This window comes from Dasypus novemcinctus, chromosome 5 (assembly GCF_030445035.2).
Source record: "Dasypus novemcinctus isolate mDasNov1 chromosome 5, mDasNov1.1.hap2, whole genome shotgun sequence".
Lineage (NCBI taxonomy): Eukaryota > Metazoa > Chordata > Mammalia > Cingulata > Dasypodidae > Dasypus > Dasypus novemcinctus.
The window spans coordinates 153,869,618-154,013,796 of NC_080677.1; the positions used below are offsets into that span (position 1 = coordinate 153,869,618).

Genomic DNA, 144,179 nt, shown 5'->3' on the forward strand with positions numbered 1-144,179 from the left:
CTAGGCAATTGGGATATATACATAAATAAATCAGACCCAAATCTCTGCCTTTGTGGAGCTTACATTCTAGTTCTACATTTTGGAACTCTATGTTACTTCTTAAGATGCCAGTTAAATGTCAACATCCTGAAAATGATCTGTTGAGATCCTGAGTACAAGCGCCAGACATATGCTACAAGTATTATTTAAAAACTAACTAGAGGCAATGTTGCATATGATTTCATTGCTCTCCATCAGGTCCTTTCAAAAACAACCCACTTGCCAAAGAGCTCTTTTATCTGATTCAATCTGCTGTTGGTAGTGATCAGCATACTGTGGGTATTGTGGCATCATCTGAGATTATGTTGTGAAAAGGGAACTGTTTGGTTTTGTCTCCAGCTGAAACCAAGGGTGCCCAACTCAGCTTTGGGGCACCAGGGAGATAAGGTTATCAGCACATTCCCATCAGGGCACAGTTTCCTTTTTGCAGTCTGTCCTTGTTTTGGTTCTAAAAAGAGATCACAAGGGGAGTCTATGGAAAATAGCTTCAGAAGCATAAAACGGCAATATTCTGTATGCTGAACAATGGCCTGGAAAAGGGACCATATTAGAAACTGAGGGAGACAGAAAAGATGATGCCAAGGAAAAGAAGGTAGCAAGGGCAATGACGTCGTGTCGTCTCATACTTATTAATATTATGCTTATAAGGAGGTGGTAAAGTACAGCTGTTAAATTCTTGCCACTATCTCAGTGAGTTCTTTGAGTCTTTTAAAGAAAAAAGGGGAGCTCAGCTTGCTATAATACAGAAACCAGACACTGTGGCATCTTGAAATACGAGGTGACGCACAGAAGAGGAGCCAATTTCAGAGAGTGACTTTTGAATCATACCCTGGTTTCTTTTCCTCCTTCTTCTAGCCTGTACTATTAAAATTTCATGATCTTTCCGTGCGTGTCCCATAACAGCCACAATCAACCAACAATTGGTTAATGAATGAAGGAGTGGTATCTGAAGTCCTAACACTTGTTATTCTTCTCAAAGTCACTGAATTCTAGGGCTAGAATTCAGCCAATGCTCTTATTCGATAGCTGAGGTCAAGCTGGTGAAGTGGCAATTTACAGCAGGAGCCAGGTTTCTTTTCCGAGTCTCACTCCAGCAGGGCTCTTTTCGCCACAGGACTGTCATCAAAACCCTTTAACGCCCATGACTTCCGGGTTCGGGCTGCCACACTGCAAAGTGGGATGACTTTTGACAATGGCACTGTGGCCCCAAGGGGTCTGCGCTCCGCAGGCTCCGAGTGAGGCCGAATGCGGGCCGGGCGGTCGTCCCCGCGTCCCCAGGGCCTCCTCAGCCCTCAGTCTGCACAGCGGGGTCGGCCCAGCCCAGGCGGCCTCGGCGAAGGGCAGCTCCGCGTGGACCTGGAGATGGACTCCGGGCCCCCGGCGTCCCACTTCGGCCCCCTGAGGCAGCGGGTGGCACTTTTCCAAGTGTCCGGGTGGGATTTTTTTCGGGCTCGCGAAAGTCTGACGGAGATCGAGCAGCGCCCCACGGCGGGCCAGGAGACCCAGGAAGGGCGCGGGCTGGGCCCCCCGCCCCACTTATCCTCCCCTGGGCGCGTTCCTCACACCCCAAGGCTCGGCGCGCTCTCCGCTCGCCTTTCCCCGCTGCACCCGCGAGCATTTCCTCAGCGCTTCCCACTTGGTGTTTACCAAGCACCCGCCACCCACCGGGCGGCTTTCTGCCCCGCCCGGCTCCCTCCGCTCCCTCACCTCCCTCAGCTCCCGCGGCCCCGCGCGCCGCCCGCCCCGCCCCCGGCGGGCAGCCCGTCACGTGAGCGGGCGCGCTGCCCCCGCCGCCCCGCCCCGCCCCCGCGTCGCCGCGCTCCGACGTGCCCTGGCACTTACCCTCCCCGGAGCCCGGGCTGCGGGGGACGCGGCGGCCGCGTTGGTGCGCGCTCGCCTGGCCGCCGCGCTGTCGGAACGCTCTGCTGGTGGCGGGGGGCGGCCTCCCGCGCGGCGCCCTCCGGCTCCCGGCCTCGCGCCGCCGGACCCTCGGTGAGGCGGAGGGCGCGGGTCGTCGCGGACGGAGGGGAGCGCGCCGGGGGAGGGCGGCGAGCGCCTCGCACAAAGGCGGGAGCCCCTCGGGCCGGGCGCCGGGGCGGGCGGGAGGTGCGCCGCGCGAGGTGAGCGCGGGGCGGGGGGCGGGGAGCGGGTGCCGGCACCTTGGCGGGCGTGGGCGAGAGGGCTTTCGGGGTTGCAAGTTGTGGCTCTCCAGCCCCCTGGGTTTCCTGACTTCCTGTGTGCGGGCAGTGCCCGCCCGCCCCGCCCCCAGGAAGGAGGGTGTCGGGGTGTGTGTCTGTAAGTGCAAGAAGCCGAGGCCCGGTGCGGTCCGCCCTCCCTGCTCCGGGTGCCAGCGCCCAAACTGCGGTGGGGTCGCGGGTGGGGGGCCGCGGAGCCCACCTGCCGCCCCCCACGCGGCCTGTTGACTCACCCCGGGCACTTACCTCCCTGCCGTCTGGAGAGGGGCCGCGCCCCTGCTGCCCTCCAAGCTCTTCGAGGATTCTCCTCCAAGTCCTTGAATTAGAACATCCCCTTCCCTGGCCCGCTGCCTGCGCCCCATCTCAAGGTAGTTGATTGTCTCCTAAGAATGGCTGTCCTCGTATTGTACCCAAAATTCCTGCAGAACCTCCGAGAAGAAATGCCCACCCGGTCATCCTTGGAGAAAAAGGCTGGGCCTTGGGTGTTAGAGGCGTTGTGATGCCTTCCTTTTGCCTCCAGTAGCCGTTTTCAATGCACTTGGCAAAAGCTAAAGAATCGTGTTTAAAGTATACTTCTATTGAGAGTTCTTAATGTTATTCCAAATGAAATGTTGTTCATGAGGTTTGGTAAAGGTTGTTAACCCTAGGATACCACGATTGGTTGTGGCTGGCTTTATGGTTGATCAGGACATTTGGAAGTAGATTCCATTGACCTTTTATGCACACTTTTCGAAGGGGCGGGTGGCGGGGAGGAAGGAGCACTGAATGAGGGGTCACTCGGGTTCTGGTCCCGGTTCAACTACCGGTTTTTAGAGGTGAGACCTTAGAGGAGTCGGAATATTTCAGTAAAAGGTTGTTAAAAAGTCTCTAGCCCCCAGCCACACCTCTTTCAAACTTGGGAAACGGTGGCCTGGAGATACACGTTATTTGTCCCTATCTAGTTTTCCTTACCTGCTCTATGGGAGGGTGCATTATATGGAATGCACCATTTTTCTGTACCTCTTATGGATTGAGTAGACAGTCCGGCTGCTGGTGCCAGTATTTCTCTTTGTTTGAAAAATGCCTTAGAAAGGTTTCAGAGCAAGGGTTTGGGAACCTAGAGCAGTGCAAGAGCAGGCAGTGAGGGCTTGACAACTGAGCCTTGCCACCCGCACCGCCAGACAAACGCAGTACGTGTGACCCGTGGTCGCAGATAGCACTGTTGCTCTGGAGGGATTTCTCTGTGGGGAAAAAAGTGTAATGTAATCAGTTGGTGAGTACATGTGTGTGCACACAAACCAAAATCTGTCAGATTTCTGTTCATACGTTATCAACCATAGACCCTGGGGAAGATTGCTCATTCTTATTATGGCAGCTATTGATAACTTACCCTTATATGATCGTTAGTATTTTACCTATCTTTAGGTTTTTCACTCACTTCTCTGTTGTAGTGAGACAGATGTAAATATGCAAATGCTGTAGAAAAAGTGTATTATTTCTAGTTATTCATTTGGCTTTTCTTTCATTAATTAGAAAGTATTCGATGTGCTTTAAAAATGGGCTGATAGAATGTGGGCTTTACAAATTTAAGTATTTTTAAGTTATGCAGATGACATTTCTGAGAATAATAAGGGTAACGAAATTACTAAATAATTTTGAAATAAAAAAACAGTGAAATATGGTGGCTTCTTAAATGGTTGTACCCATATTTTACGTATCTCAGAAAAAGGGTCCTTGTTAAAAACAGCTTGTGGTGAATCTGCCTGAAATGGTCACTACAACTTTATAATAAATAGTGGGAGAGAGAAGTGAATTAAACATCTTTTTTATCCTATATTCAATACTTTTTAGTGATAGTACCACCCTTGTACTTCAAATCATGCTTTCAAATCCTCTTTTGAGGAATTTGTTGTGTTACCACCCTTGTCATTTTTCTTTTCTTCCAGTTGTTAACTGATCTAACTGCTAGATCCTCATTTGCAGATGGTTTTACCATGATTCAGCCATTTCCCTATTACTTTTCTGCAGTTTCGTTTTGCAGGTGATTGGCTTTTTATTTGAACTGAACTTCAAATGCTAGCTAACATCTCCAAGGCCTGAATCACCTGCGCTTCTAACAAGCCCCCAGGTGATGGGGACGCTGCCATTCTGCCCTGACCACACTATTCTAATTCAGCATTGTCTAGCAGAAATGTAATGCAAGTCACCTGTGCCATTTTTAAAGGTTTCAGTAGTCATATTTTAGAGTAAAAAATGAAGGAAAGAAGCAAGTGAAAAATTTATAAAATATATAACTCAGTATATCCAAAATATTATCGTTTTAACATGTAATGTAAAATTATTGAGATAATTTGTTTTTTTCCTGTCTTTGAAATACCATTTGTATTTTATACTTAACAGCTCGTCTCATTTCTGACTAACCACATTTCCAATGCTTTATAGCCGCATGCGACTATAATGGCTTCTGTATTGTACAACACAATAGCACAGTTCTTAGAGTACAGAATCTGTTCTAGACCAATGGAATTATGTCTTTTATTTTTTTGACATACTGGGGTCAGGGATCTAAACCAAGTCCTTGTATATGGGAAGCAGGTGCTCAGCCACTTGAGCTATTTGTACTTTCCAAGACCAATGCTATTAGAAGTGTATTTTCAGATTGGCCTCATCAGCAACCCTTGGGAACTGGGAACTGTAAATTTATGGGCCCCTTGCCATATCTGCTGGCATTAGAATATCTGGAGGGTGGGGCCCAGTAATCTGTGTTTTGGCCTGCCAGAACATGACTACAAAATGTAATGTGGTATCCTGGAACAGAAAAGGGACATTAAGGAAAATTAGAGGGAATCTGAATAAGGTATGAACTTTAGCTGATAATGTATCAGTATTGGCTACTTGTGACAAATGTACTATATTAATACAAGATGTTAAATAATAGGGGAAACTGGGTGTGGGGTGTATGGGAAACACTATGTTTGCAGTAATTCAGTACATCTGAACTATTCTAAAATAAAAGTCTATTCAAGCAAAAGAAGTTCCCCAGGTGATTCCATTGCTTATTAAAGTTTGAGAATCCCAGATCTAGATGATTAATATCACCTACACTGCTGCATTTTGGGTGGGCAGGATGGGGACTAGGATTAGGTCTGGTAGGATAATTATTTTTTATAATAAGAGCTAAAAATTATATAGCAGTTACTGTGTGCCAGGCACTGTAACAAGTGCTTAACACATATTAACTCATTTAATTTTTCCAATAGGTAGTATGTACTATTAAGCTATTTTGAAGTTGGAAAAAGCCAAGGCCCAGAGAGGTTGAGCTATGTGCCTTCGCGGACACAGCTAGTGAGAGTTAGAAACAAGAACATTTGAGGAGGAACTCATTTTATGTGATCACTTCATTTTTGAGTATTTTTCTACTCTCACAACTTTTACTTCCGGGAGCGAGCAATGATTAATGTGGCCATTCTGATTCATGCTTTATACAGTAGGTTATCATGTTTTTCTCTTTGCATTCTCACAAGGATCTTTGAGATTTGTATTGTTTCTTTTGTTATACTGATAAGATGCTCAGGGCTGGAGAGCTGATAAAAGGCAAGGTCTAGATTTAAATTTCAGGTTTCTGTCCCTAAATCCTGTGCTCTTTCTTTTGTAGCACAGCAGAATTTAGAATACATTTTGAGGTTAGAGTGGTGTCTTTAAAAGTTTGCTGAAAAATTGCTTGTATTTTGTTATAATTGGATTAAGAAATCTGGTTTATTGAGGTGTAATGTACATATGGTAAACTAAAATTCAGCAATAAAAAGGAATATAGATAGATATATACAACAACATAAATGAATGTCAAAAGCATTGTGCTAAGTAAATCAAGCATGGATTTCTTTAAAAGCTGCATACTGTATGATTTGTGAGTATTCTCCCACATTTTTTGCTGCTTTAAGTAGTGATTAATTTGGATACTCTGTTTCATGCTTTATAGTTCACTAAATACTTTTACAGATTTTCTCTTTGCACTCTCACAAAGATCTTTCGAGGTTTGTGTCTTTTTCATTGTTTTACAGATGTGCCACAGTTTGTTTAGGCATACACCAGTTTATAGACCTTTGGGGTCTTCCTATTTCTGGTTATTATGAATAAAGCTATGAACATTCATGAAAGGTGTTTGCATGGACACATGTTTTCATTTTTCTTGGGTAAATACCTAGAAGACATATTTCTAGGTCATATGGTAAGTGTATGCTTAAAATTGATAAGAACCTGCCAGATTGTTTTCTGAAGTGGTTGTACCATATTGCATTCCTACCGGCAGTGTAGGAGAATTCTAGTTGCTGATATCTTGCCATACAAAATAGTCTTTGTACTTTTTTTTTTTTTTTAATTTTTTTATTTTTTATTGACTTTGTAATAATATTACATTAAAAATATATAGGTGAGGTCCCATTCAACCCCATCCCCCCACCCCCCCTCTTCCCCCCCCAACAACACTCGTTCCCATCATCATGACACATCCATTGGATTTTGTAAGTACATCTTTGGGCACCTCTGCACCTCATATACATTGGTTCACATCATAGCCCATACTCTCCTCCATTCCATCCAGTGGGCCCTGTGAGGATTTACAATGTCCAGTGATTGCCTCTGAAGTACCATCCAGGGCAGCTCCATGTCCCAAAGACGCCTCCACCTCTCATCTCTTCCTGCCTTTCCCCATACCCTTCGTCCACTATGTCCACTTTTCCCATTCCAATGCCACCTCTTCTATGTGGACATTGGATTGGTTGTGTCCATTGCACCTCTATGTCAAGAGGAGGGTCAGATTCCACCTGGATGCTGGATGCAATCCTCCCATTTTCAGTTGTAATCACTCTAGGCTCCATGGTGTGGTGGTTGTCCTTCTTCAACTCCATCTTAGCTGAGTGTGGTAAGTCCAATAAATCAGATTGTAGGTGCTGGAGTCTGTTGAGGCTCAGGATCTGGCTATCACATTGTCAGTCCAGAGATTCAAATCCCCTAAATATATCTTAAACCCCAACATTAACTGCACCTCCAGCACATTGGCATGAAAGTCTTATGAAGGGAGATCCCATCTGAGTCCAGATTCATCACACATAAACACCATTTCCAAAGAGGGGCCATCTGCCCTGGTAGTTAACCCCATCGGCCATGACCATAACTCCCGTGGGTCTCTTTAGCCCTCAAAGGAACCAATATCTGGGGGTTGTATAGTCTTTGTACTTTTAAAGGTTTTGTTTGTTTGTTTGTTTAATTTTAGCCACTCTATTAGGTGGTTAGTGATAGTGATATCTGTGGTTTTATTGGAATATTGTCCATCAGCTTTATTGAGGTATCATTGATTTCTTCTGTCATTTTCTGTTTCTATTTTATTTTATGTTCTGGTCTTCATTATAACTTCTCTTCTACTTTTGGTTTAATTTTTGTTTTATCTAGTTTATTACAGCCCTGCTTTAGCTATATCCCACAAATTTTGAGTGTTATGTTTTCATTTTCATTCAGTTCAGTATGCTTTCTAATTTGCTATTTGATTTCTTCTTTGACTCTGTGTTAACTTAGAAGAGTTTTATTTAGATCCACACATTTTGGAGTTTTTAAGATATCTTCTTTTAAATTTATAATTTAATTCCATTGTGGTCAAAGAAATTACATGTATGATTTGAATCCTTTTAAACTTACTGAGGTTTGTTTCATGGCCTAGAATATGCTCTTCAGGAAATGTGTGTTGATAAGAAACTACTGAACTGTTCCAAAGTGGACCTGCCATTTAGCATTCCCACTAGCATTGTGTCCTCGCCAGCACTTTGTTATTTTAATTTTCAGTTAATTTTAAATTGATATGTAGTGATATTTTGCTTTGGTTTTAATTTGCGTCATCTGAATTTTAATGTTTGTGTGTGTGTGTGTGTGTTGTTAAATTTGAATAATAATGGCGAATCATGGAGTTCCGCTCCCCCCCCACACACACACTAGAGGACAGAAAGCTGTGAGGGAATTGGTAATAGTACATCATTTGTTTATGTGCTGCTTAAGTCCTACTTTTCAATTTTCCAAAAATTTGAATATTAATTTGCATTTTGATGGATGTGTATATGTGTTTATGATATATATAATAGAAAATTTGCCATTTTAACCATTTTTACAAGTGTACAGTTCAGTACATGTTTTACTACCATCAGCACCATCCATTATCAAAACTTTTTGCTTGCCCTAAGCAGAAGCTTAGTACCCGTAATCATTAACACCCCATTCCTCCTCTCCCTACCTCTTGGTTACCTCTAATCTTTGTGTTGTAAAGATTTGTGGATTTTGACAAACAAATGATGTTGTATCTCCACCGTCATGGTATCATACAGAATAGTTTCACCTATCTAAAAATATCCCCTGTGTTTTACTTATGCAACCCTCCTACCTCTTCCCCAACCCCTGGAGATGACTGATCTTTTTACTGTCTGATGGTTTTGCCTTTTCCAGGAGGTCATATAATTAAAATTATACAGTATGTGGCTCTTTCATAGGCTTCTTTCTTTTAACATGATGTATTTAAGAAATATTAGTGTTTTTTGTGGCTTGATAGCTCATTTCTTTTTATCTCTGAATAAAATTCCATTGTATAGATGTACCACTCTTTATCCATTCACCTATAGAAGCACATCTTGGTTGCTTCCAATTTTTAACACGAGTAAAACTGCTGTAAGCATTCATGGTCACCTTTGTGGGACAAAAGTTTTCAACTCATTTGGGCAAATATCTAGGAATGTAATTGTTGGATAGTATGATAAGACTATGTTTAGTTTTGTAAGAAACTGCCCAACTGTCAGAGTGGTTTACCATTTTGTATTCCCACCAGCAATGAATGAAAGTCTCTATTGCTCTGCATCCACACAAGCATTTGATGTTGTCAATTAAAAAAAAAATTAGCCATTCTAATTTTTTAAGTTGTAATTCCCTAATAATAAGTGATGTTCATATACTTATTTGCCTTCTGTATATCTTCTTTGTTGTGGTGTCTGTTCAGATCTTTAGTCATTTTTTAGTTGGCTTGCTTGTTTTTTTGAGTGTTGCATTTTAAGAGTATATTTAGGATACACGTCCTTTATTAGATATATGTTTTCATACGTTGTAGGTTGTCTTTTCATTCTCTTACCAGTATCTTTTTCAGGGAGAAGTTTTTTAGCTTCTTAAAAAAGATTTATTTATTTATTTACCCCCCTCCCCCCACCCTCGTTGTTTGTGCTCGCTGTTTCTGTTCATTGAGTGCTCCCTGTGTCTGCTCGTCTTCTTAAGAGGCACTGAACCCAGGACCTCCTATGTGAGAGGGAGGTACCCAATTTTTTGAGCCACCTCCACGTTCTGCTTGATGTGTTTCTCATTGTGTCTTCTCATTGTGTCATCTCATTTCATCAGCTTGTTGCCTTGCTTGTCTTCTTTAGGAAGCACTGGGAACCGAACCGGGGACCTTATGTGGTAGGTGGGTGCCCAACTGCTTGAGCCACATCTGTTTCCCAGCTTTTAGTTTTAATGAAGTTCAGTTTATCTAAAATTTTTTTATGGATCATGCTTTTGATGTATCTAAAAACTCATTGCCAAAATCAAGGTCATATTTCTTCCTTTCCAAATTGGAATATTTTCTTAGTCATTTTTAAAAGAGATTTATTTTATTTATTTCTCCCCACCCCTTCGTTGTTTGCACTTGCTGTGTCTATTCATCTTCCTTGTTTTTCTAGGAGGTACCAGAAATGGAACCTGGAATCTTTGATGTGGGGGGCTGGTGCCTAATTGCTTGAGCCACCTCTGCTCCCTGCTTTGTTGTGTCTATTATGTTTTCCTCCTTGTGTCTCTTGTTGTGGCATCTTGTTGTGTCAGCTCACCTCAGCTGCCCATTGCATCTTTTCGCTGTCTTGCTCGTCTTCTTCAGGAGGCACTAGAAACCGAACCTGGGACCTCCCGTGTGGTAGGTGGGAGCTCAATCACTTGAGCCAAATCCACTTCCCCTTCTAAGCCATCTTGCCTGCCCCATAGCTGAGTAGGACTTTATGGCATAAATCTTTCTAAAACCCACCATTCAATTGTTATTTTTGGTAAAACCTTTCTTCCTTCAAATGCTTCTTTTGTTTCCTCATTTTTGTTTCCTATTTAAATCTTGGTTTTGAATTTCCTTTACCAGTTTACACTTGACTGTATTCTCTTCTGCTTTCCAGGTACCTGATACTTTCTGTATCTTTTCTGCTATTCCTATTTTTGCTATTTCTATATGGCCGCATCATTTTATGATATTAGTCACTATATATTCCTTCTTTTTCTTTAGGTAGCCTATTTAAATATAGATGAGTAATTTCTTGTATTTTATATCTATTCTTAGAAGACAGGAGTTAAGGAAAAATTTTAAGCACCTCATAGTGTCCTATGATTTCTTGTTAAGTGTAGAACTTAAAAATTATTTGGAGGATTTATGCTAGAATTGTTCTTTACCATTTTGTTGTACTCATTCAGTCTAATTGAATTCTTTACTAGGGGCCTATTTAGGGCTGAATGATTTTAACCATGTACTTTTATAACTACTTAAATTAATGGCAAGAATCAAGGTTTAAATTGTGGTATTTTAAAGTTGATTATTATCTACTTGTTTGTTTGAGGCTATTAATATTTTATTGTTTACAATATTAGAATTGCTAAGCAGGATATACACGTGTATTTAGAACTGAATTGTATACATTTACTATATTTCTCTAAAGTGTTTGCTTGTTTCTTTTCTTTCTTTTTTTTTAAAAAATATACCTAGTAAGGATATCATGCTAAGTGATATAGTTGATTAAAACAGATGTCCTGGGGGTGGAAGATAACATTTGCTGAGCTGTGTAATATGTGGTAGGCTTCTTAGGAGGTAGCACAGGGAAAAAAATGGAAAAGTTGGCAGACGGAAAGGAGGCAGCTATTAGATGATGAAATAGCATGATAGAAAGTTCTGAATCTGATTTGGGGGAAGAGAAGTAAAAAAAAAACTGTAAGCAGGTGTTTGTGTGAGTGTGAGTCTGTGTTTTTGTTGAAATGGGAGAGAGAAGTAGTTGAAAGAAGGGAGGAAGAAGACTGTAAGAGGCATGAAAGCTTACGTGGGTATTTTTGTAGTTACAGAAGCTTTGTATATATACTAGTGATTGGGTGTACTTTATAAATGTGTGGGATGAATATGGATGGAGGAGTGTGGTCATAGTGTAGAGTCTTTCAGTTAAAGCAGCATGAATGCTCAGGAAGCATTGTGGTTAACAAGTGGAATTCTCACCAGAATGCTTCAGAGAATAAGAAAATGCTCAACCTAGTTTAAAGAGAAGAATCCACAGGTTTGGGAATAGAGGAAGACACAAAATGTGCATGTATGAAACTTTTGATTTAATACAATTTATGTTTTTAACTAAAAATAGGGAGCATAAGAATTAGCATATTTGCCAATACTTTTCACTTAGATCTAAGTTTTAGAGCCACCTCATAATTATTGCAATTCTTTTAAAATCCATAGTGTATAATAAGGCTTTTCTTCTCCTTTTTTTTTTTTTTTTTTTTTGAGTTCTGGGACTCATTTTTTTTTCATTTATTTTTGTTTTGTTTTTTGGAAGTCCCAGATATCGAACCCAGGACCTCATACATGGAAAGCAGGTGCTCAACTTCTTGAGTTACATCTGCTCCCCTCCTTTTCATTTTAATGATCTTTTCCTAGGCTTTGACTGTAATTCATAATTCCCAATATGTGGCTTTCTACAGGTTTATAATTTTTAATAGTCTCTTTTAAGGGCTCCCGAGCTTCCCCCACTTCCTGCAGCATTGACATGAAATCTAAGGCCCTGTTTTCTTATCCCATTGTGCCCGCTCTTGCTCATTCATCTGCCTTGATATCTAAATACCTTTTCTATATAGATGTCTTTTGAGTGCTCCATTTCCCTTGTCTCCTCCCACTTCTTGCCTTTAACTAAAACTCTGGGTTGGATTTCTCAAGTTGAACATAGAGAAAATGACTTCCTTATCTTTTTTCCTAACTCCTCCTTCATACTTCTCTTTTTAGTCACTGGGGATGGTGTAGTCATAAACTCTGGCAGAGAAAGATTAAACATGGACTGCACTTTAACCCATTGTTTTGCGCCCCCTCCCCCCCCATACAACCCCTCTGCCACCAGCCTGAGATCATACAGCTTATTGTTTGTTATTCTTCATACTTTCCTCTTCTCCATTCCTTTGGTTAAATGGCTGATCAATTATAGTATGTCCAAGCTACTAGAACCCTCTGAAAACTAGCTGCATTTTCCCTTTCTCATCTCCATATATTCAAAGATATATCTTAGGCTAGTTTACTACTTATCAGGAAAGAAAAAGAAAAGTCAGCCAAGGATAAGTATTTCAGTGTGGAAATTTGAAAAGTTCTAAGTGAAAACCTTTCATGTAAGAGGATGAACGCACTCAGTGACTAATGGCCTGGTAATGCATGAAAGAAAGGGCTTTGAATATAGCAGAACAGAAAAATAATTTTGGGGGCAAGATTAGGAATGAAGGTTGGACACTATGTGCTTAATTTAAAGATTCAAAGGGTAGTTAAAACAGGCGTATACAATTCTGTGACTTTTCAAAGATAATTTCTTCTACCTCATTGTGATAATGTCAATGAATACTTTAAACCGAACAAAAAGAGCTTAAAATATAGGGTTAGCATCCAATTGCCTATCAGAGAAAGCATTTGAATTGATCATTATCTACTAGTAAAGGATTCTTTTTCTTTGGTATGTAAATTATCGACTGTGCCTAAAGTCTGTCTCTCTGTGTGCTGTTAATAATTTTCCTTAATTGGTCCAGGATGGTCTTTCTAGACTTTCAACATAAAAACTTGACTTACTGTTGCTGTTTTTTTAAAAGTGCATCAGTGGATTTGTTGAAAGACAGCTTTTGATAACATCTAACAATATGTGTAAAAATATGTATATCCAGTAAATTGAATACAAATTTTTGACAGGTGTAATTTGAATTTGTAAATATGCTTAACAAATTTTGGTGATGTGTATGAATGTAAGACCAGGCTCTTAAAAACATGGGCACTGAAATAATTATGAATGGTCTGGGCAGTCCAAGAAAAAAATTAAAATTGAGAAAATACAGGACTAGTTTGAAAACATAAAAAAACCCAGTGTAATATGTGCAAAGTAAAACCTGTAGAGGTATTTATTTGCCTTAAGTGTAGTGTTTCCTAAACATTTGAAGATGGTAATTAACTTCAAGGTAAGATTACCTTTTGAAGTGCCTTTCGGAGTCTTTAACTCTTTTTTGTTTCTTTGTTTTTTTTTTTTTTCCTCTCTGTTTTTTTTTTTTAATGTTACATTAAAAAAATATAAGAGGTCCCCATATATTCCCCACCCCCCTCACCCCACTCCTCCCACATCAACAACCCCTTTCATCATCATGGAACATTTACTGCATTTGGTGAATACATTTTGGAGCATTGCTGCACCACATGGATAATGGTTTACATTGTAGTTTACACTCTCCCCCAGTCCACCCAGTGGGCCATGGCAGGACATACAATGTCCAGCATCTGTCCCTGCAGCACCACCCAGGACAACTCCCAAGTCCTAAAAATGCCTCTACATCATATCTCTTCTTCCCTCTCCTGACCCTTAGCAGCTACCGTGGCCACTTTCTTCACATCAATGCTACAATTTCTTCCATTACTAATCACAGTAGTTCCATAGTAGAACATCAGTGAGTCCACTCTAATCTATACTCTCTATTCCACCATCCTGTGGACCCTGGAATGGTTATGTTCTGTTTCTTTGTTTTTAAAACCTTTTTTTTTTTGGTAGCAGTAAATAAAAACATAAAGAGAAATGCATAAATTAAAAATGCAGTTTAATGAATTATTTTAAAGTGATCTGTTTAACCATCCCCCAGATCAACAAATGAAACATTGCTAGCCCTTAGAAGCCCTCTGTTTGCTACTGCCCTCTCTTCTGGAAAGGGAGGACTTACTCTTAATCTGTATGGTAATTACTTCCTTGCCCCTCTTTCTGGTTCTATCCTTAACCAAGAATCCATAAATATTATAAGTGATGGTTTTTTAAAACTTTATATTACTGAGTCATGCAGTATGTAATCTTTCGTATTGGACTTCTTTTTCACATAGCATGTTTTTGAGATTCATTCATGTTGTTGCATACAGTTGTAGTTCATTTAATTGATGTTTTTGCATCAATACATGAATCACCATGTATTTATCCATTTCACTTTAATGAACATTTGGGTGGTTACACTTTTGACCATTTGAAAGATGCATTTATGAATATTGTTCTGCATGTTATTTGGTATATGTGTGCATGTGATTTTGTTAAATAGAATTGCTGGCTCATTCAACTTTAGTAACTAATGCCAAACTAGTTTCCAAAGTGTAAGCTACTAATTGCTAATTTATATTCCCCCTAGCAGTTTATATGAGAAATCTCATTGCTTTACAGCGCTTGGTATGGTCTATCTTAATTTTAGCCATTCTAGTGGGTGTTTGGTAATATACCATCTTGAGTTTGATTTGCATTTCCGGATGACTTTGAATTTGAGTACCTTTTTATGTTTATTGGTGATATGGATATCCTTGTTTTGAAGTGCCTGTTGGGGTCTTTTCCTATTTTTCTTGGTGTGACTGTCTTTTTCTTATTGATTGTAGTTTTTCTTTAGGAGCCTTTTATGCTTATATCTGCAGGCAGATCCCTTTGCTCATTTGGATGGGCGAGTGTGTCTGCCATCCAGGGAGCATGCTCCTGGACACGACCTCTAACGATTCTGCTTCAGCAAGTCTTCGATGGGGCCCTGGAATCTGTGTGTTCACCAGAGTGAGTCACGTGGATTCACACTTTGAGAAGCCCATCGTTATTTCCAGGCTTCCTAGCATGGCATCTGTGGACAGTTAGAGTCCTGTCAATGTGTGCCTTTGTCCATCTCTGTCTCTCACACTCATTTCCCATGGTTCAGCTATCTTTTTGTTTTGTAATTCCAATGTCTGGCATGCCAAGCAAATAAACTGTTGCAGAAATGAATTCATTTCTGGTATGTGCCTGGCACTTTTGTGCTTTATGGACATTATTTCATTTAATTTTCAAAACCAATCTTTGAGGTAAATAATTTCACCATTCCTATGTTTGGAACAAGAAACAGATTCATAGAGATGTAATAATTCACAAAAGTTCATGTAGCTAGCATTTGTTAGAACTGGAATTTGAACCCTGATCTGTGTGACTTTTTCTGTCTTGTACTTTTTTTTTTTTTTTTTTTGTACTTTACTTTTGATTTCATTCATTAGTGTCACTGAGTATCTCCTTTATGCCAGGCACTGTTCTAGGCCACTGGGGCTACAGCACTGGGGAAAACAAGTAAAAAGATCCTTGCCCTCTTGGAGCTTAGTCTAATAGGAGTGGGAGAAAGATCTTGAAGTAATGTGGACATGAAATAGGAGGGTGCAGTGTAAAGCAAACCTCAGCTGTTCTTAGTGGTTGTGTTTCACATGTTTGGAGAGTGGTGCTGCTGAATGCAATCATGATAATAAAATTGTGCTGTGTTCCTTGTATAAAAAAGGGATACTTTAGAAAAACGTAAGCAACATTTTATTCTTCAGCTTCTTCTTTAAGCAATCCTGGTTGGAGTTCATGAACTTATTTTTCTTTTTTATAGGTTTAAATGTAATGCCTGATCTTTATTTCTCTTTCTTTGAAGGTAAGTATTTTGTTTTTGGCTTTTTGAAATAACAAGACTATATTAAACTTATTACTCATGTAAATAAGTAAATCTTAATTACTAAAATTGTGTCAGTAACTTTTTTTTTTTAACCACCTTGGCTATGGGATTTATCTGTTATAGAGAAAAATATTATCCTCAGGAGAATGATTGTTACTGCACATACATCACATTATAATATTTTATCCCTAGTTCTTGTGTGTTAAGAACAATTAGTAGATTGTCTTATACAATTCTGCTACATCTCAGTGTTCAGAATTGCTTAGGTTTGCCTCAGGGTCCTTGAACTCTTTGGTTCAGGGTTGATTTAAGTTGTACCAATACCAAGATTCTGTAATCATTTTAGAGCCTGAATACTGTGTTTTGTGATGCACTGAAATATTTTGGAATTGGTGTGTAAATAAAAGTGAGCGCTCCATTTTTCAGGCCAGTTTAGGGTGATTGTGTGGGATTTCCTAACATTTACAAATAAAGAGACAACGATAATTTGTTGGCATTTATGAAACTCAACCTGAAAATGATTGTGACCCTTCTGAGTGAACCAGCAGTTTCTTTTCTTTATCTCTGTGTGTAAGAGTAACAAAGTTGCTCTTTTTTTTCATTTTGATTGGAAATTAAACTTGTATAGACCATTAGCTTTTTTTAAAATTTAAGCTTACCAGTGCCTTTTATCTCTTTTGGAAAATAAAGAAAGAATATTAATATAGGACCTTGGAAATTCAACTCCAGCTCCAGAGAGGGTCTTAGATAAGACATACAGTGGACGTAGCTCAGTGCTTGGCACTTGGCAAGTGCCTAATGCAGCTAGGCTATTATCAGTAGTGGGACTCTGAGGAAACTGTGGAGGAGGTTTGAGATAGTCTTGAAAAGAAGGCAAGTTCTTGTTACCACTCATTTCTGATATTCTTTTGTCTGTATGGTAAGTTTATTCACTGTTCTAGTTTTTGATTTTTGGTTTTTGTAATAAATAACTGAAAAATGTAGATTAGAGTTAGAATGAAAAGTGTTCTTAATGTAGATAAATGAACATATTGGAAACCTGTTTACTTTCGGGGGTTTGAAATTTTCTTTAAGTGGCTTATATTATATGATATTTGTGAGTATCACAAATCCAGATTACATTAACTCTTTTCTTTGTTCTTTTCCTCCCTTTAAATGAAAACAGCTGTATAAATCTATAAGGCCATAATGTGGCATACCGTCCTTTTGGAGAGGTGAATATCACTGAGTAAAAATGGCTGACAGAAGTGGGAAGATTGTCCCAGGACAAGTGTATATTGAAGTGGAGTATGATTACGAATACGAAGCAAAGGACCGAAAGATTGTGATAAAACAAGGAGAGCGGTACATCTTGGTGAAGAAAACAAATGATGACTGGTGGCAAGTTAAACCAAATGAAAATTCCAAAGCATTTTACGTGCCAGCCCAGTATGTCAAAGAGGTCACCCGAAAAGCTCTAATGCCGCCTGTTAAACAGGCAGTTGGACTGCCAAATAATTCCGTGAAAATGATACAGAGTCTACATCTTCAGAAATCAACAGAAAATGTGAACAAATTGCCTGAGCTTTCAAGTTTTGGAAAGTCATCGTCTTCTGTTCAAGGAACAGGCCTTATTCGTGATGCCAATCAGAATTTTGGATCCAGTTGTAGCTCAGCTCAGACTCTCAGCCTAAACCTGGACCTAACCCATAACAACGGAAAGTTTAACAGTGACTCACATTCTCCTAAAGTTCCCAGCCAGAATAGGACGCGCTTATTTGGTCACATTCCAGGTCCAGAGTTCTTGGACATAGAGAAAACTAGCTTCTCCCAGGAACAGTCCTGTGATTCCGCAGGAGAAGGCTCAGAAAGAATACATCAAGATTCTGAATCTGGTGATGAACTTAGCAGCAGTTCTACTGAACAGATAAGGGTAAGATTGAAATAGAATGATGAAACACTTCTACCCTAATAAAAATAATAATAGTTTTAAAAAAAAACTAAAATCTCTGTAAGAGCTAAGAATTGTTTGCTTTATGTTTTCAAAATATATGGGTTCTATCCTGATTAAAAGAGCTAGAAAATGTGTGAAATAACTTGTGGAGCTCATCAAGGATCACTGTGGTTTTCATAATTCTTCCTGTACCAGTATAGGACTAGAGCTCCTTGAAGTATGGGAAAGTTTTTTCCCTCTCTCTGTTGATTATGCATAAAGTAGAAAGGATTTATTTAATTTACCTAGTGATGATATTTCTGTCGATAGAAAAAGTCTAATTAGTTTTCTAGCTGGGCTCTTTTTGACTTATTTTCAGTAAGTCTTCAGGTAATAATCTTATGAAGAAAGATGTCACTGGAAAGTTCACTGATAACTTTTGCCTTTTGAAACTGTTATTTATTAACCTTGAAGACTAAAGAAATAGAGCGCTCACAGACATTTACCTCCAATTGGATACTTTTGTCTTAAGTGTCTATGTATTGATACTTAATGGCATTGATTAGTCTGGAAAAATTTTGTCCATGGTTTGATTTTTTTTTCCCCCCAATCTAAACTCTCCTTTGAGATTAAGTCAGTGATGGTTTATTTGCCTAGTGAAGTAGAGTTATTTTAAAAGCACATGCATGAAATTAAAACTTACATTTGGAAAAGTTTAATTTTAGATGAATTTAAAAATTGATAAATATTTGGCCTAAAGCTCTCTGGTAAGAGTTATTTATCAAGTTAAGTCAGTGAATAATTGTGAGGTTGCTCCTAGGTGTGGTCTGATTGTCATGGAACTAGTGCATTCTTTCTATAATTTCTCATTATCCTTGTGACATTTTGGAATGGTAATAGGAAAAAGTTCCAGAAGTTTCTCTAGAAAACCTTTTGATGTTTGAGATCAGGGCAGTTACATGAAATAGCACGGTCAGTTAATCACTGTGCATTTTATTTCGCTTTTCTTCAATCTTTTTGTGGTACGGTGACATAGATTATATAGTGTTTTCTGGAATTTTTCTAAATGTGACTCCTTGTCGATATAATGGGACTTGGGGAAGAGATATATTTTCTCTTCCATCCATTTATCGCCATATTTCACACTTGAAATTATATTTCCCATTTATGTCCACATGCAAACCTGTGTTCTTTGTTGCAGTCATCTCATTCACTGCACTGGGAGTTCATGGCTTCTTACCTCCTCTGGGCCCTAAATTGTAAATCCTATTAGATTACTTTAGCTATCCCTGCTTCTAATACTTTATGGCTAATGTTTTAAACCTCTCCCCTATTCTTCAAATCTCTGATTCACTTGCTTTCTCCTACACTTTCATCAGATAACCTTGCCTCTAAGAAGTAGGGTGGGGGGTGGGGTATATGGGAACTTCTTATATTATTTAATGTAACATTTTTTGCGATCTATGTATCTTTTTAAAAAAAGACGAAAATAAAAAAAATTAAAAGAAAAAGCTATAGGACGGAAGTTTCAGCTTTGAGGAGGATGTATTGTGTAATAGTTAATTGTTCTGGCATTAGATTTGAATGTGGTTCCATACCACTTTCTAACTATGTGATAGGCAGAGTATTTATTTCTGTGTGCCTTGGTTTTTCCATCTTAGAAAATAGGGACCATAAAGTTGTAGAGGACAAAGTGGGTTAATGCATCTAGTATGTTCAAAACTGTACCTGACACATAATAAGGACAATGGGTATCTATTGTTACTTAACAAGTTGCCCCCAGACTTAGTAGCTGATAACAGTAAACGTTTATTAAATCACGGTTTCTGTGAGTCAGTAGTTCAGAAGCAACTTAGTTGGGTGATTCTAAAGGATTGGAGTTTGTTGTGAAGTTGCATTCTAGGAAGGCTAGGCTGGGGCTGGAGGATCTGCTTCTAAACAGTTGGGCCTCTTACAAAGGGCTGCTTCAAGGTTCTTTTTTTTTTTTTTTAAGGAATTAAAAAAAAAAACGATTTTTAAAAAATTTATTTCTTTCTCCTTCCCCCTCCAACACCCCCCCCCAGTGGCCCCCCGTTGTCTGCTCTTTGTGTCCATTCGCTGTATGTTCTTCTGTGACTGTATCTATCCTTATCAGTAGCACCAGGAATCTGTGTTTATTTTTGTTGCGTCATCTTGTGTCAGCTCTCTGTGTGTGCGGCGCCATTCCTGGGCAGGCTGCACTTTCTTTCATGCTGGGTGGCTCTCCTTACAGGATGCACTCCTTGCACGTGGGGCTCCCCTACGTGGGGGACACCCCTGTGTTGCGGCAGGGCACTCCTTGTGCGCATCAGCACTGCACATGGGCCAGCCCCACGCGGGTCAAGGAGGCCCGGGGTTTGAACCACAGACCTCCCATGTGGTAGGCGGACGCCCTATACATTGGGCCAAGTCTGCTTCCCTTGAAGGTTCTAACTGTCTTTCTTCAGAGTGAGCAAGAATAAGGTACAAGCTACACTGTCTTTTTTGCCCTAATCTTGGAAGTCATGTTCTGTCCTATTCTGTGTGGGAAGGGACTGTACACGGGTTTGAACACCAGGAGATGGGGGTCACTAAGGGCCATCTTGGAGGCTGGCTGCCTCAGGGCATACTCCATGACATGTAGCCGCCATTGTTGTTTCTATTAGGATTACTTCCTCCATCAAGTCTAGGTACACCGACTTTTACAGTCATCTTTTCCTGGCTATAATGCAAGTGTTGCCTCTCTTCTCAAAGGGCAGTCTCTTCATCTTTACTTTTCTACCTTTTTCATGAACCTTGTCCTGAAGATTATGGCTTTGTGCCTCATAAGTCTTTGGACTCATCATTTTTCAGGTCTTTTCCATCAGCATTTAAATTTACTCCTGTTTCTCCCAGTTTAGAAAAGCTTTTCAACTCTACCATCTCCTCTGAGTCTCACTGTCACTTTTCCCCTTTATTGTCAACTTCTGGAAAGAGTTATACATGTTTGTTCTTTGCATTTCTCATTTTCCACTCTCTCCTTAACATATTCCAGTATTGCTTCTGGCTCCACCACTCCATGCAAACTGCTTCAGCTAATGGTTTCATTAGTGGTTTCATTGTTGATAAAGCTACAGAAATTTCAGCCAGTGGTTTCATTGCTGATAAATCTACAGAGAATTAAAAATATATACATATACACACATTTTACCGTTATCACAGTCAACAGGATAAATAATCAAAAGGCAACTTTTACTGTTTATTGAGGCATAGCATATAATTAAGTGGGTAAGATGCACTAATCTTAAATGTACAGCTTGTTGGATTTTATGTATTTATACATCTGTGTAACCAAACTCAAGTCCCTCCCCAGTCAATATCCACACCCGTAGGTCCGTAAGAGATTGTTTTTCTGACTTGTATCACCATTGACAAGTCTTTTTAAATTAACTTTTTATTTTGAGATAATTGTAGAGTCACGAGCAGTTGTAAAAAATAATATGGAGAAATTCCCTATATTCTCTACCCAGTTTCCCTCAATCTTGCAAAACTATATAATTTTATATACAATTTTATATAATTTATATATACTTTTAATTTTATTATAATTTCACAGCCAGGATATTGACATTGGATAGCTTGGTTAAGTTTGTTTAACCATTCACCCATTAAACATCTGGATTGTTTTCAGTTTTGGGCTGTTGCAAATGAAGGTGCTATAAAGATTTTGTGTGCAGGCTTTTGTGTTAACATACTTTTCATTTCTCTGTAAATAATCAGGGGTATAATTTGCTTGATTATATTGTAGTTGCATGTTTGTTTTTTAAGAAACTGCCAAACTGTTGTCCAAAGTTGCTATACCATTATATATTCCCATCAACAGTTTTTCAGTGGTCTGTTTTATTTGCATCCTTGCCAGAATTTGGGTATTGTCACTATTTTTTTAAGACGTTCTAAGAGGTGTACAGTGATACCTCATTTAGGTTTTAATTTGCAGCCCCTTAATGGCTAATGATGTAAATCTTTTCATGTGCTTATTTTCTATCCAGATATATTCTCTTCAGTGAAATGTCTCCTCTTATATTTTGCCCATTTTGTAATTGATTTTTTGGTTTTTAGCTGTTGACTTTTGAGAGTATTTGATATATTCTAGATACTAGTACTTTATCAGTCATATGGGTTTGCAAAGATTTTTTCCAGTGTGTAGCTTATCTTTTCATCCTGTTAACATGATCTTTATCAACTTTTCTTTTTATGAATCATGCTTTTGGCATCAAGTCTGAGAACTTGTTGCCTAGACTTAGATCCTAAAGATTTTCTCTTATGTTTTTTCCTAAAAGTTTTATAGTTTAAAATTTTACATTGGAGTTGATCAATTTTGAGTTAATTTTTATATAAGACTTGAGACTTAGGTCATTATTCATGTTTTTGCATATGGGTGACGAGTTGCTCCTGCACCCTTCGTTGAAAAGGCTGCCTTCCCTCCATTAAATTGCTTTTGCACCTTTGTCAAAAATCAGGCCTATTTGTGTGGGCTTAATTTTGGGTCCTCTGCTCCGTTTCATTTATCCATATACCTGTCCCTCCATCAATCCCAACCGCAAAGTTTTGATTACCGTAGCTGTATAATAAGTGTTGAAATTAGGTAGACAGATTGCTTCCACTTTATTCTTTCTCAATTATTTCAGCTATTGTAGTAAGCTGAATAATGGCTCCCTAAAGATATCAGATCCTGAAATTCCTGGAACCTGTAAATGTTACCTTACTTTGAAAAAGGGTCTTTGCAAATGTAATTAAGTTAAAGATCTTGAGATAAAGAGGTTATCCTGCATAGGCCCTAATGCAGTCACATGTGTCCTTATAAAAGGTAGAGAGAGACCACAACAGAGAAGGAAGACTGTGTTAAGACAGAGCAGATTGGAGTGATGCAGCCAGAAGCCAAGAAATGCTAGCAGCCACCAGAAACTCAGAGAGGCAAGGAAGGTTCTTCTTAGATCCTCCAGGAGAACGCAGCCCTGCCAACACTTTGACTTCAGCCCAGTGATACTGATTTTAGATTTCTGGCTTACAGAACAATGAAAAAAGTACATTTTTGTTGTTTTAAGAACGAACTTTGTGATAATTTGCCTCAGCTGCCACAGGAAATTAATATAGCAATTCAAGTTCTTTTGCCTTTCCTCATAGATTTTAGAGTAAGCTTATCTAGATCTATAAAAAATCTTGCTGGGATTTTGATAGGATTTGCTTTAAACCTATATATCAATTTGGAGAAAGTAGACCTCTTTCCTACTATGCTGAGTCTTCCAATCCATGAATTCTGTATGTCTCTCCATTTATTTAGGTTTTGTTTGATTCTTTGCAGTTAGCATTTTGAAGTTTTCAACATAAGTCCGGTACATGTTTTCTTAGATTTACACCTAAATAGTTAATATTTTTTGAGCAATTGTAAATGGTATTGTAATTTTAATTTCAGTATACATGTCCAAAAACTTTGTTTTTTGAAACAGTTTTAGACTAACAAAAATCCCAATGATAATACAGAGAATTCTTATACACCCCATACCCAGTTATTATTTGTATTTTAAATTAGGTCCATTTGAAACAGTCAATTTTTTTTTTTTTTAAGATTTTATTTATTTATTTATTCCTCCCCTCCCTGGTTGTCTGTTCTCTGTGTCTATTTGCTGCGTCTTGTTTCTTTGTCCGCTTCTGTTGTCGTCAGCGGCATGGGAAGTGTGGGCAGTGCCATTCCTGGGCTGGCTGCACTTTCTTTTGCGCTGGGCGGCTCTCCTTACGGGGCACACTCATTGCGCGTGGGTCTCCCCTACGCGGGGGACACCCCTGCGTGGCTCGGCACTCCTTGCGCGCATCAGCACTGCGCATGGGCCAGCTCCACATGGGTCAAGGAGGCCCGGGGTTTGAACCGCGGACTCCTTGCGCGCATCAGCACTGTGCATGGGCCAGCTCCACATGGGTCAAGGAGGCCTGGGGTTTGAACCGTGGACCTCCCATGTGGTAGACGGACGACCTAACCACTGGGCCAAGTCCGTTTCCCGAAACAGTCACTATTGATACATTATTAATAATTACAATCTATACTTTATTGATTTTTGTAGTATTTACTTAATGTACTTTTTTCTACACCAGGATCCCTTCTAGGTTACCACATTACATTTAGTTGTCCTGTCTCCTTATGTGCCTCTTGACTTCGGTAGTTTCTCATTTTGCTTGTTTTTGATGGCTGACAGTTTTGAGTAGTATTGGCCAGATATTTTGTGGAATGTACCTCTATTGGGATTTGCCTGATGATTATGGATTTTGGGAAAAAAGACCACAGAGAGTAAAGTGCCATTATCATGACATCATATCAAAGATACATAATTATCCACATGATTTATCACTATCAATGTTGACCCCGATCAACTGATGAAGTAGTGTTTGTCCTGCTTCTCACTGTAAAGTTACTCTTTTTTCTCCCTTTCCACACTGTACTTTTTGGAAGGAAATCACTATGATTTCCTCATACTTGAGGAGTGGGGAAGTATGCTCTACTGCCTTGAAGCTATAGTATCTATATAAATTATGTGAAATTCTTCTCTGCTGGAGATTTGTCTCTTTTACACCATTTATTTATTCAGTCACTTATTTATATCATAACTTTGGGTTATGAGCCAGTACTTTTTGCTTGTTACTCAAGTTCCAGCTTTGGCCACTGGGAGCTCTTTCAGTTAACTACTGTGTCCCTTTCACATGCCACCATAACTGTCATTTTTTTGTTTTATTTTTTTAGCATTTCCTTATTTTTTGGCACTACAAGATAGTCCAGGTTCATTCTGTATATTTCTTGCCTTAGTCTTAGAACCAGCCATTTCTCCTGTGAGCTCTGGTTTCTTCTTTTGGAAAGTGACATTAGAAACCAGGATCTCAGAGATCTAGTGTTGGGTATGCTCTTTTCTACTGCCACATCTACTCCCCTGTCATTGCTTTTTTTTTTTCTTTCAAGGAAAACTGCCTTTAATTGACACTGTATAGATTCCTCTGCTCCTGTTGGGCTGCCCTGGCAGAGACGTCCCCAGGAGTATTTATTTCTAGGGCTGGAAACAAAACAATCACCCACCAAGAGAGCGCTGCAAGATGAACTGTGGGAGAAAGGATTTTTGACCCTAGTGGAAATCAGTCTTATTGACAGACACCCAGAGAAGGTAAATTACCCTGTGCGCTGGCATTAAGCAGAAGGGAGCTGGGATTCCCACTCCCAGGGGCCGAAAGGCTCCATGCTTTTGTCTCCCAGATTTCGAAATAGCCCTACTTTGCTCCTTTGGCTCTGGGATATCAACGTGAAGGTGATGGAGAGAGCGGTTTATAGAGAAAAAAAAGGTGCTAGAGAAGAAAAGGGCAAGAAAAAACAAAAAAAGTTGAAAGAAATCAAATGAAACCTTCCATGCTGAGCGTGGTAGCATGGGTAAGCTGGAGAAGTGAGGAGAAAAGGAGCTAAGTCCATAGGGGCAGGAGAGAGGGAGGAGGCAGGGAGGTACCCAGACCCACCACTTGGGAGGTCCCTGCCACAGGCTGTAGTTGCTTTTAAACCCTCTCATCTGACAGAGCAAGGAAGTGTATGTTTGTATGCTAATCCATATATATATATATACATATATATACACAATTACATACATATATCTCTGTGTATATATATTACCATCTGTATCCATGGTAAGCTAAATATGAGTTCACACTGAAGTCTTGAACTCTAATGCATTAGCACATTGGTAATTCTAGTCTTCACCTCCTGCTTATCTGGAAACTCATGCTGCATCATTGAGAAACTGGGTTTCTACTGTCTACTATCCATTTACTTAATTTTTCAATTCCAGTATACCTGTATAGTAGTGTCAGAATTATTAACTTGTATGATGTAGAACACAGCTTTTTCAGCTGTAGTACAGTACTTATGTATAGTTCCTTTTACCTTGGTTTTATAGACTCCACTTATTTCCACATTTACCTAGCACAGCACCTTTTTCCTCTCTCCTCTGAACGCTTTTAATGAGGTTGTTTCATACAGTTGTAATAAAGTTAGATTGTTTTTCATCATTCTACATGCCATCCTGGGATTCACTCTTGCCCCCAAATGATTTGTGTACATTGAGATTCACTCTTCTTACTGTACAGTCCAGTGAATTCGGGTAATTGTATGGTTTTGTATATTCACAGTTTGTGTAAAATAGAATAGTTTCACTGCTGGACATATCCCCCATACTTAACCTAGTCGACCCTTCATCCCCTTGAATTCCCGGCAACTGTTCGTCTTTTTAATGCCTATATTGTTTTGCCTTTTTCAGAGTATGTTTTAATCCAACATCATACAATATGTAGCCTTTTCAGATTGACTCTTTCACTTAGCAAGATGTATTTGAGATTCACCTGTGCTTTTTCATAGCTTGACAGTTCTTTCTATTGCCAAGTAGTATTCCATTCCATTCACCGAAGACCATCTTGGTTGCTTCCAGTGTTTGGCCATCATGAATAAAGCTGCTGTAAATATTTTTGTGCAGGTTTTTGTGTGGATATAAGTTTTCAGATCAGTTGGGTTGGTATGGTAAGACTATATTTAGTTTTATAAAAAACTGCCAAGCTGTCTATCATCGTGGTATACCATTTTGCGTTCCCACCAACAGTGAATGAATTTCACCAGCATTTGATATTGTCGGTTAGATTTTTTTTTTTAGCAATTCTAATACATCTATAGTGGTATCTTATTGTGTCAATTTGTAATTTCCTAATGACAGATAATGTTCACCATCTTATCATATGCTTATTTGCCTTCTCTGTATCTTCTTTGGTGTGGTGTCTATTCAGATCCTAGTCCATTTTTTTAATTGGGTTGTTTTCTTATTGTTAGGTTTAAGAGTTCTAGTCCTTTATCAGCTGTGTGTTTTACATGTTTTCCCCAGTCTGTGGGTTATCTTTTTGTTCTCTTACTGGTATCTTTCACAGATCAGAAGTTTAAAAAATTAAAAAAAATTTTTTATATACTTAATTTTTATTTATCCCCTCCCTCCCCTAGATGGTTCTCTCATCTGTCTTCTAATTTTTTGTTCACCTTCTCCAGGAGGCACCAGGAACCAGGATCTCCCACATGAGAGGTGGGTGCCCAGCAGCCTAAGCCACATCCATTCCCCATGGGCTGCAGTGTCTCCTGGCTTATGGGAACTGGTTGTTGTGCTGGGGTAGGGTTTAGATCGTTTGTGGCGGGGTGGTGTCTGCTCGTATTCTTTTTAGGAGGCATAGGGACCCAAACTCGAGACCTCCCACGTGGTAGGCAGCCACAACTGGTTGGGTCACATCTACTTCCTCAGAAGTTTTTTAATTTTGATAAAATTTATATTCAGTGGTTTTTCCCCTCCATGGGTAATGCTTTTGTTGTATTTAAAACTCTGCCAAATCTGAAGTCTGAGTAGATTTTCTCTTTGATTTCTTCCAGAAGTATTTAGTTTTGCATTTTGCATTTAGGTTTGTGATCCAGTTTATATCTGTGTGCATCCCTGCTTTCAGTTCTTTTGAGAATGTACTAAGAAGTGGATTGCTGGATCATATGGTAATTCTATTTTCAATTTTCTGAGGAACTGCCATACTGATTTCCAAAGTGGCTATACCATTCTACAGTATCACCAGCAATGTATAAGGGTTCCTATTTCTCTGCATTCTTGTCAGCACTTATTTCTATTTTAAAAATCATAATCGTCCTAATGGGTGTGAAGTGGTTACCTGTAGCTTTATAATAAATCTTGAAATTGGGTAGTGTGAATCTTCCGACATCCCTTTTCTATATGGTGTTGGCTTTTCTAGGTCTTTTGCTTTTCCATACAAACTTTAGATTCACTTTGTTGACATTCACAAAATAGTTTTCTGGAATTTTGATCGGAATTGCATTGAATCTGTAAACTATGTTGAGAAAAGCTGTCATCTTAACAATATCAAGTTTTCCAATCATTGAACAAGGAATATGTTTCCATTTAGTTTCTTTGATTTCTTTCATCAGATTTGTAGTTTTCCACATATAGATCCTGTATATTATGGTGTTTCTTTTTTTTTTATCTTTGAATTTTAGTTTGTAAAGTTTTGGTTGCTATATCTTCATTTGTTCTCTCTTTAAACTTTTATTTTGAAGTACTTTCAAACTTACAGGATGGTTACAAAACAAACCCCATACAGAAAACTTCAACGTACCTTTGCACCCCCAGTTACCCAGATCCACCAGTTTTAACATTTTGCCACATTTGCTTTATCATACTATCTTTTCATCAGTCTATCTCTCTATCCATCTTTCTGCCAATTCATTTTCACAACACTTGAGTGTAGGTTGTCTACATCATGCTCCTTGAACACTTACTACTGCTGTGTACATTTTCCAAGAAAAAGGTTATTCACTGATGTAACTACCTAACGTGCAGTTATCAAGTTCAGCAAATTTAACATTGATATACAACTTATAGTCCACATTCCAGTTTTTTCATATGCCTAATAATGTCCTTTTGAGACTTTTCTCTTCCCTGATGGAGCTTGTCCAGGATCATGTATTGTATTTAATTGTCATTATTTCTTCAGTAGCTCATTTTTAATTGTGGGAACATATGTACAACAAAAACTTTCCCATCTCAACCATTCCCGAGCATACCATTCAGTGGGATTACTTACATTTACAGTGTTGCAGTACCCTCATCACTGTCCATTACTAAAACTTTACCATCTCACTAGACAGAAACCGTATACCCATTATGCATTAGCTTCCTATTCCCCCTGCCACACACCCTGGGCAACCTGTACTCTTAATTTCTATCTCTATGAGCTTGATATTTTTTCCTTTGTTGTTACCATGGGGTTTACATTTAACATCATAAATCTATAACACTCGTTTTCTTAGATACTAATTTAGCTTCAATGGTATACAGAAATTGTGTTCCTATACCCTCTGTCCTTTATGTAGTAAACATGTATGCACCTTTATACATTATGAATCTAAAACCACAGAATTATCATTACATTTTTATAATGCGTTTGCCTTTTAGATCCTGTAGGAAGTAAAAAATAGAGTTACAAACCGAAAATACAATAGAACTGGCATATTTGCCTATGTTGTTTCCCTTACCGGAGACCCATATTTCTTTATGTAGCTTTGGTCTATTGTCTCGTGTCTTTTCAACCTGCAGAACCCTCTTTAGCATTTCTTGTAGGGCTGGTCTGATGGTGATGAACTCCCTCAGCTTTTGTTCATCTGGGAATGTCTTAATCTCTCCCTAATTTTTGAAAGACAGTTTTGCCAGATACAGAATTCTTGGTTGGCATTTTTTTTTTGCTGTCAGCGCTTAAAGTATGTCATTCCTCTGCCTTCATGCCTCCGTGGTTTCTGATGAGAAATTCACCATTCTTATTGTGGCTCACCATATGTGACATGTTGCTTCTCTCATGGCTTTCAGAATTTTCTTTATCTTTCACGTCTGATAGTTTTATTATAATATGTTGTGTTGGGGATCTGTTTGGGTTTATTCTGTTTGTAGTTAGTTTAACTTCTTGGATGTGTATCTTCATACCTTTTGTTAAATTGGGGAAGTTTTCAGTCATTATTTCTTTGAATATTCTCTCTGCTCCTGTTACTTTTCCTTTGGGAATTCCCACAGTGAATATGTTGGTATGCTTGATGGTGTCCCACAGGTCTCTCAGGGTCTGTTCATATTTCTTCATTCTTTTCTCTTTCTGTTCCTCAGACTGGGTGATTTCAGTAGTCTTATTTTGGACTTAACTGATTCTTCTTTCAGGTCCAATCTGCTGTTGAACAACTCTAGGGAATTTTAAATCTCTGTTTCTGTGGTTTTCAGCTCTGTTTGGTGCCTTTTCATAATTTCCATTTCTGTTGATACTCTTTGTGTTCATCTGTTTCCCTGATTTCCTTTATTTTTTTAATTTATTTTAAAAGATCCATTTATTTATTTATTTTTATTTCTCTTCCATCCCCCCCCCCCCCCCCGAGTTGTCTGCTCTCTGTATCCACCCGCTGTGTGTTATTCTGTGACCACTTTCATCCCCGTCAGCAGCACCGGGAATCTGTGTTTCTTTTTGTTGTGTCATCTTGTGTCAGCTCTTGCATGTGCAGCGCCACTCCTGGGCAGGCTGCACCTTTTTTGCGCTGGGTGGCTCTCCTTACGGGGTGCACCCCCCGTGCAAGGCCCCCCCCCCATGTGGCATGGCACTCCCTGAACACATTAGGACTGCGCATGGACCTGCCCCACACAGGTCAAGGAGGCCCGGGGTTTGAACCATGGACCTTGCATGTGGTAGGCGGATGCTCCATCCATTGGGCCATTGGGCCAGGTCCACTTCCCTCCTTTAGTTCTTTATCCATGTTTTCCTTCAGGTTTTTGAGCACATTTAGGACTGTATTTCCTTTTTTTTTTTTTTTACGATTTGTTATTTATTTCTCTCCTCTTCCTCCCCCCCCCCCCCCCCACATTGTCTGCTCTCTGTGTCCATTCACTGTATGTTCTTCTGTGTTCACTTGCGTTCTTGTCAGCAGCACCAGGAATCTGTGTCTCTTTTTGTTCCATCATCTTGCTGCATCAGCTCTCCATGTGTGCGGCACCAGTCCTGGACAGGCTGTACTTTTTTTTGCATGGGGTGGCTCTCCTTGCAGAATGCACTCCTTGTGTGTGGAGCTCCCCTCTGACCCCTGCGTGGCATGGCACTCCTTGTGTGCATCAGCACTGTGTGTGGGCCAGCTCACCACATGGGTCAGGATGCCCTGGGTTTGAACCCTAGGCCTCCCATGTGGTAGGCGGATGCTCTCAGTTGAGCCAAATCTGCTTCCCAGGACTATGTAGTGTGTTCCAGGTCTGGTCCTCCTCATCAGTGGTTTCTAATGCTATATTCTTCTCCTTTGCCCGGGACATCACTTCCTCTTTCTTTGTATGTTTTGTAATCTTTTGTTGCATCATGGGCATTTTGTCATTCTAATGTGTTGTTGCTGGAATTTAGACTCTGAGGCATCTGTTTCTTAAATTTATATCTGGGTAGCCTTCTGACAGAGCTTTCCTTGTATGCCAGGAGCTAACCAAAAAAATAAAGAGGGAAGGAGAGAGTGAAGAAGGAAGGTAGAGAGGGAAGGAGTGAAGAAGGAAGGAAGGGAGGGAGGGAGAATCTTACCCAGTCCTTACAGATTGATATGTGAGAGTGCTCTCCTCAGAGCAGAGCTCTAGGCAAAAATGTAGGGCCTCCCTGATTTTGTTTCTGTGGGTGCTCTTGTCTTGAGTATGTGCATGTGGCCTTAGAAATTCCTCCCTTTATAGGAAAACAGATGTCCCCTCTCCCTAGGAAACGGTTTGGTTTTTCTTCACAGTCCTGAGTACTGCACTTTATGCCAGGGAAGCTCTTGCCCCAGGCAGCCACTTGACTGTTCTCCACCCTACTCAGTAGAACGCTTTGAGCTACCTTCTACATGGAGGGCAAATTCTGGAACGGTGTGTCTTCCAGGCCACCACCAGACAGTTTGGACCATACATATGTGCTCCCAATATGTGTCCCTCTAGAACTGGGACCAGGTTCTGAAATGGGAGGCTGGCTCCACACGGGTGGGGGAGGAGCCAGCCTGGGCACACAAGGTTCTACTGCTTTTAAGTAAACTCTTCCTCCCTTCTTCTTCTCTCCCCATATATAAACAATAGCGCATGGTAAACATTGTGAACTTACAAAACAGACTTATCATCATATGGGGCTCCCATACATCACACCACCAACACCCAGCATTGTTGTGAAACATTTTTTTTTTACAAACTATGGGAGACATCATCAAAATATTACTACTATCACCCATATCTTACGTTTGTTATTTCTCCCTAAACTACCCAATTATTAACACCCCGTGTTAATTACTATTATTTGTTATAATTGATGAGAGAATGTTTTCATGTTTGTTCTGTTAACCACAGTCCATCTCCCACCACTGAACTCCCTGTGTTATACAGTCCCATGCTTTGTACAGTTCATTCAAAATGTATACTCAGTGGCTTTTATTCTCAACAAAGAGTTGTGCTGTCATCACCTCAGTCAATTTTAACACATTTTCATTACTCCAGAAAGTAGCCTTTTTCTTGTTTAGCGTTCACCCTGTTACTGCAACCCTTTAACTGTGAGAAATATGTTTCTGGCAGTTATTATTGGTTGTTCAGAATTCCTGCCAGGGGACAGAGCCCTGAAGCATCTTACTCTGCCATTTGATTGGGCCATAGATTGACAACTTTTTAATGGATAATACTAAATCATTAATTTTCTTGACCTCTTAAGCATTTTTTTCCTTCTCTGGGATATTGTCTTTATTAGAAGCTTCCATTGTACCCTGTACTTTTCTGTTGTTCTAATCATTTATTATTTTCTCTCTTCTTCACTAGTCTAGAATCTCCAGACCATACCAGCTACCGTATCTTGGTATACTGTAAATCCAGTGCTTAGTACAGTGCCTGGTACTAAGGTGTGCCAAAAATTTCTGGAGTGTCTACCAGTGTTTAGAATGAAGGTCAAAAGCGAAGGAAACAGATTAATGTGACATCAGTGATGTTTGTTGGTGTTTGGAGAATGGTAGTTTAGAAGCCCTTTTTAAAACATTTGTTTTAAAGAAGATTGTTGTTAGATGGATTTGAGGCAAAAAAGTTAGAACACAGAGATTCCAAAATTTTGACCAAAAATCATAATATTCAATGCAGAGAGCTTAATTGGACAAGTTCACAACCCATCCCCCAGTAAATTGGACACATTATATCCATTGTCTTCCTTAGAGACAAAATTTGTTTTTATAGTTCATATGAAGATGAAGTTTTTGAAGATCAGTATGTTCAGAACTCCAAGCCTTAAATGGTCTTAAAACTGTATGCTTTGCTCCTGGTTTTCCTTCTCGACCTCATTAATGCTCCTTTAAAATATGTTCCTTTATCAAATTTCCCAGTTTCCTATAGTTTGAAGGTGTGGTCTAAAATTGCAGAGTAGAAATGGCAGAGTTTTCTCTAGGAGGCTGGCAAAATGTCAAGAGGAGAAATGAAGGTCATCAATCTGACTTTTGAAAAGAAAACCAAAAAGCTTAGAATTATATTATTTTAAAAATGCAGTGTGAGTATTTATGATGCTCATAAACCTAGAAATGCTTAAATTATATTCTACATTGTTTTTATGTTGGCAGTTATAGTTGTAGAAAGATTTTCTGCATCGACAGTGATGAACTAGTGCATTTCTGGCATTTGAAGCATAATCTTAAATTAATTTGGAAAATTTTGTATATAGAACACCTCATCAGCCAACATTTTGAGATGTTATTGTTGTAGTACCTGAATTCACACAACCAGTTCTCTAATTTGTTATAAAGTTTGTTTCAAAATATTTGTTTTTAATCTTGCCAAATTATGAGTTTTCATAGATTTTTATTGCATTTAAACATATAAATGCATATATACATCTAAATGTGTTTACAAATTAGGAATCCTACTGTTTGTACAATTTCACTATAGAAAATATTTTAACAATATCTGTTATACATATAACATTTCAGTTAAGAAGACTGCTTAAAGAATTGTAATTTTTCAGGCTAGTTGGATTTTCTGGTTAATTCAGGATTAGACATAAAGTCCTTTTTGGCCCAGTGTTTGTTAAAGATATTCCTAACTCTGTTTCCAATATGTGATTCTGAATCTAAAAACAGGTATAAATTGATTTTGATTAGACGCAGCTAATAATGTTTCCTTTCTTCGACACTTTCTCCCTGTTAATAGATCTTTTTGTTAAAAACTTCCCCTGCCACTGCTGCTGCAACCAGTGGAACCATTTCTTAGCTTTCCTATAGTGTTTGGAAATGCTACTTTTTTGACCCTCCAAGCCTCAACCATAAACCTCCTATGTAATTCCTTTTTGCTCAGAGAATTTAGAAATCTTAGGAGATTTGCGGGCTCAATCTTCCTTTAGTTTTGATGATTTTTGCTATATAATGGCATTTTTTAAAGTTTTCATGAATTTGAAAACCTAATCCTCGGTATTTATAACATAATTTTCTTTGGTAAAATATGATCCAAATTCCAATTGTCTTACGTCCAAAGCAGCCTATTTGTAGGCTGGGATTACTTGTCTCTTGAACTCTATTGTTTTTAAATTTTTTGATTTAGGGCAATATGGTACCTGAAATTGGGTTAGGACAGACAGATGTAGCTTTTAAGATTTTGCATCTGTTGCTGCTGAATTGTCTGACCTTGGGCGAGCCAGTGAATCTCTGAGTCACAATTTTCTCACCTCTGGAGATGGAACTCATAATTGTTGTTAAGTGAAATCTTGTGTGAGAAATTATCTAGCCTAGATCCTGGGGGAGAAGAAGGCACTCAGCAAAATATTAGTTTTCTTAGTGTGTGGATTACTCTCACTGCTCTTTAATATCCCGTAGGATTTTAAAAAAAAATTCAGTGCTTTAGTGTATACTAATATTTGTATGTGTGTGTGTGTGTATATATATATATATAATCGCTAAAATCTTTCTTGGACCCTTTAATCACAGGAGAAAAACACTTAAAATGGTTACTGGATTTTTAAAATACTTTCCAGAATTACTTTAATATATTTTTAGAAAGTAGAAAGTGACATTTTTACTTTAGTGCAGAAGTTGAGCTTTATAAAAATTTGTAATAATATATAATAATTAATATAATTTATAGTGTGAATATATTTTTTGCACAGAGACTGATGTAAAGTCACTATCTGTTTTTAGAAAGGCCATCAAGTGGCTGACCAGGTAATATTAAGTGGCTTTGATTTAAAAGGCTGACTAGCTAAATTACTGACATATTCTGTGTTTTCTAAATTTTCCTGCCCAGAATGTATAATCCAAGATTAACAATACTTGACTCTTAAAAAAAGTCATTCAAAAGAAATGACCATTTTGATTCAGCTGAGATAGGTGTAACCTGTAGATTTGTTTATCTTTAGAAAATAAAAGTGAAAAACTGGTAAACCAGAATCAAAATTTATTTAAAATAACTAAAAGGAAAAAAAACAAACTTACCAGTAAGAATAGATGGAGGTGAAATGGATGTGAAATTAAGCATTTCTGTAGTAAGCCCTTAATAATTTCTGCTAATGTTGATCAGATAAGATATTAATGTGAAATGTGCAGATGGATTAATAAAATAGCTGTTTGTTTTTTATCTCTTCTCTCATTAACCTTTTTATTGTTCTTTAAACCATTACTCTAATATGTAGTAATAATGGTTAATTGGCATTTTAGTTCCATTCCATCCTCTTGACTATCCTTTGCTTTGAATAAAGAAAGTAGTAAAGGGTAGTAAGAAGGTAAGAAAAAGGATTCTAATAATCCACAAAATGATTATCATCTTCACATAATGATATAATGAAGAATTACTTGTATTAAAATTGATTCATATTTCAGTGCTAGTTTAATTAGTGAATTCCTTAGGATTAACAAAATCAACAGTGCTTATGTGTGTGTTGTATGTGAGAGAAAAATTTTTGCTTTAAAATAAACCTAAATGCGACTGTAAATAAAGAAACCCGTTTAGGCAAAACAGTGAAGTTTTTAAACGGTTTAGTGTCCTTAAATTTCCCTGTTGTTTTATTTTCCTCTTTTCTATAACATTAGGAAACTATCTTCCATTTAATCTTCTTGTCAAATCTTTTCTACTTAATCAAAACAAGAACAAGTAGTAGTTTTTTAATTCACTTTTATTTGACTGAGTACTTACATATTCAGAAAGTCGCAGAACTCAAGAGTTTGATGAGAAGAACTGTGAATCCTTTTTCCAAAAATGCACCTATACATCTGATTTTGCTATAATTTCAAGGTATCTGGAAACCCAGATTATTTTAGAGTGAGAGTTTTGGGCAAGATAATTATGGAGTAAAAATTGATAAAACTACTTTAAGGAAATTTAGGCGTCAAAGAGTAGGTGGAAGGAAATTTAGGAGAGGAACTAGATGAGCTTGAATTTACATTTGGGCCAAAAAGTAAAATTGGTTGAGGCCTTTTAGGATGACTGATCTTACTTCCTGAGACACGCCTTCTTTTCTCCAGGAAAGAATACTTGGTTATAACTGCCAGGGTCTTTCCTCAGAATGTGCTGATATTAGAAAGCAGGTACTTTGTCATCACTGTCTTCTTTCTGGAACAAAGAGCCTGCTTTATTTCAGCATAGATCTGCTCATTAGGCGCAGTCCTTCTTGTTTGGTTGTGACTCTTTTGAGGTTCTAGTGAAAGCCAGAGACCATCTTATCAGGACAAATGACATACATATGTGGTTTGTATGTATATGTGTATATACACGTATCTATGTATTTACTCAGGCATTCCATTTCTTTGAGTTCAAAGACCTCATAAAACTCTTGTGTCCACCTCCTTTTTACCCTTTTCCCAAATCAGGCCAAGAATTTCTGCTTCGGCCCCCTTCTCATCGTTTCCTTTCCAAAGACAAATTGATCTCTCTTTTACCGTTCTTCTAAACTCTACCAGTCATTTTACTTCATGATTCCTAGATTCTTTGGCTTTATTTTATTTCATACTTATTTATCTTTTTCTGTTTTCATCCCTGTGTATAATTCATAACTCTTAGTTTTAATGGTAGAAACCACATTGTGGCTAGCTTAGGCAAATGGGAATTTACTGGCTCAAACTGTGGGAAGGGCTTATTCATCTGTACATTGTGGGATTGGAACCAGGGCCTTTGTTCACTATCAGGATTCCTTTTTATCTCTTCTGTCTCTTCTCAGGTTCTCTGTCCAAACATCCTGTAGACAAGTTGCTGGCAACTGCCAGCATACAGCTTTAGTTTTTCTCTTAAAGTATCTATTTTTCTTCCTTTAGTGCTAATTGGAGAAAGGAGTCTGGTTTGGCTTGGGACACACACTTAACTTATGGCCATGGTCATGAATGGACTCTACCCCAATGATAGAGCTGGTATCTGGGGAGAAACTGTTCCCCAAAAGAAGTAGGTAGGCTGCTCCCAGAAAAAGGAAGAGGTGCTAGGCAGGCAAAATAATAGTTTTTTTGTGTGTGGGGGATCCAGTCTCTAGGTCTTCCCACTTTGTATCTCTCTGTGCCTGACTAGTCATGGACACCAAGTGCCACAAAGATCAAGGAGGGAGCTGGCATGAATTGGAGTTCCCGAGCTGATTTCAGCTTCATCATAGGACGTTTTGAAGACCCAGACTTCAAGTAGAAAGGAGTTATATGTGCTATAAAACAGCAAGAGCAAAATAATATTCTCTTTAAATGAGATGTTCATGTAGGTCTCTCGCTCTTCAGATTATAAAGTCCTTAAGGCCAAAGATAGGGTCCTATCTACTTCTGCCAACAATTTTTTGACAACCAGATAATGTCACAAATAATCTCTTGTCTAACGAAAATAATATAAATTTAAAAAAAAATCTTAATATGATATGGAAATGAATCAATGGATATGTTGTTGATAATTTTTCCTGCTGTAAATGACAAAAGACCAGTTATTAAAAGCAAAAACAACAAAAAAACAACAAAAAAGGTTAGGGCAGTTGATTGACTTACTTAACTGGGAGTTGTCCTCAAGTAGTACAACTGGATCCTGGAACTCAGAGTTCTGATTCCTTCTTACCATTTCTTGGCTTTGCTTCCTTCTTAATATTGGTTCCTTCCTGCCTCTCTCTGCTGCAGATGGGCCTTTTCTTGGGTATTAAAAATGGGTAGAGCCACTTATACCATCACAGTTAGATATCCCCAGAGAAATAGAGACGTGGAATTCCTATGTAAAATTCTTTGCAGGGCCTGCTCCACAGCTTTGGCCAGGCGCTCATCTCTGGGCGGCTTACTCTAGCTGATTGGGTTGGGTGCTATGATTTGTCAGAACTGAATTTTATCCCTGTCTATTAAAATGGGTGTGAGGTATATGGGATAGTGTGATTGGCATTCTCATAAGAATCGTATCATTTAGGAGAAGAGCAGATAAGCAAAGAAAGGTAAATGGGATAGTGCTAGAAACCAAAAAGGGGAATGCCAATCAAAAACAATAGATGTTCATATTCACATTTATTTGCTATGCATTGGGTCATATCTGTCTTTTGGAATGTGGAATGAATATATACCCTTTATGTTTTGGCATTCCTAGATACTGTGTACAGTCAGTTGTACATAAATTTCTTCACACTTCTAGAAGGAATCTGATAGATTTAAATTCATAAATATCCCAGTCTCTTTATTTTTAAAAAAATCTTAGGCATTATGTTTAAAGATTAAAGTAACAGTGTCAGTTGACTCAGGGTATCAAAAATGTCTCCTTCACTATATATCTACTAGATACCAATGGAAAATATGGTTGAAAAACTGGCATCATCTTAATGGAGTCATTAAGAAAATGTGTACATTGAGATGTTCTGTGTTTTCACCCTGTTTTCTTCCTAGACAAGAATTTGCTAATCTAGGTGACATATCAACAAAAACAACAGATGTGGTAACATTTTTTTTTTTGAGAAAAATCTCATCTGTATGCACAAAATGTCTTTAGCAATTGCTTCAGTAAATGCCAGACAGATGGTTTGAAGTCAGAATGACTACTGAAATAATTTTATCTTAAGATCATTTTGAAACCTGGTATTGTAATACTCAAGATCAGGTTTCTGAAAAATCATAAATGTAGCTTGGTGTACAAAAAGGTGTAGGAATAGGTTTCAGTGGCAGGAAAATTGGCGTGACAGAGTGTCTCTACAAAGGATACTTGACTTTCAAAGCCCTCTTTTTTTAACCTCCGTTTGAATTCTCATTTGCCTGTTTTTCTGCCTCATAGCAAAGTGGAATTCTGCAGAGTGGTTGGAAAGTAAGTTAAGCAAGAGTGACAGCTTGTTTTTTAATGATGAGAGAGAAAAATTTAAAAATTAGAAGGGATTGTATTGCTGTTTGTTAAAAAATAATGGATGTTGGTGGAGCTGATGTAGCTCAGTGGTTGAGTGCCTCCTTCCATGTATGAGATCCTGGTTCCATCCCTGGCACCTCCTAAAAAATAAATAAATACAGGATGTTGTGAGAAAGAGGAAGGTAAAGGAACCAGCCATGCGGAGCATCATCAGGGCGTTAAGCCCAAGGAGTATGGTTGTTTCACAACCGCTTTGTAAGGGAGGTAGGGAGAGGTTCTTTTTACATTGAATAAACAGTGCTATATTCCCAGTTTAAGAAGTCAGAAGAGTAGTTATATTTTTAGAAAATACTTAAATATATCAAATTTTGACACTCAAGAGCTATTCAGTCATATGCTTTTTATAAAATTGCAACGGTTGCCATAATTGAACTAGGTAAACCAAAATATGTTGTTTGAACTACTTTCATATTCATATCTTTAAATATTCTTTGGTATTAGTTAAAACAATAAGAGGGTAACTTTAAAAGAAACTTTAATGGGATTTCTAGTCACTATAGACTTATTTCTGTGTTGTAAAATCAAGATAGAGGTGCTTTTTCAAAAGTAACTATAATCTTATATGTGGATATTATAAATCATCTTGATACTCTGAAAATATTTGAATTTTAATTACAACTAAATTGTCAAACAAATTTTGGGTCCAAAATTAGGATTTCAAGTTTATGTTTCCCTGAAAGGACAATTTTATAATGCCCCAAAACAAATTAATTGTACACTGCCACTGCTCTTAGCAGTTTGAGTGTACCTTTCCTAGATTATTTTACTATGAATTCATATTATTTAAAGAGCAAAAAAGAGGATCAGGTTTGTGTGTTGTGTGTGCTCTTTTGTAAGTTCCGTTTCTACTCTATCATTGGACATCTTTCTATATCAGTACACACAGTTCTCCATTTATTTTAAAGTGTCTTAGTATTACATGGGAATTTTCCTCACTGATAGATTTTTTTAAAAAAAAGATTTATTTATTTAATTCCCCCCTCTCCTCCGGTTGTCTGTTCTCTGTGTCTATTTGCTGCGTCTTGTTTCTTTGTCCGCTTCTGTTGTCGTCAGTGGCACGGGAAGTGTGGGCGGCGCCATTCCTGGGCAGGCTGCACTTTCTTTCACGCTGGGTGGCTCTCCTTGCGGGACACACTCCTTGCGCGTGGGGCTCCCCTACACGGGGGACACCCGCGTAGCACTGCGCATGGGCCAGCACTGCGCATGGGCCAGCTCCACCCGGGTCAAGGAGGCCGGGGGTTTGAACCGCGGACCTCCCATGTGGTAGACAGACGCCCTAACCACTGGGCCAAGTCCGTTTCCCTGATAGATTTTTAGGTTGTTAGTTTTTCACTCTTATGATTGCTAGTTTGTTGAAAATTCTTTTTCAGACTTTCTTCCATAATTGAATGAGAATTTCTGTGGGAAGTAGGATGAGCTAAACTTTACAATTCTGAGAGATACTGCCAATTTGTCCTGGAAAAAAAGATCATATGCTTCCACTGAGAGTTTGATTGAACCATTTACCGTACATTGTCTCTCCTTCTCCTTACTAAATCAAAACAGGATAATTGGCTTTTAAAAATATGTGATAGGCAAAATAAAACATTTTGTGTATTTTTGTTTTATATATGAAGTTTTAAAAAACTTTTAATTTTGAAAGAGATTGACTGGAAGTTGCAGAAATAGTGCAGATAGGTCCTATGTATACTTCAAGAGGTTTATGCCAGAGGCAACACCTTACCTAACTATAATAGAACATCAAAACCAGGAAATTATTGCCTCAGATTGTAAGTGAAAAGCTTGAATTTTCACAAGCCAAACAAACCTGTGTAACCAGTACACAGTTATTTCCATTCTTTTTTATTCCTGCATTTCCTTGTTTCAGTCTGGGATCATTTTCATTCTGCTTGACTAAATCTTTTTTTTTTAAAGATTTGTTTATTTTATTTCTCTCCCCCTCCTCCCACCCCTTTGTCTGTTCTCCGTGTCTATTTGCTGCATCGTCTTTGTCCGCTTCTGTTGCTGTCAGCGGCACGGGAATCTGTGTCTCTTTTTTTGTTGTTGCATGAGCTGTCCACGTGTGCAGCACCATTCCTGGGCAGGCTGAACTCTCCTTCACGCTGGGCGGCTCTCCCCACAGGGCACGCTTCCTGCGCATGGGGCTCCCCCACGCGGTGACACCCCTGCGTGGCACGGCACTCCCAGCACGTATCCGCACCACGCGTGGGCCGGCTCCACACGGATCAAGGAGTCCCCGGGCTGAACCAAGGAGTCCCCGGGCTGAACCGTGGACCTCCCATGTGGTAGACGGACGCCCTAACCACCGGGCCAAGTCCGCTTCCCATGCTTGACGAACTCTTGATTGAGTGTTTTCTGTTAAAGAAGTCCTGTTGGAGTCACATTGTTTTGTGTGACTTGTGAGCTGAACCGACATTTATTTTCATAGAATGCCAATTTAGTTGAAAGAATGATTGACAAACCGATTATTCGTATGAGAGCACTTTTTAGACATTTCCTCGAAAGAGAACAGAGTAAGCCCATCACTTTCAAGGAAAAGCAATTGATTTTTGTTGCATATGAAAAAGTTAAAGTTTTCAAATGAAAAGTAGAATTTTGAAAACCTGTATCTGTATTATCTGCCACCATGCATTTACAGCCACTGATGAGATCAGTGATTGTGTTAAGGTTTTGTTTTATTTTGTGTTTTGTTTTTGTAAAGATGAAATGTTTCAAACTTTGAAATTTTGAAAGACCATATAACTCATTGAATTAATATTTTCTGGATAACCAGTGCATCATGGATAAAAGACCTATTTGGAGTGCTAGAGAGTCTAATGGATTTTAATCTGACAAAGTATAAGAAGGTCATTGATAAGATTTTGGATTTCACATTGCAGTTGACCTTTAAGAAATGACTACTTGGTAAGTTTCGGTAGAGTAGTAAAGAAGAATGTCCACACCTATCTGAAAAGGTCATGAGAATACTTCTCCCTTTCCATCTACATATGTGTATAAGGACATCCTTTTCTTTATATCCTTCAACCAAGGCAACATATTACAATAGATTAAATGTAGAAGCAAGTTTGATAATCTAGACATTAAAAAATTTATAAAAATATAAACCAGCGCCATTCATCTCATTAATTTTTTTTGGAGGGGAGACCATAGTCATGTTGCATAAAAATGGGTTAACATGTAAGGAAGCAGATGTGGCTCAAGCATTTGGGCACCTGCCTACCACATGGGAGGTCCCTGGTTCAGTTCCCAGTGCCTCCTAAAGAAGAGGAGCAAGACAGCAAGCAGCCCTGATGCAGTGAGCTGACACAACAAGGAAATACAAAGAGGAAACACAAGGAGAGATACAACAGAGCAGGGACTGGAGATGGCTCAAGCGATTGAGTGCCTCTCTCCCACATGGAAGGTCCCAGGTTGAGTTCTCAGTGCCTCCTAAACAAACAAAAGACGGGCAGACACAGAGAGTGCACAGTGAATGGTCACAGAGAGCAGACAGCAAGCTTAAAAAAAACCCCATGTAATGGATTTATTATTATTTTTAAATGAATTAGTAATTTTAAATTTTCTTAGTTTTAATTTATAATGCTAAGTATCCATAGATTTAACCCACATAAACAAAAACTCTTTGGGATCCTCAGTAATTGTTAGGAGTGTATAAAGGTCTGGAACCAAAAAAATAGGGAATTGCTGTTTTATGGCATTTGATTGGGGCTTTGTAAGATTTGTCTCCCTGGAATCTAATCTCTTCATGTAATAGGTGTATAGAGTGGTTTAAAGTTGAAGCTAAAAATTTTTTTTAAATTTTAATTTATTTCTTTATTAGAGAGGGTTTTCAGAACAGTCTTGTATAATACAGAAAATTCCTATATGCCACCCCACCACCAGCATCTTGCATTGGTGTGGAACATTGGTGACAATGGATAATAACACTTAAAAAAATAATTGTGTATTAATTGAAGTTTACGGTTTTTCTTTGAGTTGTCTGTGTAGTCTAGTTCCATGACTTTTTAAAAAAAACTTATATGATTTAAAATTTAATAAAATATTTTTAAAGTTCATTAGATAACTTTTTTCACTTATAGAGATAAGTGGTAGATAAATTCATTGTTATCAATCTGTATCTGTTAATTTGGAAAGCATATACCCAGTGATTTTTTGATTATAGAATTAAATTTATTGGTATAAACATTAATCTAAGTATTGGAAATTTATTGCCTTAGAAATAGTTCATATTTATATGAAATTATTATACATAAAGTCCCATTCCCAACAAAGCGCAATGTAGAAATACGCAATTTCAAGATCTGAAGACCTTTAATATGCAAAATAGTAATGACAAGAAGTGAAAGACATGTTTTTAGTAAAGATGGGAAAGAGGAAGGAAAGATTTCCTTTAGGTTTTGGTCAGGTTGTTTTACACGTTTTGTGCTGAAGTTAGAAAATGGAAAGCTTTTAAAAAAGTCTCCTACTGTATTAGTTCTTCTGAAGTCTATAGATGCAGTGTGAGAGGTACCTTAATTAATGATAGAACTGTTTACTACTTTGATGTAAAATGAATTGACACCATCTCTCTCTGTTTATCCGTATAACTTGTTGAACTTAAAATTTGAGATAAGTTTGGGCAAAGGGTTAATACAGTAAGTCTTCAGGGAAAAATATTTCTTAATGCAATGAAGCCTTAGTTTTCTTGAGGGGCAAATTGTTTTGCCACATTCAGTTTACCTCAGTAAGATGGGGATACTTAATATTTATTTTTCTTTTACCCCTTATTAAAGGCTTTCTATGTGTTAGATACAATAGTTAGTCTTTTATCTAATTTCAGTCCTCAGGAATTCATAGTTTTAGTGTATTTTATTCCACTCTCCATTGTAGTAAAAGTAGCATATTAAAGGTATTGAATCTTTGAGGTATCAGACTTTTGTAGTCATGTATACATTACTGCTAGTTCTCTTTACAGTAATATGTTTGTTAATTTGTAGTGTGTCTGGGGCATACTTAACAAGATATTTGGAAAAAATAATGGTACTATCAAGGGTCATTTTCCTAATTCTCCTAAAATGTAAATGCTGAAAAATGTCAGGTAATAGTTTCGGTTAAGTTGGCTTGGAGTGCTAAATTTTTTTTTTTAATGTGCATACTCACCTTTCTTTTCATTTAATAAGAATATATATCTCAACAGAAAAACCTGTGCCCATACACTCTACACTTGGAACACTTGTTTCTCCTATTCTGTGACTTCTTAGGGTGTTTATTATTGCTGACCTTCACTTAAAATCCTATAGATGCATACTTAGTCTTACAATGGTGGACTGCATTCTCTGAATTTTACCTCTCATTATGGCCTCTGAGTTAAGGCCCAGAGCTTACAGCTTGCTCCCTTCTTCACAGATGAAGACCATAAGTATGCTAGTAAAATCTCATGTTTACCTAAGCACCTAATCTAGCTGAGTGAGTCACAGCTAGGAGAGGAGTTGTTCTTCCTCCTCTTCTCTTTGAGAAACTCTAATTGAGCTATTAACTAATGGGAGGATGTCCTGTTTCCTTTACTTTGTGAGACTAAAGGGCTAGTGCTGTAGTGAGAAATGTATTTAAAGCTCATTTATTAAAGAAGAAATTGTTGGATATTGTCTTGGCACTTATTTTATGATTCCCCAGTGATTTTTTTTTTTTTTAATCCAGAAGACCCGTGAAATTTAATCCTGAGAATTATTTGTCTTTATCTGCTGAAAACTTTACCTAGACCTCATACTTACAGGATCTCAGTAAGTTGGATGTCTGTGTTGAATCAAATAATGTATTTCCTAGAGGATCATACTTTTGCAGTGTTCGTTTGCTTTTATTTTGCATAGTAAAGCTAGTTGGAGAGTAAACGTTTTGAGCTTGGATTTTTGGAAGTGTCATCAATATGGCAATCGTATTTTGCACACCAAAATCAGAACGTATGTTCTTATGACTATGAGAAATGAAAATGTACTTCTGGAGACAGTGGGAGAGAATATTTTAAAATCTCAACTGATTGCCATGGTCATAGATGGGAAAGATTATTTTATTTATAGTAACAGCTTTACTTCAAATTCACAAAAGTAAAACAGAAAAAGGCAGCTCCACAAGTTATGGAAACATTACACGGAAAAGTTCTCTTTCAGGTACTTTTAGCATATCTAATTCTAGCTGCTAACTCAGTTCCTCTAGTGTTCAGAAAGATACACAAATGAACGTAAATTAGTTAAATAACATAGAGTCTCCTTATTAATGAAAATATTGAAGAGAAAAAATGTAATCATATTCATATCTCACAAAACCAAACCCCATATATATATATATATTTTTTTACCTTTGGCATTAATATAGTACAACTTTGTTTTTGCTATGAAAACAATAATATTGTTAACTGTAGTCCATAATTACATTATTATATTTTCCCATGTATTACCACATTCTTAAAACCCTGTAGTTGAAGAACATTCCTGTATTTATATTGTTAACCTCAATCTTTATCTACTTCCAAATCATCGTTATACATTCCCAATATTATCCTCCAGCTGTCCACCAACTAACATTAATGTTCTTAGACTACTCATTTCAGCCACAATCACATCCTTAAATCAAAGTATATATTACATTCATTATAATGTGTTACCGTCAAGTTCGTCCATTACCACATATTTACATTTGAGATAATTAAACATTCTACATATATCCAGCATCTTCTCCCCCTTCTTATCTCACATTCCATCTTGTACCAATCTAAACTTATTTATTTATTTTAACAAATATTTATTGGTTACCTATACTGTTTCAGGCACGTTTTGTGAAGAACATAGAAGAATCTTTTCTCAAAATCTTTTACCAAAACATTGGTAAATTGGGGAAATGGATATGGCTAAACCAAAGGGGCTCCTGTCTACCATATAGTAGGTCCAGGGTTCGATGCCTCGGGCCCCCTGGTGGGGGCAAGCTGGCCCATGCAGAGTGCTGGCCCACACAGGAGTGCCACCGGTACAGGAGTGCCTACCGGCTGATGTGGAGAGATGGCGCAGCAAGATGACGCAACAAGAGACATGGGAGAGAAAATAAGAAGATATAGCAGATCAGGGAGTTGAGGTGGCGCAAGAGAATAATTGCCTCTCTCAACTCCAGAAGGTCCCAGGATCGGTTCCTGGAGCCACCTAATGAGAATACAAACAGACACAGTAGAACACACAGCAGATTGACACAGAGAGCAGACAATTGGGGGGAGGGACGGGGACAAAGGGGAGGGGGGAGAAATAAATAAAATCTTTTTAAAAAATGATTGGTAAATTGAAATTAAATGGAGTAATTTAGCACTGAATATTTCTTGATAGTGTTTTTCTCTTTGTAGCTTTGGGGAGAATGTGCCATTTCTTAAATTTGAAAATGGTATTACACTGTGATAAAAATACTTACTAAACACAGCTCTAAGAAATGGTTACTAATTTGTTTACCTGGTAGGAACAATATAGGTAAGGAGTAATAGCTTGGACTTTGGAATCAAACTGTGACCTAGTTTTGAATCTTGGTTTGGGAACTTCCGCATGGAGGAAAAAGTAAATTCCTGGGTGTTGAGACAATTAACTGAGATAAATAAAAGTGCCCGTATCAGGGTAAACGCTTAATAAATATTAACTGCTACTTACTGGTTTTGCTATTGCTAAAGGAAAATTTCACTGAAAGAAAAAGTTCAAAACTTGATGATTTCTCTTTGAGACCCTTTCAAAGAAGGAGGCAAGCAAAAATTCTTAAATATGTAGTTGGCATATTGATTTAGGTCAGAATTCACACAGAATCAATTTGTGTGTGTACTTTAATTAAGTATACCATATTGGTCCTTTGAAAATATTTTTGGGCCCAGGACATTTATTCCTGTGTTTTTCAGCCTACAGGTATAATGTTATTGCTTTAGATAAGCTGTGTATGTTTTAATATGGCGTTGGTCATTACATTTATGTTATATTTGATAGTCTTTTGTCAGTTTTAATGTTTTTATGAAAAACTTGTCTTACAATATAGTTTTTTTAAAGAGCTTATGATGTCAGTTGAGGGAAGTACACTTCACTGCTTTGAGTCTTGTTTCCAGTACCTGAGTTGCAACTCCTCAAAGACAGATTGGATTTGTTATGTCATTCATTCCCCATATCTTTATGTAGAGATTTATTGAACATTTCTTGAATGAGTAAGTAAATGAAGGAGAACATAAAAGACCACAAGTGAAATCAAAAGACCTGGGTATTTAAAAGTATGACTTCTCAGTTCTACTTCCTATTTAATATATATGTACTCAAACAGGAATATTATTTTATTTGCAGGCACAAATCCTTTTCATGTTTTTCCAGTGTAGTCTGTGGTATACTTTCAAAGAAGACTTAAATTTTGGTATGGCTTACTTTCACTTTCTATTACTTACAACTGTTAACCTTTTCTAAATATCAAATATAAAATTTCATATTGTATTTAGAGTTTTAATAAATGTTTCATCTTTTACTGAAAAGTAGAGGCAGATGCGGAATATAGTATAAGAGAGGCAAAGAGAAAGGATTCTTGAGACAGCCTGTCTGTGTTCAAAGTCCACATTCCTCACTTTACAGTTGTCTGACCCTGGACAAGTGACTGAACTTTTCTGGAACTCACTTTCTGCATCTGTAAAATGGCAATAGTAGTAGTACTTATGTCATAGGGTTTCTAAAGATTAAATGAATTAATATAAGTATATAGGGAAGCAGATTTGGCTCAACTGATAGAGTGTCAGCCTGCCACATAGGAGGTCCAGGGTTCAAACCCAGGGCCTCCTGGCCCATGTGGCGAGCTGGCCCACACGCAGTGCTGATGTGCACAAGGAGTGCTGTGCCATGCAGGGGTGTCCCACGTGTAGGGAAACCCTACACACAAGGAGTGTGCCCCCTCAAGAAGAGCCGCCCTGCTCCAAAAAAGTGTAGCCTGCTCAGGAGTGGCACCGCACACACCGAGAGCTGACACAGCAAGATGATGCAACAAAAAGAGACACACATTCTTGGTGCCACTGACAAGAATGCAGGTTGACACAGAAGAACATGCAGCAAATGGACACAGAGAGCAGACAACGGGGGTGGGGGGGAGGGGAGAGTAAAAAAATCTTAAAAAATGTGTGTGTATATACATATATATATATATATATATAAAAATATATAGTACCTGGCCTACAAAATGTACTATAAAAGTGGTTTCTATTGTTATGTATAGGTGCACTCTTGTTACTTTGATCTCAGGTATTTAGATTTTTCTTTTGACATTTTAATTAAAACTAGAAGAAAAAAATAGCTGAAGCCTGTTTTAGTATTTACTAAGTGTTATGGGTTGAACTGTCTCTCCTAAATACATGTTGAAGCCCTAATCCCAGTACCTCAGAATTTTACCTTATTTGGAAATAGAGTCATTGCAGATGGAATTAGTTAGGTCAAAAAGAAGCCATACTGGAGCAGGGTGGGCTGAAATCCATTATGACTGACGTCCTTTTAGAAGGGGAGAGAAGACAGCACAGAAGAGCCCTAGACCATGTGACCGTGGAGGCAGAGCACCAGTAAGGTGTGCCGAGGACTTCCAGGAAACACCAGCAGCTAGGAAGAGGCCAGGAAGGATTCTTCCCTACAGGTTTCAGAGCAAGCAGGCCCTGTCAACACCTTCATTTTGGAGGTCTAGCCTGAGCTGTGAGAAAGTAAATTTCTCTTGGTTTAAGCTACCTAGTTTGCGGTAATAATAATAATTTGTTATGGCAGCCCTAGGAAATGAAGACACTTAGCAAGTAAAATTTACTTAGGAAATAAATGTATGAATATAAATGTCTTAGAAACCCGATTGAAGTATTAAAGCTGGAACTTAATTACTGGAGATAGATTGATGTAGATGCTTATATTTATGTACCTTTGGCTTACAGTAATATGAGACTTTTTGAGATAAGCATTTTTCTGGGACTCTAACAAGGCAGAGATATTTGGAAATAGAATTTGCAGTGTCCTAAATGTATTTCAGCTAAGTTAGAACCCATCAAATTGGGCAAAAAGGTACTGTAATATTATTATTGTTACAATTTTTCATACTTAATTTGTTAAGGGCTTTAATTATTTTCATAGTTTAATTCAAAACTTGTGAAATGTTATTAGGAAAGGAAGTGAAAACAGTGACGTTCAAGACTTAAAGCAAAAATCATGACTTCAGATAATTAATTCATTCTGGCAGTCACTCAATAAATATTTATTGAGCCCCAGCTATTTACCTGCAAGGTTCTGGAGATAAGATAATGAACAAAGAGCATGTCTTCTAATAGAACCATATTTTGTGAATAAATACTAGAGACCTATATGGAATAGTAGATTATTTCTATTGCTTCACTTTTTTCGCCCAGAAGAAAAGGTTGGCATCCCCTGGACTTTCCTTGACCTCTGGGGGTTGTTAAAGGTATCTGCAGAGAATGGCCAGAAACGTTGTAGAAGCATGGAGGAGCCATTACTCTACCACCATGATACTATATTGGATGTATTCCAAGAGGAATGGTATGGGCAGTGATGGCTTTAATTACTGGATTTATCTGATTTTAAAATTGCCAACCTAGTGCCAACCTGTTAGCCTATATTGACCTCTTTAAAAAAGAAAAAACTGTTACTGTAAAAGTGACATTGAACTAAATTTTTCTACTTTTACAAGGGCAAAGGAGATTATGTTTTCTCTTCTCATCCTTCTGTGGTTATAGAAGGAAATTGTTAATGTTGAAGGGACCTAAAATTTGTAAATATTTTAAATGATTTATAAAAATTTATAGTACAAAACATATTCTTTTATTCCTGAGTATTTAAATCAAGTTAAAACGGTAAGGGCGTTTTCACTGGGGTAGCAAACTTTCTGGTAAACAAAGAAATAGCAAATGTTGTAGGCATTGAGAGCTGTAAGGTTTGAGCTGCAAGTATTCTACTCTGTCGTTGTATCATGAAAGCAACCATCGACAGTATGGAAACAAATAAGCATGACTGTGTTCCAGTAAAGCTTTATTTGCAAAACCAGGCAATGGTGGGCTTGCCAATGTCTAATTCTATACAGGATTATGGTGAAATGCTACGTTATTTTTGTCAATTCATTTATAAACTCATTGTGTGACCCTGGATGAGTTGTTAAGGCAGCTGGCTTCCCTTTTTAGTCAGAATGTGGAGGCATTCAAGTTCATATCGAATGCCTTTGCAGTTCTGCTCAGTGGAACCGCAGGATAGTGTGGAGGTTCCTCCAGGAGCCACTTGGGGATGCCCAGGGAATTTATCCATCTTTTGGAATATTATGCAGCCAGTAGAAACAATTTTTTGGAAACTTACTTATGACATATGAAATAAGAAAGCTACAAAAACAGCTTAGGCATTCCTGTTCCTGAAGCTGTAAGCAGAAGAGTAGCAGTAGTCCTAATGTTATGAAAAGGGCTAAAAGTATTATAATTTTTATTTCAGTTTTTAGAATCACTTTATTTTCTCTAGCATTTTGTTATGCCCCTTAGTGTTGTTCATTGCCTTTACAATTGAATACTTCACTAGCCTTTTTAAGCTAAAATTTGCAATTTGGGCATGAATGTGAGAATTGCATTTAATTTAGATTTCTTATTTGTTTTAGCATCTCAGTTTTCTCTCTTTTTGCTATGTTAATTATAAAATACAGTAAAATATTCAAATACAAGGTTGCAGAAGCAATTGCGATAACAGACAGTATCAGAGACTTCTGAACTGGAACTGTTATGCATTGCCATTATGTGATTGTTCAAAAAGTTCATCACTCATACTTGAGTGATGGATCTCTGGATACTTTTTCTTTTTAATCCTGTTCTCTGTTTTTCATTTTCTTCTAAGGAAGGTGGATTGCTTTTGTATTTTCTTTTCTAATTCTAATTCATAATTTAAAGAAGAATGCACAGATTTAATGCATCCTTTTTTTAATCAGAAAAGTATAGTTTTAAATTTTTATTAATTACCTGCTCAATATCTTCCTTAAGTATGTCAGGTTTTCCTTTACTTGGTTTATCGTGCTTATTTTTGAAGAGCATCTTTAGGGACCTCTGGGTGGTATTGCTAAATAAGTCATGTAGCATAGGAGTTAGAAATTTTTGTTATTGGGAAGTGGACTTGGCCCAGTGGTTAGGGTGTCCGTCTACCACATGGGAGGTCCGTGCTTCAGACCCCGGGCCTCCTTGACCCGTGTGGAGCTGGCCCACGTGCGGTGCTGATACGTGCAAGGAGTGCCCTGCCTCGCAGGGGTGTCCCCCATGTAGGGAAGCCCCACGCACAAGGAGTGCGCCCCGTAAGGAGAGCCACCCAGTGCCAAAGAAAGTGCAGCCTGCCCAGGAATGGTGCCGCACACACGTAGAGCTGACACAGCAAGATGATGCAACAAAAAGAAATACAGATTCCCGTGCCGCTGACAACAACAGCGGACAAAGAAGACACAGCAAATAGAGAACAGACAATCGGGGTGGGGGTGGGGGGGAGAGAAGGGGAGAGAAATAAATCTTTTAAAAAAAGAAAAAATTTTGTAATCAACTGCATTGACAGTTTTGTCAGTGTAATTTAAATGAGCTGGAGAGTAAAATAATCTGTTCATCATTTACTATAACTTAGTAATCAGCTCTCTTTAGGCACAGTCAAGGAGGAAAGAATGTGATCTTCCGGATTTCTCAGCTACAGATTTAATGACCTCATTGGGAATTAATACATATCAGCACTCCTTGAGTAACTATATATAATTAGAGAAGTCATATGGATAATCTTATAATTACTTGCTCTGATATGTTATTATTTATGTGTATGTAATTTTTATGTTAGTCTATTCACTAAAATAGACTAAAGGGACAGAAACCAGACTGCCACAACCAGACTAGTTCCTTCCTAGGGATAGCGCTTTCTTCTATTTTAAAAGGAACTAGGCATTTTTATACCACTTTCGGTCTGTCTCATCCTGAAGAGCAACAGTGTCCCAAAAGGACATACTGGGCAAGACATAAGTACATCTTAAACTGAATTTAGATCTCTGGCACAGATTTTCTTGTTTACCTTTTCTTGTATGCAGAAACTTCTAAAGTTTGAACAAAAGTCTTTTTCTTTCTCATGTGACTATTAAGATATCTGATAGAATGGGACAAACATAAATATATGTTTTGGAGCTAAAGGGAGCTGACATATGTCATGAGCAGCATAGAATAATTCTGAGTCTTCAGGCAAGGGTTAGAAGCTGAGTCCTTGGTTAACGTGACTTACGGAATTTTTGTACTTTAGATTCTTAAAATTTTTGAGCTTATAACTAATTTTGATGAGGAAGAACGCTTGGAAGGGCCCTAAAAGGGAGACCGAAGACCTTGAAAACGAACACAGTTTCAATAAGCACTAACTCCTTAAAGAGCTGGAATATGTTTATTAGATGGATTTTGTTTCCTGAACTTTATAATTTAAGTAGAATGTTTTGTGTTTTTCTTCCTGAGAATAGGGATATATGAGGATGTGGAGAGAAATTCAGTTAAATTCCTTTTAAACTTAGCTCCTAATTGGTTTTTCCCCCTCTTTTGGATCAGTAGTCCTTGGTACCTATTAATATATAGGATGCTGGGAAGCTGAAAATATAAAGCTTTAGTGTTCTAGTTTCATGATGACCTTTAGAGCTAAAGCTAAGTTTTATTTGAGGAGTTTCAAAAAAAGGACTAGGAATGATTAGCTGGTGTCTAGATAGCCCTCAGCGGATGAAATTTTCAGATGAACAGATTAATCGAAGGAATGCTAGGCTTCTGACCACTATCCTTCTAGAACAATCCTATCTTACCCAGCCCATCCTATGCTATCAATAGGGACTTGCTAATGGGAAATGTATTCTGAATTGTGCATTCTCCTTGTGGTTTGTTAAAGGATTATAGTTCTAAGCACAGTGAACCTAAGACCTTGAGAGAACCTTTCCTCCTATAGGTTTTCTGGGTAAACTTGAAGTTTTGAGTACTGATGGGCGCCACGAATGTTCTGTTTCTTTCTAGCGTGAGCTGGTATGTCCTTTCATTGCAGAATTGTTGCATGGGCTTAAAAGGAATGAGTTTTTCTCTTCCACAGATTTTTTTTTCTTTTTAATCATTTCAAAATAAATGTGTTCTTTTTTTTTCTTCTTTATTTTCTTTTAAATGTTATATTTAAAAAAATGTGAGGTCCCCATATACCCCCCACCCCCCTCACCCCACTCCTCCCACATCAGCAACCTCTTCCATCATCATGGCACATTCACTGCACCTGGTGAATACATTTTGGAGCACTCCTGCACCACATGGACAGTGGTCTACATTGTAGTCTACACTCTCCCCCAGCCCACCCAGTGGGCCATGGCAGGCACACACTGTCCAGCATCTGTTCCTGCACCACCACCCAGGACAACTCCAAATCCTGAAAATGCCCCCTCATTGTATCTATTCTTCCCTCTCCCTCCCCTCAGCAGCTACTGTGGCCACTTTCTCCACATCAATACTATAATTTCTTCCATTACTAATCACAATAGTTTATATGGCTGTGAGTCTCCAAAAAAGAGTCAGGAGGTCATCAGAGGGGTGATGCTTGTGCACTCCTCAGCAGGGTCCCAGAGACAGCCAAAGATAGAAACCCAGGTACTGGTTCTCCTGAGGGCTACAGAGACCCATAGGTTCTTTGGTCATGGCAGATGACTCTGGAGTTCAGCGCCATGTTAGTTGGCCCTACTTTGGAGTTTGTGTTTCTGAGTGTGATGGAGTTTGATGCAGATATGACCTTTCTACACATACCTCTTCTGTTACTTTTACTGGACCTGTGGTTGGAGTTGGGGTTGGTGTATCCTCAGGAGACCTGGGTCTCTGGACTGTCCATGTGACAGCCAGGTCCTGAGCCTCGGCAGACTTGCAAGTCCTACCCTCTGGTTTATTGGACTTACCCTGGCCAGCTTACAGGGAGGTGAAGAAGGTCAGCTACCACAGCAGGGAGCCAAAAGTGCCTATAACTGCAAGCAGGAGAATTGCATCCATCATCCATGTGGAATCTAAGCCCCCTCTGGATGTAGAGGGATACTGGACATAACCATCCCAGGGTCCACAGGATGGAGGTATAGAGTATGGATTAGAGTGGACTTACTGTTGTTCTGCCAGAGAACTATTGTGATTAGTAATGGAAGAAATTGTAGTATAAATGTGTTCTTTGTAGGAAAAAATCACAAAATACATTTACACAAAAACAAAATCAGCTATAATTCCCTGATTTAGAAATAAGTTAAAGAAACTTTTATATGGTCTTCTGACCTTTTTCATGTACATGTAGTGAATGTATGTATATATTTTTATATTTAAATATTCATACTGTAGCTGTCTAAATATCTATTTGCATTTTTTTTAAAAAAGGAATGCAGAGCAAAGCTTAGTTTCTTGCTTTGGTTTAAAATGGGTATTAAAATAATGGGAAATCATTTATTCTTTATTTACATTGTGATGGGCATAACATTTTCAAGGTAACTTTAAGGAAGTAGTGCTTTAAACTTTGTAACTACACACACAGTTTGGAATTAATATAATAACAGATTGTCCAAGCAGCTGTGTTATGTTCATGCTAACTTGTTCATGAATTGGTACATGTGGTAAGTCAGAAACTCATTTATAGTTGTGTTGAAAGCGACAATTTATACATTATATTCCTTAGGTAATCGGTATTTCTGAAAACTTTATATTTCAGTATTTCTGAAAATAAAAAAGGAAAAAAGGTGAATAGTCGGTTATCAGAAAATGAGAGAAAGAAGGGTTGGTATGCCAGCCATTTAAATGTATACCAGAACACTATGGATCAACTTGGTCTGTTTTTGAAATTTGTAAATTGTCTTGGCTGTTCCCAGGACCCAAAACTTCTAAGCTTAGACTATTCATATAGTGTATACTTTTAACAAGTAAACACAGATGCATTTTTAAAACTTGTGATACTAACCATAAACTTTTTGCTACCAAGAAATTTCAGTGACAGAATATTCTGTAGTCATCCTGTGAGTGCTGATCATAGAATTACCATTCAAGTCCCTAGGGAGGGACATTTGTAATCATGAATGGCCGTGTACTAGATCATTGCATGTTACACCATTGGCATAAAATAGTAACTAAGTTTTGCTGTTTCAGCTTAGCAGTATATTGAAGAATCTTGTTTGCCTTAGACTCCCAGGGACCAATATGTCTGGATGAATCTTTTTTTTTTAAGAGGAGGTACTGGGGATTGAACCTAGGACCTAATATATGGGAAGCAGGTGCTCAACCACTGAGCTACACCTGCTACCTGAGACAAATATTTCGCCTTAAAGATAATCATGTCCTAGAAAGAACAGCAGAAAAGTAAATCTTGTATTGATTTATAATGTAATAAGTACCATGATAAAGATATGTCTAATGACAGAGTAGTATGGCTAGAGAAAAGAAGGTATGTGAGGGCATAACAGAAAAGGCCTGGAAGGGTGTGTGTGCGATCTTAAAGGGGAAATTCACCTTTTGTTCCCTTTGGTGAATCTTTTACCCTTGATCGACTTCCGTCCTATACCCAACCCTGTCTTTATGAGTAGGTCCCTGATAGGCAGGCCTTTTCACTATGGTGTCTCAACTCTTAACCTATCCATCCTCTGTGTACAGTTGGCCTTTAACTACCAGTGGTTCTGATTATAGCTTGGCACAGTTTCATTGTTATCAGCTGGCAGTATCTTTGGATTTTACCAGTATGCTTCCTCATGGCTGGCTTGTGTATGGCTCACTTGAAGTAAGCTTTCCTCAGGCCTCACAACTCTTCTGGTTGGGACCTTCCTTATTGTCTTTGTTGGGGAAGAGGCAGACATGGTGGCAATGCCTGAAGGGGTTGTCGGGGTTGTTGGCTAAGGTAATAATAGGAGGAGGAGGAGGAAACAAACACATTGAAAAAATGTTAGTATGTGAATATGTTCAGCTAGTGTCTTGTAACAAAGTAATCAAGGTCTATAGTAATTGAGCAGCGTGGAGTTACAATAACTAGGAAAACATTTGAAAAATAATTTGTTTACAATGCAAACCAATAGCTAATAAAACTTACCACAATACTGAGTTCCCTTAGGTACCTGTAGTGCTTCCTTATTGAACGGTTACTCTCATTTATTTATGTTTTGGAGGATATGGAGTGTGCTGGAATGCGCTTCACCATCTCTCTGGGTTTAGCGCTCATTTCCCTTAAAGACCCCTTCACCTGATGCTGTGATCACGCCTTTTCCTGAGCTCCTGTGTCCCCTTTTTTTTTCCCTATTCACTCCCCTTTTCTGTGCTCCCAGAGCAACCTGTACCTACCTCTCTATAGCACTTAGATCATGCATTGGAGTAGTTTTAGTTGTTTTTGTGTGTATGTGTGTGTGTGTGTGTTTTTAACCTGTCTTCTTCTTTACTAGTCTTTTAGCTTCTTAACAGAAGACTTTCTTATTTTCATCTCCTGCCTACCTCATAATTGGTTCTAGGTATCTAAGCCAGCCATAGAACTATCAGTAAACTATAGAGCATGAAATTCCAATGCTGTAGTGCTTTAAGATTTGAACATTAAAATTTGTAAGTTTTTATATTTTCGTATTATTAAGCAAAGGATAATTTATGTTTTTTTCCCCGCTAAAATGTGACTCCATGTGAAAAGACGATCCCTTTTGGAAAGTTACATTTTCCAGTTAAAGTTTACATGCAATTTTTTAGTTGTGGAACTAAAACAAAATTTAGTTCTCTTTTAACCGAATATTGGTTTGTTGGGAAAATTTTCTTTTTTGTCCTCTTCTGCTGTCAGCTGGCACATTGTTATAATAATATATGATTATGGTGAAACAAGTTTAAGCAGCTAAGTTATCAAAGGCACACAAATGTCTTTTTTCCATATGAATTAAAATAGAATTTAAAAATAATTTAAATGCAATTTTAGAGCCTGATAATTTAGTAAATATTTTTTCCGTAAATCTAAATTAAAGATCTGATTAAAGACTTGCAGAGATTTATATTGACCCTCAAAATAATATAACTGTAACTGCATTTATGGTAAGGTGGATACCTAATTAGTACTTCTGATTAGCATTTGCTGATTAAGTTAATATGGATTCTGCCATTCTCAAGATAATTCTAGAACTGCCAAAAGAGAAAAGACGACAAATCTCAGTATTTATGATATTAAAAGTGTAAGAATTTCAGATACAATCTGATTTTAAGTTTAAAGTTACCTTCTTGTATATAAGGTTCCCCAATTTTTCTTTTCTGTGTATAGTGGGAGCGATATTTTAGTCTATGTATAGATAAAGTAGAACAGGCCAAGTCTTTTTAAAAATATTAAATTGGGTCATGTGCAGAGGTACTAGTCCCAATTCAGTTGTTAATTAATGACAGATATAGCCTATAAGATTAACTGTGTTTCTTTGTTCTCCTTTTAGTGATTTCTTTTGTATGGAAAGCCTATTTTTTATGTTGGTGACATTTCATGAGTACTGTTGTTTGTTTAGTTTAAGTGTATTATCCTGAAATAAAAATTTGTTTTCTAACTTTTATGAGATTTGATTCATCTGTTGGAAGTATTCTCAGCTCTTCTTGTTACTTATTCTTTTTATTTTAACTCTTCATCTTATGCTTAACTATAGGGTAAGTAGCAACTAACTGGTAGTGTGAATTTAAGACCTGCCATTTTAAATATTTATGTTTTATATAATGCATATTTATTGAACCATAGGAACCAGTTTACCATAAATCCATTCAGGAAGATTGAGTTTTATCAATATCTTTCAAACAAAGATTTTATCAATATCTTTCAAATAAAAATCATGTAGGGTGCTTTAAATACAGGTTCTTAACCATGACCCTCTCCCCAGAAACTACAGATTAGGATGCAAGAGTGCATTTTTAGTAAGTACCCCAGATGATTCTGATATGGATGGCCCATAGACCACTCCTTGAGAAACACTAGTTTACATAGTATTGTTACTATTGCTGTCACTTTTATGAGCCCAGTGGACCAGGTAAGTGCCTGCTTTGCCCTAGATTCTTGTCCCTAATCAAATTCTAAGGGAAATAATTCTTGTAATAAATTGGGAACTTAAGCACATAGAAAAAAAAATCAAACATAATCCCACCATCAAGACTTAACCACTGGAAATGTCTTAGTTCATTTTTCTTCATGCTTTAAAAATCTTAGTTGGAATTTACTGTATAGTTTTATAGTCTCATAAAAATTTTCACCATGTTATTAAGAAATCATTACAAGCATTTTCATTATTTGAAATATTGGTTGATAATGTATGGGTCATAATTTACTTAACCATTTGTATTAGTCAGCCAAAGGGGTGCTGATGCAAACTACTAGAAATCTGTTTGCTTTTATAAAGGGTATTTAGTTGGGGTAAAAGCTTACAGTTACAAGGCCCTAAAGAATCCAGCTCAAGGTTGCTTTCTCCCTAAAGTCAGTTGCCACGTGGTGAAGTTGCTCCTCTCTGGAGGGTTCAGGCTCTGCTCTGGGCTTCCTCTGTCAGTCTCGCTCTCTTCCCAAGGTCTGTTGTAAGCTGTCAGGCAGGTGACTCATCTCTCTCCACCCTGGACTGTAGCTGTTCAAGCCTTCTCCTGTTACATGGCAGGACTGAAATGACCAGGTTCTCTCCTTTTCCATGTGTCTACTTCTGTGTGTCTTATAGGCCAAAGAGGGCGGGGACTCAACCTGAGCTAAACTTTACTGATGTATCCCAATCAGAAACCTTAAATTAATTTTATCAAGTAAACTTCATCAGAGGCCCCTCAACAAATCTAATATAATCAAAGGGCATCACACTTGGAGGAACAGACCAGTTTACAAATATCATCCTCTTTTTCAGGTTAATAAATAATATCAAACTGCCACACCATTCCTATGTTGTTGGAAGTTTAGGTTGTTTTTTTGTTTCTGTTAAACAACATGGGAATGAATATCTTTGTGAGAAAAACATTTTTCTATATCTAGGTTTCCTTTCTCTTGTGTTCAGAGTCCTCAAAGAATATTTTTAAAAGCTATTGAAACATATTGCCAACTGCTTTCCAAAACTGTTGTGCTAAAATTAGCAGTGGTAAACTACAGTTGTTGTATCTCACCTTCACCAGCATTTATTAATAGTATGTTAATTTAAAAAAAGGTATTTTGGGTTTGTGAGGCAAAATAGCACATAATTACTTACCATCCCTTGTTGTAATTAATATGTGTTTTGTGTATATGTAAAAATTCATTTTGTATTTTACAAAATAAGAATTTTTTTACTAATGATTTTTATTTTTAAAAGAGTTCTTGAGGAAAATGGTGACCATTTAAAGGCAATTTCATTGTTCTCAGTGGTTTGGGTAGCTGATAATAAATGTGGACAGTATTTTTTTCTTCCCAGGGATCACTACAAATGAGTATTGAGTCGTCTCTGTTCTCTCCCCACATAGCTTATACAGACTTTAAAATTAAAGGTTTATGCTGATTTTAACTATGTAGTTAATTCATTTTTACTAGAAATTCTAAGAGTAGATAGCATTTTAAATGAACATCTGTCCAAAGTTAAGCAGCAAGTAAGAGCTGAGAAATATAACCTTGATCTAAAAAAAATTAGGGACCATTCCCTTTTCCCCTTCTCTCTCCTCAGTGTTTGATATTTACATAATTATTTTCATTTCTTGTATGGTTCCCTTTTGCACTTTAAATAATAAATTTAAACTTTATCTCTGACCTGCCCACTCATCACAATTGCTGGACTCTGGGTTTCCCCTCCCTGTGTTGATTTCTGGAAACAACCTCTAGCCTGGGATAGGTAGGGCCCACCTTTTTTTTTTTCCTTTTTGACAATGCCTGCAAATACTTGTTTCCTGTATTTTATTCACTTTTCTAGTTGTTATGGCAGGAAGGTGTTTTCAGACCCTGTTACTCCCTTATGGCTGAAAGCTGAGTCTTTTTACTGACTTCTTAATTGCTGAATCTAGTGATTGTCCCATACCTCTTACATTGAAATCTTTGGATTTGGTACTGTTGAGTTCCCCTTCCTTTGAAATTTTCTTTCTCCTTGACCCTGAAATACCACCTTTTCTAGGTAGACAGTTCTGCCTTCTTGCTGGATCCTCTTTCTTTTTTTCTTTGGTCCCCTAATTATATTAATTGCAGTAATAATTATAATTGTAGAAGCCACAATGGCAGATCCTGTACTACCTTTATACCTATATTCTCATGTTAATTCATAAAGCAACTACTTAATATTCTCCAAGGTTCCATCCACTTCCTTCTCTCATTTTCTATGCTCTTATAGGTTATTGGCCCCACCCATATGATGATGACTTTTGCATTTGTATTTTTAGCCCGGATTTCTATACTGAGCTCCTAATCTTTGTATCCAGCAGCCTGTGGGCATTTCCACCTGGATTTTTGGAAGGTTTATCAGTCTAATACAGTCTGAATGGAATCCTCTGTGCCCTTCTTTTCCATGCTGTTCTTCATCTTTACATTATTTAATCCATAGTAATGAAACAAAAACAATACAAATTGTGCTTCCTATAAATACCCTTATAATCTGTATGTTAGTTGAACCCCCTCCTTTCTTGACACTGGCCTTGCTTCTCCATCCTTGCTTAGCACTGTCTTGTTTCAGTTTTCGTTTTCTCTCTATGCTGTTGTACCAATTTCCTAATAAGCTTTGCTACTGGTTGTATCACTCTGAAAATCCATGAAGTTTTAACATTTTAAATCAGAATGTACTTCCTGGCTTAAAGTCTTTAGGGTTCTCTACTTGTGAGATAACACCCAAGCTTTTTAACGTGGCACACAAAACTCTCTTGTTCTGTAACTTGCCACTCCTTGTACATACCCTACGAGTCAGCATAATTCCTTGAGTGTGTTGTGCTGTTTCTCTAACGTTTGTTCTTGTTGTCTCCCATCTCCCCAGTCTTTACCAGCTAACTCCTATTTGTTCATTCCTAAGGCTCAGTTCACTTGCTCCCAGGTCTCTTCCTTTTTGCTCCCCAAGTATCCCATGCATAACTCTAGTATTGTATCTATTATATGTTAAAATAAACTGTTTATTTTCCTCCACCGTATTATGAGATCCTGGAGGACAAGAAATTTTTAAATTCATATTTGTAACTGTAGTACCCCCTGAGTACTTAACACTTGGTATCATTTTTAGATAGTTCTTATTTTAAATGGTGACACAAGTATCCATCCTATAACCCAAACTAAAAGCTGGATATTTTCCTAGTTTCCTCCCTCTTACAAGATCCAACCAGTTCTAAGCCCTTTCATTTTGCTTTCACTTGGGTATGCATGCTTGCATTCTTTTTTCACGTTTGCTTGTTTGTTCATTTGTTCCTTCAGTAAATTTCATTGTGATTCCTTGTGTTAGGCAGTGTACTAACTTTGCTATGTGTGCTGAACCGCATTGGATTTATAGAACTTACAGATTAATTTTGGAGAATTGACATCCTTACAAAATTAAAATTTTCCATTTAGGAAGAAGGTTTAACTTTTCAAGTCTACTTTTAAGTATCTGAGGAAAATTTTATGAGTATTCCTCATTTAGTTTGGTATATTTCTTTAAGGCTTATTAGGTCTTTTCCTATTGTGCATGTGATTTATAAAATTCTGTTACATTTTCCAATTTGTCATTGCTCATATATGGGAAGCTGATTAGACAGCCATGTATTTGACCAACTGTTAGTTTTGATAGACTTGGGATTTCAGAGTTTTATTCTGGATCTGTGTTGAATTTTATCAAATGCTTTCTCAGTCTCTATGAAGAGATGATTATGTTAATCTATAAATGTAAAGGATTATAGTATGAGATTTCCTAAAGACAGAATTTCTTTACATTCCTGCTTTTTCCTGATTTTTAAAAAATGCAGTGGTGAATTTATAAGTGAGATTGATTTATAGAGTTGTTTAATTCTCAGCTTTTGTTTTAGAATTATGCTAACTTTATAGATTATTGAAGCATTTCAGTTTTTTTTTCAGCTGGAAAAGCTGTTTACATTTAAACTGCTTAAACAACAGGAATTACTTGTTTCTTAAAGACAATGTGATTTGTCAGTTAATGTCATTTAGTAAGTGGCTATTTCTTGGTCTTTCCCCAAGTTCTAGTAAAGTCCTGGAGCCTAATAGGAACTATTTTAATGCTAGTTGAATATATAGTTCTGAGAAACTACTTGCTATATAGAATTTTTACATTAAAATATATATTTTTTTTAGCCAGAGAAGCCTTGTTTACCAGGATAAGGAATTAGTCTGTGATAACAATACATAGAAATTTATCTACATGGGTACATTTTCTACACAGAAAGATGCTGTTTGGTGGTAGACTAAATTCAAAGCTAACGTTTTTAGGAAATTGGCATCATTTAATACAATACTTGAATACGTACCATATGTAAAAAGACCAGAGGTAAACATTTTACAAACATGTATTTCTGTTTTGGATTATTTTTACTTAGTCTCTTTTAAAGCTTATTCTATGATTTAGACTCAAAGTTATTTTATAGGCTAATACTATTTTTAGAAGTTAAAGTATTTTAATTTGCATCAAACTTATTCATTGTGTCTGTCCACATTTCCCTTTTTAAATTCATTTTTATTTTAATATTTTCCTTTTTCTGGGGTGAAGTCTGTGTCAGAGGCCAAGTCCTATACTCAGCACTAGAGCACACCGAAGATATGTGAACTGGCATTTGTTCTTTTATTGACCATATTTTGTCATCAGCCCCATCTAGCTGGTCCTACCTAATCCATCAGCAAGGGGTAACGGATTGTACACATTCTGCCTCAATTATTTTTCATTATTTTTTAAGCATCCATACACTGTAGGCATATCACAGAAATAATTAAATTGGAATGAAACTCTAGAATTTGTATGGTAAAGCAGTGGCTTTCAAACTGGGTAGTTCCGTTCCCAGGGACATTTGACAATCCTGAGAGGATAGTGGGGGAGGGGAATGCTGCTGGCAACTCGTGGGTGGAGGCGGGGGGTGCACAGGGCGGCCCCCACTGCAAATCGCGTCCCCAGTGTCCATAGTGCTAAGGCTGAGAAACCTTTCCTAAAGGGAAGATCTGTGTACGGGCACACACACCCCGTAGGAACAGGTGCTCTCAGCTGGGTGCTTTTGTTCTTCACCACTTTTCAGTGTCTTTAAGCAAAGTGTGTGGAGAGTGTTCTGCTCCTGACTGACATCTAGCGAGAGGCTTAAAAATACAGTTAAGGTTGTAGACATGTAAATCAGAGTCACTGCTCTTTCTATTTTTTCACTGTTAGGAAATTCACACATAAGGAAACCAGGAAGAGATTAAGTGATTTATTTATGGCCACTGAGAAATTATAACTGAAGAATAAATGTAGTCAATTCTTAGCTTAAGTATTTTAATCTTTGATGTTTGACTTATGCTCATAATTTAATATAGAATTTAGAACCTTCTGATAGTTTTCTGAATAAGTGCTGAGATATCCATGTTCAAGATTTTTTTTTAAAAAAGCCTAAAATCATAGAGTTTTAGCACTGAAGATGTCCAGGTCCCTCATTTAAAGAGATTATAAAATTTAATTTCAGGTGAGGTGATCTTACTCAATATCATATAACTCGTTAGTGTTTGATCTAGAACTGAACCGCAGGTTCCTGAGTTTTCACTGAGTATCCTTTCAGTGTGAAAGAAAGTATTAAGCATACTTTGGATTCTAATGGAAGCTTTTATTCTTTTTCAATCAAAGTATAAGTATTAAAATTGTTATTTTCTTTGAAAGAATAGATACACGTGTGTATGTGTTATAAAATGAATGCATATGTGTGTTTATGGACATTGTGTTTCCTTTCATTTTAATTGGTAAATGTTATGTGAGTTTCAATATAAATATTAAAAATTTTTATTTCTCAGGCAACTACACCTCCAAATCAAGGAAGGCCAGATTCTCCCGTCTATGCCAATCTCCAAGAACTGAAAATATCCCAGTCTGCTCTCCCACCCCTTCCTGGGAGCCCAGCAATTCAGGTTAATGGAGAATGGGAAACTCATAAAGATAGTTCAGGGCGTTGTTACTATTATAACAGAGGAACACAGGAAAGAACTTGGAAACCCCCTCGTTGGACTCGGGATGCAACCATAAGCAAAGGAGATTTCCAAAGTCCAGGAGATCAAGAGGTATGTATAATTAAGGAACTGTTCACAGTTACCAAATTTAATATTTTCCTTATTCAAAGACAAAACAAATGAATAGGTTTGTTTTTTGGTATCAACATAGAATGTTAAAAATCTCTAAGATGCTAAATACTCATTCAAGCTTTACTTTTGTCAGTGCTAGTTATCTACTAATCTCTAGCTGGTGGACGGTGTCTGACTTGGTAGTGTGCTTGCTAGTTACAGAATTAGCTTTATTAAAGTTGCCTAATGCTTCAAGGGCTTTCATTTAGGTGTTAGAAGTTTCTAACTCAGTCATTGTTATTGCACAAACAGTGACATTTTTTAAAAAAGGAAAGAAAATGCGTAATGTGACCTAGCCAAATAAACAGAAACAAAATTAACCGATTAAAACAGAAGTTTTTCTCTGTCGATTTGGTATGGCTACCAAACTACTTCTCAGGTTTTCTCTTTGGTCAGGGGTATAAGAGCACTTTTTATTTATTTGTTACAACTTATGTTACAGTTGGACCATTCTGTAAATTTGACAGTTCATTCTAAAATCATTATTCTCTTTAACAAGTGTTCATACTGTTTTGTTTTTTTTTAAATCTCCTCTGATTTCACCTTCGTCTACCTCTTAGAGGTGATTCAATGAATTGGCCGCCTATATTTTGAGAATCACTCATCTTTATAATCCAGAGAGGCCTTGGGATCCTTTTGGATACGCAGGAGCTTTGTATAGGGTTGAAAGGAGGAGGTGAAATCCTGCTGTTTGCATAGGACACCATGCTCTTATAGAAAGCAGCTAGCTTGTGCAGTAAAAGCAGAGATCTAATTAGGAGGAGTTGGAAAAATCAGGTAATTGTCTTGTATTTTGCAGAATCTGAAAGCGTTTTGTAGTTAATAACCTCCCTTCTTGTCCTCCTTTTCAGTTGGTTATTTTTAACTTTGGTTTGGTGGTAACTTGTACTGTTAGTGTTTGAGAGCTAGAATAGCGAGAAAAATTGTTCATGTATAGCTATAAGAAGAAAAATGTTGGTTTAGATTCTACATTCTCCAGCCTAATATTTTAGTTATTTGTCTAACCGCTTTTTAGCTTCCAGAGTTTTATGCCTGTTATCTCTTCTGCTCTTCTTGTGCATTTATGTCTTCTTAAGTATATTATTTTGGTGAGGTTTGAGAAAGAACAAGTGTTTAGCCTTCCATCATAACTCAGAAGCTAATTATTTTGGTAGTTACCCTAGAATAGTGGTTCTCAACTGGGGGTGACTTTGCTTCCCAGGAGACCTTTGGCAATGTTGGGAGACAATTTGATTGTCACAATTGGGCAAGGCTACTGGCATCTAGTGGGTAGAGGCCAGAGATGTGGCTGTGACACAGACAGTGCCCCACGACAACAAAAATAGTCCCTCCAAAATGTCAGTAGTACCACTCTGGAGAAGTACTGTCCTAGAAATTTTTACGTGCATACTTATTGAAATCTAAAGTTAATCAGTGTCTTCTTGCTCCTTTTAATCCATACGAGTACTCTATGTACTCTTGTGCCATTGTTGTTATATATTTAATTTCTTATTTTAGTCCCTTACTGTTGTAAATGGTGACTGTTGCAATTAATCCTCATCTTAATCACTTTCTTTTCTCACACTACTTTGTGTAATTTAGATTATCTTGGGTATCTTTTCTCTCTTAAGTACATACTTTTGAATTTCCTTAGTGAAGGTTTGTTAGTGATAGAATTTTAAGTTTTCGTTTGTAAATTTATTTACTTTTTTAAAAAATGTTTATTCCCCCCCCCCCCCCCCCCCCGTTGTCTGCTCTCTCTGTCCATTCGCTGTGTGTTCTTCTGTGTCTGTTTGCATTCTTGTCATGCAGCACTGGGTAACTGTCTTTTTTGTTGTTTTTTGTTATGTCATCTTGCTGTGTCAGCTCTCCATGTGTGTGGTGCCACTACTGGGCAGGCTGTGCTTTTTTTCGTGCAGGGTGTCTCTTCTTGTGGGGCCTACTCCTTGCGCGTGGCAGCACTGTGCATGGGCCAGTTTACCACACAGGTCAGGAGGCCCTGGGTATCGAACCCTGAACCCTCCATATGGTAGGCAGACACTCTATCAGTTGAGCCACATCTGCTTCCCTGCTACTGCATTTTAAAAAGGTTTTATTCTTTGTCTAGAGGAGTTTCTCCAGCTTATTAGTTTGAAATGTTTAAACCTACAGAAAAGTTGTAACAATTGTATAGTTTAACATTTTGCTGTAATTACTTTATTATTCTCTCCCTCCCTCTGTTCATATGTATGTGTCATTTTTGGAGAACCAGTTGAAGCAGGTAACGTTAATACTTCATTTCCTAAGTATAAGTGCATTTTCCTACAAAACCACAGTACATTTATCCCACCCAAGAAACCTAATATTGGTGTATTATTTAATATATGGTTTACGTTAAAATTTTCTCAATTGTTGAATAATGTCCTCTATATTTTTTTCTGGCCAATGAAGATCCAGTGAAGGATCATGTATCACATTTGTCATGTCTCTTTAGTCTTAACCTTGTATTTCGTTTTTGATCATTCAGTATATAAAGACTTTGAGAGTCTGATTATGCTCCCTGTTTTTTGCTGATTCTCATTCATGGTGTTTTCTTTCCATCCTTGAAGTGTGTGTGTGTGTGTGTGTGTGTTTTCCCATTATGAGTTTATTGTTCTTGGAAATTCGTAAGTAGGAATTCTTTAATGGTGTGGTTGAAGATCGATTCCTTCGGAGAGTATTTGCTTTTGTTTCTGCCAGGTGCCCAGGGAAACTAGTATTTTATAAACATTTGAAACAAATTTCTGCTTTAATCTTTACAGGCTCTCTAGGTAGTAATAATTTAAATTGCATGAAGACTGGCTTGTGACTGCTGAATACTAGGGAAGATTCTTATTTCCCTCGTGGGGAATCAGGTGGCAGGGTATATTTCTGGCTCAACCATAATCTGCAGATATAATTGTTTGGGGTCTCAGCTTTGTGTTGGGGGGAGTCTCCTTTGGACCCCTTATCTTTGGTGGTCCTGAGTCCTGTCCCCCAACACTATTGTATGGCCTTGAATATTGAAGTTCTAGTTATGGTTTGACAAACACTTTCAAGGAGAAATCTGGTCATTTTGTTCTACTAATCTCTGGATTCTTACTTCCACTTAGTTTTTGACCTCTGAGTAGGTCCTCCTGCTCTTTGACCTCTTGCTCATTTATGAATTTATTTACTTAGTTTTAAAGTTTTATGTAGCATTTTTTGCTGTTTTTATCCAGATGATCAGGTAGAGAACCCACTTGCCATTCTTCTGTAAATGGAATGTCCATTACAGTCCCCTCATGTTTCTACCAGGCTACATTTACTAGAGTATACCCCAAAGTAAATGAACCAGTTACCCTGCTGAATGGAATTATTTAGTACAGGACAGTTAAAATTTGGAGAATGTCTGCCAAAAATAATCTTAATTTTGATTTAATTGCCATTTAAATTAATTGCCATTAAGTGACACTGTTCTCAGAGTAGTTACCAAGATCTTAAGCCCTGTTCTGTAGTATATTAAAACTTATGAAAATATTAAAGGTTACTTTTCATGCCAAAAGGAAACATTTTACTGCACAAAAATTGGAAAATAAAGCTGAGCATTTTTGTCAGTGAGAAAGTCATGTTTATGGAAAAATAAGATTTATTGATTCCGATTATTAAATTGATTTTACTATTTAGATTGCCTTTTATTCTTTTACCAAAAGGTGTATTGTGTTTTTTAATATTTGAAGTTGTCTTAAAGAAAAATCTCATTTTTTGAATTGGGTTTTCCATTTCTAAAAAAATTTACTGATGTATAACATATACAGCTTTCTTTATGCAGGCCTTCTTCAAAGTTTGTCTTAGTTTTTGTGACTGTGTTAATATTGGGCTGTTTATATCTTTAAGTTACTTGTACAACTTTGAGAATCTTCCCAAATATCTGAGACTAATCATGGTGGTAGAAAGTATAGTCTGATTAAGATTTAATTGCAAAAACTATTTTGCTTGGAAGGGAAAGGAAGGGTTATTAGCACATGAGAGTTAACCTAATATCTGTTAAATGGATGGGTTTTAAATGCTGTGAGCAAGTTGCTACTTAGCCACACTATGCGCTGCTTAAACTTGGTCCTTAATACTTGTTTGGAAAAGCAGGAATTAATAAATTTTCTGATATACTTCTTTTTTTGTCTTGAGTTTATCATGCTTTTAAAAGTTAAGTGTTTCCATACTGAATTTCTGATCTGACTCTGTATTGTATTAAATTTTCTCAGCGTTCTTTTTTTCTTGTTTTGAAGTTTAGTTTATGACTGTCTTTAATAAGCACTTAGTTGAGTGAGTTAGAAAAATTTAGTGATAAATTTGAATGTAAAATATAATACCATAAAGCTAGTTTCTTTTCTCTACCTTCCTCCTCCACCCTCCAACTTTTAAAAAATTGTTCAGGAAATATTTGTGGATCACTTGTTCGCCCAGCATTTTGGTAGACACTTGTGATACATAGTAAAGAGCGTTTTCAAAGAGGTTCATCTAATAAAGTGCCCTCATGCCCTCTGCTTGCACATAGACACCCTCGTAATTTTTAAACCAGATTTCAGTTCAAAAGCAGCATTTTCTCTTTCCTTAGACTGAAAGGATTGTTTTTAATTTTATCATAGTGAATTTTTCTAGAATTGCATTAGTGTGATAAAATAATATTACTGATTTCACCTTATCACTCACAGTTGTACACTTGAGAAACTTAATTTGTTTGGAAAATTAAATGTTCATATATACTCAAGATATCTTAGTATGTATACTTACAGCCAAGTTAAGTTGATCTCTCAGATTTTTAACTGCTGCATACTCATATTCAAATAAGAAAATTCCTTATGTTTCTGACTATTTATAGCTTCTTTCATCAGAAGAAAACTACCCCAGCATTTGTTACAGCCAGTCAGATAGTCAGTGTGGTTCTCCTCCAAGGGGTTGGTCAGAAGAGTTGGATGAACGTGGGCATACCCTATATACCAGTGACTATACTAATGAAAAGGTACTTTCTTTTTTTCTCATTTAGTTTTCTTGGCAGATTCCACCATAAGATGTATACTGAAGTTTTGGTAGTGTTTAAAAAACTCGTAAAAATATTCCTCATAATTTCTGTAGTCATGCCAGTTGTCATGAAAATTCAGTATAGCTGCTGATTGATGATTTGTGTGTGTGTGTGTGTGTATGAGATTCATGGTTTTAAACAGCTTTCAGTGATGGTGTCAGACCTTTTGAGGGTAGGCCTTCTCTTGTGTCATTCTGTTTAAATTTCTTAAATAAGCATATTTCTTCACATTTTATATTGGGGAACTTTTTTGGGAATGGTTCTCTCAGTGTGGCATTATTATATACCAACTGACTGCTTATCCTTCTTTATTATAACCAAATTTGCGCAGACAAAAACCATGGACCTAATATTTTATGATTAAATATTTTGGGGATGAATATTGAAATTTTATGTGTATATCACACCTGGTATTATCGAAAGGATGATTGGTTGTGCTAGTTTAGAAAAGAGAAGCTTGTGAGAAATAGGAAGTAGTAGGCTTTTACACACCCTTTTTCCCACCTTATTAGATGCTATAAAATAAGGAAACAGTTTTCATTTCTTTGACAATCAGGATCGTGTGTTGTATTAGCAATACTTGGTGTTTTCCCCTCAGATTCCCTATATTTTGTTGCTTGAACTTCTGTTGCTGTTATTTAATTCATATTGAGTAAGATGTATTGGCTACAAGGAGGTAATTCCTGAGGGTTTGTGTTAAGGCGTTAACATATTTTGTAGTTTATATTTCAAGATTGAAAAAATTTCCCTTTTTAAAATTAAGTCTTTTTTCATTGTGGGGATGTATGTATATATCTATATATCTTTGTATTACATACATCTTGGTGTTAGGTTGTTAAGTGGAACTTGAACCACTAGCATGATTTTGGAGCAAAAAAGAGAAAAAATTAACTCATTTACTATTGAATATGTTTATTCTTACCAAACTTAAAATGCAAGTCTTATGAATATAAGTTCATTACATTTTTATTTTTTTCAATATTCCTAGGTAGCATCTTCTTGAGCAAGTAGGAAAAAATGCACAAGCAGAATATCTACTATCTCTGATTGTTATCCGTTTTAACTCACTTTTATTTAAATTAAAAAGTAATACCAGTCTGTTTTTATAGTGGCTCAAGCATGTTGACGACCAAGGTAGACAATATTACTACAGTGCAGATGGCTCTCGGTCCGAATGGGAATTGCCAAAGGTAACAAACCTTAACACTGAATTTCTATTTTAAAAGAGGTATGACATAATATCTGAAAGCAGTTTTATTTTTAAATGTTTATTCAATTTCCAGAAAGTAGGAAGACTAGGATTTTCAGAATTCATTGAAAATACTATAATGGCTAAATTTTTCTGAGATTTTTAAACATTATCTTCTTTGTATAACACTGATTATTCCTGTTTACAGATTCTTGGGTTTAACATGATATCAGTTTTTTTTCTGGAAATAAGAATTCTCTTCAGCGCAAATCATATCACCTTAAATTGAGTTACCTTGAATATGTTGAATTTTCCATATGAAGTTGGATCTTATGTTAAATGTTTTTTTCTTTTTAAGAGAAAAAAAGTAACTTAAATATTCAAGTTAATCTCCTTATGTAAATGTTTGTTGCAGTTGAATCAATCAAGGCTGCAATGTGATGAGGTCTTATAGGGCCTATGTGGATATCTCTTTCCAACATCTATGTAAGGGCTGAGTTTGACAGTAGGTTTCAAAGTGATCGTGTATATGTGTTGATACTTGGTACTTGAGATCTGAGCAAACATTTAAATTTAAATTGGTAAGCTGATTTAAAATTTTAGGAAGAAACTAATTAGCAGACAAATTTGTCTATGGGGAAAAAGTAAGTCAATTTAAAGAAAAATAATGACAGTATAAATGATAAGTGGACATAGAAAAATTCACTAGGTGTTGCTGGATGACTAAAAGGTTGGGAAATACTAATCTAGTATATTGTTGCTAATAGTGATTTCTTAATGAGATTGTTCTCTGGTCTTAATTATTTGATGAAGTTACAGAGCTCGATACTAGTAGGATGAGATTTATAGCCTGAACTTGATTTCTGAGACCACTTTTAGGATTCTGACTTGAGCCAGTAACAGAAGAGCTCTGATATCTTTTAACATTTTGTGATCTCAAGGAAAAGTGTAGGTTGCTATAATGGAAACTGGGAAGGAGAATGGATAAAGGAAATACTGGCTGTTAGGGATAGCCCCAAGAATTTTCTTGCAGTTAAAAAAAAACTTGTCAAATAAACATTTTAAAAATCTTTATCATATATTTTACGTGGGTACTTACTTTTTGCCAAGGTCAGGAAGAAAAAAAAAAATCTGTTCGTTTCATGTTTTACTTTCTTTGTTGGCTAAATTAATAATAGTTTTGCAAATAGAAACCATTAATGCACATTTATACAGAATTATTGTTTAAAAATAACTTTTCAGCCTGACATATTAGTGGGGATAGTTTTTTTTTTAAACAAATCAATTTTATTGATACATGTTAATAAAGCATACAATTTATCCCAAGTGTATAATAACGGTATTTGATATAATCATATAGTTACGTACTCATCACTTCAATCATTATTAGAGCATTTTCATTATTTCAGTAGTAGTAATAAAAAATAAACAAGAAAATGTCTTACCTCTCAATCTCTCTGTTTCCCCTGCTGTACATAGCTGCTATTTTTGGCTATTCTTGCACAATTATTTATTTGTATATTTAGCAGTTTTATTGAGATGTATTCAAATACCATATGATCTATCCAAAGTGTATAATCAATGACTTTTTTTTAAAGCTGTTAAAAAGTCCTTTCTTGTAAAATTGTAAAGTAAATAGAAAAATAGATTAAAAGAAATTACAAATTTTAAAAGAGTGCAAAACCAGGTTAGATTTAATCAAATATAAAAAATAGCATAGTAACAAACATCTGTAAATGTAAATAATGCAAATATAATAGAAATTAATTATAACAGCTCTAACTAGTGGACATAAGAATGTCTAAGAATGAAATAAATTATTCGTTTAGTTATTTAATTGCCATTTAGGCCATAATTCTTTCTAGATAATCAAATTCTATTTGGGAGTTCTTCACATCTTATTGGAATGAATTACAGCAGACAACAGTTTGCCAACTCATAATGTTATGAGTCAGAAAAACTCAAAATCTTGTTCAACAGTAGTCATGCTAAATCATTATTGATCCAGATAGATTAAAGAGTATGAATAAGAGAGGGTTAAAGAAAAATGAAATATCAAAAATATATCTCTTCTCCATCCCTCCTCAAATAAAAATAAGGTTTTTTTTTTTTTAAAAAAGATTTATTTATTTATTTTTCTCCCTTTCTCTAAACTACCCGTCCCCCGCCCCAGTTGTCTGTTCTCTGTGTCTATTTGCTGCATCTTCTTTGTCCACTTCTGTTGATGTCAGCGGCACGGAAATCTTTGTTTCTTTTTGTTGTGTCATCTTGTGTCACCTTTCCGTGTGTGCGGCACCATTCCTGGGCACTTACTTTCGCGCTGGGCGGCTCTCCTTATGGGGTGCACTCCCTGCACGTGGGGCTCCCCTGCACGGGGACACTCCTGTGTGGCACGGTACTCCTTGCGTGCATCAGCACTGTGCGGTGGGCCAGCTCCACACGGGTCAAGGAGGCCCGGGGTTTGAACCATGGACCTCCCATGTGGTAGATGGACGCCCTAACCATTGGGCCAAGTCCACTTCCCAAGTGTTTATTTTGTATGAAAAAACATTACAGAAAACCGATCATAGGAACAATTTGCCAGTTGCACTGCATAATTATTGTTCATATACTATCATTTTGTTATTTTACATTTATTTGGTCTATTTCAGGTCTTTTTTGGTTACTATTTGCATGGAATACCTTTTTCCAACCTTTCATTTTTAACCTGGTTGTATCCTTATGTCTACCAGAGACAGCATATAGATGGCTCATATTTTTTTATCCATTCTATTAGTTTATGTCTTTTGATTGGGAAGTTCAGTCCATTAACATTCAGTGTTATTACTGTAAAGGCATTACTTATGTCATCCATTTTGTCCTTTGGTTCTCTCTTGTTCTATTTTCTATATGCTTATCCATTAGTTTACCATTCATAATAATCTTCTGAACTCTTCTCCAAATCTCCAAATACGAAGATTTATAAAGATAATAATACATTGTCTTTTGTTTCTTCTTTCCAGGTTGCAAATATCTCTTGCAAATCTGATCTTTTGATAACATATTCTGTCAGTTTTTGTTTGTCTGTAAAGACTTTGAACTCACTCTCATTTCTGAAGGACAGCTTTGCTGGATACAGAATTCTTGGCTGACAGTTTTTCTCTTTCAGTACCTCAAATACATCACACCACTTTCCTCCATGGTTTCTGATGAGAGGTTTCTCTTGTATGTTATGCTTTGCTTTTCTCTTGTTGCTTTCAGAATCCTCTCTTTATCTCTGATGTTTGTCTTTCTGAATACTAGGTATCTTGGGTTAGGTCTATTCTGATTTATTCTGTTTGGGGTGCATTGTCCTTCTTGGATATTGATATGTTCATCCTTCATAAGGGTTAGGAAGTTTTCAGTCATTTTATTCTTTCTGCATCTTTTCCATTCTTTTTTCCTCCTGGGACTCCTGTAATGCGAATGTTTGTACATGTCATGTGATCATTCAATTCCCTGAGACTCTGTTCCATTTTTTCCATTCTCTTCTCTTTCTGTTCTCCTGTCTTTTCCAATTCAGATGTTCTGTCTTCAAAATCACTAATTCTGTCTTAAAGCAATCCACATCTGCTCTTATGTGCCTCTAATGTATTTTTAATCTCATTCATCATGTCTTTCATTCCCATAAGGTCTGTTAACTTTTCTTTGCAGGCTTTCAAATTGTTCTTTACACTCTCCCAGTATTGTCTTAATATCCTTTATTTCTTTATTCATATTTTCTTTAAATTCTTTAAAGTGATTTAGGAGTGTTGTGTGCTTATCACTGATTACTTATTTTAATTCCTCTATCTCATCAGAATGTTTGGTTTGTTCTTTTGGCTGGGCCATCTCTTCCTATTTCCTAGTATGGCTTTTAATTTTTTGCTGATGTCTAGGCTTCTGAATTCGTTGGTGAATTTACTCTGATGGCTAATTTCTCTTTCTTGCCTGTTTTTAAAATTTTTTTATTTCACAACCCTTCTTTGATATTTGGTTCAAGTTATTCTCAGTCTCTAAAATTGCCCAGTTTAAGATTTCAAAATTGGGCTGCCGACTCACTAGTGGGGCTCAGATTTTTCTCCCAGGGGTTGGATACAGAGGGCACGGGCAGTTTTTGTCCATGCAATTTCCAGATTGGCCAGCAGATGGCGCTGGTCAGCACACCTTTCCAGGGAGGTGTTTTGGTCTGGGCTTTCCTGTGTTCCTGTGTTGAATCTCCAGAATAGAGATTAAAAGCAGGCTGTGCTGGTCAAATTCACTGAAGGAAATCACCCTGACCTCCCCTCCCTTTTCCCTTGAAACAGCTGACAGGGAGGAGGATGTCTCTTCCCCTCTCAGTGGCTGCAGGGAACCAGGTGTTTTCTCCCAGCTTGATATCTTGGGGGTAGGGGAGGGGAGCTCTTTCCAGTTGCCACCTGGGCTTGGTAACTCAACGTTTGTCATTGAGGTTTCTTCTCTCTCTGTTCTCACCCTCCTGGGAGTTGTCTAAGCACTGTCCTGGTCTGTTGACCCACAAAGCAAGTTCTTGGGATAGCTTTTGGCTCCTTCTCCATTGTTTTTGGAGAGCATTCCACTCTGCCTGTTAGTCCATTGCCTTCTTCCCACAATTCTCCTAGGGATAGTTTTTATATTTTAAGTACAAAAGCTACCAAATACGAAGATTTATAAAGATAATAATACATTGTCCTTTTTTTTTTTTTTAAGATTTATTTCTCTCCACTCCCCCCACCCCCGGCGGAGGTCTGTTCTCTGTGTCTATTTGCTGCATCGTCTTCTTTGTCCGCTTCTGTTGTCAGCGGCACGGGCATCTGTGTTTCTTTTTGTTGCAGCATCTTGTTGTGTCAGCTCTCCGTATGTGCGGCACCATTCCTGGGGAGGCTGCACTTTTCTTTCGTGCTGGGCGGCTCTCCTTATGGGGCACACTCCTTGCGCGTGGGGCTCCCCTGCGCGGCACGGCACTCCTTGCATGCATCATCACTGTGCACGGGCCAGCTCCACACGGGTCAAGGGGGCCCTGGGTTTGAACCCCTCACCTCCCATGTGGTAGACGGACGCCCTAACCACTGGGCCAAGTCCGCTTCCCTACATTGTCTTTTTATTTAAAGATAACCATAGAATGAAAAAAGATCCAAATGAAAGTATATCTAAATGTCCTATAAATTGCCCTTCACGTATTTCAGGCTTCAAAATTTTATATCAAGATATCACTCTTTAAAATTATGAAACATAATTCAGTGAAACATGGAATATTTTTATTTTTATCATTAGTCATGTTTTTGAACCTAATTCAAAAAATAAAACCATGTTTAACCACGTTAACCTTTAAGCTTTGAAGTTATGCCAAGCATCAAGAGCCTTTATAATACTCTCATTTTAGGAACCATAGCATAGAACTTTGGTGATACCCCAACAGTGCTTTAAAAAATTAAATATTACGAAAAGCTGAATATGAAATAACCCAACATTTAAATTTCCAAATTTATTTGTCTCTAGTAAAGCTTATAAGAGGAAAAACAACATTTCAATTTAATATGACTCTTACCAACTTTCAGGGGGAAAAGAGTTATATCTAATACAATTAACAGTATTTTGTTTTATTAATATAGTGGGAAGAAGTCATTGAATACATCAGATATTACTTTTAAAAACATTTGTAAGAAACAATTTAATCATATTTATTGGTTAAATTGGAAAGGAAAATCTTATGGATAGTGATGCCCAAAATATGTAATCCTTATGTACACAAGCAGGGATGGGAATCTATTTTGGGGACTTGACTATTCAATATTGAAAGCTTTATAACAGAATGATTGGTTCCACAACGCTTATTGTAAAATATGAGATCTGAATTTGACTTAGAAGAAGAAAATTTGTTGACCGAAAATGATTTAGGTTATAGAAGACTAATATTTCATTAATAATTAAACATAAATTTTTTTGATAAACATTTTGTACCTTCTAATTTTTTCTTAACAAGTCTAATGATAACCTTCACTGAATCAAGGAATACAATACATATTGTGGTGACGTGTATAAAATCTAGCACCCCATTTTGCCTTTTGGAAATGTTTATATATATATACCTCTAAATATTCATTAAAATCTGCACCAGAACAGAGAGTAGTGGCTGAAAAGGCAGGCCTGGTCTGTGGACTCACCGAGCTCTCAGTCCTCCAGCCTCTGGGGTAAGCCTGGCTCCAGGAGGAGCCAGGAGAGCTTTTCTTCAACAACAGGACCCTGTGAGCCCAGAACGCCACAGGCAGGCATGGCGTAGACTAAAATGGTGCCGGAAAGCAAGAGAGAGAAGCGTCACCTCCTTCCTCTTGTTCTAGGCACTGGCCACTCTTCAAGGATTTGGGACTGTTAGTACACAAGCTGCCTGTCACTTTAGAGGAACTCCTGCCATTTCCAGACAGAAAATCTCAAGTAGCTGAGCATATCTTGTTCAAAAACAAAAGAAATTATAATCAGGGTCATTGAAAGTTAAGATTTGCTGAGCTTTTTAGGGGTGGGGGAGAGTAGATATTATGTAACCTTTGGTTCCAGAGAAAGAAAGTATCTCTTAAAAATGACATTGATTTTCTTTTGCTATTTTATTTTATTTATAATATATTAAAATTGCCTGTGTAAAACAACATAACTCTTAAGGCCTCACATTTCTCCAGTGCTTCTTGGTATTTCAAACACATGATTTAATGCCTTATTGATAATATATCCTTACTTTTATATGTAATTTTCTTCTGGCAGTTATTAATATACCTCACCTTTGTGCACAACTGATATATTCAGGATTGGCTTTTAGAGCTAGTGTCAACTCTACCTTTCTCTACCTTTAGACCGCCTTATGCTTTATCATTTTAGAGAACGCATCAGTAGTATGTTTGGCCTATAAGTAAAAGCAAAGACAAAAAACCAAACAGCAACAAAAACTTTAAGAATACTGTGTGTATGTAAACATTATTTTTAAAACCTAAACCAAAAATTGAATTCATGAGGATTTAGAAGAAGGAATCTTAAAAATTAAAATTAAAATTTGTCCCATGACCTCACTTCATAAATTAAGAGAACTAATATTTATTGAGCACCTACCGTCAGGGCAGTATTTGGCATTTTTTATATTAATACATTGTTTAATCCTATAACAACTCTGTGAATAAGATGGTATTTCCTTTATTTCTCTTTTAAAGGTGAGAAAAGTTAGACTTGGGGAGATTAAATATTTGCCTAAGATAACACTCACTTTGTCTCTCTGACCTTTTTTCAGTTGTGCGTGGTGCTGGTCAAAAGATGAGAAAATTGGCCAGACAACTTAAGAGTAGTGTAATATGATGAACTTCATGAAATGTCATGTGTCTTTCAAGATTCATCATGTTTAGGTTCCACTTTTGTTTCTATTATTTATGAAGTATATTTTGTTTTCTTTTAGTATAATGCTTCATCCCAGCAGCAGAGAGAAATAATTAAAAGTAGGAGCCTGGACAGGCGGCTGCAAGAACCAATAGTGTTAACCAAGTGGAGACACAGCACAATCGTATTAGACACCAATGACAAGGTAGGACTTTGGAGGGAATCTGTTGAGAATTGTGATGAGTTCTCTGTGTATTCTCTTGAACCGTGAATTGTGTCCATTTATGCTAACATCTCATTTCATGTAGTGTTTATTTTGTTAAATATGATTAATTCCTAGTCAAAATACGTGATTTCTTTTGAACCAACTTAAACTTTTGATCTGTGTATATGATGAAATGTACTATTTCTTTTCTCCTCAATAGAATCTAATACCTTGGTGATTACTATTTTATTGTGTTAGGATCAATTTTCTATAAAGTAGATTTTTGTTTTGAGTTTTTAAAATTTTATTTTTGCACAAAGGTCTTGAATTATCTGTGACTTAATGATGTATAATTTGAACCTAGTAGGCAATACAGTTTTTTGCTTCCTCTATTTTTTAAAATATATTTTTAATTAAAAATAAAATTTTAATTAAAAAAAATACATAGATCACACAAAATATTACATAAAAAATATAGGAGGTTCCCATATGCCCCACTGCTTCCTCTATTTTAAAGTCACATTTCTGTTATCTTTTGATTGCCGTCAATCTTCAGGAGGTTTTATAGTAAAGATATTTCATAGCTTTTGTTTATACCAGGGATGATCAGAATCCTTACTCTCTTTCTTTTGCCAGATATACTTTTGGTTGCTTAAAAAAATCAGTGAAGTTGGTGTAGCTTAGTGGTTGAGTGCCTCCTTACATATACAAGGTTCTGCGTTCAATTCCTGGTACCGTCTTAAAAAATAAATAAGTAAAACAAAGAAAGAGGTAAAATAGCTCTTTGCAGAAATGCCTTTTTTATCAATCTGAGAAGCAGTATTCTCTGTTTCAAATAAGGGATGAATTTTTATCTAAACGTCAGAATAGAAAAATCTTAATTTTTTTTGGTAACTCTCAATATCATTTCCCCGTATAAAGGACTTTACCTCACAAGGTGATTTTTAATGTCTCTTAGCATTTCATAGTATGGACATAGCCTAATTTTCTTAACCAGTCCTCAATTGTTGAGCATTAAGTCGTTTCCAGTTTTTCTCTATTATAAAAAAAGCTGTGGTAAACATCCTCATGCATACATTTAAAAAAAAATTAATTTTCTCTACATACACTCCATACCCACTAAACATATATTCTGCCTTTCCCCCGCCCCCATCTCCAGGTAACCTCTAATCTGTGTTCTGTCTTTGCAGATTTGCTATTTCTAGACACACCTTATAATACAGTCTCTTACAATACTGTGAGATACAGTTGTATCTTCTAGTATTTTTTCCTTATGTGTTCTGGACCTAAAGTTTTATACTTTCTTAGGATTTACATCTTTACAGTGTAACTTCCCAATTCAGGGAATGGGAAATTAGTATGAATTTACAGAACATCAGGCATACTGATGTTAAACTGAGAAAATGGTAACACCCCAAGACTAAATAAATTCTTTTAAAAAGGTATTTGTCATCAAAGACTCTTTTTACCATCAGTCTTCTCTTTGTAACATAATTAACAGGTTTCCTGAATTTTTAGGTATATTAGCAAAAACAGTGAAGGTCCCCTAAGATACATTTCTCTAAATTTGGATACTTTCAGACATTGGCGCCTTTATAAATTATCTCAACTGATCAATCAAAACAGGTGTATTTTTTTAATACTGCAAGTGACTATAAAGGTGGCCTTTGTTGAATCAAAAGGGGGACTTTTGTGGAGCTGTATAAACAGTCTACACATACATTATAGGATATCATTACAGCAGTGAAAATAGTAGACCAATTTCTAGTTTCTGTTTTGTAAGGATGTTAATGCAGTTGAATGTAGAGGGCATATTAAAAGAATGCAATTCTAGAGTCTGCGCAACTTAAGATATGCTTGAAAATATATTGAGATTAATCTTGGTAGGTATGATTTGTAGAAATTTTTAATAAAAAAGTTCATTCAACTCCAAGAACCCTCTGATTATAATTCAATGCATATAGAAAGCTCCTAAATATATACAAGTTCTAGAGCCATTGTTTATCAAACTCGCTGCTTTTTAGTACTAGAAAGAATAAGGATGATTACATTATTGGTGTAGGCTGGTGCTGATTTAAATTTTCTTATTCCTTTTTATAATGTCTCTTAATATTCATTTCCATTTTATTGCTTAGAAAAACTTGCATGAAATTCTTGTAACACTTCCTTTTTTATCTAATTGCCTCAGAATTGTGAGAACATATTTTCTTGAACCAGAGATTTACTTATTTTTAGTAGAAATGTCTTTTATCTCCCATTTTACCCTTTGTAAATAGATTCATAGATAATTACTTCAGCAAGTGAACTTTTTATTTAGTATCATCACCTAGTGTATTTACTTTCTTAAGAAAGAACATCTATAGTCTTTAAGGTTATAAAAGGGATTATAGCAGAACAAACTCAATGAAGAATATATGATAAATGATGCAGTGTGTATAACTTGAAATTTGATCAAAGACACCAAATATATATAAAGCAAATGTTATGAAATAGGCCTTAATTTGTTTGCCAGATAACAGTGGAAGAGGTAGGGGTGTGTGTGTGTGTAGGTACGTCTTATCTGTTTCTGCCTGGGTATCGTTTTAATAAAAGGAATTCATAGATAGATACTCATATGTGCATATGCATTTATAAATTTATACAAATGTAAAATATTTTAATAGTAAATATTATATATACATTAATACTCCATTTAATGTGACTTTTATTGCTACAAGACTGATAATGCTATGAATAATAAATCATTACTATTCTTTTTTTCAATTTCTTATTTTCTAGTTTGAAAATCTTTCCTCTTTTTCACAGACTTATTTATTTATGTATTTAAAGAAACTTTAAATTATTAAATGTTACATAAAAGTGTAGGGGATTGGCATATGCCCCACTTCCTCCCCCTCCTACACTTTCCCGCATTATCAACTTCCTTCATTAGTGTACTACATTTGTTACAAATGATGAACACATACTGAAGCGTTTCTACTAACCATGGATTATAGTTACATTATAGTTTACACTCTGTCCTGCACAATTTTGTAACTTATGATATCTCAGACCTTAAATACTACTTAGACCTTCTTTTGGAAGTCAAAAAATTGAAAAAGGAAGCATCTGAAGCTGTCAGAAAAAAACTTAAATGAGACTAAACTGCGATTTGGACATCAAGTTTCCTTTCTTTTTGTAAAAATATTTTTGATATGATTTTAATATTTCTTCCATTAATCACATTGCTGTGGGTGTTTGATTTGTAAGCTTAAGGGTTTTCCCTATAAATTTTTCCTGTACTTTGCATTACTTTTAAAACAAATTCCCTGGTTTGTTGATTATATCTTTTAAAGGTTCAAAAGCATAGAAAACCAGAATGATGCAAATGTGGAAATGAATGTTTAAAGGTATTATTTGGTTTATGGAAAAATTAATAATTGGTAATGGCATATGATTTTTCTAATTCTTTTTTCCTGAAATTATTTAAGCATCCAGGCAAACAGAGAAAATTAAAATGGCGCCAAACATTTAGTCCCCCGAAAATGTTTTTTTCAATCTTATCCTCTAGGAAATAGTCCTATAAACATCTGTAGTAGAAATCATATACTATGTTTAAATATTGACAAAGCATAGTTGTTGGAAAAAAATATAGTTTTACTCGTTTTTTGCTCTTACAGTATTCTCATAAGCTTAGACATTATAAAATTTCCTTTTTTTCCTCGTGAGTTATTCTTAAATCTGAGATTTTTTCCTTGTACTTTAAAAATTTTGTTAATTTCTAATCATTGAAAAGTTAGCTATAAATTGTTAATAATATTAATACTTTCATTTAATTTCATATATAGCTGTTAACTGAAATAAAGTTCTCATTCTGACAGCTGCCAAGTAGTTCCTATGACTGTTCCTATTTATAACCACCACACCAAGAGCAAGTTAGTTGTTACCTGTTAATTCTAACTTACGTAATATCACAATTTTAAGACAACATAAGTCATATAGCTTGAGTAATTCTATTTGCAGTATTTAAATTTAATTGTAATTGTTATAAAATATGCCATATTTCATATATTTTTATAACATTTGTATTTTTCAAATCAGTATCATATTAATGTCAGACCTCAGTATGGAAGGAAAATAATTAGGAAAAAAAATTTCTTAGCTTCCCTTATTAGGCTTTCTCTCTCTGGGAGTAGAGCAAGAAACATAATTATGTAAAATAGAGTAACTTTTTTCATTACTTATTTCTTGTAGGAATCTCCAACTGCCTCAAAGCCCTGCTTTCCTGAAAATGAGTCTTCTCCCTCTTCACCAAAGCACCAAGATACAGTTAGTATGGTAGACGCATATAGTACAATACAGTCCAGTTATTTCTGTCAGTTTCAATAAATTCAATATTCTCTAGGTATATTGCCTAAATATTTCTTGGGCTTCTGTAAAACTTCATTGGGTTTAAAAAAAAATTACAATTATAATAGGTTTGAATTAAGAATTAGATTTTATTGATTAAAAAGCCCCTTTTTGTGCAGAATATGGTATCTTACATGATTAAATATGTATATACCATATTTGTCAGTTTTGAATATATATTTGATTTTTGAAAATAAATAAAAATTCCCAGAGAACACTAAAAAATTATACTTTACTATTTTCTTCTCAGGCCAGCAGCCCAAAGGTAAGAAGCATTTCCCTCCTTCTTAATGACCAGAGACCCTGGTTTTTTTCTGTGCTGAAAATGCATTGCCTAGTCTGTGCCAGGTGAATATTGGAGATATGTAACACAAGTGTAATTTCCCTGAAACTGAAAAACCCCCAAGTGACTTCTCTCCAGACACCTGTCCTAACCTTAATGAAATGTTACTTGATCTCTGTATTTGGAGTCTTTTCCAGTCTTTCCTTTAAGTTGCTGACTGATCATACTGTTCCTCTGTTTAAAAGCCCCCAGTGTCTCCCCTTTTCTTTCAGAATGGAGACTGAAATTTTTTATTATTATTTTTTTATTTTTTAAGAGGTGTCGGGGATTGAATCCAAGACCTCGCACGTGGAGGCAGGCACTCAACCTCTGAGTTACATCCGCTCCCCCAGACCTCAGTTTTTAACGGGTTCTACCACACTGCCCATGCTCCTGACGGCCTCTCCAGCCTCAGCTCTTCCCACTCTTCCCTCCACCTGCACAGCCCTTCTTTCAGTTCCTTTGAGGCGCTTTGCTTTCCAGTTCAGGGTCCTTGTACATGCTGCTCCTGTGCCTGCTGGAGCGCTGTCCTCCCACATCTCTGCCTGGTGGATTACTGCTCACCTCAAACTTTGCTTCCTCAGAGTATTTTAATCTAATCCTCCATATTAGGCCAGGTTTCCCTGTAATACTCTTCATAGCATTTGAGTATATATTATTTGATTACATAGAACAGATAACTTCTCATTGCTTTTTTCTTGTAGGAATCTCCAACTTTCTGTCATTGTCTTCTCCACTGGACAGAATAAAAGCTTCATTAGAGCAGAAACCAGGGTATCCTCAGAACCTGCTGCAGTGCCATATGGTAGCTGTTCAGCAAATATTGGTTGAATGAATAAATGAAACTTACTGTGATTTCCTTATTTTATGAAACTCTGATAGACTCTTACTTATTAGGATACTTCCTTTTTCTTAGAGGCAGAGATTTCCTGATACCGTTTTACTTTTCTCCCCTTCCCTGTTCCTTAACCTAGCCAGGTCTTTCATGGCTCATCTCGTAGCCTGTACACGTTTCCTGCTGGCATTGTTCAGACAATTCTCTCTTCCTGGAATGGTCCTTGACATTTAGACACATACAGTTAAATCCTGTACCTCTTTCAAGATCTACTCTTTTAGGAAGGCTTGTTCTTTATTTCTGAACTCCGAAGTCACTTACTGTATCGAATGGTATGCAAGTTTTTTCGTATACCCCTGGTTTCCCCACTAAGGTTGTAAACTTGTAAGGAATAGGAATTACATCACCAACTTTTATTTTTTGTATTATTTAACACAGTATTGGGTACATAAACGTTAGCTAAAGATGGTAAAAGTGAGTAGAATTTTAGTGGTTTTGAAGAATTTTACTGTATAAATCTAAGGTATTCTTACTGTAATACTCAATCTGTCAATCCAGCTAAAAAAGAGTGCGTAGAAAACCTCTTAAAACTTATCTTAAATATAGGTAATATGCAATTCCTAGAAAAATCTTTTATAAAATCTTTTATAAATAAGAAGGGATGTATTATCTTTAGAAACATTAATTTGAAAATCTTTCGTATGCTTCGTTACAAATTATTACCCCCATTTACCCATTTTCCAAAGAGTATGAGAGCAACTAGACCATCCTTGTGCGTGGGAGCCTCTGACGGCAGCACTGGGCACTTACTCACCAGTGTTTCTTCTCAGTTTCATTCTTTTTTTAACTTGAGGTGAACAAATGCACAGTTCTTTTAATTCTGTCTGAGGCCACTCTGGTTTCACACATGCACACAACTTTCCTTTTCCTCTGCCGCCTGTCCTGCCCCTCCCCTGGCACCCGTGCCCTCCTGCCTCTTCTCCTCCTCCCGCTCCCTTCTGGGCCCTTGTTCTCTGGGTTTCTCTTTCCACTTGTCCTGTTTTTATCTGGTCGTTCTTCTCTTTCCTGCTCTTATCCAGTTTACTACAAAAATATATTTTCCCCTCTCTTTTCCTGTGAGTTAAAATCTGATTGGTATAAAGCCTCACTGATAAGGAAAAGGAAGTGAAAAATTTTAGAAGTGCAAAATGATACTGTAGCCAGTGTTAGCTACCTGATGTTAGGTTAAAATTCTCCGCAAATTGTCCAGCTACCTCTTCAACCTTTTCTACTAAAACCACATGTAAAATTCTATCCCTTAACATAAATTTTAAATATGGTCATTTTTCTTTTGTTTCTGATTTTCAGATACATTATTGCTTTTGTTTCCGTGTTCCCTTCAAATTCATTTTGGAAATAGGCAGAGTATGCATGTTTTTATAATTCGATAATTTATTTCTCTATATTATGGGTACAACATGGATTATGTAGACTTCTGTTGGCTGATCTAAGTGCCTAAAGTTCCCAATTACTAAATACTGAAAATAATTTAGAAAATATTATTTGGAAACTTGAGTTTTTGACCGTGTTTTTCCAAATATGGTATTAAAATGCATTGTCTGTTTTGGAGAAATGTGCTTAGTTCTTGAAAAAAAGAACTTTTAAGTTGAGATAAAAGTGTCATAAAATTAACCATTGAAGTATACAGTTTAGCTGCATTTGGTACATTCACAGTTTGTGCAACCATCACTGTCTAGTTCCAAGATGTTTTATCACCCCAGAAGGAAACTCCATACCCATCAAGTAGTCACTGCCCATCTCCCCCCTCTCTCCAGCCCCTGGCAGCCATTAGTCTGCTTTCTGTTACGATGGCTTTACCTCTTCTAGATGTTTAGTCACACTGCTTTTTTAGCACTGCATCACTACACAAGTTTACATATTCTTTATACAAATACTCTTATTACAAGATTATAACATGATTAACTGAAGATAAGGAATTCGATAAGAATTATTGATTTTGGTGTATAGCAATTGTTAGCCCCATTGCCTATTTTATTAAATATGAGTACAACATTGGTTAGAAATTCTGGAGCCTGCACAGTGATTATGACCCTGTAAAGTTCGTCCCAAATTATTTAACAGAATTGAAATCCTGTTGGCTTTCTTGCCTTATTTAGAGGATGATTTTATCTTTTCGTTCATAATTTAACCATAATTTTCCTTCTTACTTAGTAACTAGCTTTTATAGAAGCTTCTGCTATTATTATTTTCTATATAAAGTTTCCTCGGGAATATCAAAATGTATTTAGACCAGGAAATATTTGTGTGTGAATTTGGGCTGTTTTTCTGAGTTATCTTAATAAGCTACACAAAAACATTGGCTGGCTTTGAATCCTATTAAATAAAGAAAGTATATGAAACAGTATGAAATAAAAATCTGCCTAAATCATTTTCTCAGATCTCTCACCTGCATATACAAACAACTCTTTCATCTGCCTCAGCACTTTTAAGTCAAATTTAAAAACCTGTCCATTTAAAACCTAAAGCTTTATTTTCTACACCCTGACCTGGTTCTCTTATATTTCTTTTCTTGGGATAGCCCTGCTAGTATTTGGTTAATTAATTCAACAAATGCCTATCGAATACCAACCACAGGCTAGAACTGTGCTAGACCCTGTTTTTACCTCAATGGGCACCACAGCCACGGTCTCAGCATTTGGCCTAATGGAGTAGACAGTGAATGAATAATAAGATATATAACTGCACTTTGCCGTAAGTGCAGAGAGGACACAACCTAGGGGTGGTCTTGGAAAATAATGGGAGGGGAGGAAGGCGTAGAGAGATCAGCAAAAGCTTCTTTCTAAAATGAGATGTTTCTTCTGATACCAGCATTCTCCCACTTGTCCCAGGTTGGCAGTTTTCCTTATCTTCCTTTTTACCGTGATATCCAGTCCCTGACACGTCTGTCTTCATCACGTCTGTCTTCTGATCCTTGAATTTGACCCCTGCTCACACACTCTTAGTCACTGTCCTAGTCCAGGCATTGTCATTTCTTATGTTAATTATTAGGATAGTCTCCTCTTTGGTTCCCAGTCTTTCCACCCTTAGTTCATTCTTCCCATTGCTCCTTAAGCCCCTTTAGGATAGAAGACAAACTTCTCCCCAGCATGTTATACAAGAGAGCCCTTCTGCTCTGCACCTCATTTCCAGCCACTTCTCTACCTCACCAGATACTACCAAGGAACTTCAAGTCCCTCAGAAGTGAGATGTGCTCGCTAACCTCTGTCGTTTTCCATTTCCTGCCCTTCTCCTTTTCCCACCTGGCTTGCTCCTACTACTTAGCTGAAGTGTCAGCTTGAGGAAGGCTTTTCTGGTTTCCTTCTCTTCTGGGTTGAATTAGGTATGCGAGTTCATATACGCATACCCTTCTCATAGCGCTTATCACACTGGCTGGTAATTATTTTCTGTATTCATCTTGGATGTGGCATTTTGTTTCTGTTCCATGTTCAGATTTCGTTGGTACTTGGACCTTGATCCCTGTGAGAATACGATAAACATTCTGAAACTTTTCCTTGAATGATACATAAAGGCGCACACAATTGCATCAGTTTCATTCTATCCATTGACTCAGACAACGGTTCCTGATTTTAGAGTCTCTCTCTCATCCTAAGCCTGTCACTACCACTATCCAATCCCTTTTTCTTCCTATTTTGACACCTGCATTTCCTGCCTCTACTCCTTTACCCTATGTTAAGTCCAGCTTTGGCATTTTTCATGGGCATGATTCCTTCCTTTCTGTACTTCAATTTCCTATACTTTTTAGCTCAGCTAACCAGTGCTCATCCATTCAGAGTAATGCTGTTACTGAGTTCCCATATCCCTGAAAAATGTTTTCCTTTCTTCTATCAGGGAATGGTAAATTGAAAATGTTACTTCATATCATGTGCACACTTACAACTGTGTAATTGTTGTTTTTGTTGAGAGAAAACAGGTGGCTCTTACGAAAAGTACCAGACTTGAATATTTAAGAAGAAAACAACCTACAATTTGTGGATAAATTACAGTAAAACTTCCCATGTGTATTTCCCAAGTTCTCAGTATACTAAACATGTGAATTTACAGAAAAGTTTGCAGCCTTATCTGTAAATGTGAGACCAGACAAAATTTTAAAACATTATCATTTATGCATTATTGAGAAAATACTCACTATTATGTTTATTTCCCATATAGGAAAGTTGTTTTTTCCTAATTAAAGTGCATAGAGCAAAGAGCTGAGGAATCGGTTAAATTTTAGAAAGAAACTCTGCATTGGGGATTTCTTTTTCTTTGTGTGTCTGTGTGTGTGTATGTATTTCAGTTGAAGTAAAATTTACTCATCTGTCATGTACATGCAGTGCTTACTAATATCGAGCATTACTTACAGGCACCAACTCAGTTTGATTGAAGTCATTTGAATTTGATTAAATTCACTAAAGTTCTTTAGTTTCTCCTGAAAGAATTGTAAGATTACACTAACTTTGGCCCAGTGGCTTTTGTCTTCATAGGGATTAATGCTAGAGCCTGCTATTTTTAACATCAGCTGCTTAATAAATCCAGTTTGTCCAGAGCCCAGCTAACCATATGATAATATGTTTAATGAGGCATACATTGAGGTTTTATTCCACATTAAGGCCAGCTCTGTAAGCATAATACTTGTTACCTTTGAGTAATTTATTAAATACAATCCCTGCTTTTGTTCTTTCAAGTTACTTTTACCTTTGGATGCCATGGATTAGGATATTAAATAATTAGCATGCTAGATTTTAAAATAACAGCAAAGTAAACAGTTCCCTCTTTTTGATATTTATCACATTATATCATATTCTTTTAACAGGAAGACATGAATCATATTCCATTGCTGACTTGTAGCATTCATACAGAAATCTAATTTGTTAGGAAAGTACCTGATGACTGCCATAACACAAGGAGAACAGGAAGCATTTAATGATAAAATTCCTGAAAATAACTTTACACAAGTATTAGGAAATTATATCCTTAATGTACCTTAGAATTACATTACATACTGACTAATCTTTTCTTTTAAGCTAATTTTAAAGTACCAGATCATTTTGATTCAATAATATATAAGAACCTGACTTCTATGTGAATGATGCATAAACAGTATTATTCTGTTCCCTAGGGTCAAGAGAAATACGGATTATTAAATGTAACAAAAATTACTGAAAATGGGAAGAAGGTTCGGTAAGTACACAAATCATTAATGTCCTTACATGTTTCATCTGATTGAAATAAATTATCAGTATGATTATATGCTAATAGAAACAAAAGATTCATGTTACTAGTCATATTTTCTGATACAATGTATGTAAGATGGTCTTGAAGTATATTAAAATTTTCCCTTTTCTTGATAGGTTTCTAAGATATTAAATTCATAGTTGTCTTTAAAGAGGATTCTGAGGAAGAATTAGCTTTCTTTTAAAATTGTTTTATTATTTTTAAAAAATAGGTAATAAGTGCCCATGGTAAACAAAAAAAAAAGTTATTAAAACCACTGTATACTTGAAAGTAGTTAAAATGGGAAATTGAGTTGTATATATGTTACCACAGTAATATATAAGCAAAGTATTTTTGGTGAAGTCAGCACCCAGCCATTATTTCCCCTTCATGGAGGCAACCGTGTTAACTCTCACGAGTTTACTGCTTTCCTCCAGAGATGGGGGGGAAATGGGGTGTGTTGGGGGTATGTATAGATTATTTTTTAAAACACAGTCTTTTAAGTTTATCTTGCAGATGGTTGCATTTCATTGAATGTAGACCTGCCACATTCTTTTTAACTGCTGCATATGTATGGATGGCTGCATCGTAGTATATTTAATCCATTCCTTGTTGGTAGATGTGGTGGTCAAGTTCATATGTCAACTTGGCTAAATTATTGTGCCAGTTGTTTGTTTAAGAAGCATTGGCATTATAGTTACTGTGAGGGTGTTTTGTGGATTTAAATCATCAGTCAGTTGATCACATCTATGACTGATTACATCTATGATCAAAAAAGGAGAGTGCCTTCAGCATAGTGAGAGTGCTCATACAATCAGTAGAAGACCTTAAAGGGAGAACTGATGATTTCAGCTGTCAGAAAGAAGGATTTCTGTCTCTAGTTCTGCCAGCCAGCTTCTCCTGGGGAATTCCTCAAACTTTCATCCGAGTTCCCAAATTGCAGCCTGCCCTATGGAATTTGGACTTGCCCATCCCCACAGTCATGTGAGCCAATTCCTGTAATAAATCTCCTAATATTTACATAAGTATATATCCTGTTGGTTCTGTTTCTCTTACTTAGTAACAGAAGCTGTAATGTTTTGCTCTTAAAAAACAAGGTTACACTTGGCATCTTGTATAATTCATTTGCAAGTATGTAAATATGCCTCTAGGACAAATTTTACAAGAGTGGAATTGCTAGGTCATACACAGCTATCATTTTGATAGAGTATTCCAAATTCTGCTCAAAGACATTGAATCTGTTCATACCTCTGGTAGCAATGCAGTTCTCTGCACCCTTGCCAACTTAATATGTTGTCAAATTCTTTGATCTTTGCAAATATCATAGAGAGAAAATAGTATTTTTATTTGTAATTCTTTTTAGAAGCGTAGAGTATAATAGCTATTTGTAATTTTTTGTTGTTGAATCGTCAGCTCATATCTGTTGTCCTTTTATTGGGCTATTGGCTTTTATGGTTAATGTGTAGTATCTCCTTATGAATTAAGGAAGTGAACTCTTTGTAAGGTAAGTTTTAGTTTGCTAAGCTGCTCAAAGCAGACATCATAAATGCTTTGGCTTTAACAATGAGAATTTATTAGCTTACAAACATACAATTTTGAGTCTAAGAAAAATGTCCAAATCGTCATCAGGCAACACTTTCTTCCTGAAGACCAGCTGCTGGTGATCCTGGACTCCTCTTTCACTTGGCAGGCACATGGCGATGTCTGCCAGTCTCTCCCTTCTGGGTTTCATTGCTCTCAGCTTCTTGCTTCTGTGGCTTTCTCATCTATAGTCATCCATTTATAATGGACTCCAGTAAGAAGATTCAGACCCACCCTAAGCTGAAGTAACCTTGTGAAAATCTATTTACAATAGGTATACACTTAAAAGAATAGATTAGCTTTAAGAACATGATTTTCTGGGTGTTGTACATACTGTTCTAAGCCATCACATAAGTTCTGTTTTTTTCTGCGGTATTTTAAAACTTTATTCACATTGCTATTTTCCCTGCAGAAGTTTTGTTGCTCTTTCATGACTTCTATATTTTGTGTCCTACTTATGTCTTTTCCACTATTAAATGATTAAAATACTTTCTAGTGCTTTTATGATTTTTTACATTTAATAAGTTTTTGCTCAATTTGGAATTCCTTTGATGTAAGGTCCAAGGTAGAGATCCAGTTCAATTTTTTTAACTAGTTATCTTATTATCATTAAATAATCCATCTCCCTCTGTTGACTTCAGATAAGACTTTTATCATATATTAACATTCTGTGTATGTTTGGTTTTAGTTCTGGGTGTTCTGTTGTATTCCATTGATCTGTTTTTCTATCCATGCATTCGTTTCATACTTTTAATTTTTATTGCTTATCTTTTAGTAGACTTAGTCTCTCCCTTTACTGAATTTTCCTGGCTATTCTTGTTTATATTTCTTTTTGATCTTAAGAATTAGTTTGTCTAGAATTAACTGAAAAAATACTCTAGATATTTTAATGGGATCAACCTAATTCTGTGGAATAATTTGGGAAGAACTGACATTTATGTTATGTGTCTTTCCTACCCAAGAACATGGTTTGCCTTTTTTTTTGTTTTGTTTTTTTTTTTTTTTAAAGATTTATTTATTTATTTTAATTTCCCCCCCTCCCCTGGTTGTCTGTTCTTGGTGTCTATTTGCTGCGTCTTGTTTCTTTGTCCGCTTCTGTTGTCGTCAGCGGCACGGGAAGTGTGGGCGGCGCCATTCCTGGGCAGGCTGCTCTTTCTTTTCACGCTGGGCGGCTTTCCTCACGGGCGCACTCCTTGCGCGTGGGGCTCCCCCACGCGGGGGACACCCTTGCGTGGCCCGGTACTCCTTGCGCGCATCAGCGCTGCACATAGCCAGCTCCACACGGGTCAAGGAGGCCCGGGGTTTGAACCGCGGACCTCCCATGTGGTAGACGGACGCCCTAACCACTGGGCCAAAGTCCGTTTCCCTGGTTTGCCTTTATAGTTCTAAGTCATCTTCTGTGCCCCTCATAATAGCATTTTAAAATTTGCTTTCAGATACCTCTTATACATATCTTCTTTTTTTTTTAAGATTTATTTTTTATTGATTTCTCCCTCCCCTCCCCCCATTGTCTGTTTTCTGTGTCCATTTGCTGTGTGTTCTTCTGTGTCCTCTTGCATTCTTGTCAGTGGCACCAGGAATTGTGTCTCTTTTTGTTTGTCATCTTGCTGCGTCAGCTCTCTGTGTGTGTGGTGCCACTCCTGGGCAGGCTGTGGTTTTTTTGAGCAGGGTGGCTCTCCTTGCAGAGCGCACTCCTGATGTGTGGGGCTCCCCTACGTGGGGGACACCCCAGCGTGGCAAGGCATTCCTTGCACGCATCAGCACTGCGTGTGGGCCAGCTCAGCACATGGGTCAGGAGGCCGTAGGTTTGGACCCTGGACCTCTCATATGGTAGGCAGATGCTCTATCATTTGAGCCAAATCCGCTTCCCACACATATCTTCTCAAGTTTATTCATAGATGTTTTAGCTTTTTGTTGTGTAGAGAGACCTTTTCTTTCAGTATGTTCTAAAAAATGGGTACTTGTAAGCATTTGGTTTCTTTATAATCTTCTATACTAGTTTCCATAATGTTTCTTATATCATTTATGTTTAACTTGAGTTTATTGGCTGTTCCTGATAAATTACTAAATCATCCACAAATAAAGTTTGCCTCCTCCTTTATAATTTTTAAACATCTCATTTCTTTCTCTTCTCTGATTGAATTGTCTAATTGCTCAGAAATTAATGCTGAAACAAAGTACCAGAAATCTGTTGGCTTTTATAAAGGGTATTAATTTGGAGTAAAAGCTTACAGTTACAAGGCCCTAAAGATTCTAACTCAAGGTTGCTTTCTCACCAAAGTCATTGCCACTTGTTGTTGAAGCCAGATAGTTGCAGATCTCTGCCTGGTCTCTCCTTTCTGGGCTTCCTCTGCCTCTTCAGCCTCTGGAGCCAGCTTTTTCCTGATCTCAGCTGTAGTCTGGCTTAGGGCTTGTCTCTCAGGGCTTCCTTTCTCTCAGCTGCAAACTTCAGGTGAATGGCTCATCTCTCCCCAGGGCCCCAGTGTCAAAAATGATAGAGGGAAGCGGACTTGGCCCAATGGATAGGGCATCTGCCTACCACATGGGAGGTCTGTGGTTCAAACCCCGGGCCTCCTTGACCCGTGTGCAGCTGGCCCATGCGCAGTGCTGATGCACGCAAGGAGTGCCGTGCCCCACAGGGGTGTCCCCCACGTAGGGGAGCCCCACGCACAAGGAGTGCACCCCGGGTGTAAGGAGAGCCGCCCAGCGTGAAAGAAAGTGCAGCCTGCCCAAGAATGCTGCCGCACACACGGAGAGCTGACACAAGATGACGCAACAAAAAGAAACACAGATTCCCAGTGCCGCTGATAAGGATAGAAAGGGTCACAGAGGAACATACGGTGAATGGACACAGAGAGCAGACAACTGGTGGGGGGGAGGGGGAGAAGGGGAGAGAAATAAATTTAAAAATAATAATAAATAAATCTTTAAAAAAAAATGATAGAGCTCTCTCTCCCCATGTGTCTTCTTCAGTGAGTGTCCGTTTATATCAGCCCACCAAGGGGGCAGGGACTCAACCTGAGTTATACTCTACTGACATAGCCCAATCAGATATCCTAAACTGATTTTATCAAGTAAACTTTATTAGGGGCCCCTCACTGAATTTAATATAGTCAAAGGATATCATACCCAGAGGAATAGATTAGTTTACAGACATAATCTTTGTTTTTGGAATTCATAAAATAATCACAAACTGCCACAGTGGTGATAGTAGGCATACTTGTCTTGTTCTGACTTTTTTTTTTTTCTTTTAAGATTTATTTATTTCTCTCCCCTTCCTTCCCCACCCCGGTTGTCTGCTCTCTGTGTCTATTTGCTGCGTCTTCTTTGCTCACTTCTGTTGTGGTCAGCGGCATGGGAATCTGTCTCTTTTTGTTGCGTCATCTTGTTGTGTCAGCTCTCCGTGTGTGTGGCCCATTCCTGGGCAGGCTGCACTTTCTTTTGTGCTGGGCAGCTCTCCTTACGGGGCTCACTCCTTGTGCGTGGGGCTCCCCTATGCGGGGGACTCCCCTGCGTGGTACGGCACTCCTTGCACCCATCAGCATTGCTCATGAGCAGCTCCACACGGGTCAAGGAGGCCCAGGGTTTGAACCGCGGACCTCCCATGTGGTAGACAGACGCTCTAACCACTGGGCCAAGTTCGCCACCCTGTTCTGACTTTTCTGAGAACACTTTGTTTTCCCATTTAAGAATGATTTGACTTTTGTGGTGTTATATATATTTTATCATTTTAAGGGAATATAATTTATTCCTTTATTATTGCTTTTACTAAAAATGGATACTCAATTTTATCAAAAGCCTGTTAATGAGCACTATTGAATTGATTACAACATTCTTCTCTTTGGATCTTTTGATCTATAAATAGGATAAATTAGTAGCAATTGATTTTCTAATACTGAAATTTTTTTGTAATTAACTTCACTTGGTCATGTATTTTATTATTATTATTATTATTTTTTGCTTTACCACCCTCACTTTTTTTTAAAAATTTCTCTCCCCTCCCTGCCCCCATCCCCACCCCACCCCACCCCGGTTGTCTGTTCTCTGTGTCTGTTTGCTGCATCTTGTTACTTTTTCTGCTGCTGCTGTTGTCAGCGGCACGGGACTCTGTGTCTCTTTTTGTTGCGTCATCTTGTTGTGTCAGCTCTGTGTGTGCGGCACCATTCCTGGGCAGGCTGCACTTTCTTTCGTGCTGGGCGGCTCTCCTTATGGGGCGCACTTCTTGCCCTTGGGGCTCCCCTACACGGCGGACACCCCTGCGTGGCAGGGCACTCCTTGCACACATCAGCACTGCACATGGGCCAGCTCTACACAGGTCAAGGAGGCCTGGGGTTTGAACCGTGGACCTCCCATGTGGTAGACAGACGCCCTAACCACTGGGCCAAGTCCGCTGCCCTTGATCATGTATTTCTAATGTGAATTCTGTTTCCTAAATTTTTGTTTTGGATATTTGCTAAAAGGCCATGATTTTATAGTCAGGATTGAGATAAGTCTTTTATAAAATATTTAAGAAAGAGCTTTAAAATTTACATGCAGTAGGAGTTTTAGATTTGCTTTAATTGAATGGTCTTTGTCAGATTTTGGTATTTGGAAGTTTTTGTTTTCCATGCTCTGAAATAGCTTTACAGACATTTCAATTATCTATTCCTTTGTAAAATTCACTTGTGAAATTGGTCCTTTTTTTTTTTTTTTTCCTCCCTTTTGGGATTTGTAATTCGTATAGTTCTTTGGCTACTTTGCCTGGTTTTGTTGTTTTTTCTGTGATAATTTTTCTTGTAGATTTTCTATCTCTTGGAATAATTTTGGCAATTTATAGTATTTTCGAAAGAAAATCATTCATTTTATTGTTTCAAAATTTATTGAAAGAGAGTTGATCAAATCTTTAAGTTTTCTGTTATCAGTGATTCTCAAACTTTTTGGTCTGAAGACCTCTTTAAGTTCTTGAAAATTTTGAGTACTCCAAAGAGCTTTGTTTATGTAAGTTATATTTATTGATTTTTTTTTTTTTTTTTTTTGAGGTACCAGGGCTGAGAATTGAACTCGGGACATAGTATGTGGGAAATTGGCACTCAACCACTGATCCACCTCGGCTCCCCTGAGTTGTTTTTTTTTTTCTTTCTTTTTGTTTGTTTTTTGGTATTTAAGGAGGCATGAGGAACTGAACTCCCATGTGGGAGGCAGGCACTCAGCACCTTGAGCCACATTCACTCCCCTATCTATTGATCTTTAATGTGAGAAATTAAAACTGAAAATTTTAAAATGTTTATTTTAAAAGTATTAAATCTGTTACATGTTAACATTAATAACATTTTCATGAAGAATATTCCTTACATGTTTTAATATAAACTTTTTGGCCTGAGGAACTCTTTAAACTCTTAAAAATTTTTAGTACTCCAAAGAGCTTTTGTTTAAATAGTTTATATCTATTGTTTTTTTTAAAATAAGATTATTTATTTATTTATTTCCACCCCCTCATGGCTTGCTTGCTCTCTGCTCTCTGTGTCCATTAGCTGCGCCTTCTTCTGTCCCTTTGTTGAGTCATCTTGTTGCGCTAGCTCCCCGCAGCTCTCCGTGGGCACGGGCCAGCTTGCCTTCACAAGGAGACCCCAGGAGGTGAACCTAGGGCCTCCCATATGGTAGACGGGAGTCCAGTCAATTGAGCCACAGCCGCTTCCCATATCTATTGATTTTTTTAAAAAAAGATTTATGTTATTTATTTCTCCCCCTTCCCCCATCATTGTTTTGCACTCACTGTCTGCTCTCTGTGTCTGTTGTCTGCTTGCCATCTTTTTAGGAGGTACCGGGAACCAAACCCCAGATCTCCCCCCATGTGGAAGGGAGGCACCCATGGCTTGAGCCACTTCCAATCCCTCTATTGATCTTTAATGTGAAAAATTAAAACTGAAAACTTAAAAATATTTATTCTTTAAAAAAATATTAAACCTGTTACATGTTAACATTAATAACATTTTCATGAAGAAAATTCCTTACATTTTCTAATACAAATAAACATTCAGTGAGACGAATAAGATTGTTTTACATTTTTGCAAATCTCCTTAAATGAAAGACAGCTGGATTCTCATATCTACTTGCAGTCACTGTTGTGATATATTATTTTGGTTGAAGTCTTTGAAGATAATCCTTCCTTACACAGATAAAGTTGGAAAAGGAAGGAAAATTTTAATAGCTTTCTTAGATATTTTGTGTCTATTTTTTGCTACACCTGTCCTCTCCATATTAGTTTCTTAAAGGTTGGAATTTTCATACTTAGATACATTAAAATACATTGGTTTATGTTGTACTTTGAATGGATCTTTTGCCCACACATAATTTTGTAGCATCTTGGTCATTTGAAAAATTACTGGTTCACTAAATTTGCTGATTTTTCAAAGGTTGACATTTTATAATACGAAAAAATCACATCTCAATCATCAGAAAAGTCATTAAATGTTAGAAAATTGTCACATTCAAAGGCGATTTCTGTTTGATAGTTTTGACTTTGTCGACAAATACTGTCATTTGAAGTGACAGGCTTCATTTTTAAAATTTTTATAATATCAGCTTTATTTTAAAAGAGATTTTAGGGTACAGAAAAGTTACATTGAAAGTATAAGTGAGTCCCATATGTTCCACCCCTCCCTCTCCCGCATCTTCCCCCATTAATAACATCTTAGTGTGGTACTAAATATTGAAGCCTTGCTACTAACCAAGGTCTATAGTGTACGTTGTGGTTTATACTTAATTCCAATGTCCTAAAAATGCCCCATGTTCCACCTGTTATTCCCTCCCTACCCCCCACTCCCCAGATCTCTGGTAATCACTATCTTTGTATCAATGTTAACATGCTCTTCCATTACTACGATATTAACGTCCATGGTTGCATTCCCCCCTCATGTTTGTTCATTCGTCAACCTGAGAATTTGGGGATGGTGATGTCCGCTCTGTCTTAGAGTGAGAGGGGGCTTAGATCTTAGAGGGCAGATGGAAGGACCTGTTTTCTCGCAGTTGTAGGTACTCTGCTTCTTTGGGGTAGGGGTTGTCTGTCATCATCATTTTGTATTGTTGTCAGTCAACACAGTAGTCAATCAATATGAAATTTACAATATATATAGTGTCTTTTGCCTACTTAATGCAGCCCTGTTAGGGGAGTGGAGATAACCAAGAAATATAAGACAGTCTGTGTCTATAAAGATTTAGATGAGGTAAGTATGTTTGTCTAGTTTTTATTCATGAATAAGAATTCTTACCAAATACAGTGTTCAATTTGTGTGACTCTAAAATAAGTGTCTTTGATCACTAATGTGCTGGATTAGTCCCATGTGAATATAATTTAGGTATATCATTCTTGTTTATTCTGATAGCTTTTATGTCTGTAATCGATTCTGTTTTGTGGTCAGCTTGAGATGATAAAATGATTGTAATTTCTATTAGAATTACATCTCCAAAAAAAGCAATTAGAATGTCAATTAATGTCTGTAAATTGTGATTGTATATAACATTTATAACAGCTGAGTAGGTTCTAGTTTTTAAAATTTGGTTGAAAGAAATTGATAGTGGGGCTTTAATTGGTTATTTTGTACTTACAGAAAGAATTGGTTATCTTCTTGGGCAGTGTTGCAGGGTTCATCTTTACTATTTACCAAGACTCAAGGAAGTAGCACAAGTTGGGTAAGTATTTCTTCTCTTTGGAGGTTTTATACATTTAAATTACTTTGGTAATATTGTGCCTGAATTTCAGAAAGTAATTTCCAAAGTCCTTTAGGCTACAGGTAGTATGAAATAAAAATAGATGACGTTTTCTTCAAGAGGCATTTTTGACTCCTAAGAGAAAGAAGATAACTAATTAATTGGGAACGTAGAGTAAGTTGTGCTATTAAAGTTAACAAATTCTATTTTAGCTATTGAATTGAAAGGTTGGGCTCAATACTTGGGCATTATAGAACAAAATGCATGCCTTGATTCATCATGAATCAAGTTTACTGTGTTTATCACTTTGCTATTTCAGATATTTAATCAGAAAATAAGCAGTAGTGTTGTAGGCTTCATCTTGATCTGTAATCTAACTTGATGGATACTAGTCAGCAATTAAGGTGTCAACGCCTGTGTATAGTTGCTGCCAGTTTTTAGAAAAGGAAATTTTACCATTATTTGTTGGATTTTGAAATTATATTAGACTGTTTACTAACATTACTCCTCAGTTTATAATACAAATCCAATTCCTAAAAATTATAATTAAAAAACAGTTGGAGGGAAACGGACTTTGGCCCAGCGGTTAGGGCGTCCGTCTACCATATGGGAGGTCCGTGGTTCAAACCCCGGGCCTCCTTGACCCGTGTGGAGCTGGCCATGCGCAGTGCTGATGCGCGCAAGGAGTGCCGTGCCACGCAAGGGTGTCCCCCGCGTGGGGGAGCCCCACGCACAAGGAGTGCGCCCGTGAGGAAAAGCCGCCCAGCGTGAAAAGAAAGAGCAGCCTGCCCAGGAATGGCGCCGCCCACACTTCCCGTGCCGCTGACGACAACAGAAGCGGACAAAGAAACAAGACGCAGCAAACAGACACCAAGAACAGACAACCAGGGGAGGGGGGGAAATTAAATAAATAAATAAATCTTTAAAAAAAAAAAAAAAACAGTTGGAAAAAAACCCTGATTTGTAATAGAGGAACTATTGTTACAAAAAACCAAAAACTGTTCTATAATAAATTATTGAAAAAAGTTAAAAACAAAACAAAACAAATGAAAATTATAATTTGACATATACTAGCTAAAAATTTTTGAATGCTTAATATTTATCAAGTCCTGTTCTAAGTGCAGAGGATTATATATAGATAATCCTCCGAACAACCTAGGATAGTGATAGTTTATCTCCCCACTGTATAGATGAAAAAATGAGGTATAACACCATTCAGTGACTTGCTTAATACCTTATAGCTACTAAGTGACAGATCTTTCTAGGTTAAGAGCTTGGACGTTTGGCTCTAGAGTTATGCTCTAGGCATTTCTAAAAATTTCTAGTAATTTAGTTTGAAGTAGCAATGACAAATCAAATATAAAACAAAATTAATCGTGTTTGCTTTGCTTTATATACTATCTTAACGAGTGATTTCTTAGAATTAGAGTTCCTGTAAAATGAAAAGGAGTCATGAAACTTGTTTGATCAAAGAGAAACCCATTTAATAAATTCAAGCAAATGTTAGTTAGCTGTACTTGTAATGCAGCCATGTCACATTGCTCCCAGCCAAGAATACCACAGAACACATTAGTCGTCAAATACTCTGATATGGCAACCTAAACATCCACATGGACTGAGCACATCTATGAACATTCTAGAATGATTCTTTTGTTTTGCTACACTAATCCTTTGACCTGTTCTCTGTTCAACCAATGACCTCTGACAGACTTTCCATAATAAAAGCATTGAAAATTTGGTTAGACATATTAAAGTAAATTGATAATATTTGCCTTTCTCCTTTCCCCTTTGAGGTAAACCACCAGTGCTCTTTTGTTTGTATTAATGCATTTCTAGAGAATTATATTATTAGTTCCTACTTATGGCTCAGCTTTTATTTGAAATCCAGTGAAGGAAATGAATGAAAGAAAGGATTGGAGAAGCAATTAGAGATTAAAAAATAATGATAAGTGCCAGAAGACTGGTGGATAATGGTTATTTATATGATAATTACTGGTATTTAAAGGGTAAAGCTTGTGATATGTACCCATAAAAAGTGAGTAAAGCAGTGTGGTAAGTGTGACATCCTTTGAATAGGCAGGTTGGTATGTGATTTAAAGGAAATGAAAAAAAATTGTTTTTTAGATTTAAAGATATTAAATGCATTCCCAAGCATCAAATCATTAGTACAGGATTGTTGAATTTTATTTAAGGTTTTCACTTGAATATAACCCAAAAAGACAAAAATCACCTATTTTGAATATTGCCCTTAGGAAGATGGTATGTTTGAAGTCAATCTCTAATAGAGCTGATTTTTTCCCTCTCAGGTGTTGGATGAGATTGCTTTTCCTTTAGTTGAGATTGGGTAATTTTGTTAAGGGACCATGCTGTAGGAGAAACAACAAACTAAACTGAGATCCATCTGAAGAAATAGCAGGTTGAAATCTTATACTCACTCTAAGTCATATACTCATGAATGGGATGCTGAGCAAAATTACCCACACTAATTGAAGGTTTAAAAAAAATCAGTCACACTTTATTCTTTTCTGAGCATGTATACAATTAAAACTGAGTATGTGATATGCATATAAACTCCATTTTATAGGATAGATTTTGTAGAGATACTATACCATCCAGAAATCTAGTGAGCCTTCACTTCCCTGTTAGAATAATCCCTTTCAATTGTTGACTAGGAAATACTAGGCATCTCCTGGATTGCTGTGTCAGTAGTAGAAACTTGTCTTGCTTTCTTCTCAAGTTGCTTTCCTCTCCTTTGTTCAACAAACTTATAAATGCCTGCTATGTTCTGGGCATTGTGTTCAACCTAAGGATTTAGAGGTAAATCACATGGTCCCTGTCCTCAAAACTTGCATTGTAGTGGAGAGACTGACAAGTGAACAGTTACATGACCTGAGTTGTAATCCCTCTTAGATACTTCATACTTCAATAGATACTTCATATTCTTTTAAGTATTTTAAAAATCATCTATCTACCTTATTCAAACATTTGTTTATACATGCTTTAAATTTCTAAAATGAGTCACTTTTTTGAGCCAGATAATTCTTGGGGGTGGGGTGTGTTTGGCGTTACTAGCATCCTATGTACTGTAGGATGTCTAGCAGATGCTGGTAGCACCCCGTCCTCATTTGCGACAACTAAGAATGTCTCCAGACATTGCCAGGTGTCCCCTAGGAGACAGAACACTGTTGTCGAGCAAGAGGAAGGCAAGCTAGATGGTAGGGTTCTCCCAAGAGAGACCTTGGAAAGGGAGACCAGAGGACATTGCTCAGCAAGCCATGAGGCAGGAAGAGGGGGCTGGGCAAGATGGCAGAGAGCCATGCTACCCCTTTCTGTTTCCCAAGTCTGCTGTTGTGAATAAATGCCTAGACAAGTCTGTTTAATGTAAATTCTATAAAGCCTTCATCTGAAAAATAAAACATGAATTTATATTATAGCAAAGTCATAAAGTATTCTGAAGTAAATTTGAGAGTCTTTGCAAAGATATTTGGAAGTTTAGCTTTGCTCATATTGTGTGTTTGCTTGTACAGTTGTATTTTTGTCCTATCTGCTTCCATTGTTTTTCTCTTGTGTATCATTTTGCCATTATGCATTGTTATGACATCATTTTCTTCCCTTTTTCTATCATGCCATTCTGCCAACAGGGCTCAGTTTCTGAGCTCTTGCTTTCGCTGCTTACCTCTTGGAAAAATTCTGTCCGTCGTCGGCCTGCTGTCGCATGTGTAAAATCCGTTCCTGTTTCAGCTGTCACTGTATGTGTTCTTGTTGCACACTCTTTGCCACAATAATTATTTTTCCTTTGTCATCAGTACATTGGGGGATGGTTTTAGTAGAGATCAGTAGGAAAAAATTTTGAGAACGGATAAATAATAAACACAAAATTTGCCAACCCACATGAAAGCATTTTTCTGGCATTCATGTCATATCATTGTATTTATATTGGATTGATGTGTCTCAATTGGTTAGTTATTTGTATCTTAGCTTATAGTTAACCCTATACAGAACATATAATGATAACAAATCAAATTAAATTTTTGAGATTTTTAAAAATGTGGACATTGAAGTTTTGTAACTTCTGAAATAAATCATTGCTGCCCAAGAAGTTACCTCTACGCATTGCAGCTTCACGGTTAAGGAAATAGTAATCATATATGCTTTTTGAGCAACAAAGGGTACTGAGGAAGGCAAAGACTTTGTAGAATGCTGATTATTTTTCTTATGATTCCACTAAACTCTTCCACTTAATGTCCTAAAATTTACGTTGATTTCTCTAATAAATTCAGTATAATTCTTAAGTTTTGTTTCATTATAACAAGTGCATTTTTTTAAGTCCACACTGCTAGCTGAAAAGATGAAGTAGAAGAAACCAGGGATATCTAGTGAAGCCCAACCAATTATTACATGTTGAAGCCACCGAGTAGAGTCATTGTCATTGACGTTATGAATAGTGAGTGAATTACCACAGAGTTGGTGGGCAAGATCCATTTTCAATGACAAATGTAATTTTATTTGAAATGAACACATTTTTATGCAATAAATATTTTAGCAAGTAAAATTTTCTGTAACCTGTGTGGTTTTAAGACTACAATTCAACAGACTTTGGAGGATTTTTTTTTTTTTAATAGGAGGTATCAGGGATTGAACCTGGGACCTCATAACATGGGAAGCAGGTGCTCAAACCACTGAGCTACACCTGCTTCCCCCTTTGGAGATTTTAAAACCTCCAGTATTTTAATAACATAGGAATGCTGTTTGTGCTCTGTTCTTAACAGATTTAAACAGAAGTTTAAGTTAATGATGGTAAGATACAGAATAGTGTAATTATAACATAAATTTTCCACTCTCTGCTAATTGTTTCCTTATCTAGTTAACAAAGTACAATAGTTAGCGAAGTGCTTTTTCTTCTCAAACTACCATGTCAACTGTCTTCGCATTCTTTTCATAGTTCCTCATTAAATTGCTGCAAAAGCTTTATAGCATCTGGCTTTAGTTATAATTTCTAGCAGAGGCTGAATAAAAGAATATGGGGCTTAAAATTTTCTGTTCTCACAAGTTATAGTTGTTAATAACATGGTCTATAAGAAAATAACTTGTGAAAGCACAAAATCAAGTTTAGAGAATGTTTTATTAAGTGGAAAAGGCACTTGGTATCTGCCAGATATAATTATACATATATAAGAATATCTTGCTCTTTTGAATATGTCACTTCACATTGGCATATATAGTCTAGGAATAAATTCTAAGAAATAAGAATTGCTCAGCCAAAAAATACATGTATTTGTGAAAGTGTAACTGTAGTATTGCTGGAGTCGTTCCAGTTTTTACCTCACCTGTATCATGAAAGAGCCAACTACTCCATAGCCTCACTAACTTTTGAATTTTTTTTGCCATTCTGCATGAAAAAAAAATATTTCAATGTGATTTTATTTTGTGTTTTTCTTATTATGATAGATGTTGAGCCATTTTATTTCCTTTTCTATGAGCTGTATACTTATATCTTCTAGACATTTTTCAGTTTTAAAGTAGGTGTTATTTTATAATATAGAAAGAGAAGAAAAATTCGATGTAAACTCCAATTCATTGTTAATATGAAATTGGCCTTAATTCTTTTTGAATATACATATACCTGAATATCACATAAATCATTTTCCTTTTTTCCGAAATAAAGTTTGGGAGTAATCAGTCCAAACCAGAGTTCACAGTGGACCTCAAGGGGGCAACAATAGAGATGGCTTCGAAGGATAAATCCAGCAAAAAGAATGTACTGGAGGTAATACATTTTTTTGGTCTACATATGACTCACATTTCTTAACTCTGGTAATTGGATGCTTTCTATGTTTTTGTTATTTTGGGAAATAGTCTTCATTGTGACTAGTCAAGGCAAAGTTAGTAATTAAGTCAGTTTGTATCATGATTTAAGAAAAAACATACTGGTGTAAAACTCTGAGCTTTGTTTGCATAATTTATTGGAACTCTGACAAGCTTTTGTTCTACAGATTCTTCCAAAAAGCAATGGTCTTCCCTTTACATAATAAATGTAATATTAAAATATATGTTAAAACCTTTACATCTTGTTATTCAAAGCCCTCCATTGTAATATATGATTCTGAGCCAGTTATTGATTGCTGCATAACAGCTACCACCAAACTTTGTAGCTTAATATAATCATTTTGCTTATTTTGTCAGCTTAGTTTGGCCTGGGCTGAACTGGGTGGTTCTTCTACTTGGTATCACCTGGGATCCTTCTTGAGGCCGTGCAGTGACTGGAATGGGTCTGCATGATCTAAGGGGGCCTCGTTCTCATGTCTGGTATTGGTGCCAGCTGTTGGCTTTCTCCACAACCTCTCTCCTTGAGGACACTGTCCCAGGCTTCTTCACACGGCCATGTCAGGGTTCCAAGAGGAAGTAGAATGGATGCTGCAAGGCTGCTTGGATTTGGAAGTGAATCATCTCTTTCACTGTGTTCTGTTGTTAAAGCAAGACAAAAGGCCAGCCTAGAATTCAGGGAGTGGGGGAAATAGGGTCCCTCTATTGCTGGAGGAGTAGGGGGTAGCCCGCAGAGGAAGTGTTCCTGCAGAGGAGGGTGGGCACTCAGAGGGGGGTCTCCTAGGAGATGCAGAGAACCTTTCAGATGCCAGCCATAGGACTCCCAGCCTCGGCCTCAGTCCTTTCTTATCTTGTCCAAGCAGATTGGATTAGTTGCTTTTTCCAGTCAGAACCGAGGTTTTCCCATCAGTATGGTCCTCACTCCTGTTTGTTGTTCTGCCTTCAGTGCTGACCAATGCCAGTCTCTGCTTGTCAGATGTTACCCATCTTCCAAAACCTGTGTCAGATGTCACCTCAGGTTTTTCTTTGTGCTTTTAAAATAACATTTATTTTTATGTAATTTGGATTGTCATTGTAAATTATTCTCCCCACTAGATGATTTTTTTTTAAAAGCAGACTGTTTTTCCTCATCTTTAAGTAAGAGCCTCTTATAGAGCATCTTACCTGCAATGAACATTCAATATTGATTGACTGACTTGACCCACTCTGTAGAAAGAAAGGCATAAAAGGAAATCTTCGTTTCCTAAACTAGCCTTGTAATTTCAGTAGTTGCTTGCAGAATGAAAATGGTTTAATGGTCAAATAAATTTGGGAAATACAGTATGTTTTATTCCTGTCTTTATTCCACAGTACACCCTAGAATACCAAAGCCCTGAGAAGTCTTGAAGGAGAGAAATGTGTTTAATTTTCTTCAATACAATATTCCCAGTTTAATATCTTATAACTTCCTGTTTTTATATATTTTTTGAGGAATATCTTTTTTAAGTATTTAAGGAACTATATTTAAGTAATGTGTCTCTTAGAATGAAACATTGCCCTCTGTTCCTCTTAGAAAAAAAAAAAATCATTCAAACCAGAAAATGGGAGAAATGCTTTCTGCTACTGCCTTAAAATACTTCCTCAGTCAAGCATAAACAACTCTGAACCAAAGAGATTATATTATATATAAATTGATTATTGCTTTCATATGGAATAATAAATTATATTCTTATTTCAGGTCATGATTTGACATTTAATTTAGTAATGTTTCTGCTCAAATTGTGTATGACATATATTATGCATGACTGCTCTTATACTAAGCCATTTTACTTGCCTATTAACCAGAAATAAGTGAAGATCTAACCCTTAATGTGTTTTTTCTGTAGTTATTTTTTTAACCAGAGAGAGAAGAAAAAGAACTCTGTTCTACGTAAAAATATAAATTTTATTTCTTTACAGATGAATTATATTTCAGTTCTAAAATATACAACTTTGATAATTTAAACTTAGAAGATTAAGTATACTCGATTTCAGCAAGTTTATGGCATATTTGTGATATAGTTTGAGATCCTAAATTATTAGATATTCATTGGAAATTTATTGCAAGATGCAACGTCATGTTTTATAAATCAGCTCAGCTGCTATTATATTAAAATAAAAGCTCTACAAAGCTGTGTAGACCTTTAGCCATTTATCACTATGACTATATGGCATCTATTCTCTCTGGTGGTTTTGTAAACCTTGAATCAAGTATATTCATTTGTTAAAATCACTAATTGTACTTTTTTCCCTTTCTTTTCTTTTTCCCTTCTCTAAAGTTGAAAACCCGTCAAGGAACAGAACTGCTAATTCAGTCTGATAATGACACTGTTATTAATGATTGGTTTAAAGTTATTAATAGTACTATCAATAATCAGGTATGTGTTTGACTTTGGCAAAATTTTTACTTCAGATTTGTTTTCTTTTTGGCTTTCTAATTGCTTATTGCATATTATCCGATTCCAATTTATATGTGAAAAGATACTTTTCAATATATATATTTTGAGGTTAATTTAGTACCACCTCCCCTCCCCCGGCTGGCAAATGACTTAATGTTCTCATTTTTGTAATGTGCGCTACCAACATTGTTTGAAATAATGTTCACATTAGCCATTGGGTCCAAAAAGAAATTGTTCAAGAAGAAGAGACAAACCGTGCCCTGGTATAGTATTTATTCAGTGGCTGAATGAATCTGAATAGTACTATTTGGTAGAAACAGGTCCTAGGCAAGATTGTGATTTGAATGAAGCTGTAGGCTCTTCACACTGCTCTAGCTTTCCTTCCCTCTCTTTTCAGGTGTATTATAATAGCTTCTTATTTATGTAACAGCCAAAAGAACCCAAAATTTAGATTCAGAAGTTAGTAAGAGCAGGAACGAGCAATGAGAGCCTGCACTTTCTTAGATGCTCCATTCTTACCTCTCACCATATGGCGACATGGCCCCTGGTTGAGGCTCATGTGTCAGTGACTGAAAGGAAAGCTCTTAAGGGAGTGTGTTGTGGTTTTAAACTAAATAAAGAAAGGAAAAACTTGAATACCAGGCTTTAGAAGAGACTGAGATGTCCTTCAGAGATTTTATTGATGTTGCTGCATCATTGAGCTTTGTGGTCTTATCAAGGTATCTACCTCTGTGTGCCTCCATTTTCCCACTTACAGTTAGAGAACTTGGACTTAATTTGTCTTCAGCTGTCCTTTTAAGCACTGATTTTTTTTTTTTTTTTAATTTCCTCAGATTCAAAACATTCAGATTTGGAATCTGTATATTCTTTGACTCTTTCTCCTCTCACTTTTACCTGTTCTAGTAAATTAGTCACCAAGCTATATAGAAATTTATTAAATGATATTTCTGAATCCTTTCCCTTTTCATTTATTCCTGGAACCAAAGACAGGCCTTTGTATCTTTATGCCAAGATAAGGGTACCTCCTAAGCAGTTTTCCTATTCAGTCTCAACCTCACAAATCTATTCCTAAAGCCATTGCTATATGAAACTTCCTAATGTCAATTTTATATTTCTCTCCTGCTTACAAATTTTCTGTGACTCCCATTAAAATTCAACAACAGCTCAGTCTATCCTTTCAAATGTACCTTCTGTTCTATCCAATATGGACTTTGAACTCTAGTCAAAGTAATCTTTCACTTGAAAGCCAGTATGCATGCAGCCATTCAGCAAATGTATGAGTGACCTCTGCATGGGGATATAGCACTATGCAACCAGATGCTACACTGGTCTATATGGAGCTTACAGCCAAAGACAGAAGACAACTGAACAGTTAAAATAATGAAAGGTGATGAGTGTTATGATGGTAAAGGTATACAGCATACGATAAACACAGTCAGTAGGAGGCATCTAATCTATTAGAGGGGTTCAGGAAGACCTTGCAGAGAAAGTGTTTTGTTAATTGAGGCCTATAGGATCAGAAGGAATAAGCCTAGTAGAGAGAGAAGAAAATATTGCAGACTAAGAAATTTAAAAATATATACTGTTTACCAAGTATCAAAAAAATATAACTAAGGAAGCGGATTTAGCCCACCGGATAGGGCATCTGCCTACCACATGGGAGGTCCAAGGTTCAAACCCAGGGCCTCCTGACCTGTGTGATGAGCTGGCCCATGCGCAGTGCTGATGTGCGCAAGGAGTGCCATGCCACGCAGGGGTGTCCCCTGCGTAGAGCAGCCCCATGCTTAAGGAGTGCACCCTATAAGGAGAGCTGCCCAGCATGAAAAAAAAAAAGTGTAGCATGCCCAGGAATGGTGCCGCACACATGGAGAGGTGACACAGCAAGATGACACAACATAAAGACAGATTCCAGGTGCCGCTGACAAGAATACAAGGAGACACAGAAGAACACACAGCAAATGGACACAGAGAGCAGACAACCGGGACAGGGAGGACAGGGAAAGGGAGAAAAATAAATAAAAAATATATATAACTACTAAGGAATAAATGTAAAAGATGTACAAGAAATCTGCAGGGAAAATTATGAAACTTTGAGAGACATTGAGGAAAACCTAATTAAATGAGAAGTGTAACGTGTTTGTGAATTTAAAAATTCAGTAATGTAAATATATTTTCTTCCAAATGATTTGTAAATTTATAGATTTGAGACCTTTGAATCTCATTCAAAATCCCAGTAAGTTTTCTGGTAGAACTTGACAAGTTAATTCTAAAATTCATGTAGAAATGCAGAGGACTAAGATCCACACTCTTGAAGAAGAAAGTCAAAGGATTTGCTTTATCGTGTATCAAGACGTTATAAAACTAGAATAGGGAAGCGGATTTGGCTCAATGGATAGAGTGTCCGCCTACCCCATGGGAGGTCCAGAGTTCAAACCCAGGGCCTCCTGACCCATGTGATGAGCTGGCCCACATGCAGTGCTGATGGGCGCAAGGAGTGCCGTGCCACGCAGGAGTGTCCCTCGTGTAGTCGAGCCCCACGCTCAAGGAGTACACCCCATAAGGAGAGAGCCGCCTGGCGCAAAAAAAGTGCAGCCTGCCCTGGAGTGGCGCCACACACGTGGAGAGCTGACGCAGCAAGATGATGCAACAAAAAGAGACAGATTCCAGGTGCTGCTGACAAGAATACAAACGGACACAGAAGAACACACAGTGAATGGACAGAGAGCAGACAGTGGGGGGAGGAAGTGGGAAAGGGGGGAGAAATAAATCTTTTAAAAAAGAAAACAACAACAAAAAACCTAGAATAATTAAGATAGTGTAATATCCTTACACAGATAAACAGGTAAACCCGTGGAGCAGAATAAAGAACATAGAGACATACTCCCATACATAGGGACACTTTATGCCAGATGTAGCACTGTAGAGCAGCGAGATAGGCTTTCAGCAAACAGTGCTGGGACAATCAGAGATCCAAGAAGAAATTGGAGCCCTTCCTTACACTATAAACAACAACAAATTCCAAATGGAGAAAGCCTTCAGTGCAAAAGGCAAATAAATTATATGAATAAATAAATACTTTTAGCTTTGAAAACTCAGCATGATTTTTCAACCTGTAAGCATTAACTTGGTTAGATTGTACATGAGCTTGAGGATTTCTTTCAATTCCTAACATCTGTGAGTAATGATTAGCTGTTGATACAAAGTATGATTTAAAAGGATTTTGATGCAAAATTAATGCACCCTGGCTAGGTGAACTAGTATACTGCTGTCACAGAATGTAGTTTCATTATGTTCTAGCACTAGAGATTATAGCCTGACCTTTTAATTCTTATTAGCCTCACTCATATTGAATTGATCAAAATGAGGAAAGATGTCCTTGTTATCAGTCAGTGCAAATGCAGTATCATGTGAATTACCTATGTTTTATTTTTTGAAACTCAGAATTAATGCCGTACAGAGGAAAAAGGAGTATTTTAAAAGATGTACCAAATATCTGAAATCATACATAGTATATACTAGTTGATTTTCTAGGATCGTTTGGAAGACCCAGTTACTTGATTTTTCTGAGAATTATGCTATTACAACTAGAGTAATATTAGAAGTAATATGTGTTTGGGAAATCTAACCAATAGGCAGTAGAAACTGATGAAGTGATTGAAGAGGAGATACCAGATTCACCAGGAATAGAAAAGCATGATAAAGAAAAGGACCATAAGGATCCTAAGAAGCTTCGTTGTAAGTTTGTCTTTGTCTGTTTCTAACAGTTTAAGCAAACTTGTTCTCTTAGTCTTCAGATTTTTTAAAAGTATACAGAAGCTGAGTGTAATCTCCAATGTTAATAAAAGGTTGTAAGATCAACCACACAGATGCATCTTCAGTGTTTCAGTATTCTCTCTCCTTGTGGATACATTACTGTCATTTTTCAACTTCATTGTATGCATCCCTGAGGCATCATATTTTGAGATCATGTGATACTTCAAGACCAAAAAATGTATTTTCATGCTCTTCTGTTGAGACCCCTAGGGAGTTGAACTTTATTGACTTAAAAATAAGTGGCTACTGTTTCATGTTCTACAGAGGCTCTTATACTTTAAGAAGTCAAAAGTCCTGGGATATTTCCCATAGTGGATACGAGGCAGCCACCTGTGGAAGGGGGATATATCTGTGTATGTACACAGGTGTGTGTGCCCGTATTTCCATTTCGTGTGTTCTTGAAGGTTCTGGGTGAAAGCCAGCGGCTATGGGAATAGCATTTTCTGATGCAGACCCCTTATGAGTTCTTGTTTAAAGAGGCCATTAGCTGCAATTCCATGCTTGATTAAATCTATTTTAACAAATCCTCATTGAACTCTGATAATTTTTTCACCTTCGAATTAATTGAATGGTCAGAAAACCAGGTCTACTTTTGTTCTTCCACATTCTAGGGCTATTACTGACATTGTCACTGTGTAACAATGTAAACTTAGGAAAATTTGTTTATTTTTAATCTTTATTAATATATTGTTTATGTTCTTAACCTTCCCCAGATATAGTAGTTTTAATAAATTTACTTTTAGAATTTTTGTTATGGTAACCAAAAAAGAAATTCATGACAAAAGGCAACGTATCTATAAATTAAGGAAGCTACTTAATATTTTCCAGGCGGTCTCAATCTTAGGGCAGAGTACAAATAATTATGATGAGACTTAGTTTAAAATACAAATAATTATGAAAAAAAAAATATATATATATAGTCAGACTCTAGGTCAGTAAGAATAGGCTTGAATTGTTTTTGTTTGTATCATTCATTTTACTTCCCCAAGTTTATGGAGAGTCAGAAAAGTAGCCTCATTAGTGAAATAATGAATAAAAATGAAAATAACTTAGAGATTCCTTGGCATATATACCAAAGAAGATACAGTTTTTGGTTAGTTTTTAGTGAAAAAATGAAATGTTTGGTTTTATAACTTCAATTGAGTCTGTTAGTTTGATTTCTTTACATATTATACTCAAATCACAGTAAAGTTAAAATAACTGAAATTATATTGTGATTTTTACATGTGAGATTAATGTAGTTTGAATGCTAGGTAGAAAAACTTATCAAAGTTTTTATTTTCCAAAGTGCTTAATGTCTGTCTGTCTGTCTTAAGCTATAAAAGTAGCTAGCATAGATTCTTCGGAACAGAAAAAAACCAAGAAAAACTTAAAGAAGTTTCTTACACGACGCCCTACTTTGCAAGCTGTTCGTGAAAAAGGTTATATTAAAGGTATGTAGGAGAAGTGATGTTTATAATAATGTACTTTGACCAAACTCAGAATAAGACATTTTAAATTAAAAACTGAAACATTTCCAAACTGTAAAAATGTTCTCATTCTTTTCTATACAGTTTTCAGGTACAGTAATTAAAATAGATTTTTTTGGTGCACATGAAAGGTTTATTTTAATTAATGCAGATTTTTAGAGGTCATAATACCAAGGACTTTTAGTTTTGAGATTCAAAGATCAGAAAAAAAATTAGAAATTTTGAATAAACTATCCTAAGAAAGTAGAAAGAGAAAAAAACGAACAAACCTAATTTTATTCTTGTTTGCTTTCAGTTCTCATTTTAAGGTAATTTTAAATTGGTATAAAGTGTTTTTTTCCAAATTTATACTTTTGTACTTCATAATGAACTAACATGGTCTTTTCTTAGGAAAGACTTCTATAAAATCACATATATACTTATACTTTTAGTCCTTTCAAGCATAAATTTTATTCTAAAGGGTTGAGTTTTCTAATACATGATTCAAAACAATGACATTTATTAATAAAGATATGGGTAAAGGTAACAAAATACATAATGTATATATTATATCTGCCCGATTATGAAGTTTCTAATAATCTGTGCATCATTAGAACATCTGTTTGTAAATCATCTAAATTAAAATATACTAATCGGTTTTCTTATAAAGGTATTTAAAAGAGCACTAGGAAAATTTCAGTTAATTAGAATACAGAAATTAACAATATTGGGTGTTATGAATAGGTACTGCAAGCATATGCACTTTTAGCATATCAAGTTTAGAACATTGAAAAAAAAAGCCCAACAAATAAAGGAACAGAAGCTATTTCTAATTGGTTCATTAGTTCTTTTCATTGAGAAATCTAAACTGTTGTCATTTTATGGCTTAATTTGTCACTTCATATATTTTGTTTATTTTCCTGAATATTTAGCACTAATGTTGAATTTCACAACATTGAGTTGAAAGATTAAAAGAACAGCCTTGGAAATATGTTTTGTGAAATCAAGTGTTGGCACCATTATGAGCATGCAGATGCTTGCTATAATGATTTGGAAAATGTTTGGATTTTCACAAAGTGCTAGATATGATGCTAGGTGCTGTGAATACCTCCTGGTGTTCAACAATTGCAAGATCTCTATCCTTGTGAAACCTATATTCCCGTGGGAGGCAGACAATAAACAGTAGGTAAGATTAGTTAAGACAGTGATGAGTGCTAGGAAGAAGCTAACAGTAATAAGAGTGACTGGAATTGCTTTTCCTTAGGGTGATCAGAGGGTGTTACTACTGAAAAAATGATACTTTAGCTGGGATCAGTGAAGAGTCAGATTTGGGATGCTTGCTCTCTGTAAAAGGAATAGAAAGTACACAGGCTCTCAGGAGAGAATGAGTTGGGTGTTCGTGTTGTGTAGTAATGAAAGAGAACTATGTGAAATGAAACTGAAGAGGTAGGCAGGGTACTGATCACATAAGGCATGGGCCGTGGTGAGGGAATTGCACTGGAAGGGTTTAATCATTCTGTGAACAAATTGTGACAAGGTGGTTGATTTTCAAAAGTAAATTTCTTTCAGATCAGGTATTTGGATCCAATCTTGCTAATCTTTGTCAGAGAGAGAATGGTACAGTGCCAAAGTTTGTGAAGTTATGCATTGAACATGTTGAAGAATATGGTAAGAGAATGATTTTTTCTTTAAAAACTGAAGCAAAAACCAACCCATTGTTTTGCCAGAAAATTCCCTAGGATTTTTATGATTTTTTCATGATGTAACCAAAAGTTCCCTATAGTCACAAAGTTAGATATTAAGAAAAGCATCTTATTTGCAAAAACCTTAAAATTTTGTACTTGTTTCAGATTAAAAACCTCTGTAGGCATGTGTTGAGTGTTCAGTATGGTAAGTGGTTGACTAAGTGTATGGTATTTTTTGAAGCCATTTGGAATTGACATTTTCTTAAAATGAGGAAGCTAGTGATTCCAAAACTGAGTTTTACTATTTGACATTGTAGAAGATATAAGGAAATTAAGTTACTAAGGGAAGTTTCTTTTGTTGATAATAAAAACGACATTTTGAAACTATTAAATCAATTATAAAGTGTCCACATAAACGAATCCTTTTATTTCTTATAAAATAAGACAAAGTAATTTCTATTTTGGTTAATGTCAACATGTTGATAGTACTTACACTAGTTTTATAAAAATTAACAAGATATTGACTGTAATCATATTAACTTATACCTGTATGTTCAGATCAGTTTGTACAGTTAAAATGCTTGCATAATTTAATTTGTGATTTCTGCCATTTGCAGATCTCTTGTCTCATTGATTCTTCTTGTCAACATGACAGTAGAAACACCCAGCTTTATTTGAAGTTAAATGAATAGCACATTAGATGATGTGCTTTGTTAAATGTGTATTGCATTATTATTTAATGAATGCTTGAATATTTTAGGCCTAATTGTGTGAATTTCGAAAGATTCTATTACACATATAAAAGAAAATAGTCTACATCAAATTGCCAATTGTTTCTGTACAACTGTTAAGTTGCTAGCTTGTATTAAATTTATTATAAGTATTTAATATGATAAACACTTTAAAGAGATTTGCCAGATTTACATTATAAAATGATGTGCAAAAAAATGTGTGGGGTGATTTTATCTACTGGCTTCTTCCTTTACTTTTGAACTGTCTCCAGGTGTTTAGCATTTCAAGTTTGAGATGATTTCCTTGTGTAGTTATTGCTGTTTATTAAGCAGAATTTAGAGTGAATGCCTGCCCCCTTTCCCCTGCCAAGCATGTATAAAAAGTAATTTAAAGGAAAAGAGTATTTTGCCCATTTGATTTTAGGTTTATGTTGACAAGAATTCTGAAATATGCAAGCATCTTTAGATGAAGTAAACCAGTACTTTAAACATAAAAATGTTATTTCTCTTTTAGGTTTGGATGTTGATGGAATCTACAGAGTAAGTGGCAACCTTGCAGTGATACAGAAGCTAAGATTTGCAGTCAATCATGGTAAGGTTGTAGGTGCTATTGCTGTATCCAAAATAATCACCCATATCGGTTCAAAATGGTTTAAAGTAATTTTGGCTTAAAATTTTCTTATTCCTACTGTGTTTTTCAGATGAGAAATTGGACTTGAATGATGGTAAATGGGAAGATATTCATGTCATTACTGGAGCACTGAAAATGTTTTTTCGAGAATTACCAGAACCTCTTTTTACATTTAATCATTTTAATGATTTTGTGAATGCAATTAGTAAGTATTTCACACTGTCCCCCCCCCATATTAAAAAAATCCTCTGCACCACATTCTATTTTTAATGTTTCTTATTTAAACACATTTTTTTCCAGAGGCTTGTTTTACTCCAGAAATTTAAAATGTAACCACCAGATGGCACTGTGTGTTACCAAATATCAGCTTCTAAAATGTCATTTGCTTTCAGTTTCATAAGAATTTGCCTCAAAATCTCTAGTTATTATCTTTTTTCAGAACAAGAACCAAGACAGCGAGTTGCTGCTGTAAAGGACTTAATCAGACAGCTGCCAAAGCCAAATCAAGATACAATGCAGATTCTTTTTAGACATCTCAAAAGGTAAGAGAACTGCATGGTCAGGAGATGTGGTAGAGTTCATTGCAAAGTCATGGGATAGAGGTGGATCAGGTCCAGCTGGGTTCAGGTCCCACCTGTGCAACTTTCCTTGTAATGTGAAAAAGATACTCCTTTCAGCCTCAGTTTCTCATGGGAAAAGTGGTTTAGATTAAAGACTACACTAAATTAGATTTTATGTATGAACTATTTATCTAATTAATGCCCAGTCCATTGTAAGTATTCAAAATTTGTTGCTGATGTTAATTCATGGAAAGTTAAAATGAGTTATTAAATGAAGTATGTTAAATTACATTCAGATAAAACTAATCTTGTTTCTAGAATACTATACAGCTGCTTTGATGACTGCTTTTCTGATAAAAAGAACACTAGAATACTAAAATTATCTCAGCGAGGGAGTTTTAAATAATATAAAATGAGTAAAATTTAAAGTTTAGCCTTTATGCTCTAATGAGATCTCACCTCATTCAACCTAGTAATCATTGTTACCTGAATTGTAACTCATATTTAAATCTATGTCCTATTTTAAAAACTAAGCTAAAATAGCACACATTCAGTGTTAGAGAGTATATACAGGTATACCTTAAAGCGTTGCTTATCCATGGCATTTGGACTAAATTAAATGGTTAAACTGTTCATATGTCACTGTATGAAAATGAGCACTATTTCTCTTTTTTAAATGCAAATTATTTTTTTATAATACACTTTGAAGAATTTTCTCCCTCTATATATTTAATTTTCTTTTTCACTGTTTTTTCCCCCTCAGAGTTATAGAAAATGGAGAGAAAAACCGAATGACCTACCAGAGTATAGCAATTGTTTTTGGTCCTACTCTTTTAAAGCCAGAGAAAGAGACTGGTAATATAGCAGTTCATACTGTGTACCAAAATCAGATTGTGGAATTAATTCTTCTGGAACTAAGCTCCATCTTTGGACGTTGATTCTAATTGAAGACAGAACCTGTGAAATAGAAGCTGAATTCCATCAAACTTCAAATCTTTATACATGATGCATTTTATTTTTTGGACCAAGCAGTGACTCTTTGATTTTGCACTTTTTTGAGGGATCAGAAGGGAAAGGGAGAGTCAAGATGTGCATGAAGCACTCATATTTGCTGCTTTCTTGAAAGTTGGTATCATTGTGTATAATCTTGGATTAAATTTATCCTGAATGTTTGCATTTCATACTCAGAATTTAAGTAAATATCAAACCTTGCAATTCTCATCAGGCTTATACACTGGATACTTTGGGAAAAAACAAACTACAATTATTTTTTTCAAACTGGATAATAAGGAATTTTTTTCTCATGATTTGTAGGTTCATTACTTGGTAGAATAATGCTTACTATCAGTTATTTTTAAAATGCTCTTAGGCATTTTAAACAAAATGAGGTGTACCTGTTTGAAACCTGTGTATTTTTTTTTCTGGGTTTCTGCATGTAGTGTCAGTCTTAATTGCTAAAACTCATTATAACCCGGATATAATCCTTGATGAAGGCTTGCCGTCTTCTACTGTGTTGCACAGCATCCTTACTGGATATCTTAGTTGCTTGTTTTGGCAGCACACTAATATTACTTAAAACACTGTGATATACTGGAGTTTTTATTTAGCATAAGTCAGTTCAGGGTATTTTTGGGCTGTCTGTGCTATATTGAATTGTAGTTAACAATCCTAATTATATATAGTGCCATACTGAGTACTTGGTATGACCCTGTGGAAATGGACGTTGATGTACATATAAGCTAAAGACTTTCTGTCCTTTAGCTTATGTATATAATTGTGGGGAGTGGGTGTAGCTCAGTGGTTGAGCGCCTGATTCCTATGTATGAGGTCCTGGGTTCAATTCCTGGTGCCACCTAAATGAAAAGAAAAATTGTGTTGTATAGTCTCAGAATACATTCTAACTCTACATTTCTAATCATGGCATAGGTATTGATATAGGTAATCTTTTCTGTGAATATTAGGTTTCCTCCAAAAACAGGCCGTTATTTGGGAAAGTTAACTGTGTGCACTTTTAGATTTTAATTACATTTACAGGCAAATCACTGTAATGTGAATGGTACTGGAAAAATACTGAGTAGACTTGCTAAATGGTAAATGCACTACAAGAGGAACCTTTTCAACTATTTAATATGTACAGAAAACATTAGAAAAGATTATAAAAAGAATTCTAACTCTACAATATAGGGAGTAGTGGAAACCCATATGTAAATCAGATGGATGTTGGAAAATGACATAGCTAAATTTGAGAATTTCTTTTTACATTACTAATGTAGATTGATTTGTAAAATAAAAGAGTTTGGAAGGTTTTGTTACAGGGAGCATGGTCTGTTGAAGATTTTTTTAAACTGTATTTTTCTAGATTAACTGCTGTATATGAAATGTCTAATCCAAATAAAGAAAACTATACAAGGTTTAGAAATTTTTCCATTTGAAATGTGCATTTTTGTTTTTTTAATTTTTAAAAATTTTGCATCTACTGGCTACTCTTATACCTCATTTTAAAAAGTCAGCTTAATTCAACATTTCCTGTGGCTATGTTTTCCTCATTTCATACCTTTTCTACTCCCTGCCATACAAATCCTCTCTCCCCGTCCCCTTTTGATTTCTTCAGTATTTGGAAGTGAATGACTTGTAACCAAGACTCTTTTTATTAGGATTGCATTTATAGTTTACAGATTGCCTTCCTTGGAGGAAAAATTGTTTCTTGTATCTGTCTAAAAACCTCTCACCTGAGTTTTGTGGTAAAAATACTGTGTTGTTGTGATCTTGTTAAATTGATAACAAGCCAAGCAACTTGATAGCTATAGGAAAGCAGATTATTTTGGGCTGGGAGAAAAAGCCCCAAATCACAGTGTTTGTATTTGCCTAAAATGTCCTTAATAACACAATATGCTTTAGGACTGAACTCTGTAGTGAGTATATACCAGGAAAGCAGTTAGATGCAAATCAGTGATCTTTCTCTCAGTAATCAGTGACATTCTTTCTCTCAGTAATCATGGAAATATCAAAGTTTAAAATTGTCTTGTGTTTCTTGTTTCAGAGTACATAAGTGTATATGTGAAGTCTTAAATGTTTTATTAGTCTACAGCTAATCAGTTTGTTGTAATATTGTATGTACAGTGAGATCCAGTGTTTTGTGTTTTCTTCCTTTGTGAATTAAAAATTGTCACTTGTTTTTGTAATAACAGGACCCGTAATATTTTCCTGTCTTGAGAGCTTGATTTTTAGTAGAAAATATATTAAAGGCTGAAACAAATTGTCAGTGGAATTTTATTTACCAGTACATGATTTTTTAAAAAAAGTAGTTGAAATGGAAAGAAAAAGCATATTCAACTACTTTATCCCATCCCCTTTAGAAGAAAAATAAATTCTAGAAGAAAATTAAACTTTATAGCTGTAAGGGATTTTTCCTTATACTCTGGAGAAAGTTAATTATGAAATAGCTCTGAAAGAATTATGTTACCTTTTGGATATAAGTATAAGCAAATCTATAAACATTTGGTTTTTTTCCTTATGTGAAAAGCACAAATGCAAAAGTCAGGCAAACTTTGGGCTTGGACAGATAGGGTGAGTGTGTGTGTATACATGTGTTCATACCTACACATTGTCATAAAACATACACATGTATGTGGCATTGTTTATATACAAATGAAAACCTATTGATAATGGTGGTATTGATATCTGGAGACCTTTATCATAATTTAGCTGTACCCCAAGCTTCTTTGCAAGACCTTAATATTGGATAATAAAGATAACAGTGAGAGGAAAGAAGTTTATTCCATAGTAGTGCCTAGATTTTTTTCCAGGTCATGTGGGAGGCTTCTGATTAAATATTTAAAGTGAACATGTAGTTTCCCATGACATTAATTCCTCAAACATCTTTAGGCAGTTCTTAAAAAATACAGAGTCCACAACATATTGCCTTAATAAAGAAGAAATAAAAATGGAGTCAAATAGGTGTCACACACTCAACTGGTCTACTAAAAGTCAAAGACTCAAATATTGCCTCTATGTAGAGAATTGAAAATGGGTAGAAAATAAGATTTTATGGAGTTTAGTATTTTCTCTGAACTCCCCCCATCAGCTCTAATAGTCCTTTTTTTAATGGAAAGTACTTCTTCAGCACTAGACTAGAGAAGGAGTTTAATAGGGACTTAACTTGAGCCTGTATGTCATAATCTTGAAGATGCAGCATAGTTTTTTGTTGTTGAAGATGATGGTTTTTTTAAAAACCACTATTCCAGATAATTAATACACTTCTGTTAAATGCAACCCTAGCTTGAGACCAAAATAAAACATTTTTTAAAAGGCAAGGGATGGGTGCAAAACAAAAGCAACAGTATTACAATCATGGCTTATCAGAATCTATTGGAAATTCACAAGCTGTAAAGCAGGCCAAACAGAGTGGGATTTAGTATTCTGGAGAAGGGGGAGGTACAGCATGCCTAATGAGACATTCTCTAACTCCTAAAGAGGAGGGAGTTCTCCCAAAGAATCTCAATTAGTTTTCTCAACTGAAGTTTTGTGGACCAGCGGTGGCTGTAAGTATATGCAGCTGGATTGAGCTTTTACAAATTAGCCTATGTGACTGTGGCACTTAAATGAACTCTTTCATTTCCTTCATTGCTTCCCTTCTCCCACAGGAAAAAAAGGGGAAAGAAAAGCACTTTCATGTGCTCTCATAAACAGAGCACTTGTAGAACAAGGTAACGGTTGAACAAACTATTACAAGATGTATTTAGCAATGTCTGGTTTCTTCTTCTCATCGACCCTTCCTTTATTTTACCTCTTGTTTCTCAACATTTTCAGAAAAACAGTTTTTGGAAATGATATTGAATTTTGGATGCCGGTGGCCAACTTCAGGTAGTGCTGACAGTCGTGACTCACGCTGCGTGTAGCAGGGTAACCTGCACTATTCATGAAGCTGGTGATGCTGAGGGATCCATAGTGACCTCAGAATTGCAGATGCTGCTGCAGAGGCTGTTGTCAATGGGGCCTTTGCAGGTACAGAAATCAGACGCACTGCCAGGTCCTGGTGGACTGGCCAGCGGAGAGTCAGCATAGCGTTCAAGCCTCCTTTCTACCACTGGGTATTTTGAGAGACATTATATTTAGAAGAAATGGGAATTGTAGACGCTCAAGTAAGCCGAGTCTCATAGATTGGTAAAACAGGGCAGACCAGTAAGCACCATCACCTTCCCAGCCTCAGTGTTTATGGATGGTGGAACTGAGGCCCAGGACCTTTGAGTACAGAAAAGCCTCAGGCTGAAGGGAAGAAATGCCTTAATTTAGTTATGTTATTAAAATATTTAAAGTTTGTGGTAGATTTAAAACATTCTGGCATGTTCAATAATACCATTTGAAGAAGAAACAATTTGAATGACTATTGTGGTCTCTGTTTTCAAGCTAAGTTACTATTTATGTATATGGCATATTGAAATTCTATATTATATATATGGTCAACATCTAATATGAATATGAGGTGGCGTGGGGGTTGGTACTGCTTTCTGTTGGTCTCTCCTGCTTCTAGTTGTATAAAGAGTAAACCGTCATCCCTCCCCAACCAGCAAATAATCAGACTTCAAGGGTTTTAATTCTACCTATTGATGGTCCTAGCAGGCCAGTAAGTCTCTATTGAGTATGGGTGTCAGCTTTTACTTATGTTCTAGAACTGCATTGTGCAATATGGAAGCCAGTGGCCACAGATGGCAACTTATATTTAATTAAAATTAAATAAAACATAAAAATTCAGTTGGTCAAATAGCCACATTTCAGATGCTCAGTAGCAATATGGAGTTAATGGCCATCGTATTGAACAGCACTGGTGGATGTTTCCATCTTCTCAGAAAATTCTCTCAGACTGCTGTTCCAGGAGATTGGTAGTGAGGAAAAATGATTGTAAAATGCAAAATTTGCAAAATCTTTAGAAAACTACATGACCTGAAGCATTACATGATAATTTGTAACTCTCCCTCTTGCTTATCTCTTAAATACATGACTCCAGAAGAGTTTCAATTCAAGGAAAGAAATACATTTTATTATCAGGTATGCCAAAATACTGAGTATTTGCTTACCCACATAATTACATGCTGCCATGTTGGGGGCTCTCACATTGGTAAATGAACTCTGACTTCCACTACAACTGCATTAAAATGTTTTGCAATTTGATGGAAACCAGCTTGAAACTAGCTTAAACCCCAAAGTGGACCGTGTTCTTTAGCAATGGCTATATTATGATATAATTAAACTGAAAAAGTTTGTGTCACAGTATTCTATTTAGGTATTAAGAATTTTCACTTTGGTGGGAAAGATCTTCTAAAATCTTATTTTTAAAAAACAGTGAAAGAAATGGTTCTAATTAGAGCTCTCCCTTACAAGAAGGATCCAAGCTCCTTACCCTTGTATTTACTTTGGATTTTAAAAATGCCATGTATGAAGTAGTGAAGATTTCAACCAATTTACATACAAAAGTTCTCTTAAAATGAAAGCTGCAAGAAAATATTTGGTATCTTAAATCAGTAGTCTGTATTTCAGCCAGTATCCATATACGTAGTGCTGTAGCTAAAGAAGATGCTGTTGATGTATATTCAAACCTGTTGCCAAGGCTTTGTATTAATAAGCTTCTTAAAAAGTTCTCGGTAAGAAGTATACTTGTGACCCTAAATAATCATCCCATTGACAAAATCTCTTCAGTCTCAGGCTACTCAAAGGGTAAGAAGTTCTGCTATGTAGTAAAAGACTCACAAAACTCTCCTCCCATCTTAAGAAATACATTGAATTTTGAAGTACTTTTTTGTTGTTTTTTGAAGTACTGGGATCAGAGATTGAACACCTGACCTCATACGTGGGAAGCTGGTGCTCAACCACTGAATTACACTGGCTCCCCTGAGTTGGTTTTTCATTTGTTTTGCTTGTTTTGTTTTTGTTTTTAAGAGGTACTGGGGATTGAACCCAGGACCTCATACATGGGAAGCAGGCACTCAACCATTTGAGCTACATCTGCTCCCAGAATACTTTTATCTCTTCCCCCCTTTCCATTCCATCCTCTTCCCCGGTCTCAGCAGTTGTTGTTTGCGTTAGACAGTCAGATGAACTACTCCAGAGCTGGGTAAGATTTATTGAGACTCCTGCGTCCAAAGTGTCCAAGTTACCTTGAGAGGTTGGACTTAAAAGGGAAGGAAAGGCATCTAGGGAAGCCAACACCACTGTATTGAGAAGGAAATAAGCCTTTGTACCACAGGGGAATTCCACTGTCCTTGGATGGCACAGTTCCGATTGTAAGGTTTCCTGAAGTCAACCTCTTATCATAGGAAAAATGGTCTCATGTAACATTCTAGACCTTTGCAGCAACACTAACGCCACCTTAGTAGTGTATAAACTTAGCAGTAGATTCTCCCTCCTAACCAGATAAATAACTAATTTGCATCAGTTCTTGTTAATTGACCATTGTGGATATCTGGCCAAATCTTTTGACTGCCCTCTCCAGTCATGAGGATGTGATTGCCTCATCACTGACAATGACAATGACTTGACCTTTTTACCCATCTTGTCACTCTTGTCTCTTTAATATGTTCAGTTGGCATTATGGTTCCACAAAACTAGTATCAGACAAAACGATACTATTTTAAATAACAGTATTGTAACATCTCCCACTGAATAAGATGGGAAGAGAGTTTAATACAAACAATCTACTACAAGGATCTCCAATGAATTTGTTGACAATGAATTTGTTTTAGGTGTTAAAGAGTATGTGCCAAGCATAGCTTTAATCTCTGGGGATACAATAGTGAGCAAAACACCATACTTGCTTTCATGTTTACAGTCCTGAGATTGGTAATATGGTTGACTGATAAATATTTGGTTCTGACATATACCCATTTTGAGTTAGTAAACTCAATCAATCTCAGTAGTTTTATTAGCATGCCTCCCAAGTCAGATACTAGGTTGTGGTCTTGCCAGTCTACCAATTGAGCAGCATGTGCTGAGAATAATGTAATTCTTGAGTTGTTGTTGAGGGGGAGTTGAAGCAAGAAAAATTTGTCAAATAAATACAAGAGATGTTGAAGGCTTTACTGAAGCAATATTTTAGTTGATTAGGCCTGGTTCTAAATAGCAGATGCATCAACCTTACATGAAGCAATAAAAAACGAGGTGGTACATTCCGAACTAAAGTATTAGGAAAAGTATAGTTTTAGCAACACTAGTAGTGACAGCACAAGTAATCCACATCATAACCTACTGGATTAAAAATAAATATATGGGAAACTGATGTGGCTCAGGTGATAGCGCTTCCGCCTACCATATGGAGGACCCAGATTCAATCCGTGGGGCCTCCTGGTGAAAAGAGAAAACGTGCCTGCACAGGTGAGCCAGTGCCTGTGTGAATGAGTCACGCAGCAAAATGATGATGCATCAAAAAAAGAGAGACAAGGAGAGAGTCAAGGTGAAGCACGGCAGACACCAGGAACTGAGGTGGCACAATTGATAGGGAACCTCTCTCCACATCAGAGGTCCCCAGGATCGAATCCTGGTGAATCCTAGAGGAGAGAAAATGAGAAGATATGAAAAAGATTGTGGGAAGATGGTAGTGGTGACAGCACAGCTTTTTAACTTCCACATTGAAACAACAATATAAGGATATTTACAACAAAACTAAGTGACAGGGTATTCTCACGAACCTCTAGATAAAAGCAGTTGGAGACAAACCACTGACAGCTCTAAGACCTGCATGGTATTGATGTGTGTGAGAGAGGAACAAGAAGGAAGCAAAGGGCAGCATCTTACAGACCTGGAAACAGGAGAGTCCCAAGATAACCATCGGGACAGACAGGGCTCAAACAGTCTACTTCTTAGGAAGTCACCAAACTAATGTGTCAGCGTTCCCTTCCAGGACAAGGCCTCACACTGAAGAAAAGATGCTAAGAGTGGAATAAAAATTGAACGGAATAGGGATGATAGACACAAGAGGTTGTTTAGTTCAAAGTAGGGAAGGGAAATAGAGCCAGGAAATTCCAGAAAACAAGCTGCCACATTTTTTAACAGTGAAAAAACAACACAATAATGAATTGTGATGTTAGCAAAAATTTCTTGAACACTCTCCTTTCAAAAGGTAGGAAGATTAATTTCAGATAAAAATGAATAGTTTTGAGGTCAAATCCCATATAAAATTATTTTTTTAAAAAATGAGCAGAATAACATCCCTATAGACAATGGAAGCATGCCAGAGATATGCCCACAAGGGAACACAAAACTAACCTATTTCAAAATGAGCTGGAAGTTTTTATGCAATGATATAACATGAAAAAAGCAATATAAATCAGATGAAAACTAAGAAAATGGCAGAACTCAGGAAAGAATTAGAAATAAAAGGAAAAATATTTCAAAAGTGAAGATTAGACTAGAAGGAACATGACCAAATAAATGCAACAGATAATCCTTACAAATAAACTATTTGTATTCTACAAGTGCAGAAAAGAAAAAAAAAATTTTTTTAATTAGGAAGTGACAGACTTTGAAGGTAGGCAAAAAGACCAAAATACAAATAATAGGAGTTTGTGAAGAAGAAAACCATAGCAAGCAAAAGAATAAAGACTATAATTCAAGAAAACTTTCCTAAAATTAAAAAAATAAAACTGTATTGAAAGAGAACACCACATACCTGAGAATACTGAGCCAAAACAACCATTACCAAGACATAATCTAGTAAAAGAGCTGGACTTTAAAGAAAAGGAAGCAAATCTTTTGGGCATCTATTTTTAAAAGAGCCAGTGATTTGTAGGAGAAAGAATATTAGATTATCAACAGAAATTTTTTTATTCTTCCCCTCCCCCTTCCCTTCCCCCTCCCCCACTCTGCTGTTTTTGCTGTCTGTGTCCATTTGCTGTGTGATCTTCTGTATCTATTTCTCTTTTTGTCTTCTCATTTTTTCTCCCCCAGGATTGACCAGGATTCGATCCTGGGGACCCCTGATGTGGAGAGAGTTTCCCTGTCCATCACGCCACCTCAGGTCCTGATCTCTGCTGCGCTTCGTCTTGACTGTCCTGCGTGACTCACTTGCACAGGCACTGGCTCACCGTGCGGTTGCTGGCTCGCTGTGTGGGCACTGGGCTTACCATGCAGGCACTGGTTCGCTGCAGGGACACTGACTTACCACTCAGGCGCTCGTGTGGCACTTGGCTCACGATATGGGCCCTTGGCTCACCATGCAGGCACTTGCTTGGGCACTCGGCCTGCCGCGCGGGCACCCACATCAGCAATCAGCTTGCTGTGTGGGCACTTGGCTCACCAGACAGGCACTCGGCTTGCCATACGGGTGCTGGCTTGCCATGCGACATGCTTTCTCTTCTTTTTCACTAGGAGGCCCCAGGGATCCAACCCTGAAAATGGAGCAGTATCTTTAAGATTCTCAAGAAAAGCGAGTCAAGGATCTTGTATTCAGCAAAACTGACTTTCAAGTGTAAAGGGTCCAAATTGCTATCAACATTCAAAAACTCAAGGAATACTCTTCTCATGAGTCCTTTAAGAATCTATTACAGAATTAGCATCAGACTACAAAAATGACATTGAGACATCAACATAAGGACTGATGGTTGGGCATTAAATCTTTAATTGCTTATAAAATAAGACTAAATGAGGGTTAAGAAGGAAAAAGTATAACCCATGTCTTAGTTTGCCAAAGGTCTACTGATGCAAAGTACAAGAAATGTATTAGTTTTTATAAAGGGGATTTATTAGGGTAAAAGCTTACAGTTCTGAGGCCATGAAATGTCCAAATCAAGGCACCGTAAGAGGAGCTTTCTCAGGGTCCTCCCATGTGGCAAAGCAAGGTGGCTGCCGATCTCGCCTGAGGTCTCTGCCTCCCTCTCCAGAATCTACTATCTCTTGGAGCTCAGCTCTGGGTAACCAGGTGTATGGCTTATCTCTTTCCGGGCTTCCTCTCTCAGTCTCTTGGGGCTTCTCTGCCTTTCTGCAAGCAGTAGGTGAACCTGGAGTCCTCTCTCACATGGCAGGATCAAAAATGGTAGCCTCCTTTTCCTTTGTGTGCCTTTTCTCTGCGTCTCGGTTTTTATCAGACCCAGCAAGAGGGCGGAGACTCAGCCTGAGTCCCACCTCCCTGACCTAGTCCAAACAAAAGGGTCTCACACCCACAGGAATGGATACGTTCAAAAACAATCTTTTTCTTTTTGGGATTCATAAAAGAACTTCAATTTGTCACAACCCATAATGGCTACATGCCCTGACAAATGGAAATTTATTACTATTTTTATGTGTAAGAATGGGATGAACATAGGCAGAAAAGGTTTAATGTGTCTAACAATCATATTGTAATATTTTTACTTATGTATATGTAATATGAGATAAAACAAATGGGTATTCTAATTCTACCACCTCCTGAGTCCTTCAGCGTCAGGCTTCTCACAGTGGAGGAAAGGGATTACAGCTCTAACAAGCAAAGTAACTCTGCTGTCTTCAATCTGAGGGAAGTATCAGCAGGAACTCGTGAGATATTTTATCTGTATATCGATATGTACAAATATGTAATTGCTTTACTCTGGCCGATGAAAGGCCAAGAAAAATGACCAGCCCAGAGAGTATCCCTACTACCTGGACTGTTACGGTGGTAGATTGAATTATGCACCCCAGAAAAAAAGATGTGATTAATTTTAATCCTATTCCTATAGGTGTGAACCCAGTATAAATGATCTTTTTTTCCCTTTATTTTAAAAGGGAAAATACAGGGGATTCCCGTAAACCGCACCCTCACCCCCTCCCACACTCTCCTCCATTAACAACATCTTTCATTAGTGTGGTACACTGGTTACAATTGATGAACACATATTGAAGCATTGCTACTAGCATGGTCTAAAGTTTACATTATGGTTTACCCTTCACACTGAACAGTTTTATAGGTTTTGACAAAATGTATAATGGCTTCTATCCATTGCTGCAGTATCATGCAGCTCAATTCCAATTCCCCCAAATGCCCCATGTTACACCTGTTCTTCCCTCTTCCTCCCCATAAATAGGACCTTTTTTTTAAAAAAAGATTTTATTTATTTATTTCTCTCCCTTCCCCCACCCCCAGTTGTCTGTTCTCTGTGTCTATTTGCTTGTGTTCTTCTTTGTCCACTTCTGTTGTAGTCAGCAGCACGGGAATCTGTGTTTCTTTTTGTTGCGTCATCTTGTGTCATTTCTCCGTGTGGGTGGCCCCATTCCTGGGCAGGCTGCACTTTCTTTCACGCTGGGCGGCTCTCCTTAGGGGCGCACTCCTTGCGCGTGGGGCTCCCCTACGCGGGGGACACCCCTGCGTGGCAGGGCACTCCTTGTGCGCATCAGCACTGCGCATGGGCCAGCTCCACACGGGAAATAGGACCTTTTGAAGATGTTATTTTTAGTTAAGGTATAGGTGACTAAATCAGGATGGGTCTTAATCCTATTACTGGAAGTCTAATACAGAGAAAGCCAGGGGGAGGAACTGGAAGTCAGAAGTCATCAGAACCCAGAAGAGAAAGGAGAGGACATTGCCATGTGACAGAAAAGCCAAGGAACCCAAGGATTGGCAGTTGTCCAGAATGCCACCGACCCCACTGGGAAGCAAGCCTTCTAGCCTCTGAAACCATGAGCCAGTCAATTCCTGCTGTTTAAGCCTACCCATTGAGTGGTATTTGTCATAGCAGGCTGGAATCTAAGACAGTGACCTTAAAATATAATTTCTCCTTAAAAAAACAAACATGGATTTTTGGTGCTATGGCTGATTCCAGGTCTGAGACAGGAAATGTACAAGATGCCAGGAACATCTTGTCAGCAGATAGCGAGGGAGATGTCAAGTACCAGTAGAGTCTTGTCAAAAGAATTCTGGAGACAAGTTGAGGCTCCCAGCAGCCAAAGACATGGCAGTGTGCACTGCAATAATGAGAATAATTGCAATGAATTGAGAATTAAGTATGTTTAAACCCACAAATTCATAAGGATATTTAACCAGAGAATCAGTTACCTAAGGGGAAGCTTAGGGAACCAATTCATTATTATCTTCTTGAAAGCTGGCAAACTAAGGGAAAGAATTAAGCATTTATCCCTTTTTTCTGTATGAACTGGACTACTAGGTAGTCAAATGGTAGGTGAGGAAAAATATCTCTCCATAAAAGTATTCCTACTTTCCCTGTAAGTAAAAAAGAAATGATTGAATATATCACCATTTTACCAACTCCCCCTAATGAGTTAATAAATATAGGTAGTAAGCATCAATGGCTACTAGCATCACCAAAACAGAAACAACTGAAACTTACGTGCATCCTGATGGAAGAATACAAGACCTCTTATCGTCTTGCCGAAGGGATTGAACTTTGAATCTGAACCAGGCTCTGGATCCAACGTCCAATTTGCAGGAAACTGCCTCATGACTGCGAAATCAGCAAAATCCAGACTGTGAGAAACTCTACAGAGCTTGGAGGTAAAAGGGCCTGGCCTCTGCAACTACAACATAAGGAAAAGGGACGGAGAAGGAGCCCCTAGGTTCGCATATTGCTATTTTTCATTTGAGACGTCAGCATCATTCAGAGCAGTGACAGTATTGTGGGGTTTGCTTCAGAATTGCTGCTTTGGCTCTCAGTAGAGATCACCAAGCATGACCGAGTGAGCTCCCTTGTGATGAACATTTTGTATATGACTAGAGAGGGGGAAAGAAAAGATATGAGAAATAATAATTGAGGATATGAATGTGGTATCCTAAGCCACTGAAGTATATATATAAAATAGGAAAAATAATAGCACCTCCCATAATGAGCCACAGTGCTGCATTCAGCTCACAGTAGGTTGGCTCGAAGGGAAGGCAACGCAGAAATAAAGGTAGAGACACAAGAGGGGAGACAACCTTGGGACCAGGGGACTCACAGCTTCTGGAACTGAGAACCTCAACCCTAGTTTTCCCCTCGCATTTAGTGGGAAACTACCAAGCAGCTGTTTGCTATCCGAACTGCAACATCATTTACAATAACAGGGAACAACTGCAACATCTAACAACTGCTACATTTAACACGTGTAACATTTACAATAACAAACAGATAAGCGGGTTTCCCACAACACCATAGCACGAAGGGCCGTCTGCTGAAAGTAGGGGCCTGGAATTGAGTCCCCACCTTGTGACCCTTTCAGAAGGAGGGCACTCTGTGGACCCTTGTAATAAGTAAGGGTGAATTAGTTGGTGGCCCGGACACTTGGAAGACAGTGGTCCCTTCAACCTGAGGTTCATGATAGCAAGGAACTGGATTCCTGGGTTTAGGCACAGCTGGTGAAGTCAGGAGCACACGAAGCGGCCATCTCCCGGCCCTCACCTACCCCAACCGCCTTTTCCTGTATGTTCAGAAGTTAAAATATGTTTCCATTCCACAACCAAGGGGAGATGTTAGGCTAATGGAGAAGTCTGACCACGCCTTAAACCCAAGACCCAGGAACAAGCAGTTCCAGCGGCTCATCAAGGCAGGAGCTCTCAGTGGCAAGGGCCCCTCCCCTGGGGTTGCGTGAATTCCCACCCTGGCAGCACAGATTTGACTCTCCTCCCCGAGGCAAAGCGGGATGTGCAGAGCGGCCATCCACTGACCCTGATTGGAACAGTTGGCCTCCCCGGAGCCCGGCCACGACGGGATCTCTTCCCCTGCTTCTGGAGCCTTTGTGCTGTGCAATAAAGTGGTCATTTGCTGAAAGTTTCTGTAGTGCCTGAGCCTAATTTCTATCCTAATTTGGCTTCATAATTAAACACCTCCCACAAAGAAAACTCCAAGCCCATGTGGCTTCACTGGTGAATTCTTCCAAACATTTAAGAAGGAAGTAACAATGATTGTGTGCAAACTTTGCAGAGAATGGAAAAAAAGGGAATACTTCCAGCTCATTTCCCGGGCCCCAAGATGGCTCCATCTTTTGTTGTTTTTGCTCATTGTTTTTGCTTGTTGTCTGCTCCTTTTTGCTCATTGTTTTTTCTTTAGGAGGTACTGGGAACTGAACCTGGGACCTTCCACGTGTGAGGCAGGTGCTAAATGCTTGAGCCACATCCTCCAGTGATTTTTTTTTTAAAAGATTTATTTTTATTTATTTCTCCCTCCTTCTCCACTCCCTCCCCCCATTATCTGCTCTCTGTCCATTTGCTGTGTGTTCTTCTGTGTCTGCTTGCATTCATGTCAGTGGCACCGGGAATCTGTGTCTCTTTTTATTGCATTATTTTGCTGCATCAGCTCTCCGTGTGTGCGGCGCCACTCCTGGGCAGGCTGTGCTTTATTCATATGGGGCGACTCTCCTTTCAGGGCATACTCCTTGCACATGGGGCTCCCCTATGTGGGGGACTTCCCCGCGTGGCACGGCATTCCTTGCACGCATCAATACTGAGCATGCGTCAGCTCACCACATGGGTCAGTATGCCCTGGGTTTGAACCCTGGACTTCCTATATGGTAGATGGATGCTCTAATGGTTGAGCCAAATCTGCTTCCCCTCCAGTGATTTTTAAAACTCAAAATGCACCCGTTACCAAACTAGGTTTATCCCAGAAATATAAGTGTGGTTTCAACTTGAAAATTATTTAGTAGAATTTATTATATTAATATAATTAAGGAGAGAAAGTATCTGATCCTCTTAATAGATACAGAAATAATATTTAATATAATTAAACTCCAAACATAATAAAAACTCTTAGCAGACTAGGATTAGACTGGAACTTCCAAGTCTGATACAGGATATATTAGAAAACCAAACCAAACCAAACAAAAAACAACAAAAAAGCAACCACAAACATCTTACTTAATGTACATTTTCAAAATTTCTCCTAGGACTGAGGATGAAACATGGATGTTGACAACGACCACTTCTGTTCAACAGTTTACCAGAAATCCTAGTCAGTTCAATCAGCAAGAATAAAATGAAAGGTTTAGGGAAACAGATGTGGCTCAAACAGTTGCGTGGCCCCCTACCACATGGGAGGTCCTGGGTTTGGTTCCTGGTGCCTCCTAAAGAAGATGAGCAAGATGGCGAGCTGACATGACACAACAAGATGATATGACAGAAAGACACAATGAGGAAACACAATGAGAGACACAACAAGCAGGGAGTGGAGGTGGCTCAACTAATTGAGTGCCTCCCTCCCATATGGGAGATCCTGTTTTGATTCCTGGTGCCTCCTAAAAAGAAGACGAGGGAAACGGACTTGGCCCAGTGGTTAGGGCATCCGTCTACTACACGGGAGGTCCGCGGTTCAAACCCCGGGCCTCCTTGACCCGTGTGGAGCTGGCCCACGTGCAGTGCTGATGCGCACAAGGAGTGCCCTGCCACACAGGGGTGTCCCCCGCGTAGGGGAGCCCCATGCGCAAGGAGTGCGCCCCGTAAGGAGAGCCGCCCAGCGTGAAAGAAAGTGCAGCCTGCCCAGGAATGGCGCTGCCCACACTTCCCGTGACGACAACAGAAGCGGACAAAGAAACAAGACGCAGCAAAAAGACACAGAGAACAGACAACCGGGGGAGGGGAGGGGAATTAAATAAATAAAATAAATCTTTAAAAAAAAAATAAAAATAAAAAAATAAATAAATAAAAAGAAGACGAGCACACAACAAAAAGTCACAGCTGACAGTAGCACAAACAATGGGGGGGGTGGAAAAACTAAATAAAATAAATCTTTAAAAAAAATTAAAGGTTTAATGGTTGAAAAAGAAAATATAAAATTGTCATTTTTTGAAGGAAAAAACCTTATATATAATAGAGCAATAGAATTATTACATGACTTTAGCAAGGTTACAAATACAAAGGCAATATAAAAATCAACTGTAAATTTTACACCAGTGATAAGTAGCTAGAAAACAAAATTTTAAAGTGATACTATTACCATAGCATCAAAAATATCAAATATGTAGGAATAAATACAATAAAATATGCATGACCACTACACAACAAACTACAAACATTAGTGAGAGAAAGAAAGAAAAAAACAAACACACCCTAAACAAAAGGGAGGCTATGCCTTGTTCATGAATTGGAAAACTCAGTACTCCACAAAATTAATGTATAGATTTAATGAAATCCTAATCAAAATCTGGCAGGTTTGTTTTTGGAAACTGTCAAATTGATCCTATAATTTATATAGAATTAAAAGGACTTAGATTAGCCAAAACAACCTTGAAGGAGAACAAAGTTTGAAAACTTACACTACCAGATATCAAGACTTATTCTAAAGCTACAGTAATTTAATATTAATACAAGGAATACAAGGATATGGACAAATAGATCAATGGAACAGCATAAAATCCGAAACCAGATCTACACATATACGGAAAAAATAAAATAGGCAAAAGACTTTACAAAAGAGGATATCCCCAGGAAAGAGTGTGCAGCCTCGTTAGTCATCAGGATACACATGTTAAGACCACAATAAGAGCCCACAACGCACTCTGCAGAACGACGACCACTGCAGAACAGCAACAGAAAGTTAGTACCAAATGTTGTCAAAGATGTGGAGCAACTGGCTGGTGTGTCAGTTGCTAGAGCCCTTTAGAAACCTGTTTAGCTAAATACATACGTAACCCAAGGCCCAACAATTCCACTACATGTCCCACAGAATTGCAAACAAATGTGCACTTTAACCTTTCTGTTAAATGTTCACTCACAGAATGAATTAATAAATTGGGGTATAGCTTTACAATGAAATGTTCTACAGTAATGAAAATCCACTAACAACTGCTACGTTTATTTATCTGTGTGATGCTCACAAACAAAACGTTGAATGAAAAGCTCAAGGCTCAAAGATTACATGCTGTATGATTCCATTTCAAATTTCAAAGAAAGTCAAAATAGGTGTTAGAAGTCAGGGCAGTGGTTCCTTCAGAGAAGGGGAAATAGTGACAGATGGGCATGAGAGCAGCTGCGCAATGCTAATGATGCTCGATGTCTTTGGGGAATGGTTTTTTTAGGTTCACTTTGTGAGAATTCGTCAATTTATATAGCCTTATAAGTCCTATAATTTGTGTACTCTTCAATGTATGTAATAATTCAATTTTGAAAATCATATTAATAGGCTGTAACTAAATAAGTGAGAAACTTTTTGGAGACACTATCAAGTCCCAACCATCAGTTAACAGGAACAACACAAGCAGCTGCACAAGAACTGGATGCCAGAGATTAGACCAGAGAGGGTAGAAATATAATATGTTAATATATTATGTATCTTATATAAGTTAATATAAGAAGAATGAGATTCTTAAGTTAATAGGAGTCAACTTTTTAAATTCTGTTACTGAAAATAAGTTAATGCAATCGTTAAATTCGATCTATTGACTTTTTTTGCCCGAATCCCTGGAAATTAATCCACCTTGTCCTGCACTGATGAGATCACATTTGGTTATTAAGTTTATTTAATTTTTTTAAGATTTACTTTTTAAATTTATCCCCCCCCTTTTTGTCTGCTCTCTGTGTCAATTCGCTGTGTGTTCTGTGTCCACTTGCATTCTTGTCATGCAGCACTGGGAATCTGTCTCTTTTTGTTGCATCATCTTGCTGTGTCAGCTCTCTGTTTGTGCTGCGCCACTCCTAGGTGGGCTGCGCTATTTTTATGTGGGGTGGCTCTCCTCGCAGGGCATACTCCTTGTGCATGGGGCACCCCTAAGCAGGGGGCACCCCTGTGTGGCATGGCACTCCTTGTGCGTGGCAGCACTGTGCATGGTCAGCTCACCACATGGGCCAGGAAGCCCTGGGTATTGAACCCTGGACCTCCTATATGGTAGGTAGATGCTCTAGCAGTTGAGCCACATCTGCTTCCCAATTATGTTTATTTTTGAATGCCGTATTTAAAAGGGACAAAGGCAGAGTAGAGTGTCCAGAGAATAGGCCAGAGTGATAGAAGTCTGGAAGTCATACAAATTGCGAATAATTAAAATAAGAAGGTGGACATTTCTAGCTTTAATATGGTGGAATAAAACCATCATTTCCTTCTCTGCTCAGAAATCACAAAACGCTACAAGAATTTCTGAATGATTTTCTGTAAACCTACAACTGCACTAATAATTTTAAAAAGCTACATGAGTTTGGAAAATAGGAACACAAGGTCTTTATTTGATGGAAGTAGGAGATACAAAATCTCAAGTCATCCAGAGATAAAGTATTATTGGTCATTAAGGTGAAAATGATCACGTCAATTACAGATTGTTTTAAAGAATCTCGTAGGCTTCAGATTTCTCTACAACAGTCAACAAGTGCTGGAGCCATGCCTAACAGGCCCTCAAGAGAGCTTTGTTTTTTTTTAAAGAAGAATTTTATACCCAAACCATTACTCTTAAAGACTTAAAGACATAAAGACAATACATATTTGTAAATATGCAAGAACTCAGGGAATATTGTTTCTGTGTACTCCCCATGAAGACAGTACTAGAAGATAAACCCAGACAACCAGGCAATTAATGAGAAAAACAGTGGCAAAGAGCATTGAATCTAATGCTCAATGCTCACTGAATCTAATTCCTGTAGGACTAATCCCAAAATAGGGATTATGATTAAAGAATAAAATGTTAGGGTTGTAATCCTTCAAAATGGAAATTAATAACTAATAAAAGTTGAGTAGGTGAGGGGGGACATTTATGAAGTAGTGTAAGTATGCTAATTTCTTCACCTTTTATAGGCAAAAGCTACCATTTAAAGTTGATAAGTAATAGCTAAAACTTTATTCAAAGTGTAAACATAAACACTAATAAAGTTAAGTAATCAGATAAAATTATGTAGTAGAGGGGAAGAAGTATATTCATTTGATTACTGTTCATGAAAAGGAGTCAATAAACACAGTTTAAAGAAATAGAGTACTAAAGTTATTATATGAAGTTAGGATTGAAAGACTGGAATAAAAACAAAATTGAAAAAAAATTATCAGAAGAAACTCAGAAGAAAAAGAGCAAAGAAAACACTGGCCATATAATAAAACACAAAAATAAAAAATAAGGAAAAAAACATAGCTTCTAATAATAAGATAGAACCAAGATTAAATATATCTGCCATAAATGTAAATGGGCTATGCTCACCTATTAAAAGACACAGACTCAAAATGGATCACAAAGCAATCCTAATGAAATATGTCAAAAATCTGGAAGATCCATATAACTCAGTGAACCAGTATTTTTCAAATGGGGAGCAAGGCTTGATTTAAAAATTATAAATGGATATCAATGGATAAAAGAACCCCTCAAATTGCAAGATACATCAATTTCTATGTAACAGAGTATAAGATTTCAGACTCCATTTGTCATGTATAATTTTCTGAAAAGGCTATTAAAATTCTTCTCCCTTTTCCAGTTACATATTTGTGTGAAGATGGTTTTCCCACCTATACTTCAACCAAAGTAACTGATTGAATACAGAAGGAGATATGAGAATCCCACTGTCTTCTACTAAGAAAAGAAGGGAAGCAGACTTGGTCCAGTGGTTAGGGCGTCCGTCTACCACATGTGAGGTCCACAGTTCACACCCTGGGCCTCCTTGAGCCGTGTGGAGCTGGCCCATGTGCAGTGCTGATGCGCGCAAGGAGTGCCGTGCCATGTAGGGGAGCCCCACGAGCAAGGAGTGCGCCCCATAAGGAGAGCCGCCCAGTGCAAAAGAAAGTGCAGCCTGCCCAGGAATGGCACTGCACACATGGAGAGCTGACACAGCAAGATGATGTGACAAAAAAAAAAAACAACACAGATTCCTGTGCTGCTGACAACAGAAGTGGACAAAGAAGAACACACAGCAAATAGACAGAGGAAACAGACAACTGGGAGTGGGGGAAGGGGAGAGAAATGAAATAATAAAATAAAATAACAAGATAAAAAAAAAAAAAAGAAAAGAAGCTCCCGAAATGTAAAACAATAGTTATATTTTGTCTTAGACAATAGGGCTATTTTTATAAAATGTTATTTATGTCAGCATGAAATGGGTTTATAATGTCAATTAACAAATATTTTAAACTTCCTCAACTTTAATTTCTTATGTGGTAAATACTGATAGATAAAACCCACATAAACAGAAGTTTTTGGAACTCTCAATAATTTTTAAGAGTGCAAAGGAGTCCTGAGACCAGAAAGCTTGGGAACCATGGCCATGATATATATATATATATATTTTTTTGTCAATTTGTCTTTTGTCTTTTGAATTTTCTTAGGGTTTTTCTTTTTGGCCACATGAAAGTTTTTTGTCTTTTGTTTCTTTTTTAAGGTACAAGGGGCTGGGGATTGACCCCGGGGACCTTGTAAGTGGGAAGCCGGTGCTCAACCACTGGGCCACATTGGCTTCCCTATGTTGGTTTTTTCGGTCGTTTTGCTTGTTTTTTGTTTTTTGTTTTTTCAGGAGTCACGGGGAACCAAACCTGGGACCTCCCATGAGGGAAGCAGTTTCTCAACTGTTTGAGCCACACCTGCTCTCCTCACATGAAAGTTTTTGATTTTTACGTAGTTAACATCTTTTCTTCTTTCTTTTCTTTTCTTTTTTTTTTTTAAAAATGACTGCTTGATCTTGCATTGTAGTTAGAAAGATGTTCCTGCGCTGCAAGGTTAAGAAGGAATTTGTTCATGTTTTCTTTTAGTATTGTTATGATTTTATTTCTTATTGTATATTTTTCTAAACATAGAAAATATTTGTCCTACCTAATTGTCCCAATGTAATTTATCAAAAAGATCATCTTTACCCCACTGACTTGAGATAATATTTGTGATAAATTTCCATTTGTATTTTGGTTTATCTTTGGACTTTCTATTTCATACCATTGGTCTATTACTTCATGTGTTCATACTACACGATGTATTGAAACTTTATGGTGTATTTTACTACCTTGTAGACTTTGTCTTCCCCCTTTAACACTCGCCCTTTTCAATAACTTCTTTGGTTTTCTTATTCAAATTTTCATAGGAACTTTGGATCACCTTTGGATCTGTTGCTCTTGTAGATTCTGTTCTTGTCCAGGAGCCTTTAGCCTTAGCTCAGGCTTTGCTAGAGGGTGAATATTTCTCTATTGGTGTTTTCTTAGATAAATATTGCTGTGTTTACATTCAGGCAGCAGAGGGTGAAATTAGTGGCATAAAGTATTTATTATTATTTGTGCACAATGCAATTGAATGTAAACATTCTCCAAGTCTGGATTCACAGCAAGGGACCTATTTCTTGACATGGCCCCATGTTCTCTTTCTTGGCTAGTGTTGCGACCAGACCACCAGGTGGCATGTTGCTGCCCTCTAGACTGAAACATTTAGTCACTGAGATGCTCTGGGGATGAACATGATGGGTATAAATACATCATTGTATTTTTTGAGAATTTGAAATAGTTAGGCTTTAGTTTCAGCTAAATTGTTCCCTTGATTCTGGATGGGATGAAACATTAATTACAGTTTAGTGTGTTACTTGACAATAGGGCAGAAGGAAAAGATAGAGAAATTCAGAGAGTGCTTTATTTCCTGTAGACTAGTCCTCACTGCAGTATTATGATGATGATGATGCTAACGATGATGATATCAGCCCTTTATTTTTTATTTTGTTTTATATTTTGTCTTTATTTTTTAATGTTACATTAAAAAAATATGAGGTCCCCATATACCCCCACCCCCCTCACCCCACTCCTCCTGTAACAACCTCTGCCATTATCATGGGACATTCATTGCACTTGGTGAATACATCTCTGAGCACTGCTGCACCACATGGTCAATGATCCACATTATACTTTACACTCTCCCCCAGTCCACCAGTGGGCCATGGCAGGACATACAATGTCCTGTAACTGTCCCTGCAGTATCACCCAGGACAACTCCAAGTCCTGAAATTGCCCCCACATCACATCTCTTCTTCCCACTCCCTACCCTTAGCAGCTACCATGGCCACTTTCTCCACTTCTCTGAGGAAGAATGAGGTAGGACTGACCTTATAGGCCCTATAAGCATTTTACCCACTTTTGGCATTAGCGTTCTTCTAATTACTATGTTTCTACTTCTAAGAAGACACCATCTTGAAACTGAAGCTCCCATTGGATCCTCAGCTGATACGTTTGGTAGCTTGTTAAAGGAGGAACAATGCTAAAATTAGAACATTTAACTCAAATATGAAGTGTAAGGAATCCAATCTTTTTCAAAATTATGTCTACTATTCTTTCAGAACAGACCATTGGGACGAAAAATGTCCCTATATGACAGCAATATTTGTATCTGGGGCTAATCTCAAACAGACTGCCTGTGTTTGAAAACTCTTGTCTCAATCATTTTTAGATGAGGTTATTCTTGGGGTGGGGGCATCAGAGTACATGTAATACTTATTGATACATTTCATATTTACATACGATTTTAAACAACTCTTTCCTAACTTTTGGGTTGGGATATCCAACACAGAATGGTCAGCGCATTTGAAGATGACTATATTTTGCATGATATTCAAATGGGAAAGAGAAAAACATCTCAGTGAGTATAGAGGTTGTTTGTCCAAAGAATGTCCTGTTTCCCTTCATTTGACATAAATGGAGTAATAAATCTGAATGGTTTTTTTAGTTGTCACACCAGTTATCAATAAAAGCCACATGGTATCCTTCTCCAAGTAGATGAGTCTGCTTGAAACTTTAACGGTACTATTTTTATTAGCTGAATGGCTTAAAATTTTTCTCTTAGAGAATGGTTATATTTTATAGAGAATGATGGTGCTGCCAGGTAATGGAAAATAAACGTTAAACACTGATATTATCATCCTCTTGACTTGTCTAATTTTCCTGGTTCATAATGCATTGTGGCTAGACTGATGAAATCAAACTGTTAATGGTAAATTACCTGTCAGACTGACTTGTCTGCTCTGTTCATTATCTTGGTGAAAATCCAGCTGAGATGTGTGTGTGTATTTTTTAATTTCCTCGAGCTTACAGGAGGAGTTAGAAATGCCTCTATGCAGAAAGTAAGCTTAGTATGGGGATATTTACAATAAAATAGTGTCCACTAATAACCAGTCAGATGTTCGAAATATAATCATCAAGTTCTTTCTAATTTAGCTTTGTCTTGTTTACAGTAATTAACCTAGGGTCCTAGAAAACAATAGAGAAAACTCCTCTGCTTGTCACTCTTCATTTTTGCTCCCCAGAGGAATGGTAAGGCCATATCCCTACACACCACTGTACTAAAAACAGAGCAAGGAGAGTTACATAGAGGAGTGCCCTGTTCCTCAGGTGACTGAGATGGAAAACAACTTTGCCATACACACATTGACAAAATGAAAGCTGTCAACCTATTCCAATGTAGACTAAAAATGTGGTTCTATTTTAAAATGTAGGAAACAAGTATTTTTGGAGCTGGAGATCAGAAATGTTAAAACTGAAAGGTTGGGAGCAGATGTGGCTCAAGCAGCTGAGTGCCTGCTTTCTACATGGAAGGTCCTGGGTTCAGTTCCTAGAGCCTCCTAAAGAAGACAAACAACAAGCAGACATTGAGCAAAAACAATGAGCGGACAACAAGCAAAAACAACAAGCAGAGAACAAGCAAACAATGAGCAGACAAGCAGCAAAACCAAATGAGTAGGAAGCAGATATGGGTCAATAGTTGAGTGCACACCTCCCACATGGGAGGTCCTGGGTTTTGTTCCCAATGCCTCCTAAAGAAGACAAACAAACAATGAACAGACAATGAGCAAAAACAAATGAACAGGGAGTGGATATGGCTCAAACAGTTGAGTACCTGCTTCCCACACAGGAGGTCCTGGGTTCAGTCCCTGTGCTTCCCAAGGAAAAAACAAACAGACAACAAGCAAAAAGACAAGGAGCAAAAACAACGAGCAGAGAATGAGCGCAAACAATGAGCAAAAACAACGAACAAACAGACAAGGGAGCCATCTTGGGTGTGGAAGGGTGAGCCGAAAAGTTTGTCTGAAAGGTTGAAAGACCATTTTTTAAAAACCTTATGTTAATTGAGAAAGGACTTCCTCTAGCATCAACCTCTCTTTCCATGGCCTTATCGACACTAAAGGATTGCTTGAGCTGTGTGCCTATGAGCGGAGGGCAAGGAAGAAGCCAAAAGAACCCCCTTGTGCACTGGAGCCACGTTGGGCAGGATGGTGCAGGAGGCACCCCACCATGTCATAGGAGGGTCTGCAACAGGGATCGGGTGCTTTTCGGCATTGGGTTCCCCCAGCAGACCTTACCAAACTGCCTTTGTATTAGGGAAGCCTGTGCTCCCGTGAATTCCAAACTTATTCTAGGGAATTTGGGGAGGACACGGATAGGAAAGGACCTCTGATGTTTTGCCCTGTCTCCCACCCAGCAGATGGTCAGTTCCTGGATGGACATGGCTTCCTCAGGCGCAGGGTGAAGCGGAGCTCTAGGACGCCACGGAGGTTTGGGGGTGAAGAGCGTGTGGGGTTGGAGTCAGAGAGATGAGTCCACATCCTGGAGTCTGTAAATGGAGCTGACGTGCGTTCTTAAACTTTTTCTTAGGACTTTAATTTCTTCATATTTAGAATGCAGATAACGATCCCATCTTCAGTTTTAAAACAGGGATGAAAAGAAAGAATGTATCTGAGGCCCATTGCACCATGCCTGGTTTATAGTAAGTACTCCATAAATGTTCGCCAAGCTGCAACATTTGCTATTACACCAGCTAGAGTCCTATACTAAAATTCTGAACATTTTCCATATGTTGGATTAGGTCCTTACAAGAACCCTGGGAGGTAGGCTTTCTTATTTCCATTATTTAAGAGTGGAAACCGAATTTCACAAAGCTCAAGTGCTTGGCAAAGGACACCCGGCAGGTGGCAGATTTGGGAGAAAACCCCAAGCCCTCTGAACTCCTGCAATTCATCCATTCAAACGTAAATCTGAGGCTTTCTACATGTTAGACACTGGGATAGATGAGGAACGCTGCCAGGCTCAGCGAGTTTATGGTCCAGGGAGGGATGGAGACGCCGGTCAAGTGCCCAGCTAATACGGGGGCGGCTCAAAGCGGATTCCAGTGCTCTGAAAGAAGGGCAGACAGTCTGAGAAGGGCAGATCACAGAGGAGCCTGGCTTCGACTCGAGGTCAGAGCAAGCGAGGGCGAGTGGGCGTTAGCTGGCCGGAGGCAGGAGGGGTCCGTGGGAAGGAGAGCTAGCCAGTGTGACCGGAGGCGGAGGAGCCGGAGGAGCCGGCCCGGCTGGGGAGGCGCACAGTCACTGGCCCGCGCTGGCCCCTGCCGCGCGCCAGGCGGGTCTGGGACCCCGTGCTCCCCGCTCACAGATTCCTCGCGGATCTAGGCTGCAAAGCCACTCGGGAATGCGCCGTTCCCTGCATTTCCCCCTGCCGTGCTGGCGGCCCCGGGGGTCCCCTGTCAGAGCCACCCCGACCTGGACCTTGGCCTCCAGGTGGGGCGCGTGTCCCGTTAGGTCCCCACCTGGGCCGGCCGGACCCGAGGCCTCAGGGCGAGGCTTGGCGGTGTCCTCGTCCACTGAGCTCGCCGGGGCCAGCGTCCCTCCGCTGCCAGCCGCTCCCCGCCATCCGGGCAGCTGGCTGAAGCTGTTTCTTGTCCAGTATTTTCTTGACTCTCAGTGGGAAGCGCGGTACGAGAACCCGGCCAGCCGTGGCTGAATGAGACGTCCCGTGGCCACGGCTTCCCCCTTCCTCTCGGCCCGCGACGCCTCAGGGGACCTGAAAGCCAGCGAGCCGGCCCCAGGGATCAGGCGTTTAGGCCCGGGTCCCTCTGCGCAGATCCTCGGGCCTCGTGGTCCGTGAGGCGGCGTCCTGCGTGGCGCCCCCTCGGTCTCCAGCCTCGTCGTCCCCGGGACGGCGTCCCTGAGTGGCGCCCCCTCGGTCTCCAGCCTCGTCGTCCCCGGGACGGCGTCCCTGAGTGGCGCCCCCTCGGTCTCCAGCCTCGTGGTCCCCGGGACGGCGTCCCTGCGTGGCGCCCCCTCGGTCTCCAGCCTCGTGGTCCCCGGGACGGCGTCCCTGCGTGGCGCCCCCTCGGTCTCCAGCCTCGTGGTCCCCGGGACGGCGTCCCTGCGTGGCGCCCCCTCGGTCTCCAGCCTCGTCGTCCCCGGGACGGCGTCCCTGTGTGGCGCCCCCTCGGTCTCCAGCCTCGTCGTCCCCGGGACGGCGTCCCTGTGTGGCGCCCCCTCGATCTTCAGCCTCGTGGTCCCTGCGCGGCGCCCCCTCACGGCCTGCGCCTGCCCGCCACGCCTCCTCGGGGTTCCACGAGGTCGAGAATGGCGTCTGCGTCAGCCCAGGGCCTGGCACCCCGACACACATCGCACGCTGGCTGAGCGGGCTCCCCGTGGGAGGCACCTGCTCGCCCGTCGGGGGGCTGGGGGCCTGGGGACATGACCCCTAAGAGCCGGGTCCTCCTTCAACCAGATGCCGTCGCAGCAGCCTGGCACGAGGGCTCAGCTCCGCTCGGCCCCGACTCTGGTCCCGGGGAGGCGGCAGCCTCCAGGGAGGGCAGAGGCCGGAGGGGCTGGGAGTCCAAACCGCAGGGAGCCCAGGGCTGGGAGGTCCTGCTGGGGTGAGCCTCCCCCGTTGCTGAGAGCCAGAGGGCGAGGGCAGCCCTTCCAGAGGTGCCCAAGAGGCCAGCGGGGCCTCAGCCCGGGTCCTGGGAACCGGACCTTTTTAGGACACAGGGTCTTTGAAGATGGCATTCGTAAGAGGAGGCCACACTGCGCCACGGTGGGCCCTAACCCAGGACGACTGGGGTCTTATAGAAGGGGGATTGGACACAGGCAGAGGTGCAGTGTGTCACACACAGCGGCCTGCTGGCCAGCTGCCACCAGGACCCAGGGTGTGGGGCACAGAACGGGCTCTTCCTGCAGTCCTGGGGGCAGCCGGTCCTGCTGCCCCGGGGACTCAGTTACAACTGGAGGAAACGGAGACGTTTGAACAGGTTTTTTTGATTGATTCCCATTAGTGGTGAAAAGATCTTTTTACTTTTTTTAATACCCAAAAGAAAACTTGCCTTTCTGAATACTAAAAAAGATTTTTACCTTAAGGGAACAGACTGTCCTCCAACTTAGCTGGCGTGTTACAAATCTAGCAGATTATCACTTCCAGGCTACCCCGAGCTGTTGAAGCGACAGAGTGAGCCACAAGATCCGAGCGCTTTCGCCCCATTTTTGTTAAGGGTCCCCCTCTCTTTCCCCTTCTCTCTCCCCGGCGTCCTCCCCTTTGTCTCCGCCGTATTGGAAGTCAATACCCCTGGAGCGTCCGGGGCGCTCAGCTGCTGCGTGCAGAGGCATGATGAGTTATGGCCTTTGTCAGCAGGAGGTGGCGAAGGCAGCCCGGGAGAGCCTAAGCTTTGTTTTTTCAGCAACCACCACTCTAAGCTGTAAACCTGTGAGCATTTTGCTTGCGCCAGCGCCTCCAAGAGCAGGTGCCGTTTCAGAAACCCAGAGGCCAGAGAGCAGGGTCTGAGGAGTCCTCGCGCTGCAGTGGCACTGGGCAGGCACCGGGCCCGGGCCTGCTTTTGGCTCTGGCCTTGGCCTTGCATTGACCTCGGGCATGCTCCAGTGACTCCTCTGACACTGGGTCTCCTCTTCTGCGGAACGTCGGGGTGGGCTTCTGAGATCGCTTCTGGCTCCAGAAGGGTCAACCGTCAGGAGAAATGGACTCAGAGACCTGGGAAAGCTGGAAGGATCCTATGGGACCTCCGCCCCCCCTTCACGTTTCAGTTGAGTGACCCTGCGCCAAGTCAGATTCAGTATCAGAAGCAAAGTCCTGCTGGAGCCCTGCCCCTCTGCGTCCACCCCCCTTCCAGGCTGGCAGAGACGGGGCTGCTGCTAGACTGGGCTGGGGCTGGGCTGGCGAGCATTTCGGGGCTGCCTGGGCAGTGCTGGCCTCAAGTATGGCAACCGGAGGGGTTCCGAGCCTCTAGATGCTTCCAGGGCTCTGGGGGGTGGGGTGGCGATGGCGGAGGAGTCAGGACTCACCCTCAAGGCCTTGCTCTCAGCGTTTCCTGGTAGGACATCCACAGACCCCCTCTTCTTTCATTTTCTTCTTTCTCCCACAAATAATGGCCCTGCCGGGGTCCTGGCTTGCAGGAGCTTGCTGAGGGTGTGGACTGACCACCAGGCCCCCGTGGGGGCTGCACTGGTTCTCCACGGCCCGGCTGCCAGCGAGCGGGAAAAGCCACTGCCGCCCTTTGTCTGGTGTCGGGACTGACCCTGCCCAGCAGCAGGGGGGCCGCTCGCCCCTCCCA

The 144,179-nt window shown here is 37.8% G+C and overlaps 1 protein-coding gene across 22 annotated transcripts; it reads left to right on the plus strand.

Annotated features, from left to right (window-relative positions):
* The first annotated feature begins 1,784 nt into the window (after positions 1–1,784).
* Positions 1,785–118,281, plus strand: ARHGAP12 (Rho GTPase activating protein 12). Of its 22 annotated transcripts, none has more exons than XM_058297727.1 (20): positions 1,785–2,031; positions 14,953–15,082; positions 15,918–15,959; positions 17,146–17,892; positions 63,752–64,015; positions 68,910–69,050; positions 70,220–70,300; positions 77,726–77,851; positions 82,085–82,159; positions 88,556–88,617; positions 97,818–97,899; positions 103,583–103,684; positions 106,038–106,136; positions 109,790–109,892; positions 111,287–111,403; positions 112,988–113,086; positions 114,349–114,426; positions 114,536–114,670; positions 114,905–115,007; positions 115,789–118,281. In XM_058297727.1, the coding sequence occupies exons 4-20, from the start codon at positions 17,215–17,217 to the stop codon at positions 115,961–115,963; spliced, it is 2,520 nt and encodes an 839-aa protein (XP_058153710.1). In that variant the 5' UTR covers positions 1,785–2,031; positions 14,953–15,082; positions 15,918–15,959; positions 17,146–17,214; the 3' UTR covers positions 115,964–118,281. The 22 variants fall into 22 exon arrangements, with proteins under 22 accessions (XP_058153710.1, XP_058153713.1, XP_004451722.1 ...); XM_058297724.1 differs by having other exon boundaries at positions 1,889–2,031; positions 82,085–82,168; XM_071215442.1 differs by lacking the exon at positions 14,953–15,082 and adding an exon at positions 82,491–82,505 and having other exon boundaries at positions 1,939–2,031.
* The last annotated feature ends 25,898 nt before the right edge of the window (positions 118,282–144,179 follow it).

What these genes read in the sequence shown, in the direction of transcription:
- ARHGAP12 (XM_071215442.1), top strand. Translation starts at nt 17,215, where the DNA reads ATGGCTGACAGAAGTGGGAAGATTGTCCCAGGACAAGTGTATATTGAA. An exon ending in TATTAGACACCAATGACAAG is followed by an intron (nt 77,852 to 82,084) that starts GTAGGACTTTGG and finishes TATTTCTTGTAG; the next exon opens with GAATCTCCAACTGCCTCAAA. An exon ending in TGAACATGTTGAAGAATATG is followed by an intron (nt 113,087 to 114,348) that starts GTAAGAGAATGA and finishes TTTCTCTTTTAG; the next exon opens with GTTTGGATGTTGATGGAATC.